At 41.6% G+C, this 106,787-nt stretch overlaps 1 protein-coding gene across 1 annotated transcript; it reads right to left on the bottom strand.

The window, feature by feature from the left end:
* Positions 1–1,908: 1,908 nt before the first annotated feature.
* Positions 1,909–63,837, bottom strand: PGBD5 (piggyBac transposable element derived 5). Its single transcript, XM_088534845.1, has 7 exons — positions 63,168–63,837; positions 34,247–34,674; positions 26,699–26,833; positions 14,681–14,861; positions 10,229–10,426; positions 4,004–4,109; positions 1,909–2,400 (listed from the first exon to the last, which is right to left on the bottom strand). Exons 1-7 carry the CDS (start codon positions 63,835–63,837, stop codon positions 2,205–2,207), a joined length of 1,914 nt encoding a protein of 637 aa, XP_088390971.1. The 3' UTR covers positions 1,909–2,204.
* Positions 63,838–106,787: the final 42,950 nt, after the last annotated feature.

Raw genomic sequence — 106,787 nt, 5'->3', positions numbered from 1 at the left:
CTAATTTTGACTCCCCTCTTAACTTACAGGACATAATGAAGTTGTAACTACTCTCCCTCACCGTCTGGAGCAGAGAGCCCAAGATAAGGACTCCCACCTGCCCTCGGCCTCCACCGGCTGGCACTTCCTAAGAAAGGAGAGTGCTGGCTGGATATTGCTGACCTCATTTACTTATTTATTTTTAATTATTTTTCCCATGCCTCACTCTAGGCCCTCTTTGCCTTTGAATAAACAGGGCTGCTAAGAACTAGCTGCCTTGATGTTCAGCCTGAGCAGGGAGTGACCTCAGCTCCACGCAGGGACAAGGAGCCCTGACCTCCTCCTGGGGCTCCTGGCACTGCCAGGGACTGGCACTGCCCTGTAGCCACTTACCCGTGTGCATGTGCACAAGGCCATGGCCTACCTGCCAGCCCGAGTCCAGAAAGCAGGAGAGCCTCACGGCCAAGTGTGTTGCCTTCTACTGCCTTTTGCCAGAAAGATACATATAGTCAGGTGAGGCTTATACTGATATGAAATAAATCAGTCACTGCACTCCTCTTGAAGTAGCCCGTTCTGTCAAACAGCTGCAGCAAATGCCAACTTGCGGAACTAAAATAAATCAGGCCCTTTAAGCCCAGACAGACAGATCCACCCTGTCAAAACCTGACCCTGCATCATGCAGAGCAAGGGCTATGTTTTTAGCAGAGTGGGTCCAAGCTGTCAACAAAAAGTAGCTATGTAGTTTGTGCCCTGTAAGCTAATGCAATTCAGTTTGTTTCCATCACTGCTAACCTCTAAATATAGAGGTTTTTTCTGTTGATGGAGCTGAGGGCTGCAAACCAATGAAGTGCAGAGGGAAGGGCACTGCTTCACCTCCCTGTCAGTTCCTGCCTGTTCCAATCGTCCCTCTCTATCCCTGGCGTTCCCAAGAGCGGGCGGCCTCCCGATTCCACCAAGACCACCCGTCCATGGAGTGTCAGCCATGGGCAGCGGCTCGTGACAATGCTCGTCCTCTGCAGTGTTCCTCAGGACAGGCAACCTGTCCTGTTTGCCATGTTTCAGTGAGGTTTAACGTCTGATTGCACCTGGACTTCTTTCTTTTTGTAAAACAAAACACCTATGTAATTTTGGTAAATATCTAATCTGCAAAATTACAACTACTGTGACAAGTCTTGAATTCCAATGGGAAGAATTCCTACAGAAAACCCTGCCGTGCTAATGCAAAACACACTGCTATCAGTGACTTGTTTTCTTCATTCCAACTGTGCGCCAGATGAAGTTCTAAAATGAACCAAAAAAGTCTTGACATTTACAAAAGAAAAAGAAAGTCGGTCATAAAAAGCTTAACAGTCCATTACATTATATTTTAAGCAACATTTAAGATACAGCTGAAATCAAGAAAAAAATATAATTGTTATATTCTGACTTCTCATCTGTATGCTAACTGTGGAAGTTAAGATGCAAGGCAGTATTACTTTACCCACTATTTGTGTATAAAATAAGTCACATCACATTAAAAAAAATAGGTTTTCACATTTGAATTCACCAAAGTATTCGTATTCTCTTATTATTTTCTGTTCTAACTGGGATCTAATTGCCTTACATTAATTTAAAAAAAAAGTCTTTACCAATTATTTGTTCTTGGCTACCTGCCTTTGAAAGCTTTGTTTGTCAAGACGGTTGCTTGTAAGTGTTTGTAAATCTGAACTGATTCTTTCAGCACATTGTGAGGACAGCAAGGATTCCTTACAAGGTGGTAGGTGCTCTCGACCACAGCCCACGGTACAGACTTGCACCGCTCGTCCCAGAGTTGAGTTGAGGCCTGCAAACTAACATACAGCGTTTTCTGTAATGCCCACCCGGGACTTTTGAGCTATGTCAGTGTAGTACATGCTCTTAGCCCAGGAGGAACTTTACAAGATGACCCTGTTCAACAAATAGTACTGAGAAACGACTGATTTAATAAGTCCTTTTCTGGTGTACAGATACCCACAGGGCATTCACATATGCAATTTTCTGTCAGCTTTTCTTGTGGCACTTTCCGTAGGACATGTTTACATCTAGCTGCTACTAGGAACAGTCTCCACCTCTCTAGTGACGTCACTTGGCATTTTTGGACAAGGACAGCACTGGTGGTGTCACAAGTTCCTTGCTTTGCCATTCCAGATGTGGTATTTTCCTCCGCTTACTCTCCACCCCCTGCGTGTGCCACAGTGAGCAACGGATCAATGGGAAGGGGAGGTGTCTTCCAAGCCCAGGAGCTCCTTCACAAGTCTTTCACCGAACTGTGCACGGCTGTACCTCGTGACGTGATAGGCCTCTGACATTTTGTAGAGGATGTAGGCATTGTTTATAGCAATGCTGATGGCAAACCAGAACACTTGTTGCCAGGTCTTGTTTGGTTTATGAGAAATGAAATACCTGTTGAGACAAGAAGGAAAGAGGTGAGGGTGAAAGCATTCAAGTCAAAGACTTTTACATGAGAGGCAAGAAATAACCCACAAAGATTCTGCAGTCCCAAAGAGGAAGCAAGCCCAAGACTTTCTGACCTATGCAAGTATTATCTGCAGGAGTTCTGTACAACATCTCTGCAGTTGCTTATGGTTATCTCTCTCTTCATTTTTGGAAACTTCTGAGAACACTCTCTTGTTCTTATAATCAAAACCTCATCAACAGTGTTATCTCTGTATCACTTCATGTAAGCAAGAGTGACAAACACCCGAACGATGGGAGCTGTGGATCTACATTTCTTCAGATTGTAAGTTAAAAAAAAAATCCATTAGGTTACAATTTTGGGAAGACTGCTTCTCCTTGAATTTCTCTCTTTTGCAGGCAAAAAAAAACGATTTCTGCTATTGTCAACAGTGAGTGGGAGGATGTGGGGGCAGAGCTAGAGCGTGCAGTGCTGGTATGTGGAGCATCTCTCCATAAGGCAGAAGATCTAGGAAGGACTGACAACTTTATATTTAGGTTCTGACTAATTCTAGGACAGCCAGAATCTTCTCCTCAGTCATATGATTTTCCACTTTTCTACTTTCAGTTTTTAAACTTAATTCTACTACGTCATCTTTCTTTCTGTATTTTTTCAGATCAGATCCCCAACATTGGTCTCCAGTAACTGCCTCCTCCTTCATTTCTTCCCCTACTGAATTCTTACTGCTTTACTCAGAGCTGACTTAGAGAATCCCTACTGCTTTGTCCATCTCTTCTGTTTTTAGCTCTTGAAATCTTCTGCACTTCAATGCTATTTCCACATCCATGCCTTCCTCATGCCTGTTCTTACTTGTTTTCACTTCTCTCTGCTATATTAAGAGTTAATAATGAGGACTCCCAACTGGATCTACGAGGCAAAAGATTCTGCTTTCACAGTTCATCTATATCAGCATGACATCCAAAACTGAACATCCTTATCTTCCGATTCAAGGAGGCACAAATATCACTTGGACACATAATCAAGCAAACATCATCTCCTTCTATAAGGACAGTAAAAAACTCTCAAGTTTTTGAGGTAGCCTGAAAAACTTGTGGGGCTGGTAAACCCTTGCTGAAATCTCGATTTAGACTCGAATTTGATATGGACAAGGACACTGGCCTGCTGATTCATCTTTCCAATTCTTCTTACAAGCCATTTACAAAATGCTTAAAACACAGGTCTAATCTGTGGTTTGTTTTGTTTTTCTTCGTTGTTGTTGTTTTGGACTGGTGGCAGGGAGATCCAAAACAATACTAGCACAGTTTAAGAGATTATTCAGAAGGTAAGAGGCAGAGGGTAAAAATATGCAATGTGCTTAATGAGAACCACTCATTCATCTCTTCACTCCTACACAGATTCTCTGCAGTATGGCTAGCGATGCACCTCTCTTCCTTTTGCAGAGCCAGCTTCTGAGCTTTGATTTAAACAGGAGTTTTTTTAGAGATTAATTCAGTGAGGACAGGACTGGGCCCTCAGCTGCAGCTCAACCCGGAGAACCTCAAACACGCCCCAGGGAAGAAATGAAAGACTCACATGCATTCAGGCACTTACTTGCTGTACTTGTCGTCGTATTTGCAGATATAGCTAAGGTGAGCAGCAAATGCTTCAACTGCCAATGGGCATGGAATTTCTCCACTTTTTCTTTTAATTATAACTCCTGCATCAATTAAAAGCATAACAGTTTAAAATCCACGTGATAAGTTTAGTATTAAAAGATACTCCAAAGAACAGCTTGGGTTCAAGTGTGCAATAGCAGCAGCCTCTGCCTATCGGCATGATTTTTGCTTCTTGGACCAGTTGTGCTGGTTGTAACTTGTTTGCTTTTCTGCTGGGTTGGTTCCCAGGTGTGCAGTACCTCTGTTAAAGTGATTGCACCACTGCTGCTGAATGGAAAAAAGCCAATTAAAGGTCTATATTTTTGGACTCTTTCTCCAACTCCACTTCTAACAGTCAATATGTGAGCCTTTTTATTTCTTTACAGAATGAATTTTGCACCAGTACAACTTGTCTACTAGTTAGACAGCTAGACTGCAGCTCATTTCAGGTGGATGACAGTCCTATCTACTGCAGAAGGACAAAAACTCACCTGCAGCTGCAGACCAAACAGTCTTAGCATTGAAAATGATGCGGTGCTTGGACCAGGTCCATCTAGGACAGGTCCATTTCCCACGCATGGTGCTTTTTTTGCTCCAGCCTTCTCCAACACTACAGCAGTAAATATGAGCCAATTGCTCTCCCAAGAGACAGCAGTTATGTCAGCACTCCAACAAACATGTTTGCCTTCTCTCATCTTCCTCTCTGATCCCCCCAGCATAGCTGTTAACAGCAGCCGGTCCCCTTGGGTCTTCTCTGGTTTGTTCTTCCTCTCCTTCATGCTTTCCTCACGAAGGGGGAAGCTGCTTGCAGGAGGGAAGGACGGACAGAGCCAACCTGTGGTGCTTTATTAAACAACTCCCTAACTTTTAGCTTCATCTCCCTGCAGGGTTTGCTGGTTAGCCCTGCAGGCTACGGCCTGTCTCTTGCTCCCGGTCTGCAGCGCCTAGTGAGGATCCCTACTTCCCCCCGGCCCCACCACCTTCTGCAGAACAATATTTTTCTGCAGGTTTAAAGAAGCATAAGTTTCACTGGATCCTTCCTCCATGTTGCTGCAGTACAACCACAATTCTGGGCTTTCTGACTTCTCAAGCCTTCAAACTTGCCCCTCGCCTTGCTTCTGCCGACGCTTTCGCTAAAATGCACCTCACATTTTGATTACAGACTTCACCATTTCATTCCTTCAGCTGGAAGTCTCATTCCATTCATCATCTCTGTCAAGCCCCCCGTGCTGCCCTGGCTGGCAGGCTCTGTTTTGAAGTGAGACATATGACACATACTAAATGCCCTGTTCATCAGAGCCATGCAGCAATTTATTTGGGTTCTTTAAAGTCAGATTTTTTCATGAGTCCAGAAAAGATCTCACCTCTACATTTTCCACCTCTCTCCCTTCACCTATGTAGCCCTCAAATTGGGTGTAAATGTAGCCCAAGGGGAGGAGAAAGCACAGTTGAAAACAAAATTGAATGCATAAATCTTTTAAACTTTTAAAACCTTCACATGCTTACTTGTTATGGACTTCCTTTTTTTATTATCTTTTGATCCCTTTATTGACACACTTCTAAAAACACCTAGTCAGCAGCATGAGGAAAGAGGATTGATCGGCATCAGCATGTTGCCCTGGTGCTGCAGAAAACACTTCCCATCCCACCTGGGCAGGTCAGGGAAGGGGGCCTATGTTCCTGGTGCCAGGGCTTTATAACGAATCTCCTGGTCTCTCTTCTCCCTGCCCTCCTCCTTTAGACAATTTAAATTTATTTTGTTTTCTAATTACAGTCCTTTAAAATGCAGTTGATAGCAGCTATGTGTGCACCACACACTCCCTCTCATTTTCTGCTATATCCCACCTAACACTCTGTTGTTCGGGGAACATAAATAGCTTTTTGTGCACACTATTTTTACGGCCTTCCCCGGGGCGCCTCCGGAGCGGCTCGTGCCCATGCAGGGCTCTGCGGCAGGCGCTCCCCAGCACGGGGACTCGCAGCGCGTCCCCCGAGCTGCCTCCCCTCGCGGTGCTCCCCAGCATCTCCCCGTGGCAGCTCCAGGGTGGCACAGCGCCCGCCTGCAGCCCTGGCCGCCTTTCCCTGCGGAAGGCGGCAGCTCTGGGCGTCTGTTTTGCCTTTAAAGTCTCCATGCTTGCACTGAGGTGATTAGCTCAGACTGTGGGAGGCTGTTTCTATGTTTCTAGCCTATATGCTTGTCAAGCAAGGCTTAGGATGTATGTCTGCAAGTGAGGTAAGCAGGCAGACAAAGGCATATACTTGTTTGTTTCCATAAATACTTGTTTTACAACAATCCATGATTTTCAGAGCTAAAATCGTGGCTTTCTAAAATGAAGGCTCAGTAAAAAAATTAGCATTTGCATCCACCTTGGCAGGCTCTGACATTTTGTAATGTAATATATATAAAAAAAAGAGGGGGCACTGCACATTCCAAATATTGTACAGCTATTTTTCAGGACTTCTATTTGCCACAGCTCTGTATCAGAATTGCAGACAGCTAGGACTGCACGAGGACTAACACTCGAAGCCTTCACATGAGAGCCCCCAGTAACCCATCCCCACTCTCACCATACTTGGACACGACACCCTGAATACATTCTCACAAAGGACACAGGGAAAGTTAAGGTCAAAATCCTAAGCAGCTTTGTGTGTATTTTTAACCTTCTCTGATTTTTTTTTTTTAATGCTATTCCTCTTTCCCAAGACTTCTCAATTCCAGGCCTATGTTATAATTTTTCAGGAAACTAGTTTGCCAGGCCGACAATCCTTGCTCCAGCTTTTCCTGGCTGAGAACACACAGGGACTTACACAACTGTTTTAGACAACAACTGCGGTGTCTCCACAACATTTTCTATCTTTCTTGTTCCAGCTGCACGGTCTCTGAGGGGCGCCGGGGCAGGAACAGCACAGGCAGCAGGGAGAGCTGACTGGAGCTCCCTTGGGAAGCTGCAGCCTCAGACACAGGCCATGTCAGGAGGCTGTTTGTGCAGCTCACTCCTCAGTCTCTTTTTTGGCTATAGGTGTTCTCGTCTTTACCAGTATCTCCTCTCCAGCTACTCTCCATGCTCCTCTCTGGCCTCACTTTGTCTGTACAGTCTGTACCCCTAACAAGGGTCAAACCTACCTCCACCTTCTACCACCACAACTTGCCCATGGGATGCCAACCTGCCGTTTCCAGCTCTTTAGGCCGTACCCCCTGCTTACCTGGCCCAAGCTTACTTTCCTATTCTTAGTCATTGCCCATTTAGCTTTCAGGTAGATCTGGTTGGTGAAGAGAATGTGCGAAAGCTTGGCTGCTCTCACAAAGATCCCGTTTACAGCAAGTTTTTGTTGAAGTCTAACAGGTTTGGAAGAAAGCAGCCCAGCTCCCTCACAGCAGCAGAGGAACCTCTGCTTCCAGGTCTGCAGGCTGCCTACATGCGATTTCCAGGGCTTGTGCTGGGCTGGGAACACTGCTTGGCAATCAGGACCCCGGTTCCCCAGCAGCAGAGGCCCTGAGATACCCGAGCTCCCTACTGCAATCAGGAAGGTCCAGGATTTCCCAAGTTTCCCCAGATAAGATGTCTGCCCTCTCCAGTGTTCTTGTGCAAAAAGTAGAAAAGACTGCAATTATGTCTAGAACAAAGTCCTGGAAATGGATGGAATGCAAGCTCCATATCTAGAGTGGAAAAACAAGATGCAGTTATGATGTCCCAACCGGACCAGCTATCACCTGCTTTAGAATAAAGGCCTTTTTTTTTTTTTCAAATAATATCTCGAGGTCCACATCTCTTATGGCTTCTCAGTACCTCTATAGTAGAGGCACAAGGGAAAATTCAACTCCAGATACTACTTAAAGGAAATTAAAGACTACAAAAAAAAAAACTTCTTATTTAATAGTAGAGTAAGCAATTTACTTATTTTTCCCAGACTAAATAAATAAGGCTTATCCCTTAGCATACTAGATGATGTATTATGACACACTGGCTCAAAACATCCATAATAAATAACATGCTGCATATAAGAATAGTATTCATGGACCTTCCCCGACAAGTGCACTGCCCTCCTGGTGTCTCTAGCTTGGGTGCACTCAAGGTACATGCAAGATTTACCTTCTCCATTTTCCTTTGCAATAACTCACCCGTTACTTATTAAAGCCACCTCTGTTCTCACCTTAACTCTTGTCTTGAACATCTCTCGCCTTAATTTTGTGTAGGTCCTTTCTTCAAGGCTTCCTCTACTCCTTTTATCACTTACAGTCAACATAACAATTCGGTGTCTAACAATCCCACTGACACCGGTCCTTGTCCAAATACCTTGTGTGGGTTTTATTCCAGTTCATCCCTACTTCCTCTCCCATTTAACATATACAGCCTGTTTGTGCTACAAACTTGCCTCAAAGAAAGAGCACCAATTCCTCCTTTTCCTCCTTCTCTGTATCACTTGGAGGAGACTTTGGTGGTCAAGCTTCAAGTTGGCTTAAACTGTCATGCTGCACTGACTTCAGAGACGCCAAATTAGAGGCAGGCAATCTGGTCTCCTATCTTCCTACTGAGCCTCCATCTGTTCTCAGATCTTCATTTCCCGCCAGTGCAACTCTCTACAAAGCCAGTGTCAGTTTTCTGCTCTGATTCACTCTGAATTATGTCACCTGTCCCAGGCAGTACTTGGTGAGCAATGTATTGGACCAGCCTTGCTCACCACACACATGGGCCCCAACTGGTGGGCCTTGAGTTACCTCTCATACACAACATACATACAATCCTGTTGATTCTAAGACAAGGCCAAGGTCATTCAAAAGCACAAAACCGCACACCCCCATGTACTACTTGTAAAGAAGACTGTCAGCCACATTCATTTCCAAATCTGTTTTTGGCCAATATTTTAAAGTGGCAGTTAACACTAATGTTTACATAAGATATATTTTTCTAACTGCTTTTTAAGCAGTGTTTATGAATTACACCCAAAGGCAACAGCTTTGTGATAGCATGACACATGCTATCACACCTCTGGTCCATTCATTGCAGCTGAATAGTCTACACTTGGCAAAACTGCACATGAGAAACAACACAAATCCTCATCATTAGTGCCTCAGGTTTAAGTTCCTCTTAGCAGAAGGTCTTGTTAGCAAGCAGAACTGGAACGCTCCCCATAACCTAGTCTGAGACTACAACCATGTAGTAACACTGCATCAGGTGCCGGCCGCAGCAGGATCACTGAAGTGTTGTTTTTTTCCTTCATTTAGGCATTTTCAAAGTTGATGCTCAAACCCCGGTCCCGCCATGTTACCAAGTTCAATTCAAGCTCCCAGCTTTGCTCCCTTAGCCTATATGCATATGTGGGAGTCATGTGGGACTTGGAACATAAGCAAATAAGATGCATTTGAATTGGTAGCTTGACATATAAAGGTTTGGGTTAGTCTTGAATATTTTTTCTAGACATTTTCAAACAATACATGCTTTCATGGATCTTTCTCTCTGAATAATAGCAAAGAGGAGAAACTAAAGTGACATTTTCACCGAAAGATGAGTTTCAAAGAGTTCATTAGTCACACTGGATCTTACAGAGGTTTCTATACCTTCTTAAAAACATTTATATTATTTTGAAAAGGAAAAGATTTGAGTCATCATGAAGCTCTCTCCAATACTCATTATCTGACTTATCTGTTTTGGTTCCTTTTCATCAATTGCTAAAATCAATTTAACATACAACAGGAAGTCTTAATCATATTTACTTTTGGCAAAATGACATTTGCTTGTGACTAGGTTTTTACTGGATAAGATAAATTAATTGTAGGATCTGCTCAGACTTCTAAGTACGTTATGACATCTATTAATATTTCTGTAGCAGCAATCCTACAAGACACTTTGCAAATGTGGCTAGTACAGCGCTATACAGTAACAGCCTTCTTCCCTTCTCTGACCATCAGCAAAGACATAATCTTGATACTTGAAAGGACACAGCCTCTACCAGCCTAAGCAAAGGGGCTGCATTAGCAGTAAGCTTCTAACTAACTTCTGTGTGGGAAAAAATAATCGCTGTAGGACGACATGAAAACGGAAGTGATCACCACTGCTACCATTTATCCAGGATATTACGATCAAGCTCTTTGTTCAGGCTTATTATCAAACTCAGTGACTCAGCTTGCCTTGTCACTTAAAGCATGTGCACTTTCCAGATGAGCAGTAGGAATATTGCTTACCTTGTTGAACCGGGGAATAGGCGTTAGTCAGAAAACGGAAGTGCCCTTTATTGTACCAGCAGATCAAGGACATGTTTCCCTTCATTTTTATTCGGTACTGTCCTCTGGACTGGGGAGTTTCAGGGTTGTTCAGCATGGTTGGAGGTAGGCCTGTGCAGTCACTTTTCCTGGCACTCAGCAACCCGCAGCAGTAAATCTCTGTAGGTGAAGAAAGAAACATTCCCCATCAGCAAGTCATTCTATGGGTATAGATAGCAAGGGGAGCAGGGCAAGACTGGCTCACAGGGCTAGAGAAAGAACTATCTTTCTTAAATTGTTCTAGTTCAATGCATCTGCGGGCCAACTTGGCTTTTCCTACAATACCTAAGATTTGTGTCCTGCAATATCTGACTTCTAAAGAAAAGGATGCTTACACAATTGAATACTGGAACTAGTGGCAGATTTAAAAAATCCATGTGCCAGAAGGATGGAGATGATGAAAACACAAAGTTCTTACAAGTTCAAGAAAAACAGATTTTGGGGAAATGGAATAAACTAAATCAGTGTCCTTGTGGAAGGAACAATGATACAAAGATCTGCTGCACATACACTAAAGGCTCTGCATACAGGAGACCAGGCCACACACACTCTACTGCTCAGGGCTTCTTTGCTTTTTCATATATAAAAGACACAACAAAACACAACTCAATGCAGCAAGGTGAAAACATACACATTATTGGAGTTTTTAATTGTTACTAATGGCCAACGATGGAACTTGTCATTAGGCCATGAAATAATAATGGTCTACCTTTGTTAGCCCAAGGAAAGCAAATCTTCCTGAAGAAATTATCAATCTCAAGGAAAACTTAGACAGAAATTTTCTGTTCTCTCTTGGTTTTACATTAACCTACCCCAGTGGAGAGAATACATGGGCATGGAAGCAGATGACATGGCATTCACATGGCAGCTGAGATCTGTGGTAGTTTAAAGCCAGTCTGTTGGTACTTGACCAGATTTTTCATCATAATGAATTGTGCACATGAGATGAACTATCATCTTTAAAGGAGAAACACTAAGTCAGATTATACTTACAGATTTCACCAAAGCATTTACCTGTGTTCTTGGGGTTACCAGTTACATACAATGGTATAAAACCAAGCTAACAACTACATTACTGCACTGGAACTTCAGAACAGCAACAGGCTTCTCCAAGACCCCTTTGTAATTTGTTTCAGCCTTTCCTTTATCTCAGGCAGCAAGTCCACAGAAAGACTGCAGCAGATGTTTCACTCCTACAGAATATAGGGAACCATGTCCTCTCTCAGGAACATGGTATAACCTCTCTGCTACTTATCCTCAAAAGACCCAACAGTTCTGAAAATTTATTAACATCTCTCATCATGGATGACACTTAATTTATAGAGATTTTAAAAAACATCCAGTTACTATAGTAATAAAAGTAATAAAAATTAAGCCCATCTGGCTCAATTAAGTGTTTGCATATAATGAAAGCTGGACCACAACAGGTGCTTGCCAGATATGCTGAAGTCAGTGGAGCCAGTGTCCTCATCTGGTCTTCTAAGGTAGGCTGGGCAGTAACAAAAGCAAGATGACAAGTGTGGCCTGGTCACTTGAGTTCCTTTCTGGGGTCTCTACAACCTGGAAAGCTTGTGCTGAAGCTTGTTTCACCGCAGCTTCATTAGCACCATTTGCAAAGGCAGTGAGACTCAAAGTAATTCAGGCAAAGATACAAATTCTACAACCATATATCCGGATTCTGAGTGCAACAGTGGTTTGAGTCAAAGTTAGGGCAACTGTGAGGGCCATCATGGACAAGAGATGCTTTTCTTTTCTTTTTTCTCCCTTTTTTTTCCCCATGTACTGGAGTTGCAAGATACTAGGAAGGTTGTGTGAGTAGGGGGTGACCATGATATGAACTTGTGATTTCTGCCTGATGACATGTAGTTTGTGCTCACCCCAGCTCTTCTGCAGGACTGAGCCTGCTGCTCCTGCTGACACAGAAAATACACAACAGGGTCTTTGAGAGAGGTCATACTTTTAAGGGGAACATAAGGCAAAGGGCTTTGGGCAGTGGTGTCCTCTATAAAAGACAACACTCTTACTTAGAAGGGGAAAAAGGAAAGCACACTACGAATGAGTGTTCCAGCTAATAACAGTGACAGTCTCTGCTTGCTGAACAGATAATTTGGGGCATTTCAGTGCTGGTTTCCAATTCTATTCAGAGACCAGAAAAAGAAATGCTTTATATGTCCCCTAGAAAGAAAAAAAAAAAAAAGAGAGAGATTTATTCAGGTTTTTGATTTTTAAAAAGATCAAAGTGCCCAGTTTTATTTTCTGAAGTTTTCTCAGCTCTAGGTATTTTCAAAGACCTGAGAATTATGTTCACTATATCCTTTTATATTTCTAGACACACGCTTTATTGTAATACAGTGAAGGTGCTACACGGGAGGTTTCAAAAAAAAGAGAACACTGCATTTTTGCAGTAACACAGGTGTGGGCTAGGGAAAAGAAATGATAGCTATGGTTCCACAAAAATTTTCATAGGATCATAAGATTATAAGATAATTCTCAGTCTGGAAGGGACAGGAAATCTCTAGTCCAACGTCCTGCTCAAAGCAGATCATCTGTGAGGTCTGATCAGATTGCTCAGGACTTTATCCTGTTGGGTCTTGAAAACTTTCAGGAGATGAGACTGAATGACTTTTCTGGGCAACTTGTTCCATCCCTTGACTCTCCTCGATGAAGATTTTTCCTTTTACTCCGATTCTCTCTTGCATCCAGCTACTCCTGTTGCTTCTCATACTTCCACCAAGGACAACTGCAAAGAGAGTGGTCTACATTCTCTTTGGTTTTTCTGCATTTTCTTAAATCCCTTTTGGTTTCCTTAAATACCAATTTAGATGCCCAAGTAATTAATAGTTTCTCAAAATTAGCGAATTTAAATCTCTCCCTTTGCCAAGAGTGTCAAGAAATAAACATAATGGAGTTAAGATGAACACCAATTTCTTTTTGCCTTCCGCTCTCAATGGAATCTTTCCCATTCTACACTGATCCAGCTCTAACCCAGAAATTATTTTTTCTCGAAAAAGAAAGGTTAATTTGACACTTTAAGAACAGGAGAAGTGATGGTATGTATCAGATCAGAAATTTCATTTTGGAAACAGTTTTCAAATATCATTAAAAATGTCATGAAGCCATATAAGAAAATAAGAATGAAACTGAAATCTCTTCAGTGTAAAGCCTACAAACAGTTTACAGCTGTAAACCATCTGTCTGCAGGCAATCTGTTACAAACCTGTAAGCAACAAGCATTCATGTGGTTCAGTAGCCCTGCACCTTTTTCCCTGTGGTTACAGACCACCTGAGTCAGGACTTATTGTCTTTCTCCTTCCACAGATGAGCAGAAAAGGTGTGACTAAGAAGAATCTTTTTTTTGTTTCGTTTGACAGTCTTTATTTTTAAATCTGAAGCACCTTAAGTACTGGGAATATGTTTTGTGATCAGACATTTGACATTTGTGATCAGCATCATAGCTTTGGTAGCTTTAAATGTAATAGCTATAGTCGGTCATGAAATCATTTGCTAAAGAATAGTTTCCTATCAGAGCAAAAACACCAGTGAAGTATAAATATGCCTGAGCTCTTTCCCACATGGCTGGTTGCACAGTTTTGTAAACCATGACTGCTTTTGTTAGAGTATGGCAATATTTCACTGTGCTCCATGAGTTTTTGATAGAGAGAATGTCCTGGGCTTACTCTGAGCACTAGCAAGAAGCTGGCTGATACAGCCATACTGGCACATTAAAGGTCATCATTGTACTTGCAAGAGTACTTTTACTGGAGTAGAGTTTATGCTTTGCAAACTTAACTGCTCTACCAAACCATGCTTGCAGCAGCAAAAAATAAAATAAAATAAAATAAAATAAAATAAAATAAAATAAAATAAAATAAAATAAAATAAAATAAAATAAAATAAAAAAAAATAAAATAAAATAAAATGAAATGAAATGAAATATAAAAAAAGAAAACCATGCTAAGTTTTTTTTTTTTCAATGACATATAACTGTTAGTGAGACAGATATTAAACCAAAGATTTCTAAGGCACATCTTTAAAGATTCATCCCGTCCTTAATCTTTCACAGTTAGCCCCCAAAATTACAGGCATAAGATCTTTTGAGAAGCCCCCCAGGTCATGCAGAAGAATAGACCTCACATTTCTAAGGCAAAGAACAAAAGCAAGAGCCTTAAATACACTTGTTAAAATAGGTTTACACCTCCATTCTGAATTTGGAAGATTCACAGAATATAAACTCAACTTTTAAAGACCTCTGCATATTATTTTTTCTGGAATGAGACCTGTTCCTAGAGAAGCCTTTCAGGAGTTGTTTGAATTCCGCAGCAGGAGGCTCCTAGGCCTTTCAGCATTAAACCCAGTGAGTCAGCAGATACACACCTTGCTTCTCAAACTCTTCAAAGAGGTTCAGGCTCGTGATGCTAGGGCCAGTGAAGATGATGTAGTTCTTTCCAGACGCGTTCTGACAAAGGCTTTTGGCCACCATACTGTGGAGCTGCGGTTTGTTCTTCAAAGCATCCAGCCCGTCAGCACCGCTTCCTTCCTTGAGATGGACATAAATCTTAAATGAGAAGCAGGAAGAAAAAGAAGGTTATACGTTGGCCCTGCTCAACTGCAGACAAGCTGAGGATGAAGGCAGCAGGTACTTTTTTAAAACTTCTAATATCTGAAGCCCCTTTGCTGGGACTGTTGCTTTAAAACTACTATAGGTTAGCTGGCAGAGCTACAGATGAAGAGGGGGCCCTTTGCCTCAGTTTAGGAGCTTCCTGAAGTTGTTGTGCACTTGGAAGACTTTGTTTGGCAGCAAAAATCTCAAGTCATAACGGAGATTACGGGCTGTACTGAATCTGCATAGTGTTTACTGTGCCAGCCAAAGGGCTATGTGGAAACTTCAGTTCCAAAAAAGACCTCTACAAGAAGGACCAGAAGGAAATGGCCCATTTGCTTTACTGCAGTAATGTTCAGACTTATTTCTGTTGGCAGTGGCCATTAGGCTGTGATGTAAAACGAGGAGACAGCAGTACACATACTTAACCAGACAGAACATCCTAATCAGGCTCTTCAGGCACAGCCCTAATTCTTAGTTCCTTTTCTTAGATCATGATTTGGAGACAACCCACCAAAACAGATTGAACCAGGAAGCAGGGTACAGTGCAATATGCTGCTTTTCAGAGTTAAATGCCCAACTCATAGCAGGCTACTGTAGCTTTAGCATGTATCCTGCCACGGGACAGCGTGCATCACTCTTCCAATTAAAGACAGCTGTTGTCATCATCCAGAAGAGGACATGCCTGTTTGGGCTGCAGGACAGGAACATCTGCCCCTTAGTGGTGACTATACTTACCTGAACACAGCAGTGCTAGCAAGCCTGCCCCGAGGCAAAGCTATTCTTTCACTCCTCCAAGCGAGCCCTCAGAAGAGGAGTTTTATGCCTTGCCATGCAGAGGGAGCTTTCCCTAGCTATCCATCCATCACAGAAGAGATCCCAGAGGAGTATGTTATGCATGAAACCTCTGAGACATGAGACAAGATTTGTGTTTTGAAGTAATTAATGTGCTAAAGAACAAAGTTGGTGTAAAGATTGGATACTCCAGAAAAAAAGAAAGCTATGTTTTAGAAGAATAAATATACATTTCAGAAAACATTCTCTTTTGTATAAAAATAATCTCCAGATGAGGACAAAGGCAGGAATGCCGGTAGACTCTGACAGTGCCCCACTCCATTTTTAAAGCTGTCAAATTTTCACTTCAACCAATGCATATGCAGACTGACTAATTACAAGATGTCTTTTAGGTTTTTAATTGAGGCTCTAGAGAGAAGCTTAACAGTGGAATGTATACAAAAGGGAGACTGGCCTAAAGTTAACAGCAGAGACATTGCATTATTTTTGGTATCAGAACTAAGATTAGGTTACAGGTGTGCCACCACAGAGACCCTACATCAGGTCCCTAACATCTACAGAGAAAGCAGTGAAGACACAAAGGATGCAGACAGGTTCATTTTGACTATGGGTTTGCAGCTGAGTTGAAAACAAAGCAGTGATCTTTAGCTCTAGGAAAGCGTCCAACAACCCTCTCCTACTGCAGCACGTCTCAGCCACCCAAGAGCCTCTCTTACTAGGTGCTCATTTGGAGTGTTGCTTGCGGTATGAGACAATCTGCCAGTACTGCTGGTGGGCCAATTGGTTGCTCACCATGTGCTGTTTTGGGTCTACCAGCCACTACTTCAAAGAGCACAGCCACTGTGTAACTGTCCACTGATGGATCAATCCTTTCACAACAGGATGATCCTTATGCCATACTCTTTGCTACAGAGCTCCCTGTGCACCTGGAGCATCTGGCACTCTCCCTTTGCACTCCTCTCTTCTACAAGGGTCCCTGTAACAGCCCCTTGGTGATTCACTCATGATTCTCTTGCTCACTTCCCCAGTGTCCTTTAGCCAAACTGCCATATCTGCTGTCGAACCTGCCCTCATTCCTGCTTTGCTCTGTAGTAACACCTGCTCCTTGGGCATTTCCTTGCATATACAAGCACAACCCCTGTTCCTGGAATAATTATTTCTTGTATTGGAGGAGCACCATTGAAAGCTTTCTCATGTTCGGTTCTAGGAAAAACAGACGATGGCACCAATGGTGGAAGGCACGAAGGCCTCCGCAAAACAGCAGCTGCGTTAGAACAACTGGCAAAGGCATCGTTTCCAGCATCCCTGCAAATGACTAGGATCCCATGTGACCCTTGTTTTCCTTCTCTCTCTTCTCTCATCTGATTTACTTCAGTTCTACCTCAACTCTTTAAGATCCTGCCTAGTGAAGCCCATAGTATTCCCCCCCATTCTATAATTCATTAAAGGTGGTGTTTAGCAGTTACCAGTCTGCAGGCAAAACACAAGAATTGTCATGAATAGACTTCACAGGTATAGCCAAAGCAGCTCCCTCAAAAACATTGGTTAATTCCTTCACCAGAGTTGCTGATTTGTCTTGCGTCAGCGTTAGAGCTTTGTACCTTTTCCACTTGCTCCAACAACGAACAACATCAGCAGCACCAGCCCTGGAAGTGCTGCAGGACAACAGATGGAGATGTTGGCAACAACATGCACTGCTGCTGAGAGTGACAGTCAAAGCAACATTTGTCAAATATCCACAGAGGTCACATTTACTGATGTGATAGTCATGTGGCTCCTAGTGGCTATCGATCCATTCGATCTACAACACCAAATGGGATTTTCTAAAGCTGTGACATCATTTGTCTTATGAGGCAAATACAGGTTGCAGTCCTTTACCCTGCAGTGCTGGAACAGGGAGGAAGATTTTTCTACTCATCAATTCTTCTTGTCTTCCCAATACGCCTACTCATTCAGTTCTGTCATCTTTCTATCTGGTGCAGCCCTACTTCTTTTTATGCTATGTGTTTTAATCCTTTATGCGCAATACAAGCTCTCTTCCCACTCCTTTCAACTCATCCCTCAAACCTTCCTATCTTCTGCCTTCACTTTCCATGAAACATCCGATCGGTCTCTTCCCCACAAAGCCTGACAACAGGAAAGTCTCTGGCTCACCTTTGCCTTCCCTTCCACTGCAACTGCTTCTGCCTCCTTCCATCATGAAGGTGGAAGTAGATATCGAACTATATACCTGATGGCAGAGCAACAACCTATTTGTAAAGACTGTACTGAGCTCTCTATAAAACTGAAGGAAAACAAACAGTGCAAACCTTTCTGGAAAGGCCAGTTTACCTACATAGCAGCAATGAGAAAAGACACCACAATTTAAACAGGAGATTCCATATGCTGACAGATGAAAGACAATTTAATCTGTCATTCAGAAACTCAAAACAAGCGTGTTTGCCTACAGGGACAGACTGCTAGAGAGAGCTACCAGGGAAAGAAAGACGGAACTCACTGCTGCTTAAGGTCTCAGAGTAGACATTCCTGCAACAAGCCAAGAGGGTTTTCTTGCTCTCTGCTAGCATATACTATCAATGGAAAATTCATGTGGAGGGTTCATAAAGTCTTTTTGTGAATTGGGGTAAAAAACAAGCAGTTAGGAACAAAAGCTGTATCTTGACTGCACATTTAAGAGTGCCCTAGGAACTAAAATATTGGTGATTCTGTTCATGTTTAAAGCTCAGATGGCAAAAAAGAAAGCACTTGTAAATAGCGCATCCCAAATACTCTGCATTCATACATAATTGAAGCACCCCAGGGTACAATTCTCACGCAAAATAGATGCCATTTGAAAGAAAAAAAAAAGAGGGAGGGGGTTGTAATAAACAGGAGGAAGATTTTGAAGGCTACATTGTGCAAAATATCTAACATAAAGCAGACCCTAAACAACCACAAAACAGAAGCCAAGTTTTTAGATTACACAGCTATGAAAGCAAGGGTACAAAGAATGGTAGTCATACATTTTGGATCTTGAACAGCTACTGAAAATACGACCATTTTTTTTCTATAGATTTCACCGCCAAATACTCAATTGCTCATTCTGCACCACTCTCTAGATCCTCCCTTCTTACCTAAACTGCATTACTTTACTGTTCCTACCACCATCGATGTTGGGAGATCCTCCCTCTCAAGCACACCCCAAACCCTCTGTAGCCAATATCCGACCCCTTTTTAATGCCCACTTCTCAGCCCGTTCCTAAGTCTAGCTCTTCCTCAGCAGCTGTGGCACCAATGACCATTGTCTTCTTGAGACTGGATTTTTACTCTGATTGTATCCTCCCCTTTTTCTCCTCCTACTTCTCTAAAGTCTACTAAAAACAAACAAACAAAAAGAGGATATCTTGCCCATCCTGTGCACAAGCAGACCTTGGGATTCCCTTGGACTTTCCTGGGCCCTTTCTGTTCTCACACTGTCTCCTATTCCAAATGATTTCAATTCATGGTAATATACAGATCTAGCTAACATCTCTGTGCTGAGGAATGACAAACAGTTCTATTTCTTCTGTAGGTATTCTTCAAAGTTTCAAAAAAAATGCTGCTAAAACAGAAGAAAGAAACTGCTAGATACATTAGTTGACACCTTAAGCTAAAAATAAAGCTGCTTTTCTTCTACTGACATTCTCCCTCCACATGATTTCTTCATCAGTGAAGATATTACATTTGTTTATGGCAAAACTACAACCTGGGGAGCATCAAATGCAGACTTTTCTCCCTAACTTCCCTGGGCCAATCACATCCAAGTCAGGCAGACTCCTCTAAGATACAACTTTTCCTATTCATTCACATCCCTAGAATCCCTCTCATCTCAATTATTGCATCCCTTCTTTCCCTTGGCCTTCCTTATGCGTACCTTGTTACCAGCCAGTGCTCTGCCTTGGAAAACACCTGCCTGTTTGCTTTGCCCACGTCAGCCTTCCATCGGTTCCCCCTTCTTCATAACATCAAATGAAACCGGGCTTGGGAAATGGAAACCAGCCTCCACGGCTGGTGTAGTCCTCCCTATTCTGCATTTCCTTCACATTTTCAGTATGCCAGTTCCTCCCTATGGTTGTTCTCAGAAGTCAGTCACCCAGCTACTGCTGCCCAACATGGCCATTTTTATTTCTTGCCATGCTGCTCTTTCGCTTGGCTTCAAACAGCCACTGACCTCTGCAAGGCTCTTTCCTTCTGCTCCCCAATACCCTTCTTACAAAGGATGCAGCCCCCTACAATTCAATTGCTATGCCCTGGTACCACCACCCTCTTAACACTGCTCTACCATTGCTGTAACTGCCTGCCTAGCTCAGGTCTGTGACCTGCAGCCTCACGCTGGTGCTACCCAATTGCTCAAGCTTGGCTCAGTGTTACTGAGCAAATTACTACAGAGCTATGGAAAGATATGGAACTGAGGGATGCAAGATAAGAAATGTAGCAGCCAGACAGTGATTAGCAGCTACACCATGGCTAGAAGTGGTGTAAATGTTGGGAGGATAATAGCAGCTTAAGAAGTAAAATATTTGCATAAGGAAGTATAAAACCATAAGAAAAATCATGGGATGCCAATTCAGTAACATCGATGACCCAGCTCATTTCCAAGGAGCAACATGACTATCTGGCCTGCTTGGGCTCACTGGGAGCAGCAAGTATATAAGTGGTTAGCAGTGTTTTAGTCATAGCTGTCTGCTCCATGTACTGGCCAATAAATCATGCTGTATATGTTGTGTTTGCAGTCTCTGGGCATGCTGAAAGATGCCTGAAGAGAAGTAACTTGCTGAGGGAGGCTATGCCTCCATCTTGCATTTACATGATAAGCTTGCCAGGCTGGGGATTATCTTTTTGTTCCGTATTTATACAGCACCTAGCGCAAAGAGATTCGATCTGTGGGTGTAGTTCCTATGGCAATACTATTAAGGAAGGAAGGAAGGAGGCTCTATTGCTTTCATCCCCCTTCAGGCAGAGTTGTACAGAGTGAGAACAGCCACAGAAAGGGAAAGAATATCATACTGGCCATGTAATTGTGAATAGCATCAGTAAAACCCCAAGCACCACAGGCTGGAACTAAATAACAATCCTCTTTCCCACTTAAAAAGAGACACTGGGACTGCCTGCAAACACTGGTATAAATCTCTGCATTTGGGTTACAATAGGATGTTTACTTTTCCCATACATTTAGAAACATGTCCGGATTTTAAATTCTGGAGAAATGAATACGGCGGGGCCACCACACATCTGGAGAGGTTTTAACATTGGCAAGCAGAAGAATTCCTGACTTTCAATTAAGACTTGAGATTCTCAGACAATAGAGATCCACACGCATTAAGCAGCCAGAGCCATTCAGTGGGAATCCCAGACTGAAGCGGCCAGGACTTTCCAAGCAACGAGGGCTGCAGACGAAGGCACTCAGCTTTCCCGGGCCCCCTCCCAGGCCAGGGCTGACCTCGAGAGCCTGCTCGAAGCAGCACACGGCGCCTGTGCACTCCCCATGCAGCCACTGCACCGACGGAGAAACTATCTGGGCGCTGCTTAAAGGAACGCGTTGGCTCAGGCTGACCTGCAAACAGAACTTAAACAGGCTGAAACAACAACACATCTGAGCATCTTTATTAAACACACACACAGATGGCTAGCTCTCCTGCAACTCTGACCTTGAAACCCAAATTCACTCCAGGCTTATTTCCCCCTCCTTTCCTCTTTCCAAAGGGAATGGGTAAAATCAATTATAGCTTAACGCACGACTGAAGGCACTTATGTGATATGCTATGAAATTATAAATTCTTCAGGGCACCTTCTCAGCTTCTCTTAATTCTGATCATCGGAGACTCTGCAAATAAGTGTAAAATCATCAAGTTTATTAAGTTATTTGAGATAGCTGTACTGATTGTGCAAGTAACCAAGAATGAACTACAGTATTTATTATAAAAGCATGATGTTTATATTGTTTTCTTGCTTGCTACAACTGAGAGACACTGCAAGATGTCAAGACAGCCTGCAGTGAAAAAGCAAGAGAAGGCAGCAGCTGAGGCACTGCAGTTGGAGCTGAGGGTTGTTCCCAGCTCTGCTGCTGATCTGTGCTGTGACCTCCAGCAATTTGCTGTTCCTGAGACTGCAGCCCTTCAGGCAGAGAGTCGTGTTTTACGCTCTCGTTTGGGGGCCACCCAGATCGGGGTGGCATTCATCAGACACTACTGATATAGCATAACACAAGCTGTGGTTAGGTCAGCAATGTGGGAAGACTTGAGTTGCAGGAACACAGATCTTTTTCTTAATCTGTTTCGACTCATCCCTTCTTTAGGGTAAGCAGCAAAAGGTAGACACTCAAATTCAGTCCTAGCAAAAGGATCTAAACGACACCATAAATCGGAGTGAGATGTTTGACAGCAACATTAGTGAAAATTAAATTAAATACATTCCTGCTAGAACTTTCTGCCAATGAACAAAACCAAGTTTGGCACATATTTGGGGGGCATGGAGGGGGAAGAGCAGTTGGTGAGAAGGATGGCCCAGAATAGCCTCAGAGAAGACATTTCATCCCAGGGAACAGGAAATGATACATGCATCTACAAAGTCATCTCTTTGCCTCCTCTGCCGTGATGTCAAGGATTTTAAGTGAATAATTAGGTTGATGAGCTAATTCCATTACTGCCTATCACGGCAATTAATATTGCCTGTCTCTCCCTGCGCTGCTGTCTACAATCTACGCCCTTCCATTCTGTTGATTGATGACTCTTTGGGTCAGGACCATCTTTTGGTTTGTGTCTGTGCAGAGGAGCTGTTGTCCAGAACTGGCCATTATGGAAATGCCTAATCCTGTCTTTGTGGGGAATTTTGAGCAAGTCACCATTTTTTTAATGCTCTTTCTCCAACTGTAAAATAACCAGAAAACATTTTTGTCCTGGAGATGCTATGCAAGGGCTAAGCACTGCCTATTAAGATTTATTGAGAATTGTTCATGGCCATGTTTATTCTTGTGAGTGACACAGGAACAAAAGCAAAAGCATGATCTGTCCTACTAGAATAAAATAGATAACTCTTAATATTTGGAGTTTTTTGCAATTTTTGATAAGTTTTAGTACTATATCTAGAACGAAAGGGAGATCTACAAATCACGTTTATACACATCTTTTAAAAGCAAGTGTTCCAGACTTTTTAAGACAAAAAGAGGGAAATAAAACTGACAAATACAGAGCATTGATTTAAAGAGCATGACTTATTCCTCAAATACTCCAAGGAAGAAAAAGGAAGATTTCCAAGCTATTATTTAAACAGAAATCAAGATATTAAAACACTGATTAGAAAAATATATTAGCAGCCATCCATATGTAGGAAATGCACTGGATGGTCAGTCCATTGTCTGAGCTTGTACTCAGATCTGCAGGAGTTGTGCTGAACAACCCACGCTAAGGCCTCCTGCTACCGAGAGCAGCAGCGTTCTCCAGGGACACAAACCTCATCAGTCTGTGTGCACAGAGCTGCTGTGGGAGTGTAACTGTGTAGTGCTTTCCAAATCAGGTTCCTCCGGACAGCTTATGATCTCAAACACTTCTGTGTTGGTTACAGAGGAGTTACCATCGTGAAAAAAGAGATGAGAGATCTCCCTCCCTCTCATATCTACCTTCCCCTACCTTTGCACTAAGCTGATTTCAAACCACTTCCTTGAGCATTTCTGACCCTGCAGTCAGGGTGCAAAAAGGATGGTCAAACAGGAGAGCTGGCAGAGACTGCAATTTCCCCAGCACTGAACACTGGCAAGGAAGAAACACTCCCAGAGCTAGTCCAGTGCTTCCCAGCAAGGTCAACAGATTTGTCTTTCACAAATGAAGTTTGCTGGCCTCGCTGGGGTGGGCTCCCACTATGGCAGGGTGGAAAGCAAGAAGAAACTGGAACAGGGAGGGAGGCCCAAGGTATTGGGAGCTGAACTTTCTGTTCTCACGGTAACAGAGAGCAAGAAATTACATGACCCCAAGCCCTCCCCTGCAGCAGCAGTTCTTCCCGCCTTGGTTTCCAGAGTCAAAGACATGTGAAAACGGCAACGCTAACAGGGCAGTTTTGCTGTCTACCTTGCCAAAGTGAGCCCTCCTGCAGCAGGGCATTTATTTTCCTTCTAAACCTAAAAATTTTGCTCATGTTCCAAGCTGCTGTAGTTGCACATTTACATTGTTTGAGTGATCTGTCCATCCTGCATGTTCCCACTTGGTTAGCTGACCGTGAAAGGTACTCGGGAACAAAGTTATTCGCTGCAAAACGATGCCTTGCTTTGGAAAGTCTGAGGCAGAGATGTGATCTGAAATTGAGTATCCATCCCAAAACAGAGACTTAATTGTCAGTGGTGGAGTCATTTGTATTACAGGAGCCAAAGCTAGAAAAGTAGTCTAATATATATACATTATTTATACTATTCACATATAAATCTATGCAACTTCTTGTACCCACAAGCAATATTTGGGTTTTATGCCACTTCTGTTCCATAAATGATTTACCGAGCAGAAATTTTAACCAAATACCATTTGCTTATAAAAAGCAAGTGATGAGCCATCAGATAGAAGTGCATTTTGGTGTATTTACTTACACCAAAAAAGTGATTCAGAGTTTTGTTTATGAAAACAAGCAAACAGGAGAACCTGGGGAGTCAACCATCTGAAACTATCAACTGTCCAGTTAGCTGCCAACTAGGAGGTGTTCATGGAGTACGTCTAAATGTGGCTTTAGTGTTGGGAAAACAAACCAACCAATCAGATCTTTTCATCAAAGGAAAGAGAGATCTCCGGGAAAACGAGAGTGTCCGCAAATACATATTTTTAACATCACACAAATCACAAAGATTTAGTGGACCTTGCTTGGGGTCAGGAACATCATCAACTCTGGCGGTCCCTTCCCTCTCCACAAGGCAATATGTTGCTCTCTCCCTTGCCTGGGTTGCTTTGCCTGTTTATAAATACATCTTTTTCAAACTTTTGAAACAGAATTAACCTGAATTGTAAACTGTTCTATTCCATGTTTTATTCTGAATAATATGACCCTTGATATCAACAGACAGAAGCAATGAGAATATTCATGCAGTGTGGCAGAATTCCCAAGTGTTTCCAAGTGGGAGTGGTGGGGTTTTCTCTGAAAGCTCACAGGCAGCAAACCAGGGAGTCTTTTTCCACTATGCAACAAGTCCTTCCTGATGATGGCAGTTTCACAAGAGATGGAGGGGAAGGTGTGCTTGCACACAGAAGCAAAAATATCAAATTATTTTCCTGTTTAGATCAGTCCTCTCCACATGTTAAACATAGAAAAAAAGGGCCCCTTTTTAATGCAGTAAATAATATAATGACCATCAAATAAATGCTCTGGATTCATCAAGTTCCTTTGTAAGTTTCCAGAGAAGGTAGTAACACATAACTGAATGTGGGTGGCATTTCAAATGTACCACAGTTGAGGACGCTCCTCCCGAGACTAGGCTTTTCCATTTTAGCATGAATGTTCATGCTCCTGAATATTCATTTTAACCCTTCTCTAAGGTCCCTATCACCCAACCATTTTAGCACCATTGTAATTAGAGCCAAGCCATGGAATAAAGATAGAAGGCTGTTAAGGAGATTCTGGATATCACCTGGATGCAAGTAAAGCCTGAGTATCTATTTCATTAAGGGAGCAAGAGGCTTAGGGGGGTGCTGAGCATCTATTCTGTTTCAATTGACATTCCGCTAGTTTACTCTCTGAATAGACAGGAAGAGAAATGCAACATATTTGTAGTTCAGAATCTGAAACCCCTGGCACACCTGAAGATTTATTAGTTCAGTGGTGACTGGCTGGGGGTGGGCATGGCAAGGGAGATCCACAATCTTCCTGTAACCATTATGCTTCAGTGATGAGTGGCATGAGGGACAGATGGAGTTCACCTTGAAGACAAGGACACTGCCTCTGTATAGCAAATGACTTTACAAAAAACTTGAGAACAGAGACTTCAAAGGGCACTGCACAAGGTGAACCTATTCTGTTGGACAAAGCAAGTGCTGTAAAATCTGCATGGAAGATGTGATTTTAATTTTCCTCTTATGGTAAATTGCATTGCTGAAAATGTGATCACCTGTTTCCAGGTAGTCTCTTTTCTTACATATCTCTCCAAACAACTGTAGTGATTAACATACCAGATTTTACTGTGAACAAATGTTCAACCACAGTAAATCCACAGGCCCTGCAGTTTTGAGATGCCTTTGGTCTAAGTAGTCAGTGTGTATGTCATACGTGCACTTCAGAATCATTGCTCTGAAGCCAAGTTTTCACAAAAGCTCTTAAGAAAAAGAAATATCAGAAAATATCCACCCCCTCACTTCTAGATATCAAAATACATCTCCAGATTTTCAAGAGCTCTAAAAAAATACGTCAGCAACTGCAGATTCTGAGAATTTGAAAATTTGTTCCCAATGCTTTACAACAGACCACATACAAATCTTTTAATATGTCTCTGCCACTCAAGTTCATAGATCATCTGTAAGTCATGTCAAATTTTCTTTCTTCGGCAGCGAAGCAGAGGTGTGGAGGTATAATACACAACCCTACTAACATGTTGCTCAGAGAAAACTGGTTATCTTGATGTCATATTGACTTAGCCTATTGGATATAGCTGGTTATCACAGATCCAGTGTTATCCTCCTTGGAAAAAGGAGACGGCTCATTAAAAAGGACCAGAGTCAAAGCACCTAGATGTCTAGATAAACTTAGGATGTACAAAGGGACAGATCCTGTAACTGATTGATTTTAATGCAGGCAGAGGAACAGTGCTAGTGAAAGGCATCCTCAGATAAACCATGCAGCAAACAGGCCATTGGGAGCTTGTTGCCACCTAGCATTTGTGAGGGTCACACACCTGCTGCACCCAGACTGCAGCCCCTGACAACAGTATGAACAGAAGTGAAGTGACTCCTACCGCTGTCCACAATGCGTGAGCCTCCTAGGAGCTCTATCAGGAGATGGTCAGAGGTAAAACCCACCTGGCAGATGAAACCAGTGGATGAGCACTGCCGAACCCAGAGACTGAATTTCCTCTTTTTCCTCTTGCGAAGCTCCCTCTCTGTGCACGTGGCAATGAAAATAGGATCCTCATCAATCAGGGGCTCATGTAGTACCTGCAGTTTGAAAGAAGGAGGGGAAAAAAGAAAAACAGCAGAGTACACAATTCCTGAAGAGAAATGGCACATTAAATTCTTCCAAGGAAAAACAGTCTTTGTATTATTTCTGTGCATGTGAAGGAGTATATGAAGGAATTTTCCTCATATGAAGGAGCAGCACTATTTTTGTTCAATGCTTCCACAACGCTTCCTCAAAAACCTTGGCCTGACCAAGTACCCTCCTTTGTGGATGGCTGCTCTACATTTGGCTTGCAAGTGTGGCAAGGCACAGCTCTCCACCTCTCACCATCAGCTCCAGTTCAAATGCAGCAGAGTTTAAAGGAGCTGGCGTGGGGGAGGTAAGCATCAGTGGCATGCTCCTGCCAGCTTCATCACAAGCTCAATCCTGTTTGGGCAAAATGTCTTCCACCCAAACACCCCCTATAGTATGTAGCAAGGGGTAGTCCACGTGCAAAGAGGGAGAGAAATTAAGGGAGAGAAAGTATTTTTTTTTTCTACCGCTTGGGATGATGAAGAGACAAGGACATTTTTCCACATGGCAGCAGGCTCTCTTGCCTCAGAAACTGAAAAATTTGACAAAAGGAGAGAGAGAGAGAAGGAAAGAGAGAGAGAAAGGAGAAGAGACAAGGATAGAAAAGGACTACATAGCAAATAACAATTGGCTGTGAAAATGAAACTATTTTTGCACTCTGAATTCCAAAGATGTAAATGGCTCTCTATTGCTTATAACCATTTCATTACATTTCTCTCCATTTAATGTGTACCAAAATTGTTAGGTTTTATGCTATGAAACACACTTGTAAAAAAGTGCTATTATCTGTTCGCAGGCCGTATTCATAATATCTTTAAAGACATATGTAAAACAAGTCAGATGGGTTGTGCCCTAAAGGAGTGCATTCTTTTCCAGTTTCCAAGTCCTATGGGAACTATATCAGATACAGTTAGCCATAATGCAAAGGCTGTCACTCTTAGATGAAGTCTTTCTGTGTTTGCATGTGCTACTTGTACTTGCATGTGTATTCACTCTCCACAAGAGCACCTCTCCAGCAGCCCAGTGACAAAAATGAGAGCAGGGCTGCATTAAACGTGGGAGCTGTGTTTGCAAGGGAGATGTGGTGGGTAAGCAGCTAAGCACCACCCGTGTATGCAGGAGGCCAGCAGCTGCTCAGCATGTTGATTGAACATCACTCTGTCAGCTCAAAATAGGCGTCCGTGCCCTCCGCACGCGGTGGGGCTGAACACTTTCATTTAGATGCACTCTGCTTCTTCACAGCTCACAGAGCATTCACAAGCCCATCTGAAAGCACTCTTGTGAAATGCACAAATTATACACCAAAATGCAGATGTAAGCAAGGAGAGTCGCACACAAAACTACTTGTTCTTAAATCTGCAGCTGCCCTATTACCCCACTGCAGTCAAACCCTGTGCCTTTCTCGAGACCCAACTGAAACACTGCCCTTTCTTTCTGAGTATCACCTGCAGTGTTTTACAGTTCTACCTCAGAGTTTGGACAGTGATTTGCAAATATTAATCTTGACCTTATTCTTTCATGGCTTTCTGCCTCTTCCCTGCAGAGGGAGGAACATACCCCTTGGGATGGAGTTCTACACACTGTTAAGAACTCCTCAGCTTCGGAAAGGTCCTCTCACCTCCAGATCCGGCCAAATGGTGGGGTGCAACTGTTTTAATCTCCTCCACTGTTGGATGAGGAGCAGCACATAAAATCCTCTTTTACCCTTTGCCCATAGCTCAAGCTCCTTTTTTTGGTATCAGAGTATCAGCCACAGCAGCTCTACTGCATATTTCTTATCCCCCACACTAAGACAGGCTCAGGCCTGCTAGCCTTCAGTTTAGAAAGCAAAACTGCATTTTGAAAACCTTCACCCACCCTCCTCTTGCCCACGCTAAGCCCAGTCTTCCTGCTAAGCCCCCTTCCCCTTTTCTCCTGCCCAAATGTTTAAGTCCTTTCCATTTCTCTGCAAGAACCCCCTAGTAAACCGCTGGAAAGAAGGAAAGAAAAATGGACAGAATGGGGCAGAATTTGCTCTTGCTGCTAACAGATAATGTTGCATCTCTCTCAGCATCTCTCAGCACACAGAACAAACAGTGAGACACTGTCTAGCGTGTCTTACTTCTCCATTCTAAATCTTCTCAAACTTCTTTACACCTTGCAATCCCACACACTGTACTTTCATTACAGTCCAAGCAGGCTCATAGGCAAAGACTTGAAACACTAACTATCCTGTACCTCCACTGCCTTAGATAATAAACCAACACATGCCTGATAGCTCATGTTCGCTTGGCTCCATGGCTGCCCCTCACACAGGCTGTACCTTCAACCTGGCCCCTAGAGGAACTGCCTCAGCTTGCTCTGGTTTTCAGTAGATCCCATCCAGCTCTGAGCACAGCCCCTGGGGTAACTGGACCTGCATGCACAGGGCTACTCAGCTATTTCTGCAGCAGTAGCTTGCATTTCTGCTTCTTTGCTTCAGAGCTACTCCTGTCCAAACTAAAATCTCTGCTGGTCTCTGACATCTCTGCTCAGATTTCTAGCTGTCAGTTCTGCTTTGTCTATGCTACATTTGAGAGCATCTCCCTTTTCTTAAGGCAACTTTTTACTATCTCCTTTTTTGGTCACCACATACTCCTCCAGCAGATCACTGATCAGTGAATCTGAATGTCAGTCTTTTCCTCCAACTCCTTGCAAGGTCTTCAGAGCCACACAGTGCCTGCATTTTCTATGCTTTCTGAGCAATACATGTAAAATATATACCTTTTCCTATTCACCCACATAGTAAAGTTTTCATCTAAGGTCACAGTCATTCTGCAAGTTTTCCTTTTGGCCTCAGCATAAGGCAATCCTACTCTTCTGATTTCTCCTCTAATTTCCCTGTCCATCATGCTGTCCACATCATTTCATTTTATCTCTCTCAGCTAACTCTCCTTCTCTAACATATCTAACATCCTCTCTCCTTACTTTCTGAGTCTTGCATCATTTTATTGACCATCCTTGTCAACTTTGAAAGGTTAAGTCCCACCTCCAACTGAACCATGAATTCAGGCTCTTCTGTCCATTTGTTCTATCTTCAATCAACTCTTTTTGAAGAAAATATCAGTTCTTACCATTAATGCTAATGGATATTAATTACTTAAATAATTTGAAAACAGCCACAAAGTTTCATTGTTATTTGCTGTCAAACCCCTCACAAAATCTGATTTTACCCATTAAAAAAAATAAAGATCCACCACAAGATATCAATTTACTTTGTTACTGAGTAGTCTTGCTGTTCCTTCATCTCTCTCTTCTTCCATGTCACAATCTCACAATCTCTCGATAGTAATGATCTTTGTGTTATGCTCATACAGCCCCTAACACAGAAAAGCATGGTTTATGGCCAGGAATGCTAGCCTCAAATGAGCATTTTGAAAATCAGGAAATTGAGACACACAGGTATGAGTTCACCAAGATCTTATAATTCCAAAATGCCCATACAAAATCAACATTTAATCATGAGGCCATAGAGAAGCTGAGATTTGATTCAAATGCCATTCCCCCTTTACGTTTTCAGAGAAGCTGTCATCAGGTGCCGTGAGCTGAGGTAGGAAGAACTGTGCTGAAACTGCTTAGCTGTTGTGTGTGATACCATTGAGAATGAAACACAAACAAGCCTTTCAGTAAGATTAGAGCGTCATGCTTTTGGAGCAGGAGATTGGAGCTACCTCTTTGTTTTTGCCAGAGAGCTCCTTGCTGCCTAAGGTAAAGATTTAAGTCGGCAGCACTCATGTTTTTAATTGCTCCCAGTTCATATTTCACTAAGTACATGCAGAAATTTTGGCTTCATGATGCTGAAAAGGTGATATTTTGTAGAGAGTGGGAAAGAAATGCAAGGAGTTGTGTTCCTGACCTCTGCCATTCTGGCCAGGGAAACTACAGACAGCAATCCTGTCTAGTCGCATCCCACTGACAGGAGTGTAAGTACTCAGCAGGCGAAGGAGGATTTGTGAGCAGCGATGCTATTTTCTTGAGCTCCTCTGGTTTCCGCAGCTCAGTTTATATCCTTGACAGGTGAGTACCCTTGAATTTGCTGCAGTATTTCACCTGAGTTCAAACAGGACACTTTCGCTGTTTGCAGGCTGTCGGCTCTAGACAGTAGCATCCTCACAAAGCAGCAAAGAGAAGACTGATTCTAGAAAGTGAACCCACTTCTGGACTCCACTTCTTGTGGCTCAGGTACAGGCAGCAGTGATCCCTGTCTGGGGAGCAGGGATAGGATCCACAGAATACTCCCATCATGCTTATATAATCTAGGTCAGAATACATTTCTTCTACTTCTGAAATTGAAGCTAGCTCTGCTAATACACAATTATATTGTCCTGTCTTTTCAGTGTGTTCATAAGCTAGAGAGTAATTATTTCCTTCTGTTTGCTCAGTATATTTAGCAAAATAATTATAACTCACTAAAACGTATGTTTTGTTTTGGTATACTGGCATAGTTCTCTCTCTGCTTAGCTTCCTTTCACAGGAAGTATGATGTCATTTTTGCCTGCCTATTCCCTTGGTTCACACAGAGGAAAAGACCCTAAATATTTTCTGAGACAGAAATTCCATTTAAAGAGTCTCACCTAGTTTCCCCAAAGGAAAATACCAGAAATATAGAAGAAATTATTGTGAAGGCAGATGTTGAACTGCCTGCCTGACACTGCCTGCTCTGTCCACAGCAGTCAGGTGAACAGGGCATTTCCCTACTTGCGTTCTGTGAGCCCACATTGCCAAAGGAAGTAGTAGTAGAAGGTAGTAATGAGTCTACTTGCAAACCTCAACAGCCTGGCAGCATTTGACAGGAAGAACCCTGGGTGACTTATCTTTACAAGACCTTAGGGTATAAGGGCCGGAAACTCTCTCCAGACAAGCACAAAGCTGCATGCTGCAGGATCCCACGGAGGCCTCACTTGAGCTTTCTTCCTTGCGTGGTCCGGAGCCAGCCTAAACCTGGAGCACAGACTGAGGCTCAGGCACAAAAAATTTGGACACCATAGATCTCATGCCTATAATACAGACATACCTGAAGCAACAAAGTTCATTTTTGAGCACAGAATTCCAGACCTTCACTGACCACAAACACCTGGGGCTCTTTTCCCAAAATGCTTTCAGAGGCAGCAGATCCACTAACCCATCTGACTGGGTCTTTTCCCTTGCCCTTTCCTTTTGTATTATTAGATTACTATTTCCAATCTCACTGGGCCTGACATTCTGGATTTGATGTTTGCTGCTGTCGACCAACCTGCACCCCTGGCAGTTTCCAAGGATGTGTCTTTCCTGCTCCCTCAGGCAGATGGGGTCCACGTCTCTCGCCACACGCCGTGTGCAGCCCTGGCTGATGCCACCCACATCAGCGGGAGGCACAGGGCTTCTTCCAGGAAGATCTCTGGAATGTCCCCAGAAGGCTGCCGGTGCTACACTAGGCTATTTTTAACAACAGATTCAAAACATTTTTCCTTTCTCAGAGTTATTTTTGAAGAAGTTTTTTGTTCTGCTCAATATCCCTGAAACAAGCTGTATAGAAATCACTGATGTAAACACTGTAAAGAGAACAGGGGAGTGCAGGAGCAAGGAAGAGAATTCGACTGTCAGGTTTTTACCTCTTCCTCCCCTCCTTTTCTTTGAAGTAGCATCTCCTTACTAAGCTAAGCAAAAGTGTGCACTTTGCCTGTGGAGATTTAGATGTTCTGTCATTGTAAGCAGGAGACGATGGGTTTCATCAATTGAGTTTGCAAACCTTGTTTAGGAGGGGGAAGGGAGAAGGGATATACATGCAAATCAAATTTTGTCCTCTAATGGATTTGCACTCTCAGCATGTCCCACAGCCCACCATTATAAGCATTTACATTAGACACAGTGATCACATTTCTGAACCCTTTATCTCCTGCCCATTGAAGTCAGTGGCCATCAGGATTAGATTTCATATCTTAATGAGAGCTAGGTCCAAATAATATCATGTTTTTAACTGCCTGTTTCGTCGTGATGTAAATGCAAGTCGGACTAAGTGAGAACACTCCTGCCTCTCTTCGCCCACATCTACCCTAATAGCTTTTTGGATAGCTGCGTTGCCCTGAATTTTACAGAAATTATTTTTGTTGTCTAGAAAACAGAACTCTCTAATTACTCCCTGGTTACTCTCAATCCTATTTTTAGGCACACTTGAATTGGTAAGAGGTATCTAAGTTGACACTCATTTTATATAGTGGGCATAAAACCTGATGCTTTGGAGGAAAGATAGTAATAGAGGAGACAGCCAATGCCCTTTCCTGACAACTATGTAGAACTAGTTTACATTCTGAAAACTGATTAAAAACTTACTGCAAGCAGTAACAAATATGTCACATTCCCCCTTTTCTTTCCAGACTTTTTAACATGATCAGTTGCAGCAGCTCCAAAAGGAGCATTGTAGTGCTTCCTACCACGCAGTAGTGGAAGAAAGCTGAAGTGGCCTATGTCGAATGTTAAGAAAGAAAAAGAGATTTCTTTGCACTTCAAAATAAATATATTCAACAGTTTCTATACTTAGTTCTTTACATTGTTAGCCCAGTCTATGGAACAGATTTTCTATAGAACGGCTTTCTACTGCACACTTAATTGTACCTGGAAAATTCAACAAGGACCTGTTCACTTTTATTTTGGTAGCCTAGAAATATTTCCAGTTTATTGGCATTCTGTTTTAAAATACACATGGCAATGATTCCTTCTACTGCAGCATCACCCATCATCAAAACTCAGGACTGGCACAGGGCCCAGGCCGTGCTGCCGAGAGCAGCTGACAATTGCAGTGAGCAAAGACAGCGACCTCCTCTGCTTATTTTCGCTTTACCCCATCATGAGGAGGTGGCTGTTGCTCAGCTGCTGCTGCTGCTTGGGCTGGGCTGGACATGTGGCAGACACCGACTGCTGGGGTTGGGGCTCATCCCTCCCAGCAAACACAGACTCTGCCTCCAATCTGCACCTTCCAGCGGGAGCAGCTACAGCTTCTCTGCCAGGCCTGGCTGTGCCAGCTCTGCGCTGCCTGCTCTCCCTTGCAGGAGCAGCCTACAACCTCTCATTTGCAGAACAGCCAAATTCAGCCGTGCCAACACCACTGAGAAGTCTCCAGGCTTGTTTTGACTACTAAAGCAAAGCAGCTACAGTTCTGAGAATATTCCAGGTACCTGCACTGCAGAGCTATAAGTCAGGTGGTGCCAAGCGCCTGCGCAGGATGGTGCCACTTTCTCTCACGCATCGTGGAGGCCCTGCAGTCTCGCTTCATGCTGTGAATCCTTAGCTCTTTCTACAGGCAGCTCTGTGCTCCACATTCAATCATAGCAAGAAAACTTCGGGCACACAGTTCAGATGCTCCCTGGCAACAAGGTAACTCTTACCTGGGTTTGTGAAGGTCTAAAAGCAGAGTCAAAGCCATTCTGCAGAGAGTCCAGAAAAGGCTGGATTTTGTAGAGGCCATGCGTTGTCTGGCTCGAGCGGAAGGCCACAATGTGGAAATACTTCAAGATCTTCTCAAACCGTGACTGTGTCATGATAAGTGCAATGCTCTTGTTGCTGTAGAAGCCACTACTCCAGATGCTGAGAACAGACTCACAGTGGTGGATGCTGGTTGATATCACATAGCCTAAAAAGGCCTTCATTTCTGTCAAGGTGACATCAATCCAGGCATCGTCACTGCCAAACCTCTCCTGGTATTTCTTGGCATACATGTTGGTTTGGACCACCATGTTCTTTAGTATGTTGTCAGGAACAAAGAGTTGAAAAAAGTCCATGGCACTGGCAGTTAAGGGCATTTTTCGTGTTGGACCTAGGACAAAATCAGAAAGGGAAAATCATCTCAGTTCTGATCATCACAAGCATGTCTGCTCTAGGAATTCAAAGCAAGACTAACTTGAATACTTGACATAAATTATCATATTCTGATCTGAATCAACTTCCCAGTCACAGATGTAACAGAAACACAAGGAGTTTCCATTCCATTCCATTCAGTCATGAATACTTCACATCAATACTCAGCTTTAGCTACCAAGAGAAAATGATCTGGGTAGACACAACCACAATACTTAAAGCAATGACCATCAGGTCAGTGAGGGACCTCAACAGTGAGGATGCTTAGAAAACCAGGCCAAAGTGAGGGAATGTCAGCTAATTCCTTTGAAAGTGCATCCACTGTCTAACTGATATCACCAGGAAATTCCATGATCTTTTCTGTCTTTATCCCTCATAAGAGAATATAAGGGATAAGTGAACACACTGAATAAGGAATAAGTGAGCACACTGAATAGTTGTTCCTTCATTTTGCACACTCATTAACTCCTAAGAAGATTTAGAGGAAAGAAGAAGGAAGAGGTTTGTGAGGTAACATGTTTAATTTTTCCACATACACAGTGTCTGCATTTCTTCCTCTCAGCAACTACTGTGGCCTTTTTTCCTAGATGGTCTTATATCTAAAATGTATTAAAGTAGTTCCTGTCATGCATTTGTCCAGAAGCAAGGATATCTGTGCTATCCAGAGTCAATCTTGCCTCCAACCCAGGTTGCATAATTGCCTTGCACTCGGATACTGATCCCACCTTCTCTTTTTTATTTCAAATTCCTGCTCAGTTCACTATCATTAATCCAGCAGCTTTAATATCTGCTCCTGCAGAGTCTTGCAGATCACGTCTATGCACTTCGAGGTCCCGTATATCTGCCATCACATTTTAGAGCCTCGTTCCTCATACCCTGAAATCCACAAGAGACGGCACACGCTAACAGAATGAGTCAAAAACATAATGTGGCTAGTTTTTCTGTCCCACATCAGATGGAATATTTTTAGAGGGAATATTTTATATGCATGTGGTCCTCTTTCTCGTATAATACAATAAATCTTGCAGTCCCAGGCTGTCATTACTCTGTTTTTTTTCTACTGAAATTGTACCTGCTCTACAGTTTTCAAAGTATTTGGGGGGAGAGGGAAGGTGGGGGGCACAAATGTTTGATAGCATCATGTCAGTGTGAAAAAGTTATGCAGTCAAACAGCAGATTACATTATACTGAATTAGGAACATAATTAGGAACATAATTAGGTACGACAAGCCTGCTGTACCAGGTAGACCCAATCCCTACAGCCCTATCTCCCATCCATAAGCTAACCGAGCACCATGTTTGATGCCCACCATGGTAGTGCTTTTGTCACCAGGCAGGGGCTGAGGGGAGAAGGTCATGTTCTGCTGCAGGAGCTGTGCCACTTACAAACATAGAAATTAATACACCAAGAGGGGCAGCATGTTCTTACCCATGGCTTTAACCATCAGATCAAGGGCAATTCTACATCCCTCTTACAAAAGATAATCTGAGATCAAAAGCAAGACAATGGGAGCTGGATGCAATAAATACTGTGCGTTAGTTAAACAGAATCCTTTCAGTCTCACTTCTGTCCCAACAATGTCTTCATGATTAGAAGCAGAAAGTGTATGTCACCTCACTTGAAGTTCTGCCTAATGGCAAAGCGCCCTCCTCGCACTACATGGCTGCTTGGATCTCAAGCTTCAATTCTAGCTGAATTAGAGCAAGATATTTGGGATTCTGTGATTTGGAACTGCAAGGATTCATTAATGTGTGCATCAGGTCACATGCTTTTGGACACCCTGTATCTCAGTTCACTTGCTTAGTTACAGCAACTTGCAGAAATGCTGCATAAGCAGTATTATAGGAACTACAGAAATACTGAGAGTGGACTCACTCTTTGGCCTTTATATTTGGGTATATCTTGCTAAGAAGGAAGAACACAACCTATTAGAACTACAGCCAAAAATGACACCAAGGCATTAATGTGATAAATCTTCAGATTGGAAAGAGTACCAAAACAAACAAACAAACAAACAAAAGTTTGTTCTGTATTTCTCAAATACAATAGGGAAAAACATATATAATAATAATATTTTAAAAATATTTCCCATTTTTAAATTGTGGGATTAATAAACTGGAAGTAGAATAGTTCAGTTCAAAGTGCATTCCTCTATATAGCAAGAAGAGAGTAAAAGAACGCCACAAAAAAAAAGTTCTAGATAGAACACAGCAGAAAATTTCAGCTTAAATGATAAAACGTTTTCTTTATCAGGTGAAAACTATGGGGCTAGAATAGATACACTTACTTAACCTTAACTGCTATTCCAATAATAAAGCCAGTTACAAAGACTTCTTTTGATCAGGAGATTTATATTCTGCTAGCATGCACTGGACTGGTAGAGCTGACATAAAATGCTCTACAAATGATTGTGTATGAATGACTTACAGTACATCACTTTCTCCTTCCCCACAACTTAATCAAATTTTGACATGCTATGAGATATATGGCTTTCTGATAAGCACCCGCTGCGCCGAGTGCCTTCTTGCTTATATACAAAGTCTTAGCAGCAGCTACTGAATTCAACTCTAGCACTCGGGTAATTTACCTGGTAGAGCACAGAGGTAGATTTTAATTTCTTGCCTTCAGAAGCAGAAGCTGGGACTAGGGTAACATTTTGAATCTTCCCTGCCTCAACCAAAACACATCCATAAAGTGCTAAGTCTTACAAAGCGAAGTGTGCTGGTCTTGAGACAGGAGGCTATGGATGATAAGCAGCTGCAGGACTCCATTTTCTGGAATTCAAGAGCAGTCAGGAGCACAACATGTTAATTTTGTATGCAGTTGCATTTTCAATAGCTGTATGAGTTTACCCCAAAAAGAGATCACAGAAAAGAGACAAGTATACTGGATAGGACACTTTCTTAGCCAGCAGACCTGCTCCATTTGCACAGAGAATTTCCTATGTGCTCTCCTGCTTTAAATAAACAAATATACAAGATCTGTATTCTATTTGCCATGCAGAACTCACACAGCTCTATGAGAGTCAAATAAACCACTTTCTGGCTGAAACATCAACCCCACAGTTGACTAAATATGATTCTGCAAGCCTGTGTACAACCCTGTTGACTTAAAATATCCTTCATTGGTGGAATGAGCACCTTTGATTCATAGTTTACTGAGATGCAATAAACAACAAAACTCAGCTTCTGGAAGGGAACTGATTTTTTTTTAATATGCATTGGCTTCTGCACAGTTAATGACTACTCTAAAACAAATTATTTAAACATGACCCTCAAAGTATACATGCATATTCCATATACAGAGCAAACTATGTGATAAGTTTAAATAGTGAATTTACTCTTTTCAAGGACTTTTACATTAACTTATATGGAACTTATCTGCTGATATGAGTTCCAGATTCCATAGGTGTACCATTTACCCTTCAAAGCTTTATGTGGTCAAAATTTTGACTAACCTCCCATTCTCTTTTAGTGAATGAAACTTCAGTAAATTCTGTCTTAAGTCATAGTTTGTGGAACATGGAAAATAACACAAACCTCCTCTGTTATGATAGTGCACACAGGCTTCCCTCTTCCTTTTCACCCTCTCTACCAGTAAAAGCTAACATATGGAATCAGCCACAGTTGCCTTGCAAGTCATTGTTGTACCGAGGTCCTGTTTGGACCAGGCTGGTTGCATCTCTTTTGCTCTCTCCTAAAGCCAACCAGTGCAGAGCAACACCCTTTACATTATAAGAACAGAGTCACAAACAATAAAGGCAGTAAAAGCAGGGCAAGCATTTCCATGGCGGAGCTGGGACTGGGAGCAGAGGCTGGCAGCCGGCCCGCAGCCTGCAGGCAGGCCTGGCTCAGCTCTGCAACGCTGCTAGCACTGCAGCAGCCGGGCTGGCCCAAGCACCCAGCGAGACCACAAGCTGCGTGCTCAGCTCGCAGGGAGCCCACAAAGAGTTAGGAAGAAGTTCAATGCACCAGGCCTTCGGGCAACCCCTGTGCACCCTCCTGGAAGCCCCAGGCAGTCTGTCAGCACAGTCCCAGTCATACTTTTCCCCCTGCTCCAGTCTCTCCAATGTGTCTAGCCCTCCTGAGTGACATTTCAGAAAAAAACAAGACTCTCAAGTGAACTAATTGCTTTTTCTTTGCTTGCCCAGTTTGCAGGACTAAATAACTTGACTGCATATTTTAATAGGTTAATTTATCCTTTTCCATTCTTCCAGTTCTCATTACCAACCTGTTATTTAGTAGATCAGAGTTCAGAGACTCCCAATAAAAGATGCTAAGTTTGAAACCTACTTTAATCAATCAATGCTTAGAAGATAACACATAGATCTTAAAGAGGTCAAAAACATTGTCATTTGGGGCAGGATAAATCTGATGTGTAAGAAAAAAGGGAGAATTAAAAAAAATCTCTTCTTAGTCTGCTATGTAAAAGACTTACTGCTCTCATTCAAATTATCACTGAAGTTCATTATATAATATCCTGTTACCTTGACAGGCCCTGATAACAACACATGTGCCAATTCAAATTGCACAGAGCTAATCCAAAGTCCAGAGTTGAAATTAATTAATTAACTAGCTTCATGAGCTAGGCATGTAACTCCTGAATCAGTTATTACATATTAGTGGTGGAAGCATTAGTTAAGAAATCGCCAATTTGGAAGTCATACTGTTGTCCCTCTTCAAGCAAGACCCTGATAATTTATAGACAGACACTAAGATCACATTTATGTATTCTATACAGACACAGATCTGAGAAACAAATCTGCCCAGAATCTGTTATCTTCTTGTAAACAGGAAGTATTTTCTCCTTTGACATATGGCATAACTTTCAAAGACAAGTGTTTGACAAGCCATTTAATTCCTTCATCCTAAATCCAAGCAATTAAGAGACTGTTTGAATTTGGTAAGAAGTTATCATTCCAAAAGCATACCACATGATATTTGGGTCTTATTTAGAGAAAGTCAGAAAATGTTGATGGAGCTATTTTCTGTCAGGAAGTGTGCGTACATCAAAATCATTCACAGGAAAGTGCCAATTGATGAAATATGACAGAAAGAAAAGTCTAAACAATTTCCAGCTTTTTCTTTTAGTGGAAAGTAATATAAAGACCTGAAAACACAGTAAGAAAATCAAAAACAATGTTTTGGTATTTCTCAATTAAAATTTTTCAGAATTTCTGCTTATACAGTTTCCCCATGTAGGCTTTGGAGGCACTGGAGCTTATCTGACTTGCCAGAAAAATCAGTTTGCGTATCAGCTCCGTTCTTAATGGCCTAGAAGCAATGCCCATCAGACCAATCTCAAGTCATTTCCAGCTTGATGGCCTTATGACAAGCCTGTCAAGACAGCATGAAGTACGTGCATGCATACAGCAGTTCTCTTCTGCATTTTATTCTAGCTTATTTCCAATATTGTGCTCCTGCAGAAACTGGGCAGCAAGACAGCCATGTCTTTACATTAGAATATTCTGCCACACGTATTCCACTCATCTTCCCAAGATATAGCAACAAGATCTTCAGTGAAAACAATTCTACCAGAACAAAACAAGATAGCCCTCCTAATTCATTCCAGCTGTGGTTCTGGCAAATATTTTAGGGCAAATGGGATGTTTGTTATTTTGATAGATAGATCTTAGTTTTCTTTGAAACAGTTTAGTGTAAGTGTTCTATATAAATTAAACAAACATGATTCATAGTGCTAAGTTGCCTGAAACTCTGAGCAAATCTATGAGGATGAAAAAAAACCAACCAACCAACCAAAAAAACCCCAAACACCTACATTGTCCTTCTTATATCAGAAAGAAGAAACCAGACATAACCCTTCCAAAGATGGTTCTCTTGCTGGAATATAAAGACTATTTCAGCAGTCTGTACTTCCTCCTGATTTTTTACTAGATCACTTTCTCCCAGAAACTTATTTTACGCCCTAGCCTCGGCACTCAATAGCACACACTTTTCTTTTACACTTGTTTTTGGATGAGTTTATTCCAAGCCATTTAGCAAAATGTGATTTGATTGCACTTATCCAAACTCTATAAATAAGAGCCTGACAATGCCTTCACGGCTGCACGCAATAAGCAGGCATAAAAACTGATCTGAACGGATTCAGTGAAAGGCGGCTTTCTCTTCCCTCGTCAGCATTAAAAATGATTGTTTTGCCAGAGCATCAGCAGTAAAGCAATGCACCTGATTTTTATCCGCCGAGATAACTCAGAGCGTCATCTAAAAGTGATCCAAGGATATATGAAAAAAAGACTGTTTAGATTTGCTCTACCCCTGAAAAGAGTGCACAGCTCTTCAGTGTTGACTGATCAGAAGAGACCATCCGTGGCCTCTAGCCTCCCCCAACAAACTCCACTGAGTTACGATGAGTCTGAAATCAACTTCCTATGGGGCCGCAAGAACAAGACCGGGATGCCAAGAGTAAAATATTTTCTATGTCAATCAACAGATTACCATGTGTCATACAGCATTTTATGAAAATATTCACCTTTTAGGCATAACTAGGGACTAAGCAGGGACCAATTTGGTCCCATTGACCAAATGTAGGCTGTGCCACCAGATAGCACTGTTTTCAAAATGAGAAGATGGAAGAGATGTTGTGGCATTCTTCCATGACAGCTTGTTGGGTATTTAAGCCAAAATCAAAAAACATTTAATTAAGAAAGGACTTCTTCGTGTTTACAATCGCTTTTAAGACCTATAAAATCTTCAAGCTGTGACAAGTGAATGAGAAAGAACAAAAAGCCCACTGCAGGTAGCGTTGATGCCTTTAATTATGTAGCTACTTCATCTCCCTGGTGAGATCTTACAACCTGCCAATCAGGACCATCGACATCCAACAGAACCTCTCAAATACTGCTACAAGGTCTTCTCGTTAAAAGCATAAAAAGCAAACAACAAAACCCAAACTGACCAAACAAACAAAAATCTTAAAGCAAAAGCCTTAAAGCAGCAAAGGCAGGGATGAAACAACCTGGTTTGTGTCAGCTTACATAATATCTTGCACGTCATTCATTTGGCTATGGGCCTGAGCATGTGTGTGCCCCTTGTCAAGGGAATTCCTGTTTCAACGGCTTCCATGGCAATATTCCACTGCACTCCCGCTGCAGTTCTCCGCTAGCATTTTACTGCGCTCAGGCATCAGAGCGGACTGGCTGCTCTGACAGCCCAGCTGATGCCGAGTGTATCCAGCAGGTTAGAGACAACCATCAACTTCATCTCTAAGACAGCTTTCAGCAGATCACAGAGCAGTTACACATCTGGCTATAGGCCCAGCTGTGCATATTTATCTGAGACAAATCTATCCCTGCAGAGTTATGTCAGTGCAGTTTCCATTCCTGGCAGAATGACCCTTGTAGCTAAATCCCCAAGGTGGCTCTGGGACCACAAGGTGAGGACCCTCCCATGAGGAGCTCCTGCAGGCGCCCTGCACTGCCACGTCTTTTCCTCCTGGGCTTCTGGTCAGTTCTGGTGCATACAAACACCTTTACAAACACCATGATCAACACACCACTTGCTACTTGCCAGAAATTTAAAATAAAAGTCCACCTATACAAGCATAGCTGACGACTGGGTCCTGCCCACAAGGGGAGAGTTTTTGTGTTTTAAGAAGGAAAATAGCCCAGTATGTTTTCCAAGCGAATCATCGGGACATTTGATTTTATCATTTGTAAATAAAAGTTAATAAGGAAGTGACCCAGGTAATGAGATACTGAAAGCCCTCGGGTCAATGTCTGCATTTACATGCAACACACACATATGTCACTGGGAAATGGGACTTTGGCTTTTGAACAAGTCTCTGAGGAAACAGTTTTATGCTTTGTTCAAAAATTGATTTTTTTCCAAGTCTGTTTTTTTTTTAAAAAAAAGGAGAATAAAAGAAAAAAAAATAAGAAAATGAACTAGACATCCAGAAAGCTCAGCAAAGCATTAGAATCAAGGAAGAATATTAATTTAAGTACAGAACCTCCTAATGATTCATCTCCGCCTCATATGTGTTAAGTGAGCTCTAATATCAGTCTGTGCAATTTCTTCCCAGCAGTCAGAGCCTCTTCTTGGAGAAAACAAGGAAGAGTTGCTAGGGCAAGAGCATAACCCTCACAGTCCAGAGCTACATCCCAGGTGTAGAACAAAGCTCGTGCCACTCTGCCCACTTGGGGAAAGGTGACGAGGCTGAAGCAAACTCTTCTCTTCATCATGCTGCTGGCACAGAGCTGGGAACTCTTGTTGCAGTCCAACTATATCTGTTCAAAAACTGGAATCTGGCCAGAAGTTTGGTGTGAGGGGCTCCGTGAGATGATAGTTAGGCTCCTTCCTCAAACCATCTTCCTTTGGGCTGGTCAAAAACATGGAGTTTACTCCTCTCTACAGTAAAGCCTGTGCATAGGCATTTCTGGGCGCCTGTAGGGGCAAAGCTTCTCTGAGGTGCCCACCGAAACTGTGAGGCAAAGGAGGGAAGGCTTGGCACTCTCATTTGAAGGCTGCAGTATTCCTGCTGAAGATTTCTAGTGGCTCCTAGAATGGAGCTCTCATCATTGTCACTTAACAGTATTTGTCACATTTCAGGGGAGATGAGGGGTTTTAAACCACTGTAAACCCAATCCTGTTAGGTGTTGATCATTCTCAATGTTCACTTGGAGTGATCTGGGGTGCTCAACAGCTGTTAACACTTGTCTTTCTTTGCCTACCTTGGTGTGAAGTGCCTGCTCTGAATGAAGGAGCAGGGTTGAGAGAGGGGTTGATTGGCAACTCATCTGAAACACAACTGTGAACATATCTGTGTTCAAAGCTGCTTTTAGCTTGTAAGTTTGCTGTTTCATATTCTACCTGTTGCACTCCTGACAAAAAAGGAAAAGCAGCTACAAACCACTCATTCCTAGCCAATAAGGAGCTAGTACAGTAGGGACATAATAAAGTCTTTTCAAAAGTTTCAGAAGCTTTTCAGAAGACAGGGCACAAGTGCAGTGTATTTGCAAGCCCTGCTACAGCCAGTGCTCCTTTACACACTCACAGCAGCACTCCACGCACTTCGTTTTCTGTTACCTTACTCCCCCTCCTCTTGTTTGACTGTCTTTCCCACTCTTGTTCTGCCTCTCCTTAGCAGAGACCAGTGCCCCAAGCTGCCTGAACAACGACCTCAAGAGAGGCGGGTGGCTGGAAAGTCTGATAATTCCCTTCCATATACCATACACACAATCACAGAATCACAGAGTGGTTGAGGTTGGAAGGGACCTCTAGAGATCCTCTAGTCCAACCCCCTGCTCCAGCAGGGTCACCTAGAGCACATGGCACAGGGTGGCATCCAGGCGGTTTTGAAGATCTCCAGAGAAGGAGACTCTACAACCTCTCTGGGCAGCCTGTTCCAGGGCCCTGTCACCCTCACAGGAAAGAAGTTCTTCCTCACATGGAGAACACATCAACATCCTTACACGTTGACGCACACTTTGACATCTTTAATCCTCTTGCTACATGTGGGATACTTGACACACTCCTCAGCACTCCACTGTTTAGCCTTTCAAGAAACTACTCTGCTAATCTTGTGACTTCTCAGTTTTTAGAAACCACGGTATTTCTTGAACACATCTCTTGAACACAGAGTAAAAAAAAAAAAAAAATCACCTGTGCAGAAAGGTGGGCTTGCAATGCCCATGGCAATCTGAGTGCGACACACTAGTGTTTATGACCTCCTGTAACCTAGGAAAGGCTTTCATGGAGCTGTGCTTGCAGAGAGAAGGTTAGGAGCACAACTCTGAACTGAACAGTGCAGCAAAGCCAGCGCAGGATCTAGAAACAGCAGCTCCTCTGCAACACAGCGTCATTCCCCAGCCTCTTTCCAGCTACCACGTGTAGCTACCATGTGGCACCCAGCGCTGACCTCTCACCACAGCCAGTGTGCTCTGCACAGCTGCCAGAGGCCAACGGAGCACGAACTGCACCGAGGGACCAGGTTTGTAAAAAAGCGCATCGTAGGTCCTCCTCCCACAGCCTCGCAGGAGGGAGGGGTTTGTACTCAGCACCCAGCACCCAGCGGTGTCTCCTCACCCACAGCCTCACTCTGAGCAGAGCAGAGATTAGAGGTGACCAGATAAGCAAAGCATTCTGTTCCAGAAGCCTGGAACAAAAATAAAACCACAGCTATGTTTGGAGATCATCTTTTCCAAGCTTCTTGGAGGCTGCCAACAGAGGATCCAATAAATGCTGAAAGATCTCATAGGATCTAATTACTGTAAGAACATAGCTTATGAAAGAAGTAGTCTGTATCTCTCATTTTAAACCAGGTAGCAATAATGATTTCACACTGCAGAAATTTTCAGAGAGCTTCATTATACCCTCATATTAAGAAAAAAAATGGTCATAGGGATGATTTCTGGGTCATACTAAGCAGCAGGGTGGAAGACAAAGCCATAAATCTTCCTGACGTATATATACACACACACACACATATATAAAAGGCCTCACCCTTCAGTTCCCTGAACCTGAAGAGGTAAGATTACAAAGGATGCATCTGGTAAGGTAAGTTTAAATTAGCAACATGGGAACAAGCATATGCCTTTCTGTTTGTAGCGTGCCAAGAACTTCACATTGAGAATTCTTACAAAGGCTCTTGGGCAGTTTCATAACGTAAGTAATAGCTTCCCATTCTGTAACCACAGATTAGGACATTCACAGTTTAAGCTCTTGGTGACAAAAACTTAATATCTTCTAGTTACATTCTTCTTCCAACAGTCAGTACGTTTTGTATTTTTTCAATGCTCCATTTTCCTTTAAAGCATTACCCGAGCACTTAGAAGTCTACAGAATATAGTCTTTGCATTAGGGTTCAGAACAGATCTTTGGTTTGTAACCCAAATCTAAATGCTTCAGCATTTGGAAAAATCTCAGTCTGAAACAAAAGCCTGTGACTGATTTTAGACAGTAGCCAGAGTCAGTGGTATGCTAAGGTAATGCTTTAGTTACATAGGAATAAGGAATTTGGGGTGTATGTTTCTGCTATGTCAGTCCTGGCACTGTATTCTGTCCCTCCTGCTGTTGCAAACTTACAGACTGATTTTCTTGAAGAACAAAAACTTTAAGCTTCTGTTCTCATAAAAGGCTGGTTTATGATTTCACAAGAAGCTGAAGAGAACTGTATTTACTTAGCAATAAGTAACTGAGGCATTTCCCATTCTGAAAGTGCTGTGAAACCTACCTGCTGCTGAGATGAGACCAGCGCTTCCCTTCTGCACTGCCTGCTCACGATGCCGAAGCAGGTATTTTCTGAATTTAAAGGCTGCACTGAATTAAGGAATTCAGGATCTGGCGTTCAGTCCCCCAAATGCTTTATGCTACTACTGATACTGCTGTGCTACCGGAGGCTAATTGTATCATCTGTGCTTCTGGTTTATCCAAATCTTAGGCTGGCAATGGGATTTATGTCCTGGTTTCTTCTTTCCGTCTCCGCATTCCCAGACTTCCACTTCAGCTCCCTCTTATGTGATCCTGAACTTTCCCAGACAGCTGGGGGGTTTCTCAGCTGCTTCCTCCTCCTTCTCCTCATGCTCCTCATTTTTGAGAGGCCGATATGCCTCAAGAAGTTTCCTCTTCCCTTGACATTTTACCTACATGATGAGATGAGGTGAGGCTTATGCTAATAAGAATTCTTTAAACATACAGCTGCTGTTTCTAAGGTTACGTGTTTTAAGAGAAGGATTAGCTATCAGAGATACCGAGTGGCCAGCTCGATCTGTGTTTTTTTGGCCATGTGTCCAAATGTATCTTGCTCTGTTGTGAATCATTGAGAACTAAGACCTGGAGCAGCGTAGCCAGCTTGCAGTAACATAAAAAGGAAAACTAAACATATTGACCCTGTTTTGTTACTCCTGAGCATTAGCACAGGTGAATTAATGTAATCTGATGTCTACAGTCACACTTTAATGTACACACATTTTTCACATTTTTCTATGAATTCCTTTCTGACAAGGGTCACCTAATGAGCAGGTAAGCACAGATCAAATACCTTAACTACTGGTGAGGATCGGCAGCTGGTCATTTCCCTCTCCCATTTGGAAGTCAGCACAGTGTTACATGACAGTGTTGAAAGTTGCATTCCCAGCCTCTTTTCCTACAATCCACCTGAGCATATCATCTAGACCCTTTTCCATCGTTCTCAGCATATTAAAAGAAACATTCATAACCTGAAAGGTGTATTCAAGTTTGGACAGCCTGAGAACAGAAGAACACAAAGGGGTCACCTAGGTATTTCTGCCAATTAGTAAGGGGAGGAAATCACTTTGTTACACAGTCCATTCATTCTCCCCGCCTCACCTACATTAATTTCATTTCATGGCAGATGCAAAACAGCTGCTCTACAGCTTCCCTTGTTGCTCTTGAGCAGTCCCTGCTGACAAGGAGGCACCTAAGAACTATGTACAGACTCCTCTAGCATCACGTCCGTGTTCATTTATCACAACAGTCTCTGTCAGGAAAGCTGAATTCTCTAGGCACCTCAGAATTTCTGCTTAAATAACAAAGAACTGAGGGTTATTTACACAGGTCACTGCTCTCACCTGGCAAAAATCTTCCCTTTATAGGGACTGAAATCCAAGTACTTCTTTACTGCTGTTTTTTTCTAGAAAGCCAAGAACTCCCTTCACACTCTCTGAGGCATTGCCTCAGTCAGGCTGCATTTGTCAGAAGCCCCAGATGTCAACTCAGGCTCCTGGAGAGATCAGACTCTGTCCTACCCAGCAAGGATAACAGAACTGCAACATCCCCTTTGGTGTCAGCATGAACACTTGCTCATCAGCCTTCTTTTACTTGCTGATTTAGTTTTAAAGTACTCTTTGAATACGGAGTGTTACAGGAAAATGAGTACCTGAAAACTCAATTTTGATTGCTAAGTCTCTCCCAGCTCTCGTGGCTCTGTATGCAAAAATGGCAAGGCAAATAAAGAAGAATATGCATCTCCGCAGGGAGTCTCCTGCTTCCTAAGCCTGAAGGACTTCACTGCTGAAGTTTTTATATGGTAGACTGAGATTTGATCCTTTGTATAACCCGTCTGGTCCCTCAGCTGCTTGTTGCTGTGTTCACATAGGTCTCCCATTAAATAAAGAACAAAAGAGAACATTTGTTTCCCAATGTTGAAAACCTCATAAAATAAAATTAAGAAAAGTAAGAGACCTGCTGTGCCTCATCCAATTCCATTGGCTTCTTCCATCATCTCTGATGTGGCTCCTTTCCTCCTCATCAACTGTGAATTGCCCTGAATAGGTAGCATTCTGCCTACCACATCAAGAATTGATTACATTCTTCCCTTAGGACTGGATTCTACTAGGTCCTAAGTGCTATAAACCCCACTGACATTTTAGTGCAAAAAAAAAGTCTACAGACTATTGGCAAGGCTGGGTCTGGAGTTTTCACAATCTAGTGTCATCAAAATCTTATACCCACTAGGCAACCTAGAATATTATTTATCTGGAGAGGAGAAAGAAGACAGAAAGAATGAGAGACGACAGAAGAAGCAGGAAACATACTGCTTCTCATCGCAACTAAACACAAAGTTGAGGTCTGGTTGTACTTCTGTCCGAAAAGAGCCAAGGTGTTTTGCAGAAATTCTGCATCTGGACTGAATTAGTTTGGCAGAACCAGACACAAATGATCACAGTCCTGCTAGCTAGGTTCCATCCACTCTATGGGAACCTCACACCAAGATGCTTTCCTGAGGCTTGGGGAACTTCAGGGATAGTGTTGGGACTAAAGCAGCCCAGCAGAATCTATTTGGCCTCCCTTTAGCAGAGAGCTGAGTGTTCACTTGAAGCAGTTCCCTTATTAGCTTCTATTAAGCCTCATCCGCTAGTGGATTTTATTGACCAGGATGACCAGTCTGATTTGAAGAAAAGAGTTGTTTCCCTTTGTTCCCCCAGAATATGGATTTTCTTGCAAGAACAGAGGAACAGGCAGTATCAACCAAAGGTAGCTTTACACTGGCAAGCAGCTTCCACACTAGTCTGTTTTTAGCATGCTGCCATAGTGTATCACTCAAGCAGTACCACGTATGTATTTATAGAAAAGCTTATGATTTAAGCACGTGCCTGCATGCTTCTCTGGATCCAAAGAAAAATGTGTTATATCAGGATGCCTTAACACTCACCTTCAAATTTTAATTTGTACCACTCATAAATCAAAAGGACATTTAACAGCCTTGTGTTTTCCTCCAGTGGAAATGCATTTCCTTAGCACACACTCACTGTACAGTCAGCCATTTCAAATTATTAATCCTTCAAGCAAGAGTGAGCCTGCAATATACATGCTGGTAAGAGAGGAGACAAATGTTTTTTTACCATAAAAATTCTCTGTTTTCTTTCCCACAGCCCAATTTCCCTCTCTTTAGGGCCTTATAACTATTACTCGATAGACCCTGATTACGCTTCTCAAACCTTGGCAAGCAAATCATAACTAATATGTTCTTCTGGGCACATGGTATTTTCCTTTCGATCACAGGTCTTAATGTTACCTTCTAACTTATATTTGATACCAAACTCTTTACTGTTTAAGTATCTAAAAATGTTTATTAAAAGCTAATTAAATTCAATGTTTGGAGAACGATCCAGTTACACAACCTTACATCGGATTTCAGGTAGCTAAAGAAACTTAAGTTCCTCGTAGAGAGAAACAAAAAGGAGGTGCTTTGAGGGAGATCTTAAAAAGGATCTCTCTACCTTCAAAAAAAAGTTTCCCTCTCTTATTTCTGTTATTTAAGCAGCCAGCTTCCTTGTCTACTACAAGAGGGCAGGTGGAATCATCATGTGTGACAAGTTGCTCTACGTGACCTGTGATTGCTTTCAAGTTCACTTCCCAGAAACACACATGCAACTGAACTTTGTCCACAATTGGAAAACAAGGCCAAGAAAGATGACAGGAAAAAAAAGCTGCAACTTCCTTGTTCTAAAGATCAGGGAAAGCAAATTCTTTTTCAGAGACAAAAGGAGGTTCGTGCTTGTGCACACTTAACATGGCTTTTTACTCCAAAGGAAACTCCCAAGTTGCACTGAAGTGACGGAAAGAAGGCAGGGTTCTCTCTCCTCAGTGCAATACACAACGATGCCTAAAACCGGCAACATGAGTCCGTGTTTGTTTGTTTGTTTTACAGGAAGCTCTAGAGTAGCACTGAAAGCTTTTTACTTCTAAGAAGCGGATAGAGTTGCCTTACAAAGCTAAATTGTTTTTCCTCAGCGATTTTTTATTTGGCCTGTGTTTATCTTTGTTGTGTTTTGTGTTAACTGTCTGGACAGGTTTGATCAATTCATGCTGATTAGCTGGAAACTCAAACTCAAGCTCGAGTCTGGAACCAAGTTTGCGCTTCCACATGCAGCTATTTTTGCAGGTGCTTTGACAGCGCTGCAGCATCATTCACTTTCCTAACACTTCTGCCTCATCATTTCTTCCATTCTTGCAACGGCTTATGTAAAGGTTACTCCTGCTGAAGTAGGTCTCAATTTCAAAGCAGAAGCTGATCTTTTCTCAGGTTTTCTGAGGTATTGTTCAGGAGTTCAGGATTGATCTCTGCCAACACTTATCTCCTTTAGGGTTTCTTGGGCCCAAATCCAGCAGAGACCACCTGAGTCAGATGCTCATCTTTAAATTACAGTGATCACATTCCTAGACCCTAGCCAATGTTATACTGCAGTGCATAGTCACAAAGCTAGGATCAGCACGTTACCTATAGCCTGGTGTTACTCAAAAAAAATTGACTTAGTGCTAGAAGTACTTTAATGTCAAGTGAAGAAATCAGCAGAAGAATCTAGAAATTACTCCTAGCCACATGCACGTTTCTTGACCTTTTCCTCACTTTTGCTTAAAGTAAAATGGTAACTATAAAGGAGTACACAGTGACAAGTAGAAGACAGAGCCCTTAAGGGAACTACTTAAAAATGTCCTAACTTTTGGTTTTGAATTTAAAAGTATGTGTGCTTTCTCCTCTCCATTTTGAATTACAGACAAGACAACTTAAGTATTTTTCTACACCAGTGCTCAAACAAATCAAAACTTAAGGAGTATCTGAGCTAATCTTTTCTTTTTTTAAGGCGCATTCACAGGTATGAGTATACAGAACAACAAGCTCAGCTAGTTTCATATATGAAGCAGAGAAATACCGAAACTGCTTAAAGAAATATAACATTGTTTTCCTTGTAGCTATTACCGCTTGTTTTCAGGCACATCCTCTTGCATCTCAACCAATGTCTGCTGCGTGACGAGCTTTCCAGGACAGACTATGGAAAAGAGGCAAGAACCACTCTTGGAGACCCAATCCCTGCCCTCACCAAAGGCAGGCAGGAAGGAGGGAGATTCTTAAACTCAAATTCAAGTGTCACACAGCACTCCTTCCAGCTTTTGATGCCAAGTTCAATCTTGTGGCCATGACAGTTGCTCCCGATCTGTGTGTGTGGGTGATGCGATACGCAAACAGCGGTGGGTGTGGGTGAGCAGGGTGGTTCGGGGGCACCTGGCCATCACTTTGGTATGTGGCCACCATCTTCATGCGGTGCTGTGGAGATGGTAACAGGCAGAGCCAGGCTTCACACAGCTTTGTCCTAGAATATCAACTGGCTGTTGTCAGAAGAGATGCAGCTAGAACATAACAGCTCTTCTCGCTACAAGTTTGCTGCCCAACAAAGACTGCTCTCTACCAGTCCATGTTTCAGCAGAGGCATTTCAAGGGGCTCACCTTATCACCTGATCCTGCACAAAGTGGTCAAGGCCTTTACCTCCTCCTCCCACAAGGATGGAACTGAAAGCATAGGACACCGCAAAACTGCAAAAACTCTGGTTTGCAAAGAAAAAGTTTGAATAATGAAGCCCTGCTTCAGAATACCCACAATTTTAACAGGAAAAGTGGAGACATGGTGTCCAGCATAGCCCAGAAGAATGAAAAAGAGTTTCATATTGAGTAAGAATATGCTGTTAAAATGGTATTAGCAGGATCCATATACAGATGTAGAAGAAACATTTATTTTTATGACAGCAAAGGATTCTAGGAAGCAAAGTGCAATTAGATGAACTAAATGCCATAGCAGAGTAGAACAGGCTAGGAAAAGGTTATAGTACAGATTAAAAGGATTCAGCAGAAATGGAAAGCTTCAAAGTAAAGTTTTGAACAGCTTTTGTTATACTCGTTTCTTGCTCCTTTTCTCATTAAAGTGTTGTGCTGAAGCATTCTCCCTTTGGCTGCCCATTGCAGCTTAAAGAGAAAGAATCCCGTCTCCTTTTTACAAGAAAGCTGACATTAGAACAACTGGTGGCACACTGCTCAATGTCAAGCCGCTCCAGGTCAACGCTCAGCCCTCTTCTCTCCCTTTCAATCAATCTTTCAGCAAAAGATCTGAAGAAAAGGCATGGTTTTATTTTAACATTTCCCTCTACTTCAATATCTGTCCATAAAATGCTATCAAATGTTTCTACTTCAGTGTATAATACAAATGACTGCTTTCAGAAAGAAACTAATGCTTATTTAATTTCTTCTCATTGATCCAGAGAGTGATAGCCAGCAACTAAAAGTACAGAAAAAATTAAAACCTGGTACAATCTAGACAACATCGGTAACCATGTAAAGTCCATTTCACATTCCTAGAAGAATTTCATATTCAATGCCTGCTTTTACAGCAGCATGTCAAAAATATCTGTAGATGAATATTTTAGACCCACCATCTGTCCCAGAAAGCAAGTAGATTTCAAGCTTGCAGATAACAGAGCTCAAATGGGTTTGCATTTACCCCAGTCTGGTGGGATTGTAGAATTAGGTAGAATTAGTTTCTGGCTGAAAGCAGCTGTGCCTTGTAGAGAAAAAGCCAAAAAAGAGGAGAAAAAAAGAGGCCAGAGCAATTTTCAGGTACGCAGGGATTTGGGATAACCCAGGTGCAATCCAGCTGTCAAGCAAGGATTTTTGCCTCTGTTTACAATGCAAACAATGAGATTCATAATATAATAAGTTTAATAAACGTGAGGACACTGTAAGCTGTAGTAGCTGTGGCAGAGAAAAAAAAAATGGTCCAAATCTTCTTGTTTTATGCATTCTAGTATTTGAGGATTAGGGACAAAAGAAGTCTCATAACAAGAGCTTAAGTGAATTCAGGCTCAAGGTAACACCATAAAATGAGAAAACAGTCTGTAACTAATGCTTTCAAAGACAAAGAAGAAAACTGTCAACTCTAAGCTCATTTCTCTGATCTTAATACTCCTCATATATTGAACAGATTTTGCAGGAAAAACAAATCAAAAGCGTTGAGACAAAGGGAGAGTGGCACAAATGACACATCGTATCAAAGACAGGTTATCTTGGATCCTTACCTACTAAAATGATTCTAAGATATTCCTTACAGCTAGTTGACTTCATCTATTTTGATTATAGCCAGGCACTTTCTAAGTGGCAGTGATGGGGATTAGTAAAAGTATTATCTACTCTTTACCCAGATCCTTGAATGAGAGCGGTGTCTGGATAAAGATATGTGGCTTCTGGCAAGAGACTGATCCTGTCTGTTTTTTCCCCACAGAGTGCAAGAAGTGAGGTTATACCCAGAAGACAGGCGGGCAATGCTGAGCTGAACACCAGATCATCCTACTATAAGTAGCTGACCTTGGTGGCCAAAATAAGTTTATAGGGGAGCACATGGAATAGAAAAGCTGTTAAGTCATGCACTTGCAGACCAATAATGAGAGTTCTTCCTACAATTAGGACCTGAAATCAGAGTTAGCATCTTATAAGTCAGCTGGGCATGATTTTTCAGCAATATAGAACAGTGGCTTTCTAGGTAACATTAGGCAGGCTTTTAGTGAAGACAGTGACATAGTAGTAGGTTTGAACAAGTAACTGTAAGATCTCACTTGAAATTCTGTGCAGTTTGTCATCAAAAAGTTGAACAAGATCCAGAGTACAGCTACCAGAAAAAGTAAGGATATAGTTTTACAGGGAAAGGTTGTTCCTGTTCCTTTCTCATCCTTAACCTAGGAGAAAAACAAAATTAAAAAGTCCAACTTGTAAAAATATATTTATTAACACAAGGTAAATATCACAGAGAATAATTAAGTACTGATGCTACAAGATGAAACAATTCTGCAACGCTCAAAAGGAAGAAACATCCTTCTGATATCTGGCCCATGAACCGCAGAAATGTGGAGCAGACATTTGGTGGTCCTTCCTTGCCAAGACATCTGTTACTTGGTCACCAGTTATTGCAGGCGACCAACTATGACTTGATTGAGCCTGTTCCAGTCCTGCGACTGTCCTCCTGCAACATCCATCCTGGCAGCTTACTAGGGTTTCCATTGGCAAGCAAAGAGGCCTTCCATGGCTTAGGAAAGCTGTTATATCCCTCCTGGGGAGGGAGGCAGAGCTAAGCCCTGTTGGAGTTCTCCATAATTAGGTGTCTAAGTGACTCCAAAGCACATTACTGCCCGCCTCATAAGTATTCAGGTGGTGCTGCATCAGGCATCCCTGATAGCACAATTCAACATCACTATGATTTTCTTTGGCCATTTTCTCTTGAAAATTTGAGGTACTTCAGTCACCTTTTGAAGCGTTTTCTCTGCATCTCAGTTATTTTAGCTTCCAGACTGAATGCATAGAAGAAGCCTCAGAATTTGTCACTTGAGCAGAGATACAAGATCCATGGGCACCCCACTCATCACCATGGGATGCAAGCGACAACAGTACTCCGAATAATATTCAAGCATGCCCAGCCACTACACTTGGAAGCGGAGAGGAGGGAGTTTGGCACTAATAGATCAGAAAAACTTCTGCAAGAGCACAGCTCCCTCCCACAACCGTACAGCTTCCTCGCTGCTACTGCAGCGGAGGCAGGAAACGCAAGCGGCAAGTCTGCTGCACAGCACCTCTGCACACAGCTTCCCACTAAGAGGCTTTCCCTTTCTTTGCATTTATCTTAACCAATCTAAAACAGAGGTAAAGTGTGCAGAAAGCACATCAGGAGGTAATTTAATTCCAATCGCTACCCCAGGTCAACATATATACTAGCTGGGACTTTCTTATGGCAGGTTAGATCTCCAGTGAAAAACTTCATGTCTCTCATAGCATTGCTCTGTATTTAAAAGTATTTCATGTTTGATTTAATCTCCATTAATCTAAGCCTGTTATTCCTTGTATTCAGTTTCCATGGCATAAGGCAGATTATCTCCTTTTTCTACAATAGTTTTGACTTATTTGTAAGACCACATTTCAGTGTTCTCCTTTTAAGATAAATGACGCCCTTGGGAGATTTTTCTGTTTCTCAGCTATATTCTCTTGACACTTGCTTATCTGCTTCTCTAATTGGTGCACATCTGCATTGGTGACTCAGACTACCTCTCCCAAACGGCCAACCAGTTCCATCACAAGTCTTGTGTACTCCTCTGGTTATACATCTATACATGCTAGCCTTTTTCACAACCATATGGCAGTGAACAATACTGATCTTTTGTTCAGCTTAAATCTTCCTTTCCTTCCTACTTCCTCTTCCCCTCCATTTTGCATTTGTACTGCTAATCATTGCCATCTTCAAGCTAAGCATTTCTATCTAGAACTGTACCCCTTTTCTTCCATAGGCTTTTTCAGACTATCAACAACCTTCTGAACTCTAAGCCTCTCCCTATACATGATCTCTCCTGACTTCATGTTATCTAAAAGTTTAATAAATTTGATAAGTCAGGCCCCATCAAGAAGGCAGGTTTGAATTTTCATTAAAGAAGAGAGTAAAAGAGCTTTCTTTCAAAACATTTAGGCTTTTATAAGATCTTCATACAACACATTTGCAGAGATACTTGGCTAGACCTTATCAAATTCAGATGAATATAGGAACAGGCAGTTGCAGTAATGACAGCTTTAGTGAGAAAACCACAGACTAGATTGTATCTGTTCAATGAGATGTTTCTGCTTCTGCCCATTTCCATCCCCCACATATTTTAACCTCAAATAAAAGGGAGCTTTTTGATGCAAAAGATACAGTAAAACACAAAGTGCTAAGCTCAGAACCAATAATGCAGAGGCCATTCTTGCCTCTGTAAGTTACAGAGTTCCTTACGTCCTATAATGAATCCAAGCTAAGTCTGCAGGGGAGCACGCAGTGACAGGAACAGGTTTCCTCAAGGCTTCGGAAGCTCTGACTATGCGCAGGTGCTCCAGGCAGTAGAACCACTACCAGCTGATGCCTCCTTTCATGCACCCGAAGTAGCAAAGGTAATTTCAGCCATGAAGAATTTGCAGAGCACTGGCAAACAGAAAGTTAGTAAGTGTGCAGGAAGACAGAGCTATACCCCAATAACTCAGTTACAGCAGGAGACCTCTCTGTGAATGACGAAAGGTTTAGTACCAAGAGCTAGAGTCCTATAAACAGAAATAGAAAGCCCAGACAGTAGTTTATGGAAGAGCTGTTCAAGTGAGCAGTACCAAATTCCTTTTTGTCCCATTTTAAGGGTGACACTATAAAGATGGAGTAGCATCACTTTTGCTAAATCATTTGTTTCAACAAAGCCCTTGCTGTCCCTGTGTCCCACCTACCCCCATCCCCTCCTGCCTGGACCAGGCTCCCATTTCAGTCTGGTCTGGGACCATCAGTCCCTGCTCTTGCCCCATCACAGGTTCTTTGGAGAAAAAGAACATCCTTTCCCCCCACCCCACCCCTCTTATTTATGAGGTACTACTCCATAATGTGGAAAGAGGAGGATGTAGTTTACTCCAGAGTCCATTGCTATTTTCCCCCAAAGAGGGGAGATTAGTGAGATGTCTCCTCCTTCCTCCTTTACCCTTTAAAGAAGAAATCAAGATATCATTTGAAACAATATTAGCGCCATGAAAGCACCTACAAATCATTCAAAGGCGCTACAGGTCTCAGTGCTTAAATTTCAAAGCCAATGAAGAGGAAAAAAACTAACGTAGTTCCCACAAGCCTTGAAACATTGCATTTTATTTCATCCAAAAACAGTAAGCATTTAATAGGACAAATTTATAAGTAGGAAATAACTATGATGCCAAAGAAAGAGATGACTACATGCACTGAATAATCATGCAACTTTCCACAACAGTGAATTGGCTAAGTAACTTAAAGATCCTCTCTTTTTTTGCTCCAATTTAATCCATTTCATACACACCCACCTTCTCTCCATATGTATTCAGAAATGAATCACTTTTATCAGCAGCTGTTTTTAGTCTTATTTTTTCCTGCTTTTGCTTCACTAGAAAGAACACTTCCATTTGTGCCCTCTGATGTTGTATCTCTTATGTCAGTCCAGTAATCTTCCTGTTCAGTGCACAGCAACTCCCTCCCACCATGTGCAAAGACATATATGTCTTTCTTCACTTCAGTATCTCCTGTGTATTCCGCTCTGACATGATTTTTCCATCCTTACAACATGCCTCAGTGACTACACTTCAGTTTAAATGGGCAAGCCATACATATGAGCTAGGAAGTTTGCCCATTCAGCTCTTAGGCAGCATATACAGGAGAGGAAAGATTCACTTCCCCATCTAGAAATGGCTTTTGCAGCCAATTTGCTGTAGAAGCATGGAGAATTGGTAAAGACTTGTTCAAGCATTTCAGCTTAAGATGAAAAATAAGTTGTTTAAGCATGAAGAATGTCTGTTCTTTGTCTGAACTAGTCTTTCTGGGAAAAAAAAGAAAAAAAAAAAAAAAAAAGAAAAAAAAATCGGCTTCTGATTCTGCTAGTTCTGGTAATTCATCTTTTGCTCCTTCCAGTTTCCAAACCCTCTTCCTTGTTTCCTGCAGAACGGCCTCTCCACCAATGCATAGGTCGGTCAAGGTCCAAGACCTTGAGCAAGCTCATTGCTGCTCTCACGCTGTTTCTTCCCATTCCAAATATAACTCTTTAGCTACAGCTTTTTATTGCTGCTGAATAGAAGTTGTTTTTCTTTGTTCTGCATCCTTCTTGATGGCAAGTACAATCTGTCAGTACAAGTCATATGCAGCCCTGTGCTATCTGAGAAGGCAAAATGGAAAGTATGTTTTCTATCATGTGTCTTCCTCAAAGAGGGAAAATCGGGTGGTGCAGTCCAAAGATATCTATACAGAGACAAGAAAGCTGAGGAGCCTTCGAAGACTTTCTCTGAAGTTTTCTACCCTACAAGCTCTGGTTTCATTTTTAAGAGACCCACTCTGTCTCCTGTCATTTTCAGATGATTCCAGCAACTAAGTAACATCCTGTTCTTTAAGGCATATGGAGCAGGCACTTGAATAAGCTCCTAGAAAGAATACTGTAGCACAAAGAATGAAGTGTCAAGTGCTAGTAGTCTGATGCATTTGCCTTAACCAAGTGTATTCCTTCAGAATGCAGCTATTTCTGTTTTCCAGCATGACTATTTTGGGAGTATTGGGAATAATGAGGCAAATATCAGTACAGTATCTAAGCACGGTCCCTAAGCACAATATCTACTCATTCCTTCTATTAGCTATAGATCTTAACCATACTTTAGGTATTAAATTTAATCAATCTCTAGATAAAGCATGCAGCTGCATCCACAATTACCTTCACTTAATGAAGCACCTCATATTACTAAACTGATAAATCTACCTGCTCCAATTTTTTGGAATAAATTTGAGCATGGGAGTTAAACAAAGCAAGATGACCTGCTTGAAAAGTTATGCCAAAGAGAAACTCCTGACTTCTTTTAAGTCTATGGCATCCATAAGGGCTTCTTGTGAGCTTGTAGTCTATGCAAAATCAGCAATTCACGTGAGCTATTAACAACCTCATTAGACTCAGCCAAGCAGCTAATTTCCTCTCCAGGTTGATCAAGAAGGTATACTGACAGGGAAATTGTTTGCTCTGCTGTTCTGTGATGTTGAAAGAAGGATGTGAATGCCTGCAGGAACTAGTGTACTTCTTTGAAATGACCCCATCAATAGCTGCAAGAGGAAAAGAGTCATTTGATACCATAAGAGAGTTAGGAGTACATATATTTCTTTTCCCTCTGTAAAAGTCTAGGCAGAGTCTATGGAGAAGACCTTAATCTGCAGCACTGAGATTTTCACATCTCAAGTACTGAACCAATAACAGTTGTCTTTATATCAGCAGAGAAAAAGTAAGTCTTTTCCATAAAGTTTAAAGTTTCCATAGAGTTTTAACTTATTCACCAAATGCAGAGCTATGGGAAAGAGAAGGAAGACAGAGAGTTAAATTGCACTAAAACTGAAGACCAACAAGCCTGTCCACGCTTGCATCACTTTGAGGACAGATGAAGAAAGATATGCTCTAAGCTTAGTAAAACCATCTAAAAACACATTTCATAAGACCTAGGATATATTAAGCCTTTTCATAATTCACTTATTTAGCAAAATATCAAATCCTTTAAGTCATCCTATAAAAGGATCTGCAAAGCGGTAGCATGCGTCATTGTTATGTATTTGTCATAAGAACATCACAACACATCTAGGTGGATATAAATAATTTCTTACTTAGAATGCAAAAGCAGCTTATATAGATATGCCATTTTGCCCATGGTTATACCAGTCAAAAGAAGCCAATTTCTCTGATGAGATAAGTAAGCAAGAACAAATCACATCAGAGGCACTATCTCCACTTACAATTAGAGAATTTGGCCCAGATATTTCTAAAGAACAATATGGCATAAGTAACTAAGGAGTGTTCATAGGTTTTCTCCCAGCTCCAGAATCCCCTAAGTATTGACTTCAATCATATAGGCCTCTACTGGCTTCAGATTCAGTTCAGGATTTGAACCAAGATCAACACCGCTATTAGATGGTGTCATGTGTATAATACTGCTTTTTCAGCCTTGTCTGAACCAAGAGCTTTCTTTCCTTCCCATCTGCCTTTCCATGCAGCCCTCTACTCTTGAGAAGAGCATATACATTACATCTCCTCCAGCTCCCTGCTCAGTTAAGATTATAGCCAGTCAAATCATAGGTGAAAGCCCTTTCCCCTTCATCTACATCTCTTTCCTCTCCTTTGATTATTTAGTGTATCTTAACTAACTCTGCTAAAACAATTTAGAACACAGGTCAGATGAACAACGCCATGCTTGGTCAATATATATGGTACTGCATGAATCACTGAAGACTAGCTTGCATGAACTAAATTCACTTCTCCTATTTAGCACTCATGCAACAGTAACACCAAAGGAATCCAAACAAGAGCCAAGTCTTACTAAGTGCCATGCAAACAGGCTCTTGCAATTAAACATACAGCAAACCTTTCTCACTGGGAGGGTGGTCAAACACTGGATTGCTGCCCAGATAGGTTGTGGAATCTCTGTATTAGTTGCTAGTTGCAGTAACAGTTGCTTTCTTTCTGTTTCAATGATGCTTTCCCTATTCCTGCAGGGCTCTCTTCTCTTATCTTATTCTTTCTCCACTTCCCTGATGAGCTCTGTCCTCCCACCCAAAGATGGGAAGCTAGGTAAGCCTCACTTACCGCTTCTTCCAAACTAAAAGCACTTGGGCAAAGGTTAGAGCACTTTTTTTTAGGCTTCTAAGAAATCAATTCTACTTCCCCACAAATCAATTCTGCTTCTCCTTCAGAGTGAGATTTGGGAAGAACATGAAGTGGAGGAAACAAGATGCTAAAACACATCTAGATCCAGTATTTAACCATGGATATCTCCATCCTTTTAAACACACCTGCTGGCCTACTGATAGGCCTGCATTAGACAGGCGCTCTTTGTGAAAGGGAAGGGATTTGGGGACCCTGCCTCCAAGCTCTCCCACCTGCTACTCAAACACCAGCATGTCAGAACTCACACTACTGCTTTGGTCCTTGTGACAGGCACAAGCTCCCTTGTTTCTTCAATCTATTTTAGTCAGAGCCACATCCTGCCACTAGTTGGCTCAGTCTAAAAAGCAAAACATCACAAAACGTGCTTTATTTTTCTTAGCAACTAGAGAGAACAGTTTTGTAGAACAGCTTAAATGGAAATAACACCAACAGCCACTAACCCTTTTGTTCTAACCTCTTCTGGAAATAACACTATTTTGGACTTCCACAAAGGAGTCTGGCTAAAATTACTCATTTCCTCCCTTGCCCCAGAAGGCTAAGTTCTCACTTCTTCTACCTCTCCCTGCCCCCGAAGTGGAACATTTAACTAAAGATGACTGAAAAAGGGGAGGGTGTGTGTGTATACATATGTATATATAAAGACAGTGAGACAAACATCATATACTTAACTGTTGATTAATGATGCCATCTAGTCACTTCTCTCCCAGCATGGAAATCAATCCAGACCTTTCCAAGTTTGTGAAAACCTGCCAGGTGAGGCCATGCAGGCATCGTCACGCACACAGGTAGTGACTGACTACAGACCAAAGCCACACTGAGCCATCTGCCTCTGCTGCAGCCCCCAGCACATTTGGGCCTCTAGTGTGTTTCTGAAATGAAATATCTGTTGATCTGCCTGTGCTCTGGGCAGGGTACTATGTTTTGTTAAGATACTAGTTTCAAAGGTGGGAAATGAAGGACAGTGTTAAGTAATTTATTCAAAAAAAATAATACTATTTTCTACTTCCAACATAGTAGAAGTGACTCTTCACTTAAATAAAAAAAGTTTATTTATTTTTACTTAGTGAAAGTGAGCTATATACCTCAAGAAAAATGCTCTAAGTTACACACTCCAATCCCCCTCCCAGAAAGAAATAGTCTCCCAAAGTGAACAGTGTAACACTAGGTTTCATCCTAATGTGATTCGAAGATTTATTTCTTAGCACTGATGTAGCAAGTTTCGTGAGACCAGTCCAAGAGGACATTTGTCTTCTAACATCATGTCAGGTATTTACCACAAAGAACAGTGAATTAAATTTTGATACTTGAGATTTCACCCTAAAGGAAACTCTCAGAAGCTTTGGTGCTAACCTAAGTTTTATCTCAGTCTAATGAAAAACGTTTCCTCTTAAGCCTGGAATCTGCAAAGAAATGATTCTTTCACCCAGCACATTTTAACTGAGAATACGATTTTGTTGGGCCTCTGTGCTTCACCCTTCATTTCTTGCTTGTATTTTTCACTTCATTTGTCTTTTAGTGCCTGAAAGATACACTATGTTTACAGCAGACTTACTTCATCACAGCCGAGGCCTTTTGGTCAGTGAGCATAGACCCCAAGTCTTGCGTCTGAACACTGTCCAGTGAAGTGACAATGGTGTAAGCACAATTATGCTCAATGTGATTCTAATTATAGGTATCACCTAAAATTAATTGACTACAAACTAGAACGCAAAACAGAGGAGCTTAAGTTACATAGTGCAATAGTTTCCATAATTTGGAATTTGAGTAGTCAAAAATCCACCATTTCACACATATCAAAATACTGTAACAACTCTTGCCAAACCAAATCACCACGTAAGAGCAGCACATAGTGTCTGTCATCATCATGATGATGAAGAGAATGAAAGGGCAGCAGCAAACCCTGCTTCACCTATTACTAGGAGGAAATATTCAAAGCAATACCCACATGCCTTTATTTCTGAGACTCACATAAGACTCCTTTGAGTAAAGACACTGAGTGAAATCTGAATTCCAGAGTTAATAGGTCATGTTAACTTTCAAGCCATCAGTAAAGTACTAATCCCAGTTCTACTTATGCAAAAATGTATATTATAGAGTAATAATATGAAGATATAAAAACAGACAAATTAAATGATAGTTGATGCTGAAATAGCATCACATCAAGAAGCCTATCGTCCATAATCAGATTTCAGCTATGCTTGTGAACTACACACACCAAGGGAACTTATACACGTCTTTAAAGAATCACATGAGCTTTTTTTATTGCCACATGATTTATAGATATATAACAATGTCTAGAAGTTTCTGGCTTTAGAGGAGAATGGCAGTTTTTGTCAGCATGTCCATGAGGATCACCACAGAACTTTCTCTGGTTCTGACGCCAGCTCCACCTTGCTCCCCTCCTATCCTGGCCAGTTTCCTCAAACAAGTCTCTACCTGCCCCACAGCACAGGCTTCAGCACACTACACCAAGTCCCGCATTTATTTATTACAGCAAAAATGAAGCAATTAAACACTGCAGAAGTCAGTGAAGTATGACAAGCAACCTTAAGACAGGCAAGCTGTCAGCACAACTCAGGTTCTACATTTAATACATCCTGCTCAGAGATGCAAATGTTTCGTTTCACATCCCAGTTGTGCGCCTAACCCCTGTTCTTGCCTTTTTTTTTTTTTTTTTTTTTCTCCTAAGCCTTTCGGCTGCGCTGTCAACTTAGTTGCTCAAGGCCGCTGACTGCTGCCTTGCACGGGCTGCCTCCCCAACCGAGCGGCGCAACGGGCCGGCGGATCCCGCCCGCGCCCGCACCGCCGCGGCAGCTCCCGCTCCCGGCACCTGCTCCGGCCCGAGGCCGGGCGGGCAGGACCGGCGCTGGCGGCGGCGCACGGAGATGGCAGAGGGGCCGAGCCCCGGGCCCCCGCGCCGGGCTGAGCAAGCGCCCCGCGCCCCCGGCCCGCGCCTACCGCTGCTGTCCTTGAAGTGCGGGGGTGACACGTCTCGCAGCGACTGCGTCCAGCCGCCCTTCTCCGCTGCCTCCTCCTCCTCCTCCTGCATGGGGCCGGCGCCGGGCGGGAGGGCGCCCTGCCGCTGCCGCCGCCGCTCCGCCGCCTCGGCCGCCGCCTTGGGGCCGCGGCGCCGGGGCGCCCTGGCCCGCGGGCCCGGCGCCTCCGGGCGCCCCTCGCCCTCCTCGTCGTCCTCGTCGTCCTGGGACGAGGCGGCGGAGCGCGAGTCGGCCGAGGTGCTGTAGAAGGGGTTGCCGCTGCTGTCCTGGCCCGACTCGCCGAAGACGTCGTCGGAGATCTGCAGGCTCTCGTAGCGCGAGCGGGCCGCCTCCAGCAGCGAGAGCGCCTTCCGCCGCGCCGGCCCGCCGCCGCCCTCCGCCATCATCTCGGCCGCCGCCAGCAGCCGCCCGCGCTCCCCGCGGCCCGGTTCGGCCGGCTCCTGCGGCCGCAGGCAGCAGCCGAGCAGCAGCAGCGGCTCGGACACGGCGGCGGGCAGGCAGCGAGCGGGGGAAGCCCCGCCGCCGGGTCCGGGGCCGAGCCCTGCCTCCCGCTCCCGCCCGCACCACCCGCCCCTGTGTGCGTGCAGGGACATGGGGGGAAGGAGCCAGCTCAACATCTCCGAGTGCCACATGCAGCCAATGACGGCGGCGGCCCGCGCCCGGGAGGTGGGGTTATATGGGCGCCGCCGCCCGCCCACCGCCCGCCCCGCGCCGCGCCGCCCACTGACAACGGCCCGTCCGTGCGCGGGGCCCGCCCCGCCGGCGCTGTCCGCCCGCCGCGGTGCTGGAGCCGCGCGCCGCGGGCGGGGCCTCGCGGCCGTTGCCGCCGTTGCGGCCGTTGCCGCGGTGGGGCGCGGCCGCCGCCATGTCACGGTGCGCAGGGCGGGGGGCGGCGGAGGCGCTGGAAGGCGCCCGGCCCCGCAGCGCTGAGGGGCGTCGAGCGACGCCCGCGGGCGGCGCGGGGCTGCGGGAGGCGGCCGGGCCTCCGCGGGCCCTGGCGTGGGCGTCCGCCTGGGGTCGGTGTCGCTGGTGACCGAGGCGGGGGATCAGCCCTGTTCCGAGGGCTGAGCGCGCACCCGCAACTCACTTAGCAGCGACATGGCGATACGTAGGTGTCCAGGCTGGGTTGGTTAAGCTGAATTCAAAAATACCCCCAAATAACGTAAGATTTTAATAAAGGCCTTTATCTCCTTATTTGCAGACATCACCAATCTCTTGGCATCACTGCAGTGTCTTAACTCTCCTATCAAGGTTTATTGTTATCGCTGTTGGCACCCCAGCATGCTAGGCACTGTCCACAAGCTCGGTCAGACAGTCCCACCTTCCCTTCTCCTGCAACAGCAGCAGTAGCTATGGAGCATACTGATAGCAGTGCTTTAAAAGAATCAGATCACACGGAGTGATTGTATGCAATTATGGGAGGTAGGTTACATATAGCGTGCATTTTAATGCAAACCTTCAACGTTGTTAATCCGAAGCTCTGTGAGTGCTACAGATTTTACAAATATAATGCTGAATGGTTCTGCCTCTTCAAAAATAATGGCTAATGATGAATGTTGAGGACTTTAGGGCAAGCTGGAATAAGTTAAAATCTAGAATGTATTTAAGTCTCCAATCTTCTCTACAGATATATTTTTAAATTTCCATGCCCTCAATAAAACATTGAAGTACTATATAATGCATGCGGCCAAACCCAAAAGAATCCCTTTCCTATGCATCCTTAAGCACATAAAAATACAATGTAGTTTGAGTTTGAAAAATCTCATGGATATCTCATTGATTATACAAAAATTGCTAAGTGTATACACAAATGGATTTTTTTTTTTTGCTGTGCACTCTGCCAACTCACCCCATAACTTGGGAATTACACTGCGTTACTTTCATCTCACTAGTTACCAGAACCAGAAATCATACGTGATTCACATCTGTGCTACCCTGTTGTCTCCAGAATACATCTTCAAATGATACCTTTACCTGTGACAAATCATTATTGGAAGATAAATTGCATAGCTGCCACTGAAGGCATAACTGATCTTGCAGATTTTTTTTTTCTTTTTTACTGGTGAGAATAAACTTGATCCTCATGAGTCCAGTCTGCAAGGATGGCATATAGGAAACCATAGATTAGTTGCTGCAAATACTTCCCATTTCATATGCAGTGCACATAAAATATCATGGTGCTCTCTCTCTCGTGACCTTCTCACAGAAAGGTTTTTAAGACTGGAAAAAAGTGCTTCAAAGATGTTGGCAGGTTCTCTGTACTAGACATTGGAATAAACATTTGATTTGTGGATGGACAAAACTCCCACACTGGTAGTGTATAATTCACTCCAACATCTGGGATCTATCAGGGTGCCCTTGAGACATAAGGAGGTTGAACTGTCTCTAAATCTTGTGTATTTCAGTAAAACACAACAGCAGGCAAGACCCTTCTCAAATTCAGGATTCATCGGAGTGGACACACAATAAAATATCGAAGAGAATCAGAGGGAAGAGCTTTGGTGAAGAGACTGAAGAGACCCTCACAGGCTTCCCTGGCTGCCAGGCTGTCGGGAAGACTTCCTTCCTACTCTTGTGTGCTTCTGTTTAAAAGCTGGCACCCCTCACAGCTGCCTGAGCAGCTCTGCCAGGACCTCCGCTCCTGCTGGCTTGCCAGGTGACCAGAGCTCTGGCGGGGACAGCTACCCCAATGGACAATGGCAGTTGCCAATTCAACATGACATTTTCTTTAAGGATAGTGTGTCCTGCCATACACACACATATCTTTTGTTAGCTTTTTATAGCTAAGTTTTCCCTCTTTCAGACAAGTAGCTCTTCTGTCTGGAAGGATTAGAACAGCGAGAAAGTGCTATAGAGGCCCTGCGCCTAAGGCTTTTGTTTGCCTTATCTGACCTAGCACATAGCTCTTCATCTATTCCTCTCAGATTAGCTGTACAAACTGCTAATTGGGTCACTGCAAACCAAAACAAGGGTTTGGGACTGTGAAAACCCCGTATGTGAAATGCTAGTAATCATTTCATTAGAACTGATTTTGGAGAGGCAAAGATAAGACACACAGTTCTAAAACTGCTCACTGTTTGGGTTGCTGCGTTTTTTTTTATTATTATTATTCAAAAAGAAAGAGTCATCAGCAGTTGGTTACAGTTGAAAGAATGAATTATATAAACCTAATGGAACACTATAACCATAGTTGCATTTTCTCCTTAATCGGTTATGCTTGTGCTTAGCTGCTAGAAAAGTCAGAGTAAACTGACTTTTGTATCCATGGCAACCTGTGGATCCACTTTTAATTTGCCCACACATCAAATGTTGGAATTCTTTTCTTTTTCCATAACATTCTCCATTTTTATTACAATAAAATGTCATCCTCTGTATGGTTTCCTCTGATCATTACAACCTTTTGAGAGGACTGGGCCTCTCATCTTCTGCATTAGGTCACTGAAGTTTTTAAAACTCCTCCTGCAGGCCTTCTGGCAGTGGACAATCCCTTAAATTGTCCTTCAGCTAGGTGATAAAATATTTTGAGGAAGACACATGCATCTCATCATCCATAGCAGAGCATGCAGAGCAGTTCCAGCACGTGCAATCTAACTCTGTTTCCACTTCAGCCAAAGGTATAGTAATTCCATTCCTGTGATCACTATGGTCCTCACTGGGAGTGGGGTTAGGCCCTTATTCTGACAGGTTGCACAAGGAGACCATTTTGGTTTGATCTCAGGCTGCTTTGCTAGTGGACTAGGGACTGTCTGAAGAACTCTTGCTGAGACAATGAACCACTGAAATGTGGCAAATCACATATTAACTCTCCTCCTCTAGCCACCTCCCTCAGGGTACTTAAGCATGGCTAGAAAGATATTTGGTAGCACTTGTGCTGCTATTCCACATGTATTTCCTTCAACTAAGATTAAAACAGTGTACATACAGGAGGTGGTAGTCTCTGAAAATATGCAGGCTACAAGGAAAGATTTGTGAGCCTCTGGGTAAATGAGCTAGTTTGTAAAATTTGCATGTAATGTGTTGGGGTTTAAAACATAGTAAGACAAGAAAATTGAGGCCTTGTACCCGCAGAAGGAAGTCCTGTATTTCTCACTTCTCAGTAACCCACTCTTAATGAGTAATTTACTCTTAGGGATCAAGAATTTTGAGGAAGGGTCTTTACACTGACAAACCTTGGCCCAGTTCCAACAGAATATTGACATATTGATGCTCCTATTTAAGCTTTCTAGCTTCCTATTGATTTCAGAGACTTTGTAGACCTAAGCTCTGGTCCATGTCTGGCTCTTTCACAACACAAATATATTCAGATGGAATAATATTTTATTAGTTTGCAATACCATTCTTTCTTAATCCCCTATTGTGCAGCTCCAGTGTATAATTTGAATATGAAACTGTCTTCCATCTCAGCATCTTCCTTAAAGAAGGAGTCTGTACAATCAGAGTTGATTTGTTGATCAAGGATGAGGTGAAGCAGACTCCAGTTCCCTCTTCTGTTATTGCAGTGCTTCAGTTAGGTGAACAGAGAAACTAGGAGAGCAAGGTTTCCTCTGGACTGAAAGCAGTGATAATCTGGAGAAACCGAAAGCATAAAGTTCAAGTTAGAAAGTGCTGTTTTTTGGGGTTTTGTTTTGTTTTTTTCTGACAACAAACACACTGAATAGAGAAATTGAGCCTATGTGCAGTTTCCTCCTAAAACCCAGCGTAGAGGCAGTGAGGGACTGCCTTGTCCTAGGTTAAGATCACATATCGTGCTGTTTTTCAGCACATCACCATGTGATTTGTGATTTACCCTGACTTGATGGGGAAGAAATCCATAGAGCTACAGCTCGTAATCTTACATTTCTCTCCATGCTCTGATACAAAGGCTTCTGCTACTTGCACGTATGCATGACCTGTGGAAAAGCACCTCAGTAGGGGTTGATCTGCCACTCTACTGCCCTGCATCATATAGTTACTTCAAGTAGATATTTAGTGGACCTCTTTCTCCTCCTCCCTAGAACTCTCCTATTTGAAGTAATATTAGTAATATCTGGCTTTCTGTTGTTGTTGTTGATGATTATTTTTTTTAACTTTTAAACTTCTCCAGTAGTCACAGCATATAGGATGTCAGCAGCCATAACAACAGTTGTCAAGATACTTCCTTTTTACTTTTGGTTTCCAGCTTCCTAGGAGAGTCTGAACACCATTTCTTGGCCTGATATTTTACATTGCCCAATTATGATGTTAACTCAAAGCTAAAGGAAAAAATTAAGTAATTGTTTTCATGGGAGAACAGGGGGAAAAACACATGCATAATATAAAAGGGAAAATTATTTTTTTGCTAGTTCTAACTCTGAAACAGCTATGAACTGAAATGTAAAATTTAGCAAAGAAACGTGTTTGTTTCAGTGATAAATGTTTTTTATTTACTTGGCTTAAGAGCCTTTGAAAACCATATTTTGTGCCTGCATGCTGTATTTTTAGCAAAAGCTCTGTTATGAACAGATCTCACCTGAGCTCCAAAGAGGAAGATGTGTTGCTCATGCATGCATGGAAGATTAGCAGTTTCATCAATAATTTGTGGAGGGTCCACAGAATATGCTGCAATAGTCTGCAGGAGCCCTGTCTCCTTGCTTTCAGGTGGGTGTGTGGAACAGAAACAATATTGAGCCAGGGACACCGTTGTTGTCTTTCAGAAGTCAAACACTCAGTGCTCTAATGCTGCACTTATTTTCCCATTGAAAACCACACAGTTTAAAAATGCTCTTTTTGAAGGTCTGACCCAACAGACACACTTCATAGTAATGCCTGGTCCGCCAAAGGAAAGCCTCACAGGAGTGCTGTTAAAGGCAGCAGTCATTAAGTCGATGATCTGCTGCAGTCTGTGTCCCTCAGAGTGTAAATCATGTTCAGCTTGTGATCAACATAGGATGGAATCTAGAAAGTACCTGGGTTTGGCAGCAGAGTAGAATCTGGGCTCTCTTTATTTAGCTAGTTAATTCTATTAAAAAGCACTTAATGATAGTTAAATTAGCATCGCGTTGAGTCCAAAGCTAGTGACAGAAACTAGCCCCACAGAAACTACAATTGTCAGGCCTTTGATAAAATGGCCACTCATTACTATCCAAATAACACATTAAAACATACATATATTTCCAACGTCTACAACTCTATATGCATCAAATAAATGAAAATATTAACTCCTGTCCTATTTATTCTTTTTCTTGGTAGAAAAGAAAAAGCTTTTCTAAAGAAAACTATGCTATGGCAAGACATGAAGGACCTGCTGAAGGATAGGGTCCTTTCCACATTGGCTTATTGTTAGTCTTGTGTGGCATTTGCTTTACCATAGTCAGCCTTGCTTTACCACCACTGCTCTGCAAAACCATCCTTGAAGACCCCAACTGCCAAGCCAAGCACATGCCACTTGCCTCCATCAGTGGGTACAGACATATTTGGGCCATTTGCTCCAGGGGGTACATGACCATATTAAATGCAAGGTCAGACTGGAGTGTTCTCCAGCTGCAGGATTTGCTCATTCTTTTTGTCTATCGGCCTCTAAATTCACCTTTCCAAATCAAATTAGAGTGATAATATTATTAAGTATAACCAACATTAAACATTGATAATTATTATTTGATAAGTACTGATTAATAATTACCTTATCAATATTATCAATAAACTGTTAGATATTAGAATAATACCATAAAATAAGATGCTATAGAAAAGTGACCCCAAACTTACTGTAACACTACGAATATCTGTTCTTGGAGGTTATGAACACAGCTTGTCAGAAGGTAGAAGAGCCACAATATGCCATGTCTTTTCCTCAAGCTGTTCCTGCTTGCCATCTAGTACAATTCACCTGCCAAAATGCTTCCTGGTTTTGAGCACCCTTTTTCTAAAATGCATTCTGAAGTTACCAGGGCATATAGTATGCCAAGAATGTCCTGGTTATTCTTATATAAATGTTTTTCAAACCATGAATAATCTTTCTCATAAAGAGAACTAAACTTTCTCATAAGAGTTAATGCTTTTTGTACAGTAACTTACCAGACAGATAAAATCTCAGTGAAATGGGTAAGTCCATTTAAAGCAGTATAAGTTAGCAAAGTAAAGTTTAGATTGACAGTCTGCTGCATTTTATCAGGTATCAAATAGATTAATTTATGGTTTGTTCAAAAGCAGCATTTTTAGGGGATTCAAATTTACTCCAGAGAAAAGAGAAAGAGTCTGAAAAAGCAAAAGATCTTCTGTACAGGGTGATATTAAAAAACAAATGGAATCACTTCCAGGATCTGAAATGGAATCACATCTGCCTACTGAAGAGGAAGAATGTTAGTCATAATGTAAAGCAGATGGCTCTAAGTCACCATAGATGTGGAGAGTTTCTCTACTATCCAATTGATATAGCCATGGGAGAAGACAGTTTCCAACAGCTCCTGCAAAAAAAAAAGTTTCATAAGTCATAATGTGATCATAAAAGGCAGAAATATTGAAAATGCAGGAGGGAAGAAGAAAAGTAAGACAATATTTTTGTTAACAAAAATAATTGTTAATTTTAAAAATATCTATTTGACAACTGTTACCCCATAAAAGCATTTTTTTTTCCCCAGCAAAGAGTGAAAGTTCAGCCATCACAAAATAAGTGGACTTTTTTTTTTCTTGAGAGTAATTGAACATCTGCAGCAATGAATGAGATGTAGAAATACTTCCCCAGCTCTCAAGATCTGGCTCATCAAATGCTCCTTTCAGGGCATGTCAATGACTGTTAGCTCGGCACACTTCGAATTTCTATTCTGAGATGCACCACTTGAAGCTACCAATATTCCTGGAACTGTAGTCTCTAAATAGCTTGCAATGCTATTAGAAATAGAGTATTTCAAAGACATCTGGAAAAAATGATCATGATCTGCTATCAGAAATGATTTATTTACATGCCAGGTTCTCTCCAAATACATACTCAGGATTCAAAACAGGACCATTTCCAAAAACCTCTGTCAAGACAAAAATCAACTTATTGATATTGCAAAATGGAGGAAAAGATCAACTGAAATGCATTTTTTTAATTCTCTGTATGTGATAAATAATATCTTTAAGTTAAAAAAAGAAGAGTGCAAACAAGATTTTATGACAGATTTTCATTCTTCCTTTACTTTTTTTGTCTGTGTGTAACTTAAATAATTTTGTTAATGCCTGCTACTTACATTAAGATATGCATACCCTAACAATTTCTGTTACTTTTTCAGAAATTGGTGACTTTCTTGTGTGTTGGGCCGACTGCATTTCTGGGGGAGCTTAAAATTATCTTCAGAAAGCCTATTTCCACTACCTTAAGGCAACACAGGAAAACATTCTTAGACGGTCAAACCCCACTCAAATCTTTTTTTGCAGAGACATCATGTGATCTGGTCGGCATCAGAGCAGCATAGGGAGACCAGCTGCAGCTGAGCGACATGCCACAGCGCACTCCTTTCATGTATTACAAACCATTGCTATTTGGCAGATCACTGACAGATCCCAGCACTGTGGAGGGCTGCAGGCAATGCTCTGATTATTGCGTTGTCTCCTTTCTGACAGTACCAACCTACTGAGCAAATCCAACATACAAGTTATGTAGGCACCCTTCCGTATTGTATCTCCCGTTTTGGAGCTGCTTTCTGCTCTCTGGGACTTCAGGGCAGAGCAGTCTGGTCCTCCAACCTTGGAACATTTCCAAGGATAATTCACCTAGCTCTGCTGGGGACTTCACTTCTTTTCTAAAATCTGGAAAGACTGCTTGTAGAGTTCACACTCAGACACTCGAGCTGTACTTTGTTTGGAGTACACCCATTGTATTTCAGTCAGAGCATTGACTAGACACTACAAAGTTAAGGTACCAGCAGCTTAGCCTCTGTTTGAGCAGACGTTTTTTCTAACATGAGGGTATTGGCCTTTTCTGTTGTTTGATTTCTCCAGAAAGGAACAAAGAAGACACAGCTTTTTTTTTTCTCTCTCTCTTTCTTGCAAGTGGGTGAGCACTCCTTTGCTGAGAAATTTGTTGTTGTTTTTGTTAAAGCTGTGTGTGCTGAAAATAGTGTGCGTGAAATTTTAACTACTACTGTAAATCTGACACAGCTTCATATGTCATGTCCTAGTCTGCTTACTTTCATGAGGCACATGGTAAATCAGAGTGAATAAAGGCACTGGATCTTTGCTAAATTGTGGAGTGACATTGACGTTTGCCAGCTACTTAAATATTAGTCCTTCAAGGTTGCTCCATAACACAGAAATTCTAGTAAAAAGAAAAGACAAAGGAGAGAAACCTTTCTCAATGCCAGTTTAGTTACAGCAGTTTAAAATAGATATTATACAAAATAGCTTAGCTTCATGCAGAAAAAACATTCATTTGTTCACTGCAGTGCCCACTTATTTTTCCTGATTTGGGTCATTTGCCTTTTCAAAGCTCATTACGTGTAAGATTAGTCCCTGGAGGATGCTACACAAATAACATATGGGAAAGGTCATTCGATCATGTTCTATACCACACCTGAATCTTCCTCCGTAAACAACTGTGCCCTCTCCTCTGAGAAGACTGCTGTCACACGAGAGCCTCTTTCATGGTCTAAAGACTGTGGACACAACAGTTTCCTGGACTTTTCCTACATACAGCCCTGAATCAGTTTCCATGATCTCCTTTGGCCCAATCTAGGCTCATCAGGACCAGTGGATGTTTTTGCACCAATTTAACTCAGACTGGATCGATGCACTTCATCTTCCTTGTATGGCTCTCCTGGCTGATTTTTGATTACAGGACTCTTTTCTCATTTCTCTTCACTCCGATTTTTTTCCCCTCCATGCTCAAAATACAGAAAGTAAATTGAAGATATATATTGCTATCTGCTATCTATTGGGGAGCGGTAAAGAAACAGTATGTTACATTTAACTGACTTCATTTCCTGTGTTTTCTTGATTTATAATTGTTACTCATAAAAAAATAAAAAAGAGAAGAGAAGAGAAGAGAAGAGAAGAGAAGAGAAGAGAAGAGAAGAGAAGAGAAGAGAAGAGAAGAGAAGAGAAGAGAAGAGAAGAGAAGAGAAAGGAAAGGAAAGGAAAGGAAAGGAAAGGAAAGGAAAGGAAAGGAAAGGAAAGGAAAGGAAAGGAAAGGAAAGGAAAGGAAAGGAAAGGAAAGGAAAGGAAAGAAAGAAAAGAAAAGAAAAGAAAAGAAAAGAAAAGAAAAGAAAAGAAAAGAAAAGAAAAGAAAAGAAAAGAAAAGAAAGAAAAGAAAAGAAAAGAAAAGAAAAGAAAATGCACATTGATTTTTATCCTGGTCATTGTCCTAAGTGGATTGCAATGACTGCAGGAAAAAAAAAAACTCTCTTTCCTGACTAGGATTCCTTACCCACTATAGACAGGAAATCATGCTACTCATTAGACATGAGCTTCACAAGCAGTTAGTCCTTCTCAGACCTAAGGACTGAACTGCCACAGGGTCACAAAGAAATATTGTGGCCATACTGTCAGCCTAGCAATGTGGTTATAGTGCCTTTAACTTTTCTCTTTTTTGTTTCATCCGTGAGTAAATTTGCATCTGCTCTTTTTGGAGCTCAGTTTTCCTTACACAAATCTATGCCATTTCCTTTCAGACAGAAGGCAAAATCTAGTTCATGATTTCTCCCTGTTCTCAGTTATTGCTACCAGGTGTCTTCTTTGAGCCAGTCTTTCCCAGCAAGGCTTCTCAATCTCCTTTGCATCCGGACCATCTACAACAAAAACACCTACTAGCAAGGTGGTGCTTCATGCAAATTCTACCAAAATTATACATCATTCCCAAATACAATTAGTCCTAGCACTTAAAAGATTGGTATGTAAAATACATTTATCTGAAACCTTGAACTTAGTAAAAATAGAAATCTGTTGCAGGCAGCTACAGTACAAGTGAATCCAATTTATTTAGTGTAGATTAATAATTCGATACAATTATTTTAAAAGGACACTGATTAGGTTTACTTTTGAGTGTTCTGTCACTTTCCATCCTTAAATGTACTGTATGATGAATATAGCTCAGTTTATACTTTTAGTGAGCTTTATTTCCCTTCAACTCTTGATTTATTTATTTATTTTTCAAACAGACAATCTCCAAAGTTGAACAGAGGTCAAATCAGCAGCTGTTGGCTATAATGCTGTTCTCTTTCTGATAGTTCAGTGAGCTTAAATCCCATAAATCTCCTTCATCTTAAAAAGCACAAAAGCAGACTGAAATCTAAAAGAAAAGCCTGAGCGCTTAGTTATCTTGGAAATGTCTTTCCAAATATATATTCTGCAAGATTTATTTTGCAAAGTTAGTTAAGCAGATCTGTTCAGCTCTGGGCACCTTTTGTCTGGTGGTTTAAATAAAGAGATATTGATTCCACTGAGAGAAAATAGTAAGTAAAGGCTACTGATAAAACAGCTGACCAAATGCATCTTAACCGATATAGTTGCCAAAAATGTATTAATATTTTAAATAAAATCTGGCTACTCTATCATCTTATAACCATTCTATATTTATCATTTGCCGTGTTATTGAATGGTTGCTCTTTCATGAGGGCATTTATGACAGGTACCAGGTAGGACAAATCAATAGGTTAGGCCAGATAATCTAGGGCTGTATCTGTCTGATCCAACAATATTAGGCCCCATTAGCTTCCATTTAGCTGTATGTTGTTCATGTTTAAGAAGTTCCTTGTTTGTTCGTGCTTGTGTATGCAGTTTTTCCACTCATCTATCTTGCACACAGAAGCAGGAGAGGCACAGAAATGCAGACTCACCAGGTCAGGCCCACACCTTGAGCCACCAGCCCAGATCCAGTGATCACTGACAACATCTTATCTAACTAACACACTAACTAGCATATCTAGCTAGCACTAACAAGCATCTTATCTTTTTTCTTTCACAAAGACTCCCATATTCTTTCAGAAAGGCTCTTCAGATACAGAGAGCAGGCAGCTGACTGCGCAAACTACTCCAGCAGTGACAACTGACACTGCATGTATGCCTGTCATGCAATTAAGATATTGGCATTGTCACCAGGTGACAAGTATGTGTCAGGTTGCTTGACTGAAAGTATGAGATGCCATACGCATGTCCTACCGCACAACAGCAGATGGACCGTGGTCATGGGCTTTCCATCAGAGGTGTCCTTCTCTAGCATGAGCATGGAGCCTCCTTTCCATGAGGGCTTTCCTGGGGAGGATTTTCAGGTGTCTTTAGCACTGCCTTAGCCTTCTCTACATGAACTCAGATGCAAAAATATCGTTCTCTTGATAACTGCTGAATGTGGAGTCCATCCATCCATCCATCTCTTCTATTATTTCAGTTTTACTATTGATCTCTACTGACATAAGAAAGTACAAGAGAAGTGGACACGATATCACAAAGCCGAAATATACAGCCACATTTCCATGTCCTTGAATGCATTCCCAGCATACTGAAAATGTTAAAAATGTTGGCCCCTCCCCAAATCAATTTACCCAGAAGACTATGACACAGATATTACATACCATTTGCTTTTAGGATGACTTGATCCCTGGGAATTTCTGTGTAATTGATGGACGGTAGGAGAGGTTTATGGTAGGAAAGATGACCTTCGGGAGAGGGAGACCAAAAGACAAAGGGTCCTAGCAAGGGTGAAAAAGAAGAATATGCAAATGATAATGCTAAGACAAATCAACGCTCTCTCTTGCTCGTATACTCTCTCTCTCTTTCTCTCCCTCTAAGGCCAGTAGCTGAAGTTACGAGGAGAAGGCTAACAGGGCAGTGCTCTGCTGCAACCATCATTTATCCCTTCCCTTGGAACTTCCAGATCTCAATGCTAAAAGTCCATCTCTGTCTATATCACTTTGATAGGTTTATTTGCAGTCATTTTTCTAAGTGTTTTTTGAGCAGACTCTTGCTTTTGGTTTTCACAACACCCTTTGCAATATGATGTGGGAATGGATTCCACAGTCTAAGACCAGTATGTAAAATAACATTTATTTTATTCTTAACCTGCCAGCTGATATTTTCATTTGATGTCCCTCGGTTCTTGCAATATGAGAATTATTATTCCCTATTCATTTTTTTCACATATTCATCATTTTATATTCTTTTGTCCCATTTCTAGCTTAAGCATATCCTTTTAAAGACTGATTAATTCTGGGTGTTTAAAAAGTAAGCACACTGCAGATTTTTACAATGACCTGTTGATGTTTTCTTTTCTATATTATTTTCTTTCCTTACTAACTTTTAACCTGTTGTTTTCCTTTTTCACTGATGCTGAATATTGAACTGAAGTTTTTGAAATTATCCTCTAAAAATCCAAGTTCACTTTCATAAGTGATAATTTATAATTTAACATAATAATATACAGAACTTCAGAAGTGATTTTTTTAATCTAAAGTAGAAATGGAGACAAGAGCATGGAAACAAGGATGCAGCATCTGTATGAAAAGGAATGGTAAAATATTTTTTTTCTCAGCCTATCTTCAGCAGGAACATGTAGTTGAATGTAGGGAAGTTAGAAAGAAGCAAGTGGCAGTCTCAGAGGTAAGAGAAGACCCAGATGAGGATTATATTAGCCTTGCTTTTTGAATTTGGATGACTTACTTAGACATACTATCAACGAGGAAGCACAGCAGGTAGTGTAATTCTTAATGATAAGAGAAAATAAACAAAGATGCTGAAATTTTGAGAATGATGCAATTCCAATGAAGACTGATGAGGATAAGGAAAGGTTTTGTGAAGAAATGATATAGCTGTTCAGCACGCAACCACCCTAGGGACCACCTGTCACAGCCCATTTACAATCAAGAAAGATGAAGGAAGTAAGGGGCAAGTATCAGCAGCTAGCAGGGCAGACAGCCTCGGTTCTTGTATTGCTGCATTAAGTACACTATAACATTAAAGAAAAATGCAAAGTGAGGAGATTAGCTCCTTTCCTTTTTTTTTTTTTTTAATTTTGAAAAGGTGACATGAATGAATGAAAAGATTTTGATTAAAAATTTCCATGCTGTTAATGACATCCAGGTTCTTTACATGTAATCCAATGCTCTGTTAATGAATTACATATGAAATTGCAGGCATTAATGCCTTAAGAGGCTTCCAGCAAATCCATCCTAGAATCATTCATAGGAAAATTCATGTGTTCCAAGTGCAATTATTCTTTATTGCACCATGTGATTTTGGTGCGCATATGTTGACTTTATCCTATCTGATCAGTTTAATCATTTTAGTCCCTTATAAGGAGATGACCATCAGTCAAAGTGATTTTTTTCTCCTCTGTTGACCCTAGTAATGTCTAGATGGTTAAATTATCCTGTTTTTCTCCAGATTATTGTAGCACAAAATGGTACTCACTTGACTAGGAATAAAATGGAGAATAGATAGTTTCTCCATGTTTATAGTTATAAATCTGTGTTTGCTTGTTTGTTTGTTTGTTTTCCCATTTATTATTTTTGATTTGATTTTATTGCTAATTGATTTGGCTTCGAAATTGTCAGGGTTACTTTGAGGTCTAATAAAAAATATTCTGCAAATAAATGTCTTCTTTTGGCTATATTTGCCTCAAAATAATTGTTTATTTTAACATGTGGCAATTTCCAGGATGGCCAGGTCATGTATATGCAATGAATTACAAAAAGACCATTGGGAACCATGATGAATTAGGTGGTTAAAAAGCAGATTTAACTGGGGAAAAAGAATCCAGTATGGAAGAAATCCAGATAATAACAGCATCTTTAGAAGTTGGTTTGTTCCATTCCTTTAAAAGCAGGTCCGAATCCAAAGAGTTAGGCTAGTCTCTTCCAGATGAAAGCAAAAACCACACTGTTACTGAGAAATGATCCAGACTCACAGCAGTTTTCAGCAGGATTGCAAGAGTAGTTCCCCTCTCATTTGTCCCACTCCTTTACTAGAGGTCTCTTTCACAGGAATACCAAACCTCTCTTGCAACCCACTTGACACTGGAGACGGAAATCTTAGAAGAGGAAAACTCACAGTGCTTTGCTGGAAATTCCTGCTGTTTTTGGTGAGAACAACAAAGACAATCCAGTGCACCTTGCCCCTAAGCACTAGGGAAAGCTAACAATAGCAGCTGGCATCACTGATTGTGGCCAGGAGTTTCTCTTCATGCTTCTGCAGAGTTGGCCTCAAGATGCCAACAGATGGACTGGGCTAGCACATGTGCAGTTCTGCCAGTGCTGAGGCCACCCAGTCCACGTGAAAGAGATGAGAGGGTCTGGGATAAAGCATCCAACAAACTTGGGCATTTGCATTTCCATTTCAGAGTGCGGAGGTAGGATCTTCAGTCCCACGTACGTATCCCTATGAGTCTGCTCTTGAAACCAAGGTAGCCTCTGTGTTCAAGTGCTGTGGCAGACAAACTCTATGATATCTTGGAGCACTACACACATGCATGTTATTATGAACTGCAACAAAGCAACAGGTGCCTCCACCTTTTCACATGCCTGGCGTGAGATGCTATTTGTATCCAGAACGAGAAGCTGTTCCTACTTACAGAAACTCCACTACGCTAGCAGAGACCCTGGAGAAACTATGAAGCTTCTCAGGCCTCCAAGAATTAGAGTGCATAAAACAAAATGCTAGGCAAAGACTGCTCAAGGCATTTTTTTCTTCCTCAAGACAACTCCATTTCCACTTCACTTGTTATTTGAATCATTCCTTGACTGATTTTAAAAATCACATCCTGCACAGAAGTCTCTTCTCATATTCCAATTTCAGTCATCTTTCGAGATACCCGAAAGCTAGTGGCTGCTGATTCAGGAGCTCACAGCCCTAACCGCTGTCCTTGAAACAGGGGAACATGCCCTTTTTTCCACATGGATGCACTTGCAAATCATTGCACACTCACGCAACACAGTTCTTATCTCTGAAACAGTAGATGTTTCAGGAAGCCACATCAGAGACTTAATCAGTATAAGAAATCATATCATACTGAATTGCTATTCAGTTTGACAAAAGTCTTTTCGAGACAAGCCCAATGAAAAATGTCAAATCAAAGAAAAATTGTATTAATTTTATTTGGCACACTGACAGCTCTGACTTCATGTATGGAGTTTATAGCTATTTACTTCACAGATCCAAAAGGTATGGGCCAAATGATATCTGATGGTAGTCCACTGAAGTAAGTGGAATTAAACCAGGGTGAATCACCTGTGACTTCCTGACAGAATTCATTAATCTGAAATAAATTGGTTGCAATGATTGCAATGACTGACCTACTGCAGACAGGCTTTGAGGTTGTAGGGGATGGAGTAAAGTCTGGAGAAACTTCAATGATGTTGGTTTCTGGTGACGGTGCAGAACTGAACACAAACTGTTCTGGCCTCTGAATCAAGAGTTATTAATCTACTGAAGAAGACAAAACAAAACAAAAGATTTAAAAAAATCAAACTATGACAAGACTTAATATTTGAGTAAGTATATGTTACTGAGGTAATAATTATACCTAGGTAATAATATCTATGGAAAGACTTAATATTGTATAACCCCATGCACCAGTGTAGGTTGGGGATTGACCAGCAGGAGAGCAGCTCTGCAGAGGAGAGCCTGGGAGTCCTGGTGGACTAGAGGCTCACTGGGAGCCAGCAATGTGCTCCTGTGGCCAAGAAGGCCAATGGTGTCCTGAGGTGCATCAGGAATAGCATTGCTAGCAGGACAAGCGAGGCAATTCTCCCCTCTACTTAGCCGTGATGAGACCTCTGTCCAAGTCTGGGCTCACCCTGCACCACCCTGACATTGCTTGCAGCATCCTGTGCAACACTAAAGCTAAAATGGCTGCTTTGTAACTCAATAGAAAAGCTACAGACTCTTAGCCACAGGTATCAGTGTGCTCAGAGGGGCAGGATTAAGTCAGAGACACCTGCGTATAGCGGGAGGTGTCCCACTACAATTTCTTAAGCCTTACCAAAAAGGGAAGAAGTGATCCCTTCTAGGAGCTGATAACCTATTCCTAGCCTTAAAAGTCTTATCTGAAAAACAGAAATAAATGTCCTACCACAGCAGAGACATGCAGCTTAGCTGAGTCAGCCTGCATTTACCAGACTGGGTCCAACCTGCAATAAAACTGCTACTAGGGATTTTACAGATCCTGCCCTAAGGAAAAACTGTACTCTCCTTTCTCTTTGTAAAGAGTTTAGAGAGTTCAGCTCTGTACTTGATTTATATCACCATCTAAATTTTGTTTACACTCTTTGCTGTCCAGAAATATCCATAAATAAAGGCAGAATACCTATGAAGAGACTCCTATAGGAACTGGGTCAGATCATTAATGCTCAGAAATGTCCATTTCCATTTCTTTCCATGCCTTCTTTGTTCTGTCCCCATTCCTTCTCCTTCCCTCTTACTGCCAAATAATGCTCTTCATCCGTAGCTGTTCATAGAGGTGCAAAGCAGGCAGGAGCTGCTTGAGATGTGTGGGAAGGTAAGAAAAGCATCGTTCCTCGGGTTTGCTAGCAGTGCTGACAGAGTTATTTTTTCAGATAGATACACACAAGGCAAGAAGTGGTGCCTAAAGAGAGTGATTGCACTTGACAGTTCTTTCCAATACCCTAAATACTGCACAGAGTTGGGCAAAGAGCTCTGCTCTTTTCATTTAAGAAATCAGTAAGCAGACTTGGCTTGTGAGGTGGTCAGGAAGGGGACTGCGGTAATGATGCTCCAGCCTCTGTTCCCACCCCAGCCAAGGCAGCATATGCTCCTATATTGTGTGATCTGGTCTACATGTGTATAGGGTACCAGTGCTCCCTGGAAGGCAGGGCTATTCCTGCCCCCGAGCTGCACTGCCCTGCCTAAGCTACACACATGGCTTCATGGCACTCACAGGAGTGCTTGGAGACCCTGAGCTGACCCAGCAAAGCCACATCCCTTCTGCTGATGCGAAGCATTGCTGCTGAGATCCAACCAGCTAGTAATTACCACTTGCCAAAAATGTTCCTAAATTGAGCACTCCCAGTGGATATGGCTACACCAACAATGCAGTGTATAGCCACAGTTTGGGTGGCTCTTTCTTCATCCATCTCACAGTTTGTCACAGATTGTCACCCTGCCTCAGGGTGCCAGTTGAGGTGAAGTTTTAGCCAGTTGTGCAGCCATGCTATGATCCCTGTAGAATAAGAGCATGAATCATAGAATCATGAAAAGACCTTTAAGATCATCAAGTCCAACTGTAAACCTTTCGACACCATGCCTGTTAAACCATGGCGCCAAGTGTCTTATCTACATGTTTCTTAAACAGAGCCACTGCCAGGGATGGTGACTCCACCATTTCCCTGGGAGAGCCTGTACCAATGCTTCACCACACTTGTTCTGTAGAAATTCTTCCTACTGTCTAATCTGAACCTCCTCTGGTGTAACTTGAGGCCATTTTCTCTTGTTCTATCTTTAGTTATTCTGGAGAAGAGATCCACTTCTGCCTCACTTCAACCTCCTTTCAGGTAGTTGTAGAGAGCAATAAGGTCTCTCCTGAGCCTCCTATTCTCGGACTAAATAACTCAAGGTCCCTCAGCCGCTCCGCATAAGGTCTGTGCTCCAGTTCCTTCGCCAGCTTCATTGTACTGCTTTGGACACGCTCCAGCATCGCCCTGTCTGTCTTGTAGTGAGGGACCCAAACCTGAACACAGTATTCAAGCTGCTGCCTCCCAGCACCGAGTACAGCGAAATGGTCACTTCCCTGGTCCTGCTAGCTACACTGTTCCTGACACAAGGCAGGAGGCCCTTGGCCTTCTTGGGCACCTGGGCACACTGCTGGCTCATGTTCAGTCGGTTGTCAGCCATCACTCCCAGATCCTTTTCTGCCACATGGCTCTCCAACCACTCTGCCCCAAGCCTGTAGCAATGCATGGGGTTGTTGTGGCCAAAGCGCAGGACCTGGCACTTGGCTTTATTGAGCGTCATGTGGTTGGTCTCTGCCCATCGAGTCAACCTGTCCAGATCCCTCTGCAGAGCCTTCCTACCCTTAAGCAGATCAGCTCTTCCTCCCAGCTTGACGTCATCTGCAAATTTGCTGGGGGTGCGCTCAATCCCCTCATCCAGACCACCAATAAAGATGTTAAAGAAGATGGACCCCAGCACTGATCCCTGAGGAACACCGCCTGTGACCAGTCGCCTGCTGGATTTAATGCCGTTCACCACCACTGTCTGGGCCTGGCCATCCAGCCAGTTTTTCACCCAGTGAAGAGTACAGCTGCCTAAGCCATGAGCTGCCAGCTTCTCCAGGAGAAGGCAGTGGGAGACTGTGTCAAAGGCCTTACACGTTCACAGCCTTTCCCCCATCCGCTAGGCAAGTTACCTGGTCATAGAAGATCAGGCTGGTGAGGCAGGACCTGCCTTTTATGAATCCACGTTGGCTGGGCCTGATCTCCTGGCTGTTGCACACATGCTGTGTGATCTCCCTCAAGATGCTCCGCTCCATAACTTTCCCTGATACCCTGAGGTCAGGCTGACAGGCCTGTACTTCCCCAGATCTTCCATCCAAACCTTCTTGTAGATGGGTGTCACACTGGCCAGTCTCCAGTCATCTGGGACCTCCCCTGTTGGCCAGGATGATGGAGAGCAGCTTGGTGAGCACTTCTGTCAGCTCCTTCAGATCCCTCGAGTGCGTCCCATCTGGCCTCACAGACTTGTGCGTGTCCAAGCGGAGTAACTGGTCACTGACTGTTTCCACCTGGATTATGGGGGATTTATTCTGCACTCCACAGATGTCTTCCAACTCTGGGACCCAAGTACTTGATTTAGGAAATATGCAGTATGTGAGGTTTACTAGTGTTACACAGTTTTCTGCAGCACCTCCATGGCTCAGCTCCCTGCTTTTAAAATTTGCAGAATGTGCTCTTGTTTCTCTGCTGAACTTAAAAATTGAGGTAGGAAAGCTGTCTTTGATCAGAACCTAACTGCTGACTTGGGAAAGTACCATTCTGGGTGGCCCTGTGGAGCTGCAAGAGCATCACGCACATAAGTGAAGATAAATAATAAATAATAAATAATAATTACTCATTAGTTTATAAATAATAAATACTTATTATTACTCAAATAATAACTACTCAGTAATTACTAATTACTTTCAGTATTCATTTGTTTGCATGATATAGGTTGAACTCTCAACTGTCTGTTATTAGACAGTGAGCAGAACATTATTTAAAAATGCTTGCTGAAAACATAGCTAGTTAAAAATATCAGTATATTATTTCCCCTAAAAATGCCAGATGTTCCACAGAAATATGTCAATTTATTTCATATTTTCAATGGGAAACAGTTGAGACTAGCTTTTTTCTTTGTTTACTTATCTTGATAATTTTATTCAAATTGCATTATTTTCATTCACCTAATTTTGGCTCATTAAAATCCAAATTTTAATATTGTGCTACATAGAATGTTATATTTATTAGTACATGTACTAAATCTGTTCATATTTTATAACATTTCAACATTATTGAAATAAATGTTTCAGCAGGATCAGAATAAAGTATTTACACATTTTTAAATGTTTATGCGGCTCAGAAGGTAGTTCTTAATTTATTTTTTTATTGTTTTCATTCAATTTAATTTCAATACAAAATATAATCCCTTTCTCTATTTCTGAACTGCTTGCCAACAGAAATTCAACTTCTGGCCATTTTTTTTTTTCTTCTCCATTCTTTCTTGTTGGGAACTCTTTGAAAAACTGCTTCCTCTAAATATGTCTTTACATTTAGGATCCTATCCTGCTGAGAAACCTCCACCTCTGGCTGGGAGACTCATTTTTGAGTGAAGATGCTTACAATAGAAAAAGATTTTTTTTAAAAAAATGTTGATTTACAGCCTCTCCAAAATCTAAAACTCCTTCGATTTGGAGTTCAGGCTCAGGCCCAAATAATAATAGAGAGAGAGGTACTCATATACACCTGCAGTTGCTTCTGTACCTCATGAACATCCGACATGTTCTCCATACAAGAAAAGATGTCATATGCCACACATAAAGATATCAGATTTCTGGTCCCTGGAGTCACCTAACTTTCTCAACCAGTCCAATACATATAGATGTATCTCTCTGTCTTTCTGTCTCTCTGTCTCTCTCTCTCTCTGTCTCTCTCTCTCTCTCTCTCTCTCTATATATATATATATAAATTTCTTCTACTGACTCCCATTTTATATTTGACTGCAACTTGACCCTTGATTTCCCCTTTTTTATGCCTGTAGTTAAAAAGCAGAACTCCTAGCTCCTCTGCTCAACTCCAAGAGAGCATGAAATCTAAAGCCTGAAAGAATGGGAATTGAACTGCGACAAAATGTCTGTTTATGAGAACCAGCTTTTTAATAATCCATTGTGTGATTACAGAATTTAAAAGCAAGGAAAATCTGAAACAAACAAACAAATGAACAAACAAAAATGATTGAGACCAATTATCAAAATGAAGCAGACTAATGTAACATAAGATGAATGATGCTTACTTTAAAATGATATTTTATTGGATTGGGCATATTTTGACCTATATTGGAAACTGAAGGAATTATAGTGATTATGCTGGAATAGTGCCAGAAAGCAGCTTGTCTGCATTATTAAGCTTGACTGAATCAGGCTTCAGCTATAAAATGCATTGCTAAATAGACAAGGACAGTAACAAATTATGGAAAGGATAGCGAGGGAGTAGAGAGGACATTTTATCACTGCATTCTAAGCATGCAAACATTGATCATCTGTCTTGCAGAGGACAGCCCAGGGAGGTGGGGAAATACCTGTATTCCCAGGAGACATAATCAAGGCTTGGTGCAAGGCCTCTGTGAAAGGATTGTATTTGGTAGTATTTAAGCAGGGGTAGCAGCCTGTGGATCAATACATTTAATAGAATACTGGGGATGGATGGAGGTCCTTCAGGAAAAGGCAGGTCCTGTTCGAGTGCAGGGATGGCCTCATGCTATGCCAGTTTATCATCTTTCTAGCAGGGCAAACAGTTCAATGTCGGCATTCTTTGTCAAAGATGCTGATAATACAAATATTCAAAGACTTATGATACAAAATATAGTAGTACGGGTGCCAGTGTGAGATGGGCAATTACAAAGGGAGATTAATTCAGCCTTGGTTATGCCTCTCCTACCCCTGTGATGCTCATGGAGTTGCTCAGCTGTGACTAAAATCAGCTGTTAAGCCAAGCAGAACTGAATTCTATGTTGCAGTAGCAGAAACATAAGCCTGTTCTGTGTGAGTCTGTGTTTTAGGGCAGATGTTCTCGGGACCATGAGACACTAAATAATCAAGGATGGAAGGCCACAAGTCTTCTATTTATACATACATACAGCCCAGTGATGTTAACTAGTTCTTGGGGAGGTAAAATGTGACATTTACCACAGCATGAGCGAGCGCAGCCATCCTGATACTACCTTGGAGCAAAAGGTGGTGGAATGACAGAAAGTGACCTACTAGATGAGAAGGATGAGGTTGCTTTTTATGATAAAAAAAAAACTTGCTATTTATGGGTTAAAATGGTATATGTTTAGTAGAAGGTCTTTTGGAGGTAGTATGCAATATGACCACAGATACTAAAATTTAATAGTAGAATTTAAGACTGTCTTGAAGCTTTTAGCTGTAGAAATTTCCATGGCAGTAATTTTAGTTGCAGGGTTGTGAACAACCTATAGAATTCACACTGGAATTTCCAGACCTTTATTGCATTTTTACGAGCTATAAGCCCGTTCTTTCTGCTGAAGAACCTCTCAGGAGGTTGATTCACCATCTGTAATATCCTTATGACACTGAACTTGAAGACATCAGTATCTTTAACAATTTAATCGGGCTCTTTCAAAAAAGGAATAAGTAGATACACTACTCAGTGTTTTGACACTCAGTGTTGTTTCTGCCTAACTTATGTACTAGTTGTGGGAAGATTATCCCAGACACTTCTTAGGAAAAACAAAATAACAGTTTCATTTTTCTCACAAGAAGAGAGTTCAGAAGAGAATATTTCACAAAGAGATTAAATCTAGGGATTTTTTTTTCCTGAATAAACTAACAAAAAAGAAATGAATTTAATTTGGGTCAGCTATTGTGTTTCAAAAACTTTAAGATATTGTTATCTGGTTTCAACTATTATTTTACTCAAATTAACTACAAATTATCCTTTAACATACGAAAACCCTCCAAAAACAATTACAATATTCTGAAGTTAGAAAATTAGTTCTATTGAAACTTTTTGAATCACTTCTGAAATCTTTTCATGCTAAAAAGTTTGGCAGGACTCCCTTTCATTCTCTTTCAACTTGAACGAATCATAATGCTCCACAGAAAATCTTCTTGATGCAAATAACTTTTGATGGTGCTAATATTCATTCAAAGAGGCAAATGCATTAGAAGAATGACCCATTGTAACTCTTTGGTGCAAAAGAGTTTTGTCATCTTCAGCCAAGGGCAAATTTTGCATGAGGTTTTTTTTAGGACAGGTTATTTCCACATAGTCTCTTTTTTAAGTGCATAAATTCTGCCTTTTCAAAGGACTCTGGGCAGAGTTCTTTATATGCTAGACATTTTTCTAACATTACTGTTTTGATCAACCATTTCTATTGTCTTTGAAATTTGATCTATTAGTGTCAGTCCAATTCGTCTTTTTGTGTTTAAGTTAAAACAAAATTCATTTGGACACCTTAGTTCTTCAGCTATGTGTAATTTTTAAAATTCAATTTAATAATTAAGTGTATGAATTATTCTCAAAGGATAGAGAGAGAAAAAAAAAAGAGAGAGTTGAAGCACTAAATCCATTTGGAAGAGAATTAGATCAGCTTTTTGAAAATACCATTATTTTTCAGTGGAATCATCGTTGTTTGTGAAGGATTATTCATTTTTGCTTTTAAATTAATCTAGTTTGGCCTGGTCGTGAATGCTACTGAGCAAAATGCTAGATGTTAAGGTGACTCACTTTTTTGTTGCAGAATGCCCTTAGGTCCACAGTAATATAAGGAAGACTAATCTTAGGGAATCGAGTTTCTGAAAAGAAGTCAGGAATCACATAGTAGATTCTTCCATTGACTCTGGTGGATCCAAGATTTCATCCTTATTCTACAAAACTACTTGTTTTCTTTTTCTCTTCCTGAGGTAATATTTCATGCAGGTGTGCTCTGGTTAGTTCATGAACATTTAGGAAATATTTAGAATTCATTCAGTGGAGGCTTTGCTTTAATTCAGGGTTTTATAAAAAAACTTCTCCAAATTAAGGCTGCTGCAAGCTAAGATTGTCTCTATCAATAACAGTATTTAAAGAAAAACAGTTCAACAACATTTTTTTATCTCTTTAGCTCTAGAAGACAAATACTTTCATTCATTACTTTAGAAATACTTAGATGTTGCTTTTTTGTCAAATTGGGGGCTTATATATGTAAAAAAATGAACATTTAAAACCGGAAATTTTCCTGTCTATTTTTTTTTTCATTGATCTCCCTGGCTGGTACAAACTGTGGATTCTGCAAAGTATTAAGTCAAAACTATAATAGAAGTAATAGTCAGTGTGATATTCTCTAATGTATAGTGCAAAAATGCGTGGGAAAGAATTCTGGCCACATCCTAACAGAACAGAGCAGTATTGTCTTTGGGATATGATGAAAATAATTGTATTTTCTGAAGATGTGCACTGCTGTTTTGAAAAACATGCTTGAAAACAGAGTGATCTCTGCATCTCAGTTTGAAAAACTGATTTCTTTCCCTTATAATTTGCTATAGTTGGCTACTGTCCTGCCTACACGCAAAATAACGATCAAAGCACTGAAGTCATTTAGTATGGAGGAATCAAAAAGAACTTCTTCATCCATTTTAAGATTAGAAATCTCTGCGTCCCTTTGAGATGCAACACAAAGAAGCAAAGCTGGTTTCTCTTCAGTTTGAAGCTAGGCATGTCTGACGTCTTCTCTGTCAAAAGGACCTGTCATATGGCATTATTTTTGACTATGCTTTGCTCTTTCCACCTCTCCCTTAACTCTGTATATTTAAGAGGAGCATGGAAGAAAACTTTCTTTGCTCCTAAACTATTCTGGGGAAAGAAACCAATCATACTGAGTTACAGAGCTATGTTTTTTCTTTCGGAGAATCAAGAAAAGACATTCACACAGTAAGCTTCTTTGAAAGAACACCCTTGCCACACCATTTAGTATCTGTCCATAAAGATGTTGATATGGGGAGCGAATGTAAGGCCTTGCAGCACTATGTGAATTTGTATTGCATAACTTAAAGCCATTTGTCAACACTTTCCTGCATGTCAGAGATAATAGAGGAAACTGCTAGGAATAGTGTCACATTTCACACAGAGGCAGCTTAGGCATTTCTGCTCCAAGGAAGTATTTGGAGATCACTGTTGCAGTGATCTCTGTGTTGACCCATTATTACTTACCTTTAGGATCACCTCAAACAACAGTAAAAAAGCGATAGCAAAGCCTTACTGAGGATGCTCCTTTAATAGTGATGCATGGGCAGTACAAAGCTTGCTCTAATCCCTGGTAGTTTGGGAAATGCATGTTCTTCTTGGCAGAGTTGTTAGTCGTGATGTCAGTGCTGATCCCAAAGTCTCCCCTTGCTAATTTGCTACTGAAACTGGGTCAAAGTGCTTCAGAGAAAACTGTCAATTAGTTATGTTCATGGGTGCAAAGAGAAAGCTGGGTCTAACAGTGAAAAAGGGGGAGTTTGGTGGCAGTGGGAGAGTGAACTCATAAAGAGTGAGCTGTTTAGTTTGTCACGTAAAAGCATTCCGCCAGGCTCAATGACAGGCACGGATCTATTTAAGTTGCTGTTGTAGCTCTCAGCCTTCTCCGCCTTCTGTATTCTGCACTCGCATGACCCAGAGTGTCCAACAAAGCAGCAGCAATATCTTCCTCCCTGGAGTCAGATCAAGGCACTTTGCATTCCTCAGTGGCCCCCACAAGGGTAGAGACATACCTATGCTTTGAACAGATACCAGGAAAACATGTGAGAAATGTCCCACTGAGAAATTCAGAATTCTCTTTTTTATGTATAAATGTCAAATTACGAATTAGATATTTGCAGAAATCTCACTGCTTTTTTTAACCTTTGTTAGATAGACAAGTTTTGCTCACAGTTCCTTGTATTTGTAAGAGATGTTGCTGCAGAAATCTTATTATCATGGTAAATACAGCAAAAATGTCGGGATGTTGGAAGATATTTCTGAGCGTAACAACTGAGGTGGGAATAAAATAGATTTTACAACCTTTCTTTCACCTTTACCATGCTGATGATGCGGCCATCAGGGAGCTCAGCCCCTGTATGATTCACAAAAATGCACCAGCTGCCCTAAATGCGGCCCTTTTTTAGATCATCCCAGTTCTGTAGGCATTGCTGCTTCACAGGCCAGCCCTGGCAAAGGTATCCCCGGCCAACCCCCTGGAAAGCACAGGGGAACCGGCGCGGCTGCCTCCAGCCCACTTCTCCCCATCAAAATCCCCAGTCTGGGTTGTGCTGGCCATGGCCGGCACAGCTCAGAAAGCAGATCTGGCCCTGGGGATGCCATTACTTGCCCCTCTGTCATTTTGCTATTCGTGTGACTGAGAGAAATCGCTCGGACCAGGAAAAGGCATTAGCAGAGGTCATTAATGAAAGGTTCTGGGTATTCTTAGAAAATCGCAGCATTAGTGGAATGACTTGAAATATTTATTAAAGTAGGGAATTATTAGCAGATTTCTCTCGTTGCCCTACATTTTAAAAAAAAAAAATTATATTTTTTTCCTGCTAGCAAAAATAGCAAGCAGGCTTGCGTGAAATCCAGCAGTGGTCTCTTTAATCACGGAAAGTGCTTTTAGAAAACATTATGGTAACACTCAACATTAAACACTGTCCCTCAAAAAAGGAAAAATCGTTGTGAGGATAGCATAGAAATAAGAGTGTTCTCTGCAGGAAAAGAGCTTCTTCATTCCATCTGCAAATATTTTTAGAACTGAGAAAACAAGAAGGCTTCAAGCGGCCAGATTCAGACTGTAGCCCACAGAAGAGCCCACAGGCTTGAACGAAATAATGTGCCAGTCAGGCAAGAAGATAAAATTATTGTTTTCATCATCAACTTCCTTTTGTTTGCCAGTGATATTTATAGCCCAAAAGAATACATGCAAGCATGGTTAAGGAACACAGACTTTGGCCCAGTTTTGATTTGAGTTTTTGAAAAGAAGATCTAGTATTAATTCAGAGGACCTTCATAGGTGCTAAAGTATCTGGATGCCATGAAATTGGCATCATCCCTTTTGAGACAGCTAAAACTGTCTTTCAAACGTCCATCTTTTCTTTGGCATCACTTGTAGCCATGACATCCTTTGCAGACACTACTGATCTGTGCCTATAAGCATAGGCGAGGAACAGTGCAGAACATTCAGAGAGTGAATTTGGAGGAGGGTCTTTCAATGTGGAGGCTCGAAGCCTGTGCAGAATCTGACTTACGTAGGAGCACTGCTCCCAGAAACATCCCCTTTGAAACTCTGGCACACTCACACCTCCACCTGAGCACAAACACCTACTCGAAGCAAGTCTGAGCACTGAGGAAGGTGTGTGCTTGTTTAATTATTGCTTCAGGAATGCAGAGGTTGTTAGATCTACCCAAAGAAAAGAAAAATGAAGATAGCCTTCAGATTTGTCAGAAGAACTTAAGTGATTGGCATAAATAGGCAAAAGAGCATTTGTCATTCACGTCCGATGCCAGGCAAAAATTGCTGTTCAGGTGTGTATCTGTGTGTATGTTTGTTGTGGTTGACTTTGCTTAATAAGTGTTATTTGCTCAATAACACTTCTGAGCATGAGTACCTGAGATGTCCGAGTGAATCAGGGATATAAAAAGCAGGTATTTAAACCCTTCTGGAAGCTAACTAAAGAAGACAAAGGTGGGTGATGGGAAATGCCTGCAAAGTTGTGGCATTTTACAAGAAGAGGCAGCCATTTCTGAGCAGTTTTATTTACTGTGGAAAACTACTAAAATAAAAGAATTTATATTAGAGGGGAAAAATATGCAAAGGATTTTGTTATTATTGTTGCTTTTAGCAATTAATGTAATGATTATTCATTTACATTCCCTCTATTAAAGACAAGTAAGGCTAGCAGGTAGCAAATTGAGGCATTAATAATCAAATATGTGTGGGGTAAGGAATTTTTTTCTCAAACCTGCAACATCCACTCTTCACATCAGTGGCGGCACATGTTGAGGAATAACGCACAATGTGAAACACTTTAAAAAAAATGCAAATGAAGGCACACACAACCTAACATGTATATTGACCATTCGAGTCATTAAGGGAATTTTGGAGGAGCTCAAAGTTAGAAGGAAAAAAAAGCCTCAGGATTATAATATAAAGCTGGATATTGCATGGCAGTTTCCCACATATGCAAGTGAAAGCATTTCACTACTGATAAGCAGAATGCATTCTAGATAAATAGCTGTAGTCAACACTAGCACTAAATGAAAAAGCAAGTTTACCATGCACTGCCCAAAATCAGGTGGAAACAATAGAAGGTGATTTTAAAATCTTCAGTTCTGACATTGTTTCCAAATCTGGATGTGTCATTTATAAATGTCTTGCTCATCTGTCCCCTTCCCCTTGAGAAGGAACAAAGAAAGCATTGATCATATTTCTTCTCAAAGTCACATGTAATTATCTATAAAGATGCAGAAGTTCCAAGCTATTCCCTCATTCATTTAAGTGAGATTTCTTATGCAACTAAGCACTCATCAGCATGAAAAAAGATTAATAAAGCCTAGCCCAGGAAGATCTTCATACTTCGTTGTCAGATGGATTTTCTCCCTGTATACTTTATTAAAAATATAAGAAATCTGAAATTGGAACACTGCTGCCTAGATGTAATTAGATATTTATGTAACATAGTAAGTGTGTGTCACTAGACTGGAAGAATATCGATTTTGGAAGCGAATTTCCAGAGTAAACATTCCTTTGTATGAATATAAAATTTATTCTCATTTTTTGTTAATGCTTATCTTTTTACAGTTGTTATTATTATTAATGAAAATCCCTTACAGAAAGTCACTTGCTGGAATATTCATAGAAAGCAAACATAGGGAAACTACTATGATTGTCTCCAAATATATTTAAAGATGGAAATTTACAGCTTTGTTGCAATGCAAAATTGGATCTGTCACAATGAGTGAAGGAATTAAGGAGCTTTCATGCTAAAGAAATCAGTACGAATATACCCAGCTGTCAGATTACAAATGGAAGCGTGGGGAGGCAGCACTGCTGCACATGCAAAGTGCACTCAGATTCTCTCCCAGGGGAGCTTGGGGAATGTGCTGCTGCACTCAACACTGCTGAAAATGTGAGAGGTTTTTCCTTTCCTTGGGTAACACCTTGTTTTTGTTCCTTGTGCCAAAAGACAATTTCTGAGGCGTTTCTTCTGTCATCTCCCTGCCCAGCTGTGCCTCAGGAAGGCCTTGCTTCCATGTCCCCTTGGGCAGCAACAGCTCAACTGTCTAAGAGGTCAGCTCCAAAGTGCCTATAGCATCCTGTATATGACACCTTCCCCAGGACTTGGAGGCACTACAGAAGCCACATCAGCTCCTGTGAAAAATAGCGCATATCCGCTTGAAAGGGTCACACAGCAAGAATGAAAAGAATCCCTGAAATTAGTAATATCTGAAGTCCCAAATTACAGCAATGCCTTTTGAGAACCTGTCAGCATCTGTAAAGGTGAAGCTGTTCCCTGACTGGTTTGTTTTTCAAGTGAGGAACACGCGCGGCCTAAAACTATCCACCTGCACCTCTGTCCTCGGCGGTGACAGTGCCACTCAATAAGATGCCCGTGGTATGGTGAACCACGTTCCTGCAGCTCGCATGGCACTTCTGAAAGCTAACCATGGCCCAGGCCAGAGGAAAAGGGCCAGGAAAAGCAGAGGTGAGCTCTAAGCCTTCACCAGGTAATGGCCACCTTCATCCACTAACATGCACTCCCAAAACCCAGTTTCTTTCTCATCATGTCAATACTGATGATTTTTAATAACTTTTCTTCTAGGCTTTCATCCCTCTTGCTATTTTGTCTCTACTGTTTTCCTCATCCCTTCTGTCTGAACATTGTTTTTCCTTTCCTCATTCTCTCTCTTAGTTCTAGTTTTGCTTTTCTCTGATCATTTTCTGAAGCACTTCTAAACTCAAGTTTGTTGGTGTCAGGTTTTTTTCATTTCCATCAAGGATCCCTTGGTTAATCAATATTTCAAAAAATCTCTATTTCTTCATCAGTCTACCTCTCTCGTCCCTCACCTACTCCATGCACAGAGAGAGAGAGAGCTATTAGTAATTTTCTGTTTGCCTGGAAAGAGTGACTGGGCCATGGGTATTTCCAGAATAGGCATCTTCAATACGAACCGTCTTAGATTTGAGTTTTCAGGCAAAACTGGTCAGCAGATGTGCTGGGGAAAGGCAGAGAACGTGTTAAAGAGGTTTCTGAAGGTCTTGTTACCAAGAGAGTTTTGGAAAAGATTTTCCAGGCAAAAATAGTTTCCTGAAAATACACTATCTTCAGCTGAAAGTATACTATTACTGAAAATCTTGTTTCACTGGAAACTCAGTAAAGGAAAGTTAAGTCTGCATAAGAATTTTAAAGTAATGAGGAGCTGAGGCTCTGCTGTCTGAAACATACCTTAACGGGAAGATTTACTTAGACTTACTTTATGGTCTCTTGGACTCAATGTTTCTGCCATATTTGAGGTTCAAAGCTGTCCCAAGGACCTAAAACTGATGTGGATCTTTAGGGTTCCCAGTAAGAGTGGGAGGGCATTTGGGGCACAGTTGGAGCAGAGCTTCCAGTCTAGCCTTCTATGAAAGAAATTGAGCTTGTCTGCACAGACTCTACTTGGTCAGCCAAAGCAACAAGTGGTAAGTGGAGATAATCAGAGAATTCTCTTAAAAACCTCACTACTTCCCCGAATCAAAATGTTAATTTAAAAACAGGCAATGAAGACAGCTGCTGAGAGTTACGGCTGTATGTGTGTGTGACTAACTTTTCAAGCTAATAATCTCTGGGATAATTCACAGTAGTCTGAAATGAAGAGAGACAAAAATTGTACTATCTCTGACATTGAAATTTTATTTTTAATTTGTTATCTGAAATTTAAATTAAAGTCATCCAGACTGAAAGACTTTTCAGATGGGTGCCAAAATCGAAATAACGAAGTCATCACCAGCACAACACAGCAATGTATAATACTGAACTGTGCCTCTTTATGCAGCACAACCAGTTCTTCAACAGTGAACCAAGTACATTTCTGTGATAAGACATGAGAAGATTCTGCAAGGAAATGTTAACATATTTTCCAGTAATTCTAATGGTAACATAAAAACATGCATGGAAAGAGTTTTCAATCATCTGAAGCATATATAATTTTGTATAAAATAAAGTTCTCTGTCACCCATTACTTTGCCACAATTAGACAATGAGATATTTTCTTTTCCTTGCCATTTTATGATAAATGTCTCAACACCACAGAAGGAGAAGCTGGAATGAATTGAAGTCTAGAGAATAACAACACCATTGATTACATGCCACAGTTTTATTACTGAGTGGGACAGTTAGGTGGCAGAAGATGTACCCCTACAAAGATGGATGGGGTACACGGCATATCCAAAAAGCCAAGGCTAGGAAACAAAAAGGCAATTCAGAATATTTTCCAAAAACACCTTTCAACCTCTGCTCTCTCAGACTAATGACACCATTAGAAATAATTGGGCATAAGCAGATAACAGGGTAGGTTGAATGAAAGATGTCACCCAACTGGAATGGTCTATCTTCAGCTCATGAGCCCACTGAAAATGGATTTGCTGGTGAGGTGGAAATGTGGTAGTTCCTCCTCCCAGTCAGTTTTTGGCTTCTCTGATGGTATCCTGCTACTACCCTGATCACTAACAGGTTGGTGAGAAAGCCAGCTCTGGGCTCTGACTCCTCAAAATTTATTGTGGGACAAACTAACAAGATACTCACCTCCACTGTCTCTCTGAAGAGCTATAACTCCTTTGGATTTATTGTCATCCAAAGGAGAACAGTTTCTAATCAACAGTGCCATCCATACATATAACTGACTTGATTGTGAGAACTGGGCCAGGGATGGAGCAGACACTGACAGAAAATTGTTATTATGTTGCCCTCATTTGAATGACTAGAGATTGCAAATAGAGAATTATACTGTACTTAGATGGGCCACAAGATGCTAATAAGTCTTCAGCAGTACAGCCCTGATCTGGATTTAAACTGACAGTCAAAGACAAATGAGACATAGAGCCTCTCCCTCCAGCCATCTAATCTATCTCTGTGACATGATTTTAATATAATTCTTTGCATTCACATAGTAAGACTTAATCTGAATTAGCTATTTGAGCAAGATCTGACATGGGCTGGTTCTTTAGCGTCTCCAACCTGTTTTCTCTCAGACATCTAATTTTAGGTCTCCTTAATATTTTCTCCAGCTGTTTTGCCATGACCTTCAGCAGCTCTAGATTCCCTCCAGCTGACCCAGATGCTTTGCCGCTGGTAATCTGAATCCCCAGCTCCCAGAGGTCACCCCTGCTCCAAAGTGCCTTTCTAAGCTTTCAGTAAGCTCTCTCATAGAAAGCTCTTAAATGAAAATAGTTGTCATGACACAGGAAAGAAGGAGCTCTTGTCATTAAATACTGCTTAGGAGAAAGGTAAAAGAGGATAGGAATAAATGGTCAGTTTTCATAATGAAAAGAAATTGCCAGCAAGGATCCCAAGGTTATGTGCTGGGTCTTGTGAAACAGTTATAGATGGTGGGAAAAGGAGGTGAATACCTATGTAATTAAGTTTGTCGAAGATAAAAAAAAAAGATTTAGGATAATCATTTGACTGCAAAAAGCGGCTCAAGGATTTCATAATACTGAATAGCTGCAAGATACAAGCTGCAAGATGAACACAATATTACATATAGGAAAAAAATAAAGCACTTCTAAGGGTACATAAAAAAGAGTGGGCTTTAAATTAGCTATTTGGGAAGAAAAAAAAGAAAAAAAAATGGAGGAGAATTGAGAATCACAAATAAGAACTACCATTAGATAAATCCATTGTATACCCACATTTTTTAGAGAACTAGGCAAGACACAGAGAAAGGAAAATAGACTTCTCAAAGTGGTGGAAATAGTTTAGATCATTTTAACTTAAAAAAGAAATGGTTGAGGAAAAATATAATTAAAATTTATGAAATTACAATGGTTTAGAAAAAGACAACGATTCCTCACTATTTCTCATAATAAAAGTATGAAAGAGCACCAAAACAAAATAACACACAGCAAATTTCAACAAATAAAAAGGAAGTGCTTTTTCATACAGCAGGTTGTTAAGTCGTGGAAATTCTTGCCACAGGCTGTTGGGGCATAAAGTAAGAATGGCTTAACTGGACACATTCATAACTGCAGAAGACCCCCAAATATTATTAAACATAGGGTCCAGTTATGGCTTCAAGCTCAAGAAAACCTCAGATCATGAATTGCCTCAAGCCAGGGCATCAAGAAACGGAAGAAAGATTGTTTTATATTTGTTCCTTTTCTTATATTCTCCTTCTCAATATCTACTATTGGTCAGCATCAGAGACAGGATGCTGAGATAGAGGAGTCTTTGGTCTGACTCACCATGGACATTCATCTGCAATTGATAGAAAGGCTGTACTGAAACTATCTAGCCAAAGCACCTTTATGCATTCAGTGAAGTAAACACAACATCTGACCCAGACACCTCCAATATGCAATCAATATGGGCTCCAAAGAGACTATACAGATGGCAATGATATTTGAAAATGCAGACAGTGCATTTCCAGTGCAGAACCACCCAAATAGAACTGCAGCCAAGGGGCATTCTTGTTCAGAGCTTGCATTGCCCAGATCTTTGGACGCATTGTTAATGTAAGTGCTTTTTTGAGCTTCCTGCTCAGGGGAATTTTGTGAACCAGCTTCCATGATCAAATATTATTCTGCATGAGGGAAGAGCTGATGATGTTTTCAAATGAACTATAAATAAACAGAATTACATTAAGTAAACAAGTCACATGATTATTGTGACTGAGATTAGCTATTATGAGGAACAATAACAACTTCTTCTGGGTAAAAGAAAGAGCACACACAGTGGTGTTTCTGGTAATAGGCCAGGCTTTGTGTCAGGCATAGAAAACACAGAAATAGAAAGAAATACAAGCTATATATATTCATTGTCATGGGCAAGCTCTGAATATGACAGGCTATAGCTAGCTGAGGAGACAGTCGAAAAGCTGCTTACAGAACTATGGGACTGAAAAAAAAAGGAAGCTAGAAATGACCCAACGGAACACTGTGTTTCAGGACATAAAGTGGGAAGTGTTAGTCACAGCATTAGGCCTGGAAGTCTTTTATCCAATGACAGGAACTACCTGTGTAAAAGCATTGGCTCTATTTTCCAAAGTTATCTGCAAATTACTGAAGAATGCAATGAAAGAGCCTGGAATGAGCCTCTGAATGGTGGGACCTGTCATGTTAAATGAAGAAAATAAATCTTCTCCTTTGCTACTGATTCATGGTGAACAATCTCCCTAAAGTACTGCAAAGACTGGAAATTTCATCATTATCTGACTAAAATAATGTTCAATTCACTTTCTTATATCCAAACAATGGACAGCTTCGACTTTTACTGAAAGCAATGCTACCAGAAGCTTTTAAGTCAGAAATTGTTGAGGTTTCCAAATTCCCATTAATAAAAATGTTTCTAAGAAAATGCAAAAATAGATGACGTACATTTAGATAATCAAGGTAACAGATGAATGCTTTTGTCATCTATTTCAAAATTATTGTACCAAATCAAGATTTGAAGACAAAAGCTACAAACTATTGAAAATATGGTAACTCTCACCACTTACACCAGTAACAGAAGTTTCAGTTCAGGGGGTATTTATAAAACAGCATTCTGAATCCAGCTATCACTGATTTTTCAGCTTCGCTTAGATGATATAGATAGGTAGAACTGGCAGTCAATTACATATAAAAGCAAAGTTTCACTGCTGCCTGTCATATTTAAAATGTGACTTTGAGCAGGGCATCAGAACTTGGTAGAGAAATGTTTTCTACATGATACAAGGATAAATAAAATGGTTCTTGACTTCCACTTGTTTCAGAAGAGTTCCTTGAGAACACAAAAGAAGAAAAGAAGAACAGAAAAGAAGAAATAGTTCAACATCTCCTTAGATTTATAAGTCATTTACTTTACTTGTGCTCAGGAGAAGTAATGCTTTGGTGAGTACGTTTGTATCATGACTAATTTGTTTTTAGTAAAAGTTTTTAGTAAAGTTGACATAAGTGAGCTTCTCTTAGAAATCCTTTACACACTCATAATCCACAAACAATTCAGAGTACTGAGGACCACTCCCTAAGGCATCTGTGGGTCATTTCAGTGTTGTGTGCCTCCGATCAGCTCACTGGGCACTCACTGTTCGCTGGAAATGAGGTCCATCTCTGACATCTGTCTCTCATTTGAAGCTGCCCTGTCAAGATGGGTCATTGACCATAGACCCCTGGGACAGTTCTTTTTGGTTTTTACTTTCTGCAGAGGGAGACAAAGCAAAGGGATGTGGGCAGCATTTACAGCAATGTGAAAGATCCATTCTTCACAGTGAACCAAGAGTGAATGTGGATGAACCAAAAGATGAGCATGAGCCATGATGAAGGTGAGTATATGCAGGGGTGGATGCTGACAAAAGGGTAGGGAAGCTTGTGGGAGAGTGACAGTCTTGATAAAATTCATCTTTTCGTCTTTCTATGTAGGAGAGATGGCATTGGAGTCACTGACATGTAAAGTCAGAAAGCACTACTGGAGCACTGGTCTTGAGGAAGGACAAGGGAAGCAGTCAGCTTGTCGGGCTGAAACACAAAGATGACTGCTACTTAAGTCAAGGATGTGCCACTGCCTCTGCAGCTCCCAACATCGAGTAAAACTGCACGTTGCAAGGGTAAAAGTACATATCCTCTCCTCTTTACTACTTTCAGTGCTGCCCACCTCTTGCTATTTTTTTCAGTTTCAGAAACATAGAGCTGACATACCGCACTTGCAGAACTGAGAAGCTGTCACATCCTATCACAGAAAGAGAGGTGTCTTAAAACAGGTATGTCACTGAGTGAGGCTGAGGTTTCCAAGGCCAGGGCACTGCTGCTTAGATTAAAGAAGCAGGAAACTTTCCTATTTGCTCATTTGCGCAATAATTCATTAAGAAGGCTTTTCTGGATAATCCTGGCTCAGAGGATATCATTCTAGATTCTACCGTTCTGGATGGTGAATATCATGGATGGCTTTCCCAGGATCTCTTTTCTGTCACTGAGCATTTGGCTGGCATTAAAAGAGAAAAAGAAATCTATTTGTGGCAGACACTGCAAGGCAAATTTAAGCTTAAAAGTTATAGAATTAGAGTCAGCAGAAAGCACAATCTTATCCAGGCAATGCCAGGCAGTAGTTATAGACAGTGATGTGAGCTCAGTCCCTCCCAAAGCATGTCCTTCCATGTTTCTCTCCTTTTTTAATTGTTTACAATATGTAACTTTGTGCCATGATTTTACACTTCATGTATTAGTCTGGCATTAGTCCTCTGTAAAATCAATGGGGACGTTAAATTTTGTGCCATGATTTTACACTTCATGTATTAGTCTGGCATTAGTCCTTTGTAAAATCAATGGGGATGTTAAATTAAAAAATAGAGATTAAAAGGAATAAAAAGGGTTTTGCCAACATAATATTAATGACTTGCCAAGACAGCTAAGCTTGGCGTATGAAGACATCTTTCTTTGGCTATCTGTAATAATTTCTATAGTAATTGGCTTCTTTCTCATCCATCTGAAGAATGTATCTGCTACATAGTACTATACAACTGATGATTTATACTCCCCATTGGAATAAGAAAATTGTAAGAAAAATAGTACTAAGCCACTCAGGGGAAAAAAATGACTATAAATTAGTTATTTGTACTTTCTCAAGACATTTTACTAAAAATTAAGAAGTGAGGTTACTATACTGTAAAATCAGTCAAACCTAGAGTTCTCACCCTATATTTGCAAAGTCATCACAGTTTTCAATGGATGGGGAAGTTATTTATAGAACTATAATAAGTTCTACAAAAAAAGGGTTCCTAGCTATTGTGAAGGAGATGTTTCTAGCAGCTGTGGTGTCCCAGAGAGTAACAGCTCTGGATTTTGGCATGACAGCTTTTGATTTGGACTTACAATCAGCTGTGCAGGGGCAGAGCATGGCTAGTGTACATTTTGGTGCAAAAGAAGCTCTCTTGTGCAGTGCCCCGTACAAAGGCTTCCTTGTACGGTACAGCTGCCTGTGCACCCATAGTAATCCTCCCACATAGCCACTGCTGTGCTCATACACTAGCAATTTCTCCCCCCTTGCAGGTGGTAGGAAAAAGAGGAGATGTAAGGCAAGCAAAGTACACATGCCCTTCCCTTTCTGTGAAGTAGAAGGAAAGCCGGGCTTTTATCTAGGCCAAGAGTATCTCCTGTAAGGACTGATAGTTAATTCACAAAATCTGTCTCATGAGTAAAGAGACATTTTTTCTTCCATCAGCAACACAGCTCACCACAGGAAACAAGAAATAGAAAAAGTGCTAAGTGGTAGTTGTCTTCTGTAATAACAAAATTAGTCTAATGCAATAAAAGGTGCAGGTGTTAGAAAGTGCTGTCTTAGCAATGCAGGCACAAATAATCCTCACGTCTGTGCTTTCAAGCACTCCCTACTCTATTATTTTAAAGAAGCCTTTTTAAGAATACAGCAACTGGTACTAAATGATATATTGATATTTGGATTGTATCACAGCTTACAACATTTACATCACAAAAAAAAAAAAAAAAAAAAAAAAAAAAAACAGAAAAGTGGGCAGTGATTCTTCCCTTGTGTCTGTGATATGTCTCTCGTGCCTCACTATGTGCCCGCTTTGCTGTGATCCAGTTCTGCTGAACATTTGCAACCTGCCTTGCTACCTTGCTCAGAGCTGCATGTCCTTTAAGGTTTAGCTTAAGAAGAGGAGGGAAGTAAAGAGCTGAGCTGGGCCATGGCCTTCATCATCCACAGCTTGAGAGCACTCTCAATGGAGTTGCCTTTTATTAGGAATCAGTGAAAGGTCTATGGTTTGAGGACAAATCACACTTGGAGCGGGTGAAGGAAGAGATTCTACATAACAGCAACCCAGTAACAGCAACCCTATCAACCTTCTTTTTAAGCAAGCAGAGGTCTCCTAGTTCCTATCCCTAAGATAAATTTCCTTTCACCCTTGCAAAAATGCTGGTGCCTAGTGTTGACCCCATACAGCGGTATTCTGTAACGCTCCGTTGCTGGCAGAGTCCTTCAAAGTGCCTTGAGTTCCTCCTAACTTGTTGTCCAGCTTCCCCATCACACTCTACACAGCTTAATCACACTCGGCCAGATGCTAATGGGGATGCTAATGCACTGATTAGCATTTATTGCTGGTTGAGCTTCCTGGGAATGCAATGGGAGCTGCTCTTCACATATGTCACTAGGACAGCCTCTGTTCCCGGCTTAATCAGAGATTTCCACCTGTTGTTTTTCACTCTTCATTTGGCAAAGCTTGATGGAATAGAAGGATAATGTGAACTGAGTTTGGGAAGAGATATACTGCACAGTCTTCCTCATATCACCGATCCCAAGAATATGCATCCATCAGTGGGACAGAGAGTAGCACAAAAGATAAATGGAGGACCAGGCAACTGAATAGAGCCATATACAGCCTGTAAATGATCCTAAGGGGCTGAGCTCAATCCCTGTGGTAGCACAGATTAGAGGAATAATATCTTTCTCTTGAATACAGCAAGAATGAGGAATTAAATATCTGATACATGAGATAAGATAAATTAATTGAGTGAAAAAGGACATCTTCAAAAACTGATTCCAGGGTTTAGGCAAGACGTAGTTTGTCTAAGAAAGCCAAAAATACTATGGGTATTATCTTCAAGAATACACTGATATTGCTGGAAAAAGTCACATTGCTGTAGAAAACTCACATTCATAAGCGAGTCTGGGTGTTAAAAATGAAAGAGCTTTGGATAACATAGAAATTGGGAAATATGCACAAAGCCAACTAGTGAGTTTTGATTCTGCAGAATAAAGAAACTGGGACAGATCTGTCAAATGCCAGTGTGTGATCTGTGCTTTGGAAGAAGATACAAAATATGCCAAGCTCCAGGTCTTGCTTTGCTATTTTTGTCTACAGCTGAAATGTAGAGATTGTCCTTTGTTAAAATGGATTATATATCTGCTCTGGTATGCACAGGATCCATTTTGTTATTTGGGCTGCTGTTGCAGGAAAGTTAAAGCGAAGAATAGGAATGGAACAGTGGAGAGAAAGGAGAGGGGAAAAATGTTGGAAAACAGAAAAGGAGGAAAATAGAGAGAGAGAAAATGAGGGAATCTGGTTCAGAAAGTATAGGTAGGCAAGAGATTTACTATAAAAATGTGGGATAAAGCATAAACGAAAGAAGATAAGAAAATACTTCTATAGATACTTCTCTGCTTTCTGATAACATCAGAGGATCAAGGCATTAGCATTGCTAAAACTGCCCTTTGCTGTGGGATTGAAGAATGATGGTGCATTTAGGGGAATAGTCATATATTAGTCAATATGATTAATTTAATAGTCATACTATTCAATAGTCAATAGTCAGTCATAGCTATTTGTGTTTTGCATACTTTGAACAAATCACAATTTGATAAAAAGTACAGGAGATACTCATCCAGTTATGTATTAGCTTTCCAGGTGGAGAGAAAGAAAAAAAGTGGTAAGTTTCGGCGCAGTTACCACTTCTTTTGAGTTTCATACTATTCTGATCCTGGTACAGGACCGCAATTTGTTAAAAATGTGCTGCTGTCTCCTGTGCAGCAGTGTCCTATCAATCACTGCTGCAGCATGAGAATTTCAAAGTGCAGGTACAACGGTCACAAAGTTGCCATATGACTTTGTAGAAAGGAGAGACCCAAAGCACAGGTTTCCAAACAACCATTTTGAGAACCCGACATACAGACAATTCACTTCTCCATATTTTTAAGGAGATATGCCTGAACTTTAGCAAACATTATCTTCAGATCGACCCCCAAGCGCTGCAAAAGAAGGAAGATCTGCAAAGAAGGAGACTGAATAAAATGAAAATAGTAAATAACTGTCTAAAACTAGATTTCAATAATATTCAAAATTTTTCTCTTTGATTGGGTATTTTCTGAATTCATTGGTCACTGGGAATGAAATAAACTTCATCACAGGGATGAAATAAAGATACTAAAGGAACTGTTGAAGCAATATGATAGTGGAGATCAGTTCCTGACTCTACCACATACCCTACATGCAGTGGTAGGCAGATATCATTATTTTATTGTGGCTCAGTTTCCTCATCAGTAACATGGATATTCCTGATTCACTGATAAAGGAAATAAAGTGGTTTTTGGATGACAACTGTGTTTTTATAGAAAAAAGTAATCACAGAGGCAAAGTAGTAAATGATAACACTCCTGAATGACCGGTATGACTTTCCCAAGTACAATTTCTTCCAAATAGGTTGAGTGATTTTTTTCTGATTTCCCCTGAGTTAGTGTAGCTTCTCATCTGCATTATGGTTATTTTTTATCCAGACTCTTAGCCGAGTAGCTTAAAGTGTGAGGGAAGTAGGGGGAGCTGCACTGCTTCATTGCCCAGCACAGAACTCAATGATAGCCCAACTGGTGCTGTCTGCGCAGCTGATATCCCTTCATCTGCACTAAAAAAAAAAATCTGTATTTTCTCTCCTTGCTTAAGAGCCAAGGAGAGACAGAAATAACTAGGGCAAAGTTCTCAAGCCCAGCATTGCTTAGCTTTTAGTCCCTCATTTCAGAACACATTATGGAGTGCCTGAAACATCAAGTTAAGACTTATCTCAGGTTTAATGATGCAATTGTACCATTCCATCCCAAACTACAGGAATCACTAATTACATCTCTTAGAAGCCAAGCTATTCGGTGTACATCAAAAGAGAGGCTGGAAAAAATAATTATTGTTAACAAGTGAACTGAAACTATTATGCAAACTTCCCCAGTGTGCAGAAGGTGCAAGCCATAATCTGAATAAGATGGAGATAATAAACAGGAAATGGTGCCAGAGCACGTGGAATTTCCTGTGTCTTGTTGTAAAAATAAAATAAAATAAAAATCTGAGAGGACAATGTGAAAAATAACTGCACAGATTTCTGCCCTAGGGCCACAGGGACAAATTGGGATACTGATGAAACACGTGCCCTCCGCCAGGACTTCTGAGCTGGAAGAACAAATCACATACTACCATCAGCCTGGCCAGTGAAGACCAGTTTAAAGTCTCCCTTCCAGCTGGTCCTGTCAGCTCAGATGTTGTGAAAAAATTCTCCCTCATCTTTGGCAAGAAGTAAATGTGTGCTGTAAAGACTGTCTTGAAATAAAACTGGGCCACCAGCCAAACTTAGATTCAAGGCTCTAAGTTGTTCTAAAATAAACACATTTGCATTCCCCCATGTTGTAAGAGCCTATCCCATGGCTGTCTTCATCCTTGCCACCTCTCCCACATCCTCTCTGCTCGCATCCGGCAAGTCGCCCGCACAGATCCCTCCTTCCCAGTCTCACCAGGGCCTTCATGTGTCACCACAGGTCGGCCTCTGCACAGGTTGCTGCAGGAGAGGTCTAGGGACTACCACACCCCATCGCCCTCCACAAGACACATCTGCTGCTCTGTAACCACAGCTAGTTTATGCCACAGTGCCCATGAAGCTGTTTTCCCAGCAAGGGGAAAAGACTTTGAATTATCCTGAAGCAAAATCTTGCACACGAGTGCAGAGGGATGGCTTGGTGGAGCACAGGCCTGGGCAGTGTCCTCACAGCAGAGTCCTCCTACGGACACTATGCAGCAGTTGCTAGGAGAATTTATGTATCAACTGTAAGCCGAACTGTTGATCTTTTGTTTCATTAATGGGAACTTTGTAATCACTGTTTGGTATAAGAATGGATTTTTTTTTTTTTGACATCTTAGGTTGTTATTTTGCTCTGAGCTACCAGAGTCCTTTTGAGAACCAGCTAGGGAGAGATTTCGGTAGAACATCTTTCATAGATTCAATAAACATCCTTGTTGTTCTTAGACACCATCAAAGCCAGCGTGTGGGGCCAGCTGGTCTGTCATTCAGAGTTTCTGTAGCAACTGCTATCCTCTAAAAAGAAAAAAAAAACTGCAGAATTTCTGCATTGGAAACATTTCTGACTTTCAGATGAGAATAAAGAAAACATTTTAGGAGAGTGATGTTTTAGAATGGCAGAGAGCTGGAATGGCAAAGTGGATCTGAAACCTCACCTGAGAGGAAACAGCAATGAGTTATACTGGTATCAAGGTGACCCAAAGTACTTTCACAGCTGCACAAGACAGTCATAGCTAGCGCCTGTGAGCCAGAAATAAATTTTAAACTCAGGTTTCCTACAGTGAAAGCGTTGGTCCTCTGCTCCTTTTGAATTTTCCTGTCCTTGCTGACTGTGACACCTGGAGCCTGTTAGAGATGGGAAGCAGGTGCAACGATAGTTTCAGTATATTTATATCTACTCTAAATGTGCTTCTACATTGAGAATTCTCCCAGGCTCTTTCTGTCTTTTTCAGATAATGTTGTAGTTTATAGATGTATGGTAGCATGCACGGTTGGGAATCATGGCACTGAAGCCATGTGAAATGCTCTTCAGAGTGGTACAACGAGCAACCATGCAATGGTGATAGATCCCTACACTGTACCTGACCAAGTGGAATCAAACTGTGAGCAGCAAGGGAAAAAGTAAGTGAAATGCACTAGTATTTCTGCACTTCCAGGAATTTCAAAGGCCATGTGTCATAGGTGGACTTTATAAAGGTTTCCTAAGAATATGAGAGCTTCGTTGTTTTTACCACAAGCTTCTCCCATGACTCAGACAGGAGATATTCCTTCTCTTGAGTTCAATTCACTTTCTTTGGTATTTGCAGATGTTCTGATACTCTTCCAGGTTTCTCTCCTGTGGTTTCTTTCCTTCAAATCCCTCACATAACAGTCTTAGCCATCTTAACAGCACCTTTCTGTTTTGAGTAGCTTCAGAGCAAACTTTGCTTCCCTCATTCTCTTTTTCACTGTGTTCTTGCTCCCTGTCTCCCCTTAACATACCCTCAGCCAGGATGCTAAACACACTGAGACACCAAGCAGCTCTCAGTATGCTCTGGGGCTCCTTCAGCGTTATCATACTTAGAAAAAATAAACCCAGAGAGAGAGAGAGTACCCTAAAACATATATCAGTCTGATTCTGTGCTGTGCCCAATATCTGTGTGTTCTGGTCTCAACATGAGAAGTGATCCTAACTTCTCTAATTGTCCATCAAATGACTATGCCTGGACCCCTCAACATACCCCTAAAGGATTCATCTACTACTGAAAACCAGGTATTGTCCATTCTGCCATTTGGCTATGCTGGGAAAAAAAAAAAAAAAAAAAAAAAAGTGAAGTGGGATTTGTTAAAATCTGCAGTTTCTGTAACTGAGGTGTCAAGGAAACAATGAGTGTATTGTGAGATTTACAATAAAAATTTCCAGCAAGCAGCCTGAGTGGGAGCACTG

This window comes from Tinamus guttatus, unplaced genomic scaffold, assembly GCF_059628265.1.
Source record: "Tinamus guttatus ecotype Peru unplaced genomic scaffold, ASM5962826v1 Tinamus_guttatus_pri_ptg000601l, whole genome shotgun sequence".
Classification (NCBI taxonomy): Eukaryota; Metazoa; Chordata; class Aves; order Tinamiformes; family Tinamidae; genus Tinamus; species Tinamus guttatus.
The sequence above is the reverse complement of the archived record's forward strand: the minus strand, read 5'-3'. Positions and strand labels throughout refer to the sequence as shown.

Excerpts from the sequence above, each read along its gene's own strand:
- PGBD5 (XM_088534845.1), bottom strand. The coding sequence starts at position 63,837 with ATGTGGCACTCGGAGATGTTGAGCTGGCTCCTTCCCCCCATGTCCCTG. Across the intron at positions 10,427-14,680 it reads TGAAGAGTTTGAGAAGCAAG|AGATTTACTGCTGCGGGTTG; the intron begins GTGTGTATCTGC and ends CTTCACCTACAG. Across the intron at positions 4,110-10,228 it reads CTATTCCCCGGTTCAACAAG|GAGTTATAATTAAAAGAAAA; the intron begins GTAAGCAATATT and ends TAATTGATGCAG.